The sequence below is a fragment of the Brachycentrus maculatus genome, unplaced genomic scaffold, assembly GCF_059751285.1.
Source record: "Brachycentrus maculatus isolate JH-2025_06_01 unplaced genomic scaffold, ASM5975128v1 h1tg000015l, whole genome shotgun sequence".
Classification (NCBI taxonomy): Eukaryota; Metazoa; Arthropoda; class Insecta; order Trichoptera; family Brachycentridae; genus Brachycentrus; species Brachycentrus maculatus.
The window spans coordinates 264,989-381,702 of NW_028280769.1; the positions used below are offsets into that span (position 1 = coordinate 264,989).

Below are 116,714 nucleotides of genomic sequence, written 5' to 3' on the forward strand. Positions count from 1 at the left end.
AACAAATATTTTTTTTTTTTGCAGAGACCCACCCACCTTGTGTGTCTTGTCGGTGAAGTTCTTTTTACATACAGTTTTTTTTATTGTTTTTATTGATTTTAACTTGATATACATATTACCTCCAATTATAGGAGTTATTTTTTGGCATCTCATCAAAGATGAAGAAGAATATGGAAGTCTGGGATTCTTTTATATATTTTTTTTTACATAAATTTTATACGTTTATTTAAATCACAATTTTAAACATATTTTTTTTAAAAATGCAGTGACCCACCAAGTCACCTTGTGTATCTTGTCGGTGGAGTTATTTTTACATAAATTTTTAATTGTTTTTATCCATTTTAACCTAATATACACACAAAAAAGAGAGAGAAAATTAAGAATATGAACTAATTTACAATTTTCATAAAATTAACTTGATCATTTACCCATTCCTTTATTTTGCCTTTGTTCCATATATTATTTTAACCTCTCACCTCCGACGGCAACAAATTAAAAATGTTTGGAGCGATATATTGCAGTGTTCGACTCCCATTTTTATTGTTAGTTCTTGGGATTATCAAACCTTCGTTGTGTGTAAATCGTGTATCATGGTTTGTGACTTAGTTATGAATATTCAGTGACTTCAGTGAGTATGAATCCACACGATTCAGTGAAATTCACAATTTTGCATCCCCGAAAACCTGGTAAGTTGCTTTATTTTATATTATTTATTAAATTTTTCACTCTCGCGACATCGTATTCAACATATCCCGTCTTATATTTACAATCATCAATCATTTTTATCAATATTTTTTTCAATTCACAATTATCAATATTTTTTTCTGAAGGGATTTTTGACTTAGAGCAATATTAAATAAATATTAGAGTGTAAATTCACGATTATTTTTTCTCATCCCCCCTGGGCAATACGATGCAGTGCCCTACGCACCATTGGGTGCGGATAAGGGTTAGAGAGAGAAAGATTTTTAACTTTTTTGTTTTTATTTTCTTAAATGTTTTGTGCAAATACTTTGTGGCACACTTTACACACATTTTATACATTATTTTACACTTTATTTTATGATAAAACTACATTTTTTTCATTTTTTAATAGTACATGTTTAACCCTGATGATGACAAGGTCCTTGTCGAAACCGGTTGGAGAAAAGAACCAATAAAAAGTGGTTAAAAACAAAGTAGTTCCATTTTATAAAGTTTGTTATGTTAAATATTAATCCTGAATCACTTTTTTAATATACTTAATTGTCAATCTATATTAGGATAGGAATCTTATTGACGCAATCAAAAAGATAAAAAGATCTTATCCCAGGCACGAAAATAACTGAATAATGTAATCGATTAGTATATTTAAAAAAATGATAAAATAGTTCATTAGCATGTATGCACTATCTTTATTAAATATTTTGATGGCTGTGATAACATTTTATTATTAAGTTTAAAAAAATATATAAAAATGGGCAGTAAAAAATAAATATATTTAATTATTATGGAGACTAATCTTCGTTAATTTTAATAAATAAAAATATTTTAGATAACTTATACAGTGGTATTTTAGTAAAATACCCCATCAAGGGAGCTTATATAGACGTGGATACATACATATGATGATGATAATGATTAATTATATTTTTTACATAATTTTTTTGACATCTCAACATAGATGAAGAAGAATATGGAAGTCTGGGCATTAACAGGGCATAGACTTGGTTAAGTGATCACTTTACACACGTGTAACATTCACCGATTCTACCCATGATTGACATCCACACTACTTAATTTTAGGGTAATATTGAATAAATATTAGAGTGAAAAAATCACTTAAATTTATTTGACCCCCCCCCCTGGGAATCGAACCCGGGACTTCCAGAACGGTAGCCGACCATGCTGACCATTACTAAAGAGGCGGACAAAGATATACATTTTTTTCAAACCCTTATCCGCATCCCAATGGTGCATAGGGCACTGCATCATATAAACGCAGTGTTGTCTTAATCTATTTTTGATTAATGTTTTACTTAGTAAATACCACTATTTCTTAAAATCTACTGTGACACGTGTTTCGTTGCATTCCTAAGAAATAGTGGTATTTACTAAGTAAAAAGTTATTAAAAATGGATAGATTTTACAACAAAGTGACTGCCGAATCAATTAATGAAGTTATCTTAATCGTTAACACAATCAAGGAAAGGTTATCAGCCCTCCACTTCAGGTACCAGTCCAGGGTAATATTGAATAAATATTTGAGTGAAAAAATCACCTATATTTATTTGATCCCCCCCTAGGAATTGAACCCGGGACCTTCAGTACGGTAGCCGACCGTGCTGACCACACTACGGAGGCGGACAAAGATATACATGCATATGGATATACATTTATACATATATATACATATTTACATATAAATATACATAATTTATTCAAGTATGCAGTTGCAAGTGCAATGAATAAAAAAAAATGGCGGAAAAGATATAAATTATAAAACTAGTTCTTAAGCAAAGGTTATTTTCAACTTTAAATGACTTTATAAATAAATTAATTACTTGAATTATTACGTCAATCCTAATTTTAGTAACAAATCGTCATACATTTATTTTATTTTATGTAAAACAATTACAATTACACAACGGAATCCTGGTTCCAACTCTAATGCATAGAAGTGAAATATGGAGTTGGCAAAAGAAGGATCAAAGTAGACTGAATGCAGTCGAAATGCGATCTCTGAGAAGAATGTGTGACAAAACGATGTATGGATAGATGTGCGAATAGCGAAATAAGGAAGGAATGCAAAGCTGAGATAAGCATTATCGATGAAATTAAGATAGGTGTGTTGAGATGGTTTGGATAGTTTTATTACTCTCACAAAGCCTTACGCCGAAAGCCAGTACACGATGGAGTCCTGGTACCAACGCTAATGTATGGAAGTGAAGCATGAAGTTGGCAAAAGAAGGATGAAAGTAGACTAAATGCAGTCGAAATGCGATCTCTCTGTGTGGCAAAACCATGTATGATGTTTTAATGGTAAAAACGAGAAAGAATGCAAGGCTGAGATAAGCATCGATGAAATTAAGAAGGGTGTGTTGAGATGGTTTGGACATAAGGAACGAATGAGTGAGGAAAGAGCGGTAAAACGGATTTATGAGGCGAATGTAATCGGAAAAAGGAGCAGAGGAAGACCGAGAAAAACATGGCACGATCATGTATGCCAAATACTTGAAAGCGGTCAGGTTAGGAGTCGTAATAATCGGCGGGTATGTATGAGGAGATGCATGAACGTGGAAGAGGCGAAGAATGTTTGCAAAGACAGAGTGGTGTGGCGTTCTATTCTCTCTGCCTACCCCTGCGGTGAAGCGGCTTGGTGGTTAGTTAGTTACTTTAGTTTTTATTTAGAATTAAAGTTATTATAGCAATCCATTAATTTCTGTGATAGTACAATATTTACTTAGCTCAGTGATAAGGAACTTGCTGAGGAGAATTTAGGTTCACTGGAGCAAGCAGTTACCTCTTCAGACGAACTTTTCAATTAATACTTGCTATGAATTTTTACATAATTTTTTGGTGTGTCCAATTCCTTATTTACAAATCTGGTTTTCTACACTTAAGAGTTTTTTTTATATTTCGACATCTAAACATAGATGAAGAAGAAGCATGGGATAGAATAACCCAATCATGGATAGAATGGTGAATGTCATACGTATGTACAAATAATAAAGTAAAAATAGATTTATATTATCCACTGACACTTCGTGATGGAATTGCATTTTTAATTTATTATTAGATTAAAACCAATATTTTTAGCTTTTCCACTTTTTTATTTGACCAGCGACCGGGTTTCGTCGTTACCGACATGATGACCAGTCTGATGATGTCGGTAACGACGAAACCCGGTCGCTGGTCAAATAAAAAAGTGGAAAAGCTAAAAATATTGGTTTTAATCTAATAATAAATTAAAGTAAAAATAATTTTAAAAATATAGATCTTCATTTTTTCAAGTAAAAAAGGTAAGGTATAATATGTAAATAAGTACCGTCTACAGCATTCTTTAATTTACTATCAATGTAATTCAGCATCAAATGCAAAGTGTAAAGTGATACTTAACCAGCCTATGACAGATCATAATCCCTGTAAATACCCAGATTCTTATTCATCTACGTTGAGATGTCAAAAATGAAAATGCTAAAAAAAATGTAAAAAAGGATGAATTTCATTTATATTTCTTGAAAACATTTCTGGTACAACATATCGCTCATTCCTTTCAACAACGTCATATATCAAAAATCGTAAATTTTCAGTTGTGCATATTTTCGGAATGCCCAGAAAATGTACTTTATCCCAGCGAAAGCGGCATATTTTTAACGTAATATTTACCCGCTACAGGGCAGAAAGTGTTGTTTTTGCATTTTGAAGAAAAGGTATTGTTTAATTATTTTTTTTAATATAAGTATATGAAAAACTTTTCAGGAGATCATTTTTAAAATTTAAAAATATAACACAATGTTTAAAAATAAATATCAAGCCACTTATTGAACTTTTTACTGTGCAACAGATCTTTTTAGGTAAAACCTGTAGGTTTTTTCTCCATTTGAAAAATATTAAGTACTTATGACTTATTTATTGTAACTGCAGACAGTAGGTAGAATTCCATATTGAATTGTTGGGTAATATATCCAAAATTAAACAAGGTTTATTTGGTTGAATTCTACATTTATTTATGTATTTGTTAATACGTGAGTGTTTGATAATGTCCTAAGAAGACGAAACGCGTCACGTATTAACATATAGGTACATAAGTAAATGTAGAATTCAACCAAATAAACCTTGTTTAATTTTGGATATATTACCCAACAATTCAATATGATATGACGTTGTTGAAAGGAGGGAGCGATATACGAAATTTTTGGAACAATAATACTATGGTAGATATATGGATTATCGTGATGATTTTTGATAAATTTATAAGAAAATAAAACATACCGTGGATTGACGTCCAAATATTGTACAACTGACTAATTTCTACGCTGTTTTCTGACGCAAAAAGAATGTCGGATAACAAATAAAAAAATCCAGTTTAGGCTGCATCACTTACATTTCTAAAAATCAAATCAGCTGTGGCCACAAAAGTAAAATCGAAAGAATTAAGAGACCAGTGCTTCCTAAATATCGAGTAGCTAGATGGCAAAATTGTAGATTGGTCATTTTCTTTCACTCAGCTGCATTTGACACTAAATCATATATTGTAGATGGCAAGGAAAATTAAATTCATGTTTTGCTTAATTAATATATTATTAGATTAAAACCAATATTTTTAGCTTTTCCACTTTATTTTTATTTGACCAGCGACCGGGTTTCGTCGTTACCAACATCATCAGACTGGTTTTACTTAGTTAATACCACTATTTCATAAAATCTACTGTGACACGTCGGCTGTCCAAACTCAAAACACAGTAATGGACATTTTTTTGGAGTGCGCTTTTTTTGCATTTTTGGACTAAGCAGACTCTACTTAGTCCAAAAATGCAAAAAAACGTACTACAAAAAAATGTCCCTTACTGTGTTTTAAGTTTGGACAGCCGACATGTTTCGATGCATTCCGCATCATTTTCAAACACCGTAAGAATTACGTTCAAATTACGGTGTTTGAAAATGATGAGGAATGCATCGAAACAGATGTCACAGAAGATTTTAAGAAATAGTGATATTTACTGCGTAAAACATTGATTAAAAATCGATAGATTTTACCACAAAGTGACTGCCGAATGAATGAATTAAATTATTATTATTTTTTTAAATCACTAAATTTAGTTTTTCACCGGCCGGGAATCGAATTCGGGATATCATGCTTAATTGTATAATGTTATTACCACTTTCCTACTATGTTTTTAAATGTCAAATTAAATCGTTGCGTCAAGCTGACAATTTTTTTGAAAAAAACAGTCAGAATGCAATATTCAAATAAATAATGGATAAATATCACGATGTATGATTGGCTAATAAATTAATATGAAAACTCACAAGACTTTCGGTAACATTCTTATCGAGATATTTATAGAAATAAGAGAGATATGAAGGTTTAAACTTTAGATATTTTTATAAAAAAAAAACGTGCGTGGGTATACGTCATCAAATTTCCGCCGTCGAACGTTTTATGACGTCATATGGTTTATTGTCTATGGCTTATAGAGCTGTAATAGTAGCAGTGTGGATTGTTTGTTTACCACTACACTACCATTTGTGTTATACAAATATGAGGGTGAGGGGGGGAGGGTGGACCATAGAGCCGCCAAAAATTTAGCAATGACACCAACATTAAAATAACTCCACAGTTTCTGTGACGTCATTCATTGCCAACTTACGAAAATAACGTTTATAACTAACTAACTAACTAACTAACCATCACGCCACTTCCCCGCAGGGGTAGGCAGAGAGAATAGAGCGCCACACCACTCTGTCCTTGCAAACATTCTTCGCCTCTTCCACGTTCATGCATCTCCTCATACATACCCGCCGATTGTTACGACTCCTAACTTGACCACTTTCAAGTATTTGGCATATCGTGCCATGTTTTTCTCGGTCTTCCTCTGCTTCTTTTCCCACTAACATTCGCCTCATAAATCGAAGTTTAATTTCCCTAAAGAAAGAAAGAAAATGATTAATGAAAACATTAATTATATCGGCTGTTATTAACACTTCACGAGTCTAATACAATCTTTTATAGGTTGATTATGTTAAATTAGATATTTCTCCCATCTGGCAAAGATCCATTATGATTGCTGACTCGCCCCTTAGCATTACAACCTGACAACGAGTGACATTAGCGTTGTTTGGACAGCTCTCGAGAGTTAACAGCTGGTACTAGTTACTATTAGATTAATATCACCGGGTGTAATTATTTGTGATCATGAAGTATGTAATAATCGTTAGTATGATCATCGGGTTCGATTCCCAGGGGGGGTAAGAATAAATATGAGTGATTTTTCCACTGTAATATTTATTTAATATTACCCTGGACTGGTACTCGAAGCGGAGGGCTGATCACCTTTCCTTCATGTGTAAACGATCAAGATAACACTGCGTTTATATGACGCAGTGCCCTATGCACCATTGGGGTGCGGATAAGGGTTTTATTATTATTATTATTATGATCATTGTACAGTTAAACCTCGATATAATGGACTTAATGGGGGGTGGGGGTGTCCGTTAAGCCAAAAATCCGATATTTAAAAATTAGTTAAAAATAAATCAATAACTTTTTTTAATATTTAGATATTGAAAGCTGTCCCACCGCATTCCCAGATCTGATACAGAAGCATCTAGGCTTCTGCTTAAAAATTTAATTGCGAATCTTGTTGAAAATAATTTCATTAATTGATTCTGCAGTCACTTTGTGGTAAAATCTATCCATTTTTAATTACTTGGTAAATACCACTATAAACACTACTAATAGTGGTATTTACTAATTAAAACTTTAATTGAAAATATTATTAGTTACATGAAAAATTACAGAATACTGATCGCAAAGTCCCAATTATTTCTCTTTGAAAAAATAATCCCAAAATTCCACGTAAGATATAAGGCCTTTTGATGCTTTTAGAAGATAATTTCCCCGTTAAAATTTATACACTTAGAAAATGCACACGAACACGGGACGCGATTTTACACAATTGAAAAGCGCACGTTATTGAACAATTTTTATACAAAGGTTCAAAAATATGCACACGAAAACGGCGCACATTTTTACACACCAATTGAAAAGCGCACGTTATTGAACAATTTTTATACAAAGGTACAAAAATGCACACGAAATCGGGACGCGGATGTTTTACTTAGCGAGTAAAAGTAAAATCTACTGTGACACGTGTTTCGATGCATTCCGCATCATTTTCAAACACCGTATGCGAAGCTAATTCTAAATTTTAGAGTTGGGTCCTTGGGACGTTGAAGGTTGAAGAGGTGGTAAAGTGGTATTTACTAAGTAAAACACTAATTAAAAATTGTTGAAAATATTTAGATAAGTAAATATTTAGATAAATAAACAATACAAAACACAAAAAATTGTATTTATTGTCATCGGATACTCGTCTTGATGTGACGTTGATGTTTGATATCGAAGCGCTTGCTTTAGTTGATTATTTTTGAAAAGGAATCAAGTTTGGTTGGCACTTTTTAATTTTGCTGTTTTTTTGTGGTTATCAACTCTCTAAAATTACGTAAATGCGTATAATAGAGTCAACAATTTTTTACCGAATGTTTGTCCGTTATATTCAAAGTTCGTTAAATAGAGGTCTTAATAAAAGCTTATTTCATCTCACCATACATATCTCAAGTGAAATTCTAGTAATTCAAGCACTTTGTTTTGAATTTGAACACACAGAAGTTGATACACAGAAGTTCCAATAATTTCAGTAGTGTGGTCGTCTATCATGGATACAATTGGTGAATGTTACACGTGTGTAAAGTGATACACTTAAACCAGCCTATGACAGCCCCGTAAATGCCCAGACTTCCATATTCTTCTTCATCTATGATGAGATGTCAAAAAATAATATAAATTGAGATCCATTATATCGAGGTTTTACTTACTATTACGCATTGTTAAATGAATCTTTATTTTTTACACCGTGTTAATTTGAAATCGCCTAAAAGGGGTGTTAAGTGTACTTTAATGTAGGTTAAGACTTCGTCGCCGCCGAGAATTGTGTCGTATATAAACCGGATAGTCTGTCATTCGTTCGCCCGGGTCAACTAGTAAAAATAATACATAAATACATAAATACGAATACATATTTTTTTACGATTTGAACTTATTTATTATTCATGAGTGTATAAATGTACCCAAAATAAGAAGATACTTTTCACCTCCAAAGTTCAAACACGAAGTATTCCGGGTCATTATTTTTATCTTAAGAAAATTCACTTGTCTTTTGACCGAGGTCAGATAATGTTATTCAATATTTTAAAAGTGATTTTATAAAATGAAACTGAATAACAGTCTACAGTGTATTAGAATTTCTGATACATTTCACCTGTCAAATTACTTGTTAAATTGCACGATTACATTTAAATTTCAGCTTTGTTTGTGAATCGTAAACTAGATAACTATGCTAAACTAGATTAGTTATAAATCATAATCATCATTAATCTACTTTAGTATAGATTAACTATACTAAAGTAGATTAATTATAAATAATAAACTAGATTAACGATACTAAACTAGATTAATTATAAATCATAAACGAGATCAACCATACTAAACTAGATTAGTTATAAATAATAAACTAGATTAAGTATTCTAAACTTGATTGATTATTAAATCATAAACTAATTAAGTATACTAAACTAGATTGATTATAAATCATAAACTAGATTAAGTATACCAAACTGGATTAAAAATAAATCATAAACTAGATTAACTATACTTAACTAGATTAACTATAAATCATAAACTAGATTAACATAGTCCGCCTCCAATGGTTAGCGTGTTTAGTGTGGTTAGCTGGAGCTCCCGGGTTCGATTCCCGTGGGGAGGTTGAAAAAAAATTTTGGTGATTTTACAATCGAATATTTGTTTAACATTACCTTGGACTGGCCCCTGAAGCGTAGAAGTGATCACATTGCCTTTACGTAATAAATATCAAGATAACACTGCGTCAATACGATGCAGTTCCCTATGCACCATTGGGTGTGGTTAAGTATTAGAAGAAAATAATATTAGCATAGAAACTTTTTAAAGATATAACCTGCTGATTTTTTTCATATACATAATAAGAACAACTTTTTAAAATAATAATAAATCACTCGTATAAAACCACTTTGGAGTTTATTGATGTAAACATTACTAGTTTCGGAAACTTCAGGTGTTTTCATGGACAGATGAAATTGCAAACTGATGATGATAACATCAGTAGTTCTCAAAACTTATCGTGTTTTCATTTGAGTGATCGCTTAATACTTTTGTGCAACATTCACCATTCTACCAATGAATGACAACTACATAACTCAGTTTTCGAATAGTTGTATGTGTGTCTCATGTGACAACATACAACGTTTTATGCAGAATAAACTTCAAAGCATATGTGGTTGAAATTTTTTATTTTTTTAATGAGTTAGCAAAAGACCTTAATGGATGTATATGAGATTTTTTTCGAATTATTTCACATACTAGGAAACGCCTGAAAACATCACGTTCAAATTCATTATACTTACTATCCCCCTCCATAGTGTAGTGGTTAGCACATTTGGCTACCATGTCGGAGGTCCTAAGTTCAATTCCCACGGGGTGGAAATAAGTATGAGTGTTTTTTTTTTAACTACATTATTTATTTAATATTACCCTGGACTAGTACCTGAAGCACAAGACTGTTCACCTTGCTTTCATATACACAATTAACGATCAAATTACATTTCATCGATTTGATGCAGTGCCCTATGCACCATTGGGTACGGATAACGGCCAGTAGTATTATTTCCACCATTTACTTTTAGTTAGTCAGCAATTACAGGTTATTAGATCGTCAATCAAGAGGTGACTGTTAGACAGTGAATAAAGAATCACTTCAACCAGCCAATAACAGGTCGTTAAACTAAGAATATCCAAATTTCCATGTTTCCATCTCAACATGTTGAGCCATCAATACAAATCCTGATATAAAAATGATTTTAAAATTGAACACACTCATATTGTCATAAATATAATTCATAAAATAAATTTCTTATGCAATAAAAAAAATCATACCTGTTAAAGAACGTGCTCCAAAATTGACAATTTTATAAAATAAATTTCTTATGCAATAAAAAATCATACCTGTAAAAGAACGTGCTCTAAAATTGACAATTTAAATTTTGTAAGCGAAACTGGTCATTATCGATGTTACACACAAACCAGTTTTTTTAAATATAATCGATTAGAAACAGTAAGAGCTAAATTTGAATGCGGTACCTGTACAACTTTTACAGAATCATGCAGTTTTCACTTTCACTGTTATTTTGGCGGCAAACTCCGTTGGCGTGTTCACTTTTCAAATTCTAACTCCGAAATGAAGTGTTTTGACGTTTGTCTGATTTATCTATGGAACTTGGAATAGAGATGTCCCGTCACCGCAAGTGCTCCCAAAAAGTGACAGTTTAAACTAAATACGCTCGCTCTGCTGTCGTATTTCTCTCTCTCTCGACCAACATATGTTTTTACGCCATCTGAATTGAGATAACGTTGCATTTTTACTTTTTATCTTAAATAACAACTCGCATAATTACGACATGTAAATAATCTTTAAATTTAATGAGTCCGATATCTTATGTTTTATATTTCAATCTGAACTTTAGTGTCACTAAAATAAAATATAATAAATACAAACAATATTTCAGGGTTCCGATTTATTGCTCTTTGGATTTATCGATCATTTTATGGCGACCTTATTGCATTTCCATGACCTATTGCATTTTGAAAAAATAAATAATAAATACAATTTGACGATTTATAATTGTATAATTTATGCTTGTGTAATTAATCATCAAAAATAAAATTTTCAAAATAAACCGTAAGAAAAACTTGAATTAAAAAAAAATTAAATGAAATCTACCTTTAAATTATTGAAATTATATACTTACCAAATCATAATTTTTTACCTCTTCTTTTCAAATCTTAAAACAAAGTTGTAGAAAATGAAATTCAATTTTAACTAACGCGTAGCTAATATGAGCGATTTACTTTAATATTTATTTAATATCATCTTGGAGCGTAGGACTGATCACCTTACCTTCATATCATCAACGATCAAGATAACACTGCGTCGATTAGTTGACGTACCCAATGGACCACTGAGTGCGGATAAAGAATAGAAGATGATTCAATCAATGCACTTAACCCATTGACTTTTCTTAGGAAATACGCTAACCGGTATAAAGAATAAATTTTACTTACTATATTTCCTAAACAGCAACAGAGGAAGAGCGAGAAAAACCTGGTATGATCAAGTATTTCAAATACTTGAAATACTTGATCATGCCAAGAAAAGTGGTAAGGTCAATAAAAATAATTGGCGAATATGTGTGAGGAGATGTATGAAAGAGGCAACGATTGTTTACAAATACAGATTAGTATGGCGTTCTGTTCTCTCTGCTTACCTCTGTGGAGAAGCGGCGTGATGGTAAGTTAGTTTTTTTTTTATATCACCTTAAGTTTTCTTAAATACAGGTTTAAATATTTCAATAACTTATGAATTTTAAATATAACTCAGTTCTTTATTCAATTTTTAACTTTTATTTGCAACATGTTTTAAATTAAACATGATTAAGTTCGAAGAATTCTCGGAATAGTAACCGTACAATATAATTTAAAAGAACCTTTCATCTTTTATTGGATTTGGGTCTTGGGTAGCTACCCATTATGTGTAATTTTTTCCCCAACCTTTTGGAAGGAATCGCCTTCCTACCTTAAAAACAGGTAAGAATGTAAAATTAAAAATTTGCAAGTCGTCACGCATAAAGCAATAATGGCAACGTTGAATATTTTACAATATTCTTTATGAAATTGAATTAGGTAGGTACTTAGTAAATAATAAAATGTCTTAGTTTATATGTCTTAAAATTATATTGGACGTATGTTCACAATAAATTAATAAGGTTGATCCCTAAAAACAATACAATATAAGTATACAACAATACAAAAGACAATGGATTTAATCAACATCTTATATCAATCAAGATTTGTCACATAGCTTATTTATTTGTCTTATTAGTCTCATCTTATTTTCTAAATAAGACACCACTATATCTTATAGATCGTTATCTTAAAAAAAAATTGACATCTCATCAAAGATGTGTGTAAAGTGATCATTTAAACGAGCCTATGACGGTCGTCAGCCCCGTAAATGCCCAGACTTCCATACTCTTCTTCATCTTTGATGAGATGTCAAAAAATAATATGAATATGTAACTCCTGTAATTGGAGATAATCCAGATTTTGTGAACAAGCATTTGGACACACTCAAAATGTTGTAAAGATCATTATCTTATTTATTGTAACTGCAGACAGTTGGTAGAATTCCGTTTTGTATTGTTGGGTAATATAATAATATTAAATGATAATGTGTGATGCTCTTCGTGTTATTAATACATTATCAAACGGACTATCTGTATATATTTAAATAAAAGTAGAATTCAATCCAATAACCGTGTTTAATTTTTGGTATATTACCCAACAACACATTTTTATCTCCCACAGTCTCATAATTTTTTTTCAACTGAATACCCTTTTTTGCACATTCTGTTTCCAATTTAAATCACATTCACAAGTAGAATTTTGTCTAATTTTCAAACGGAAGATGTATTTTTAGATAAAATATGCTTCATAATTATAATTTTAAATGCATTTTAAAACTAAAATACGAACTTATAAGCCAAACAAATATTATTATCTCGGCTTGAGAGTAAATATTTTTTGCTTAAAAATGCGTTAAAAATAGCGAGAATCTCATTGCAAACGAATAACCTTGTTTTTCTTAATATTTAATTTATTATTCGATTTTTCGACGCCTACCTGCACCCAATGATGCATAAGGCACCGCTTTGGGGTTTTTTTCAGATGGGAGTTGCATTAATTATTTACAGCTTACTATGCAGACGGTTTATAGTTTAAATAGTGAATTTTCGTTTATTCCCGGGTTTGATGCCCGCCAAGTGCAAAATAAATTCAAGCAAGATTTATTTTCAAGTGGTCTGGGTGTTAATGATGTATTTTTCACATTTACCATCTGAATCCTTACCATCCTACCTGCAGACAAGCCTCTAAATGTAAAGGCTTTGCGGGTTATTCATTAAAAAAAAATAGAAAGAAAAAAATAGATTGGTTGGTTATTACATTCAGACTTGGTAGAAACGTCAACTCCAATATCGCTCACTCCATTCAAGAACGTCATAAATAAAAAAACTTGATTTTTCAGGAGAACGTATTTAAAGTTGAAAAATATAATACAATGTTTTAAAAATAAATATCAAGCTACTTACCGAACGTTTTACTGTGCAACAGACCTTTTTAGGTAAAACATAAATGTTTTTTCTCCATTTGAAAAATATTTAGTATATTTAAAAAAAATAATTAAACAATACCTTTTTTTCAAAATGCAAAAACAACACTTTCTGCCCAGTAGCGGGTAAATATTACGTTTAAAATATGCTTTTGCTGGGATATAGTACATTTTCTGGGCATTCCGAAAACATGGACAACTGAAAATTGACGATTTTTGATATATGACGTTGTGGAAAAAAGTGAACGATATGGTACTCAGGTGTTTATTTGTATTGTTTATCAATATAACACATAACATTTATATTACACGATACCAACACACGTTGTACGTTTTACAATGGATCAATGGATCATTCTCATGATGTGTTATTATTGGCTAATAAATTAATATGAAAAATCACAAGACTTTCGGTAATATTCTTATTGAAATCTGTAGAGAAGTGAGATATTAAGGTTTAAACTTTAGATATTTGAATAAAACGAAAAACAAACACCGCTATACGTCATTAAATTTTACGTCATCGGGTGTGTTATATCCCTTTACGTATCTGCTTTATAGAGCTGTAATAGTAGTAGTGTGGATTCGTTTATGTGACGTCATTCGTTACCAACTCACGAAAACAACGTTTTTACGAAGGCGAATTTTGAAAATGAAAATGATGACTGAAAATATTGATTATATCGGCTGTTATAAACACTTCACGAGTCTTACACAATCCTTTATAGGTTGAGTTTGATAAATTAGGTATTCCTCCCGAGTGATAATACCCTATTTATAAACATATACGTTTGTGTTTAAACTCTAATGGATACACCTGTACCTACTCACAGAATGAATCTTTAAAAATGGCGAGATTATGGCCTTTATTAGAGTGTATTTTAATAGATAATCAAATTGATTTGTTGACAATAAAGAATTGCTTTAATGATTCTTTTATAGATAAAAAAAATACCGCCGATAACGTGTAATTTGTTACGTAATAGCAAATGATATATCCCTTTTTCTTAGGACATGCCTTGGAAATATGTCAAAATGACAGGTCGTAAGCCGAGTAATTACCCATCCTTCCATATTCTTCATCTTCTCTTATTTTGAGATATCGAGTAAAATTGAAATTTTGTTTCCATTTACAACATTTTGAGTGTGTCCAAATACTTGTTCACAATTCTGGATTATCTTCAATTGGGAGTAATTTATTTACATTATTTTTGACTCTCATCATAGATGAATAGGTATTTGGACACACATTTAAAATATTATAAATAAATTGACTGGTCAAAAAATAAGCTTAAATAAAAAACGCCCTAAGGGCGCTTGTCCACTACCCGGAATTCCGTGTAATTTTACCGTCCGGCACGTCAGTTAGCGTTTTAAAACGACGATTGGCTTGGATTGGCTTGTGCTTTTGTCCATCTTTCTTCGGATCGGAGCTCTTGATCGGTACGTGAACACGTTGCGCGTAAATTAGATCACGCTAAACTGTCTAGTCGCTTTCATTTTTCAAAACCGGACTGCCGGATGGTCAAATTCCGGGTAGTGGACAATCGCCCTAAGAGCGCTTGTGCACTACACGGAATTTTACTGTCCGGCATTCCGGTTAGCATGAAAAAACGGATGATGGGCTAATGCACTTGTCCATCTTTCTGCGGATCGGTGCGCTCGATCGGTGCGCGATCACAGTGCGCGATCACGGTGCGCGTGAGCTCGATCACGCTAAACTGTCGTAGTCGCTTTTATTACAAAAAACAGTAAAATTCCAAGTGAATGACCGCTTTTAAGGGGAGACCAATCTAGAATGATCGCTTGCCAGACTACGTGGTTATTCACACGGTTTCGGGTTATTATTGTTACCACTGACACCAACATACCTACATTCCTTACATAACACAACCAAGCGTCTTCAGCAAAATAATGGTGTGATCATTTATATTAAGAATAATCTATCCTTATTTTAACCCTTATCCGCACTCAATGGTGCATAGGGCACTGCATCGTATTGACACAGTGGTGTCTTGATCGTTACTTACATGAAGGCAAAGTGATCACTCTTGCTTTACTATTTAGCGGATAGGTGTCACTAATTATCGATTCTTTTCTGTCATCATTCGTTCGATGCGATCTTATTTATTAAGTAATTCCCGCCAAAATTACGTATGTTTCTTTGGCAAACTTCACCGTAATTACGGTGTTAATTTGATCTCTGTTTTTAATGGATTTTCCTTAAACTGATCAAGCTCTTAACAAGTTTACAGAATAAGCGCATATGTACGCATATTGTTTTTATTTTATTTTAAGAAACTTCGAGATAAACCTCAATAATTCTAAATAATCTGAACCTCTGCCATCTCTGGTCGCTTTTGCGAACCTTTTATCGGTGACAGAACTAATCGAATGACTATATGATCGAAATAATGATCGAATAAAATTTATTTATGTGCACTATTACTTGAATAAATGTTTTTTTTTGTATTATTTGTGTCGGAAAATTTCATACATTTATTTATTTCAAAACAACGTTGAACACTGAACCTTAATTGGAAAAATAAAACATGGCTTTTTCAAATTCAAGACAAAGGTATTTATTTATACATAGGTGCACAAAATGAACCATTAAAAACAAAGAACTTAACCATAATAACATGATTTTTACATAAAAATGAAAACAAAATAATGCACATTTAGCAATGACGACACATTAGTTTATTTAGTTATAGTTTCGGATGCTCGGTGATACTCGCCACGAGCGATGTTATAACATTATGTTACAACGAAATGCTCTGGTCAGTCTCCACCTTTGTGACAATAGATCTAGTACATTTGTTATGACTTATATGAAGTCCTATCACAGTAAAAAAAGTACAATGCGGAATAGGTGCATTGTTTTAGTATCTGAGCTCTTGTATTATTTTTATTGCTGGATTGATATATTATTTTAAAATAATATACTAGATCTAAAATATTATATTGGGAGGGTGAATGGATTGCATGGATTACGGTGCTCCTCAGAAGATGCGTTTATAAAGGGATGGTAATTAAATATGATAATCTTGATGCACATTTTTATTCGGCAATATTTAACAATGATTTAAAATACTTATTGCTACGTTATTTTAATATAAAAGAATAAGTCGGGTGTGTGTCTTAACCTCCACCGAACCCGGAAGACTGACTCACTGAACCCCTGGGGTTCGATCGAACCCAGGTTAATAACCACTGATCTAGAATCATCTTCTTAAAAATATATATCAATGATATACGAGTTGTTTGTTTGTTTGTTATTTATCTCAATGCGTATGTGTGCGTAAGATATCTTGCAGATTTTGCAAAAAATTGTCTGGCTCCCGGGTCAAATCTTACGAAGATAACTCGCAGACTTCTGAGTGTTGATATCTGCCAACTTGCAAATTTTATTACCGTTACGTAATAAATTTATTATAGTGTTGTTATGTGTTTGTTGAAGATGATAAACAGAGTTATAAAACAGTGAAGTGAACTTGACAATAACATCTTATCTTTATTATGTTTGAACTAATATTTACCACAAATTATCATTGTTAATTTACATTGTTTTTCTTTTCATAAACGGTTTCTTTTAATCTATATAAATAAAAATGTTTCTAATTATTTTTTCAACTCACTTTATTTTGTGTGTGTCAAAACTTTTGCTAACTAATTCTGGATTTTGTTTCTCTTAGGAGTTAATAACACATTGTTGTCGGGAGGTTTTGTTCATCAACCCATACCTTAATTATACTCAGACAGTCTACCGCCTGACCCTCAGTAAACTAATCACAAGTAGCCGCAACACTCAATTCCATGGGAATGTTTTTTGGTGTCTCTCCCGCTCCACCAAAAGTAAGCAAATAGAAAGCTTACTAGCGTCTCCCACTGTAAAAATTCTTTTAACCCATTGCAACGCAAAGCAGGCGAATCGCCAGCCAAGGTCAATTTGTCACTGACTCACAAAGCCAGCGATTTGCCGGTTTTGTGTTGCAATGCCGGCAAAACGCCGGCTTTGTGAATCAGTGACAATTTGACCTTGGCTGGCGATTCGCCTGCTTTGTGTTGCAATGGGTTAAAAGGGTCTTTTACATACTGTTAGTAGAGAGCAGGAGACGCTTATAAGCGTTTAATTTCCTTTCTTTTAGTAGAGCGCGAGAGATGCCAAAAAACATTGTATAGATGGGAATTGGGTTTGCGGTTACTTGTAATTAGTATACTGAGGGTCGGGCGGCACACTGAGTATAATTATACCCTAATTGGGTCAGGGTTGATGAAAACATCCCGACAACAATAATACCAATATCTTCTCATTGAAATCTTAACATAGATGATGAATTTGAACATTTACAGTATGTGTATAAATTCCTTCTTCTTCTTCAAACCCTCATCTGCACCCGATGGTGCATACGGCACTGCATCACATAAACGCAATGTTCTCTTGACCGTTAACACATTAAGGAAAGGTGATTAGCCCTTCGCTACAGGTACCAGTCCAGAGTAATATTGAATAAATGTTAAAGTGATAGAATCACTAATATTTATTTGACCCCCCCAGGGAACTAAACCTGGGACCTAAAGTACGGTAGATAAGCGTGCTGACCATTAAACTACGAAGGCGGAGGAGGTGTATAAAGTAATCACTTAAAACAACCCAAGACAGGTCATACGCCCTTTGAAATGCCTATATCCTTATTTATGTTGAGATAACAATAAGAAAATCCTTCATAAAAAGGTAAATATTAATTTCTTGAAAATCTTATACCTCGCAAGTTATTCACCGATTGGTTTGAAATTTTGATATGTCGGATTTGAATATACTCGTGTTCTTATCTATCTATAATATCAATAAATTTTTATTACTTACTGTTTATTTATTATTTATATTTATAAATGTTTGTTTATTCAAAATCTTAAGGTGGAGACTGACCGGAGCATTTTGTCGTAACGTAACACGTTACGATGCGAGCATTCAGGCAGTCAGTGCACCGAGCCGAGCGCTCCATCCATAGTTTCGGATGCTCGGTGATGCTCGCCACAAGCGATGTTACGACATTAAGTTACGACGAAATGCTCCGGTCAGTTTTAAATATCCTAATGTTGTCCACTTATTCCTTTGAATTTTCAACACAATGTTGAATTCAAATATGCACACGTTTTCAATATGTATAAGCAAAAGGATGTTTTAAAAAAAAAACAATGTTTTTGACCGCGAAGGCAGTGCCACCTCTTGAAGGTTACAGCAACACACGCAATACTAAACATTGCTTGCCCCGAAAAATGTGCTTCTTGATAGATGTTGTTAATTCTCTTCTTCTTCATCTTGTTGTAGGCCTTGTGGCCTGTTTTTAATAGGGATTAATCTCCTGCGATGTCGATTCCCAGCAATATCAACCCATGTCGTTAATTGCAATATTGTAAGTAACTTAGAAATTTGTGATTTCTCTTTGTTTTTTTATTAAAGGATAAGCCAATTTGCCAAGGAAAAGCGGGTGCAAAGCCTCTCTTTTAGAGGCTTGTCTGCAGGTAGGATAGTTAGGAAAGGGAAGGTATATGTGAAAAATACATTACAAACACTTAGACCAATTGAAAATGAATATTTCTTAAATTCATTTTGCAATCGACGGGAATCGAACCCGCAACGCCAGTTTCGCAGTCGAGCTGACTACCTGACTACGCCACGGCGCCTGTCAGTTCTTTTCCATCTAACCAAACGGAGTCGCAGCAACGCGTGGCCGGGTACAGCTAGTAAATAAATAAATAAAATAAAACATCCGTTGAAATAATTCATCTTTGTATATTTGAATTTCACAATCTTAAAAATAGAACATAACAATATAATATCAACAAAATCTTGATTTCCTTTTTCTCTTTTTCATAAAAAATACACGTCGTCGTATAAACCTTATATGATGGATTCGTAAATCCACCGTAGTTGGCATCTTTTACAATTAATTTGGTGTGATGTATTATTAGCTATATCTATGTGGCAATGTGATAAAAATTATTATGCAAATCCTTACATTAAAGCGTTATAAAATAATAATAACAAAATTCTCTATAATTTGGCATGAATTAATTTTACAAATGGCTTTTCATACATGTGTGTGTGTTTTTTTAATTACCCGTTTATTTTATGCAATGGAATTATGTACATACCTACTTATTCTTAAAATTTCTATTTCAATACACAATAGTTTGTTTTGCAAGTACAGTGAAACCTTTATTTATCATTTTTAAAGGGACCTATTGAAATAAACTATGATTAAGAAGTCAATACACAAGGATCGTAACACGATCGAGTAAAGATACCGTCCTCCCGATCTCCATAACCATTGGTATGTTAAAATTCTAAGAAGAGTACAAGGTTTAGATGTAAATAAATGTATTTATTAATTATAAATATATTAATTTACATCTAAAATTCATTTATTTCATTATCATCATCATCCTATTATTATTATTATTATTATCCATGTCTTTATAAGCGCCCTTGAGGTAGTATTTTACGAAAATGGCGCTATACAAATTATTATTATTTTTATAGTTTCTATCCCACAAGTTGGAATATTGTCGTTGAATGTAACAAAATTTAAAAAAATCGAGAAGAATGTAAAAAGCACACAAAATATATCAAATAATTCTTAATTGAAACTATGAATGCGGTGATAGAAAAACGATTGATGCGATCTATTTTTGTATGAAATGAAGATTCGGGGTAAGAAAAAAAAACAACATATCCGGAAAAACGATTATTCTAGGAACAATAGATAGAGGTTTCACTGTATATAAAAATATATACAGACATTTTGAAAATACGGCCAAAATCTTGGTCATAATTACCACAGTAAAAAAGTTTATTCAAAATGTTTATTCAAAAGTAATGTAATCAATTGAGTCTTATAAGCCAAACCGCCCTTGATACGATATTGCAATTAACATCTCAAGGGCGATATGATAATTATAAATAATGCTATACAAATATTATTATTATTAAAAGAGCATCAGTGACATATCGCTCACTCCTTTCAAGAATGTCATAAATAAAAAATTTACAATTTTCAGTTTTGCATGTTTTCGGAATGCCCAGAAAATGTACTATATCCCTGCAAAAGTGGCATATTTTTAACTTAATATTTACCCGCTACAGGGCAGAAAGTGTTGTTTTTGCATTTTGAAGAAAAGGTATTGTTTAATTATTTTTTTAAATATACTAAATATTTTTCAAATGGAGAAAAAACCTTCAGGTTTTACCTAAACAGATCTGTTGCACAGTAAAGATCTGTTGCAAAGTATTTAAACATTTAATTGAAGTTATATTAACACATTGTTGTCGGGCGGTTTTTTCAAAAACCCCAACCCTTATTATACTCAGACAGTCTGCTGCTCGACCCCCAGTATACTAATCACAAGTAACCGCAAACCCAATTCCCATCTGTACAATATTTTTGGGCATCTCTCACGCTCTACCAAAAGTAAGCAAATATAACGCTTATAAGCATCACCCGCTCTGTACCAACAGTATGTAAAATACGCTTTTAACCACCCTACCACATTTAACAATTGAACTCGCAAAAACAGCAACTTATCTTAAAACAATATTATATATATATATATATTTTAGGCAACTACATTGGCAGAGTTGTTTTTCAACAATTATCATAGTCTATCACAAGAGTTTTAATTCAACTCGGGAAAGATTATGAAATAAACTAAGACTGGAATCCAAATCGGTCTAAATTTTGGGCCGGGTGGCTCAAAATTAATCACTCTATAGATAATAATATATATAATAAAAACCCTTATCCGCACCCCAATGGTGTTTAGGGCACTGCGTCAAATAAACACAGTGTTATCTTGATCGTTTACACATGAAGGAAAGGTGATCAACCCTCCGCTTTAGGTACCAGTCCAGGGTAATATTGAATAAATATTACAGTGAAAAAAATCACTTATATTTATTTGACCTCCCCTGGGAATCGAACCTGGGACCTCCAGAACGGTAGCCGAACGTGCTGACCATTACACTACGGAGGCGGACAAATTATAATGTTATAATTTTTACGAATGGCATACTACGTCAATAATATTTGACATTTGTGAACTAGACAGCTGGCGCAAAATTAATAATACAATTTCTTTTTTAAATAACTTTTTTACTACACTAAATTTATTTTTTTTGATTAGTGGAAATCTTTAATTGGACCTTTACAATTTTTCTGTCAAATGGAAAATATGATATCCGTCAAGTGGCTGCCGCCTGTGCTGATACACATTTGTGCCCGTTTTATCAATCTGTTTGTATGCTGCAGCTGTCTAGTTCACAAATGTCAAATATGAATGACTTACATCGCCATTTGCAAAAATTATAACATCTTCTTTTTTAAATTTTGCGCCACCCTGTATAAACCAACTCAATTTTAATTTGTTTAACAGAATATTTGCAATTAGATATTAAATTATATAATATTAAAGTAAAATATTTGTCTTTTGTAACATTAATTGCTTGTTTTAAAAATAATATTATACAAAATATACATTAATAAAATTTACTGTATGTGGCACGGAAAAGAAAATGTATTTATTGTAACTGCAGACAGTTGGTAGAATTCCATATTGAATTGTTGGATAATATGTCCAAAATTAAACACGGTTATTGGATTGAATTCTACTTTTATTTACTTATATATGATAATATGTGACGTGTTTCGTCTTATTAGGACATTATCTATATGTGTTTGATAATAAGACGAAATGCGTAACATATCATATATGTAAATAAAAGTAGAATTCAATCTTATAACCGTGTTTAATTTTGGATATATTACCCAACAAGAAAATGTATATTTAAAAAAAAAAGGTTAATTTTAGACAAATTAAAAATTATTATACATACATTCATTCATTTTGATGTTATGATAAATATTGATATGTGAAAATTGTAAAATTTTAGATATATCAATCTATGTTTTTTAAAAAAAGCATTTGAGGAATTGAAAAAAAACTTCTAACCCTTTTTAACGCAAAATGGTGCATAGATTATTGCTTTGCTTCATTGCAGTACTACATTGATCGTTAATTTCGTGAAGGTAGGATGATCAGTACTGAGTTCCTGGTAACAGTCCTGGATGATCAAATAAATATAAGAGTGAAAAAACACATTTATTTTGACTCCCTGGGAATCGAACCCGGGACCTCCAGCATTGCAGCCAAATACGCTAACGACCACACTAGAGACTATTTTGTAAATAGGCAATCGTTTAAAAAAATATTTAATCCTTTGACGTTGATATTAATCAATGTAATAATATAATATAAATTGCATCGCAATTAATAAAATTTTCAGAGGAAAGTGTGTTGTGACCAACACAGATAAATTTAATGAATACATATTTAATAATTTATCAACCTGCACTTATTTACAAATGGAAGATGAAATTTTATTTTTATAATTTTACTAATTTTAAGCCTATTAAATTATATTCGTAACTTATTTAAATATAAAATGTCATTTATTCAAGTGCAAAGGTGGAACGATAGGGAATTAATGCCTTTATTTGAGAATATTTTTTGTATTTCATAAAATATTGAGATGATAAAATCATATAAGATAATTTTGCAACTTTTTTGTCTAAAGTGTGCACAATTTTCCATATTTTGAATCCCGTAAAAGGTAACATCGGAATGAGATCAGATGTGACATTGTAATTGTAGCTTGCGATTTATACGGGTTAAACTATCTTATATTGTGTCATTTATTATCTGCGTTAATTAGTGTTGAGTGACTGAATCCGAAAACTGAATAAAAAGAGTCCTTCACTGAATCCCGATTAAATTTTTGGATTTCATCACTCAAAAGTGCTAAAATCTGGTTGGGTATTTCCATTTCCCAATATCAGATAATTTGATATCAAAAACTTAAGTTGGAAACTGATATATACTATAGCATTGATGGAGTCCAGTACTTAGAACAAAAATAAACTAGCTTTAGTGGCATTGATACCAACTTTCTGAAAATAAGAAATCATACTAAAATACTGATTTTCAATAGGCAAATTTTGCAAATGAAAGTTTGAATACAATTATTGACTTTTATAATAAATACAAGCAGAATTGTAGAAAATCATATTTTATATAAAATGATACTCTGTATGAATATCTCAAATTTGTTATTCTATACTACTTGGAAAAATTCGTACTATTGTATATTAGAGAAATGAGTTCATAAGATAACAAGTTTTACAACAAAAAATAAAATTAATTAACACGTTCTTTGCGTCAAACACAAACACAAACACGGGTCCCGTGTCCATACAAATATTGACAGGCGTTGTGTTGAATAAAGTCAAGGATTCGTAGCCGGTTTTATGCGTTTTGAAAACACAAAGAAACACTCTTATTTGTGGTGTTTAACCTTTCCCTCCCGGTGATATGTATTTACTACAACTCGACTTTAAAAATGACAATATCAATATAAAATACAATAGATACGGGCTCAGAATTTTAGTATTCCTGCGTAATATAATTACGTATTACATAAAAGTATTATAATATAAAGTTAGTAATTTGTAATAAAGTTAATCAGGGATAAAATCACCAATACACAAATATTTCTCAGTGTGTGCGTGCGTGTGTGCCGTGCTTTACGTACACGCGCACATCGTAGCATGTTTACTAATGCGCAGATTGTCCTATACGACGGTCGTGACGCTACGCTAGCTATTGTGGCTACTTGCGATGTATTTTTTTCTCGTTTTCAGATACTTACCAGAACTAACATCACAAAATTGTTACATTTAAACTTTAACTATGGTCAATACAAGCAACATTTATGAATATTCACATTTTCCCGTTTTTAAATAATATTTTTATATGGTGTACAAAATACATATAACCGTTGCACGTAGAAATTTTTTAGCACCGTAAGGGAAAGGTTAAATAGAAAGAAGTTTGATTTTGAACAAAGTTATGAGTTTTCAAAAATTTGTGAATTTTTACATTATTTCAAACGCATTGAATGTGTTAAGTAATTAAAATTAACTATAAAAATTATTTTCTAAATATTATTCGAAGAGCAGTAATCTTACACCACTTCATATCACTCATCAGAGAGTAGAAAAAGTCATAAAATATATTTTCTTTTGGTTTCAGTGAAGAATAATGAGAAAATTGTAAAATTATATATAGAACAACTCCAAAATCTTATATGTAAATTCATTCTACTAGAACTAAAATCTAATACAAAAAAAAAAAATAATATAAAAATATATATATTTTAATAATATTTTAACATAAATATAAAAGAATAAAATGTCAAATAAAAATACACATTTGATGGGGTCTGGAAAAAACACTATTTTCCACCATTATCTATAAAATATTTATAAATTAATTTGATGTAAGAATAATATATATTCTTGTACTCAAAGTATATTAATAACTTAAAAGAAAAACATACAAACTATAAGTTTATTAATTTTCCTAAAATGGCAGTGCACAACGGAGTTCTGGTACCAACCCCTTAAACATGGGAGTAAAGCATGGAGTTGGCAAAAGAAAAAGTGAAACAAATATATGAAGCAAACGCAGTTTAAGTTAGAAGTAGAGGAAGATCGAAAGAAACTTAACATGGTCAAGTAATTCAAATACTTGAAAGTGGTCAGGTCAGGAGTCAGGCATGAGGAGATTCATGAATGTGGAAGAGGTGGAGAATGTTTGCTAAGACAGAGATATGGGGTTGTATTGTCTATACCTACTCTTGCGGTGAAGTGGTGTGATATTTTGTATATGAAAAGCATTGTTAACTTTGTGGTATGGTAATATAACAATCCTTATCATTCATCATTCACTTTGTGTAATACCACTTTAAAGTGGTATTACACAAAACGAATGATGAATGATAAGGAGATTTTAAGTGGTGTGATGGTTAGTTAGTTAGTAATTTAGTTGTGAATATATCTTAGGGTGAGAATTAATACTGCCGATATAACTTTTATGGGTTATTAAATGTATCACTCATTCTTCAAAACCTTATCAGCACCCCGATGGTGCATAGGGCACTGCATCATATAAACACAGTGTTATCTTGATCGTTAACACATGAAGGTAGGTGATCAGCCCTCTGCCTCAGGCACCAGTCCAGGGTAATATTGAATAAATATTAGAGTGAAAAAATCACTTTTATTTATTTGAGGCGGACAAAACTACTCTTATATTGTCTATCATTTATATAACACTTAATGCTGATCAAAATGTCAGCAAAAAGCGCACAAAAATCACATTATAATAATCCAGAAAATTTTTACCAGTATCTGAATGGCCGTGAAAAATCTAACTAATAATTTATGTTAATTTTCATTTCTTTAACATTAAATGATCCACTATGTATGACTTATACTATGAAAAAGTTCTCAATATTTTATTGTAATCATGCTAATATAGTGGACATAGCATTCAAACTGTCTGCTTTTGACAAAATAAGGCAAGAGACTGTACACGTATATTTACAGATAATAAAATAAAATAAAACATTTAGAGTATAAAACATAATTAACCTGTTAACCGGGCTGGACGTATAAATACGTCAAACGTAAACAATAATAGGTACAGATAGAACATATCGCTCACTCCTTTCAACAATGTCACATATCAAAAATTGTCAATTTTCAGTTGTGCATGTTTTCCGAATGCCCAGAAAATGTACTAAGTCCCAGTAAAAGTGGCATATTTTTAACTTAATATTTACCCGCTACAGGGCAAAAAGTTTTGTTATGCATTTTGAAGAAAAAGTATTGTTTAATTATTTTATTAAATATACTTAGTATTTTTCAATTGGAGAAAAAAAAAATAAAGGTTTTACCTAAAAAGATCTGTTGCTCAGTAAAAAGTTTAATAAGTGGTTTGATATTTATTTTTAATACATTTTATTATACTCTTGAACTTTAAAAACGATCTCCTGAAAAATCAAGTTTTTTTTATATATGACGTTGTTGAAAGGAGTGAGCGATATGAATACGTTCTTGAAATATATGTTGCACCTTGGAATGGACGTGACCTATATTTTCGAACAACAAATGTAATTATCCATACATATCTCGACATGAATTATTTTCTTTGTAATTCTGTATTTTCCTTAGTGATTTATATATAAATAAATGGTAATATACATATTTCATAATCTTTTCATTTATTTTAAGCATAAATAAAGTCCACCGGGCGTGATGTGTTGACACGTCCTAGTGAAAGAGTTGGCGCCCATTGTATGTTGCGGAATTAAAAAGTGTACTCCCCAGTTAACAGGTTAAAAACGTTTTATATAGTGAAAATTAAGTTAAAATATTCACATATTTTGATATTATTAACATCGGAGATTTGGAAATCATAGATATAATAGAATTGGCTTAATTTGGCTCCAATTAACGGAGCTTAAAATCAGACGTCACGTAGCGCTTTGCAATATAGACTTCAAATCGTCGGGAAGGACCCTAGTTATGTCTTCTAGCCGTTCGGCTAACAGCGTTCTCGTGTTGTCCTTCAGAGGCAAGTGAAGATCGGCCGAAATCCTCATCGTGTTTCTTAACTTGAGCACCATGTCTACCAACTCGACCTCTTGCCTGCCCGCCGCCCAGTTCGCGAGATCGCTGCAGGCCAGGGCTTCCAGCTGGAGGGCCTGCAGCGTGCGAGCCAATTCGCTGTACTTTCTCTGGAACCATCCGTTGAAGTTTGGCGTCTTGAAAAAGGCGCGGTATAGCCCGGCCCAGTCTCCCTTGACGCCGGTCGTCAGCTGCGGTCCCGTCTGCTGCAGCATGCTTATAAAATCGTCCGGGTTGAAAGGATTTGGCAAAGGTGCTGTTCTGAAGGCGGAAATGTTTTTTTGCAAGGGCATTAGGGATGCCATGTACCTCTCTAAAGGAATCATGAAATCGTGGGTCAGTTGGAACATGTGGCGGCGAACTAACGCCGTCTGAACTTCGGCGGGTCTTTCTGAACGATTACTAACGGCCAGTCTCTTCAAAATAGTCTTGTCCTTGATAAGATAAGGTTTGTATTGCGTATATACTCCAGGGGGCAGCTCTGAAGTTTTCACGCCGACTTTACGCAGCTTAGACTTCAAAGACGACCCTTCGTTCAGTCTCACCGTGTGCGGCCAGTGGTGCAGGGTCTTGGCGAAGAACGGATTGGTGACTCCGAGAATGACGTTGGGCGGATTGTACTGCTTTTTAGTGAACTCTTTGAACTCGCTGTCGTGGATGGTGAAGTAAGGCCGGTAGTCGGCGCAAAACTGGAGGGGCTGGATCAAGTCTACGAGGGCTTGTACCATGGAGGAGCAAGCTGTTGGAGAGGACCCCATCACGACGATGGGCTCCGCAGTCAGGACCAGCTCCCAGAGAAGGTGCAAGTGCGGGAGAACGCTAGATAAAGAGCGGTAGGAATGAACGTCGCGCGGAGAAGCCGGGAGCGTCCCTCGAGGATGCGCCGTTCCGTGCGTGACAGCATCAGGAGTCCCTTCAGCCGGCAGAAAGCAATGCAAGACCGTACCTAGTAGAGGAAGCATCACGCCGCCTCCCGCTGCTAAATGGTGCCAGCGGTCGATGTCGTGACACGCCGCCTCCAAATTCGGAATCCCGCCGTCGAAAAAACTCGGCGCGATGCACCCGCACACTTTGTACATTAAATTGACGAACGGAAGCCGCGTCAGGATGACGACGCTCTTCTGGAAGTAACCTCTGGGAAGAGACGGGTCTCTCACTTGGCGGAAGTAAACGAAGCCCCAAAAGTGAGTCGAATCGGCCTGAAGAGTCACGGGACACTTGTTGTTGTAATCCGCGTGGCTTTTAGAAAGAATCGCCCGAGAGCGAAGCCTCACGTGGAACTGCGTATCTCCCATACAGCCGGAATTAGAGTCCGGGAAGGCCAAGTAACAAATATTAGATTTCTCTTGATCCGTCAGTTTGACGTGCGGCGGATACACGTCCTCCAGGGCCTGTCCGAGCTCCAGATCGAAGGTGACGACGCACACGCAGTGTATCCACTCTGAAAAGCGCTCCCATTTCTTCAGCTCGAAAGGTTCCTTGTCGCTTAACCCAAATTCACTCTCGTCGAACTTCCGCGATTCCTCGGCCATGTTCCGATCACTTTCGCGGCCGTATCCGGGTTAAAAGATCGCGCTTAGCGGGCCGTCGGGCGAGATCGCGAAATGTTCCATCTATATGGCTTCGAAATAATTGACATTTGTATAATCCAGAATAAAAAATTAAATAACTGTCGGAAAATACACTGTATATTTATTTACACAGCTGCTACATGTCTATTAGCTAATTTATTTGTCTATGATTTATGCACAATGCTACCAACAAAAACAACAACAAAAAATGGTCATTAGTCTCATTCCAAGTAAGTACCGTTAGCAGTGTGAACGCAAAATTTATATTTTACAGGTAATTAGAAAAACGTGGTATGTTTCATAAAAAGCATCCGTCATTATTTATTAGCGTTTGAAATTAGTAATATAACCATTTTTAGAATAACTTATCAGTTTGAAAGTAACATTTATTTATATTTTTTTTATTTATTGGTTTCTTTTTTTTGTAACTTTTATAATTCATTTTGATGAACATAATAAGTACTTATATTATTTTATTTTGCGTACGACGATAAAGAATGAAAAGGGATTAAAAAGATAAAATACCTGTCATTGTTATTATTACATATTTACACAATAATATATTTTTTTGGATCAATCATTCCTTTATTAAACTTTTTTTCATTTTGTAAAATTCATTAAATAAATTTAGTAGTTTAAAAGCGATACAATTATCGATATAATTGTTGGTTTATTAGGTTTTTATAAATTCAAAGCGAATTCAAGGTACACTACATATCACAAAAGAGACAAAGCATCTTTTCATCCAAAGAAACGTCAATGTTCGGGTATCCATAAAAGATACGACTTGATATTGGCCAGCTTAGGTGCATACTTTATACTGCCTGTAACCATTCTGCCCATTATTAAATATCCACATTGCCTAAATTCATTGAAGTTGTATATAGGAGTATTCCAACAACGGCTGTTATGTCTCTTTGAATTTTCCTCATTTAAAAAGTTACTTTGTTTTTGTTGAGAATCTAATGTAGTTGGATGTATGCCTCTAGGGGCTATTTTCAAAACTTAAGTTTAATCTCCAATCAAATAAAATATTTTTAAAGGTTCATTAGCTGTACTATATGTATGCATTTAATCAATATCTGCTTCTTATGTAGAGCATATCGCTCACTCCTTTCAACAACGTCATATATCAAAAAACTTGATTTTTCAGGAGATCGTTTTTAAAGTTTAAGAATATAATAAAATATATAAAAAATATCAAGCCACTTATTGAACATTTTACTATGCCTAAACCTTAAGGTTTTTTCTCCATTTGAAAAATATTTGGTACATTTAAAAAAATATTTAAAAACAATACCTTTTCTTCAAAATGCAAAAACAACACTTTCTACCTAGTAGCGAGTAAATGTTAAGTTAAAAATATACCGCCTTTACTGAGATATAGTACATTTTCTGGACATTCCAAAAACATGCACAACTGAAAATTGACAATTTTTTATTTATGACATTGTTGAAAGGAGTGAGCAATATGTAGTGCACAAACTGCCTCCAAGCTCTCTGTCATCCACCAGCTCCTTTCAAGTCGAGTTTGTGTCGCAAAATTCAGACAAGAATTGCAGACAAATTATCAGCAGTATGTTAGGGCTCAGTATTTGTTAAGTCACGGTTTAAAAAATATATATATTTTTTTTTGTATGCATATTCTAAAAAAACAAAAAAATATCCAATATACATTCTTTAATAAAATAGGGCGTTAAAATATGTCATGACCTCTTTTTTTTTTTAATTACCTAACGTTCAAGTGAAATCTAGCTACGGCTTATGCAACACCGCTACTCAGGCTTCAACTTTTTAAGTTTCATAGCCTATGCCGTGAGTGGATTTACTCTTTATGTTTGAAGTTACTATAATGTCATGTAATTCATGAGTGAAAATTCTAGGCAAAAACGCTCGCTTGTTATGCCCTCTCCGGTGGTCGGTCCTTATTGAATTTTGTCTTTGCAAAAATCCCCTTAAATCTGATACTACTTTTGAGTATTAATACACTATTTTGAGTGATGATGAGGAACAAAAACACATAAGGTCAAATAAAAAACTATTTACACTATTAAAAAACTATTTACAAAATGTTGTAAATAAATTTTCTGATCAAATTATAAGCTTAATAATAAAAATGAAAATGGTATTTTCTGGCGTTTCTCATGTGTGTGAATATAATCCAGGATTCGGATCTCACATACTAATATAAGAGTTTCTGCTTAATAAAAAAGCTTCTTTACATCTCACCAATAGATGTCTCTAGTGAAGTTCTAGTGATTCAAGAACAAGGTTTCTAAATTGGTTCATATATATAGAACTTCCAAGAATTTGAGTAGTGTGGTTGTCACTAATGGGTAGAATTGGTGAATGTTACACATGTGTAAAGTGATCACTTAAACCAGCCTATGACGGTCGTCAGCCCCGTAAATGCCCAGACTTCCATATTCTTCTTCATCTTTGATGAGATGTCAAAAAATAATAAAAAAAAACTATTTTATAAATAAAGTGTATATTTTAATTACATTTGTTTAGTATTTAAATAGAAATATACATTTTGAACAGCTGCATAGTGTTAAATTCACAATAAAATGTGCAATGAATGCATGAACATATAAATATTTACAAAATATTAAGTTATAAATACGTATGATCAAACACAACATTAAGAGTTAAAAACAATTTGGATAAATATGTTCAAATTTATATAAAACAAATAATAATTAAAATGTAACTTTGTCTTCAAATGACTGCAAATGTTTTATTATAACTTAATTATAATGTCTGCCAGTTAGCTTCGAAACCGGTAGACATTATATAATTAAGTTATAATAAAATATTTATAGTGATTTTAAAACCAAGTTACATGTTAATTATAAAATGGAAAATCACAAAGTTAGTGCTTTAAATATAAATTATATTATATAATACAGTTTATTTGGTCACAATAATTTCAAAACATTGTAAGCAATATTTAATTCTAATCCTAATTGGTAATAGATAATATCATGACCATACTGCAAAAAGCGATTTTTGAGTAATTTTATTATAGACATGACACTTAGTATAATTCTAAAGAAAGTAAGAATATCGTAATCAATTAGTAGAATAAAATAAAAACTATGTAGTTTTTTCCACATTAATTTTATTTGACCAGTAACCGGGTTTTGTCGTAACCGATATCATCAGACTGGTGTGTGTATATGCACAACAAGGCAGGGGTCGAAAACCTTGATTTTATATATTTTTTTCTGACAAAATGAATTTAAATTGAATGAGTTTAAGTATTGTATTGTAATAATAATTGCATGTAAGTTATGGTAAAGGATTTTTAAGTATGATTTTAAATAATTTTATATAAAATCAAATTATTCAGTTTCTGCAGTATGATCACAATAATATCATTATATTGTCGGGTAATAACTACATTTAAGTAACCATTAGTAAACTTTGTTGGAAAAATGAAATTTAAGAAAGTGAGCAGTTGACGAATTAGTTTTTATATTTTTATAATGAAGAAAACACTTTTCATCTCACCAATAGATGTCTCTAGTGAAGTTCTAGTGATTCAAGAATGTTTCAAAATTGGTTCATATATATAGAACTTCCAAGAATTTGAGTAGTGTGGTTGTCAATAATGGGTAGAATCGGTGAATGTTACACATGTGTAAAGTATTCACATAAACCAGCCTATAACGGTCGTCAGCCCCGTAAATGCCCAGACTTCCATATTCTTCTTCATCTTTGATGAAACGTCAAAAAATAATATAAAAATAACTCCTGTAATTGGAGATAATCCAGATATTGTGAACAAGTATTTGGGCACACTCAAAATGTAGTAAAAAAAAACATTATGAAAATTCTTGATGGTTTTAATGCATTTTGATATATATAATATTTGACATAAATACAAAGTACTATATGTAATGGCTAACTCGAATAGGTTGATTTAAAGGTGATAAAAATAATATGAAAATAACTCCCGTAATTGGAGATAATCCAGATATGGTGAACAAGTATTTGGGCACACTCAAAATGTAGTAAAAAAAAAATTATGAAAATTCTTGATGATTTTAATGCATTTTGATATATATAATATTTGACATAAATACAAAGTACTATATGTAATGGCTAACTCGAATAGGTTGATTTAAAGGTGATATATATATATATATATATATATATATATATATATATATATATATATATATATATATATATATATATGTATATATATATGTATATATATATATATGTATATATATATATATGTATATATATATATATATATATATATATATATATATATATATATATATATATATATATATATATATGTATATATATATATGTATATATATATATATATATATATATATATATATATATATATATATATGTATATATATATATATATATATATATATGTATATATATATATATATATATATATATATATATATATATATATATATATATATATATATATATATATATGTAAATATATATATATAAATGTATGTATATAAAATTCATCTATGTACATAATATACTAAATTCATTGAAATCAACATTTTTAGAAGTCGTAAAATCAAACTAAATTGGGAAAGGAACTAAATACAGTCACGTTACCATGAAATTCGTAAGCAAACATAACGAAATATTTTATTAAATGGTTTTAATATCCCTATGTCAACTTCTAATCCTGATGATAAAAATAAAACAATTAACATTATCCTTGAACTTCTTAACTTTGAGTATAATTCTTTTTAGTAAATAGCTTGACATGAAGTGAGTTCCGGGACCTTTTTTGTTTAAAAAAAAAACCCTGAAATAATCTATAAAAAACCTCTTTATTAATACAATAAGTCAGATACAATGAATGTTAAGATGATGTTAATTGAACGCCCATAATAAATGTTCCATAGATTAAGTATGCCTACAAAAAAAACAAATAAATAAATAATATAATTAAAATATAACTTTGTTTTAAAATCACTATAAATATTTTATTATAACTTAATTATAATGTCTACCGGTTTAAAAGCTAACCGCTTCTTTATCAATACTGATTAATCAGTATCAGTCTTAATAAAGAAGTGGTTAGCTTGGAAACCGGTAGACATTATAATTAAGTTAAAATAAAAATTAAGTTAAATGTCCGCCTCCGTAGTGTAATGGTCAGCACGCTCGGCTACCGTTCTGGAGGTCCCGGGTTCGATTCCCAAGGGGGGTAAAATAAATACAAGTGATTTTTTTTCACTGTATTATTTATTCAATATAACCCTGGACTGGTACCTGAAGCGGAGGGCTGATCACCTTTCCTTCATGTGTAAATGATCAAGATAACACTGCGTTTATATGATGCAGTGCCCTATGCACCATTGGGTGCGGATAAGGGTTTTATTATTATTATTATTATTATTAAAATAAAATGTTTAAAGTGATTTCAAAACAAACTTACATTTTAATTATAAAATGGAAAATCACAAAGTTAGTGCTTCAAATACAAATTATAAATAAATAAATAAATAAAAACTAAAATAAATAATGTTTAACATAAAATATTAAAATTAAGTAGAGTACAGTAAATTTTCATTACATACAACCAATTTGGCACATGCAATATCCCTACTAAGCCGACATGAATTAAAAATAAAATAAAAAAGATACACACTTGGAAAAAAGTAAGACGGGGTTTTTGTGAAAAAAATACAATTTGATAATTTGTAAATTTAAAATAATAAATTTTCTTCTTCTTCTAACTCTTATACGCACCCAATGGTGCATAGGGCACTACATCATATCGACGTAGTGTTATGCTGATTGTTAATTGCACGAAGGCAAGGTGATCAACCCTTGGCTTCTGGTACCAGTCCAGGGTAATATCAAATAAATATGACAGTGAAAATTATCCATTTTTATTTTGACCTTCTGGGAATCGAACCCGGGACCTCCAGCACGGTAGCCAGATGCGCTAACCACTACTTACAGAGGCGGAAAAAATAATAAATAGTTTAAAATAAACTACATTGATATGATGGTTTGTTTTAAATTGATATTGACTCAACCAATTAACTTAAAGAATAAATACCGGAATATTTCAGGGTCTTTATTACATATTATTTTAATTATTAAACTAAATTTCGTATTTTAAAAGCATTATTAAATTTTTGGTATGGTAATATATCACAGTCTTTATCATTCATCTTTTACCTTATATAATACCACCTAAAGACTGTACTTCATTACTACCGGTTTCAGTATAATCACCCTTATCAGGTCAACTATAGGCTATAGACCTGGAGGAGTGTATAGTTGGCCTGATGAGGGAATGGTTATTCCAAAACCGGTAGACGTGAAGTAGTTTTTAAGTAGTATTACATAGTGAACAATTAATGAAAACGAGAGTGTTTGATTTATACTTGTGATAATACATAATTTTTGTTTTCCCCTTTTTTTACATAAAATATGTTTTAATTTGAACACATAAATTCATGTGTAAATTTTAATCATTATAAAAATTATAAATCAATTTTTATTAAAACAAAACATGACGTTAAATATTAAATAAATAAATATATTATAAAATTGGAAATGTTTGAAATGAAGGAATTATTTAGTATCTAAAATTAATATTAATAAAACTTTAATATTTTTTGCAATTATGTTACAGAAATTTGTGCATATTAAAAAAAAAACATGTGCGATTGTTATTTTTTAAACGTCCCAGTCAATTGATAGTATTCCAATCTCTATATGTCACATTTTTATACAACATGACCTTGGAGATTTATAACCTAAATGTCGAACTATGTATAGTCTGATAAAATCCATAGAAATTATAGTATTAATAGATACTTCAGTGTGTCAATATGCAAAAAATAACCCGGTTTTATGTGAAAGTGATGGCAACACTATTAGACTGCTGTATATAAAAAAAGCCCTTCCATTAATTGTAAACTGGTGTAGGTACTAGTATAATAATGTATTTGAATATACGCTGGCATTTCGTTTTAATAGCAACCACCATCTTGTATAAGATACAAAGTAAAAATGTTTTTTTTTTGCAGTAATTAATTATTTCATATTTTTGGAAGATTGAATGAATAATTATTACCTAAATGATTTATAACTTACTTACATATCTGTTATTGTAGTAAAAAATGATAATTTTATTCCTGCTTGATAAAGCTTGGTAGGTGATGAACTTATATTATTTATACTTATAGATCATATTTTGTTTACAACTATATAAAAGTATGATAAATTGATTCGGCACTCACTTTGGGGTAGTATCCATCCATTTTTAAATTAAGTTTTAATTTAAATACCACTATTATACTGGTACCAAGTAAAACTTAAATTATAAATATATAAAAGTAATTAAAAGACATCATAATTGCAATACATACATGGTGATAATGTCACAACATGGTGATTGGGATAGCAAAAACACACTATTGTTTTTCATATTAACATAACAAATATTTAAGTATCTTCTATATTGAAACAATTTCTATGGATTTTAGCATACATTGGAGTCCAAATTAGTGACTTTTATTTTATACAAAAATGTTCAAATAAGGATATTGGAAATGGCACAATGATTGACGATGCAGATCAAGATTTATCAGTTAAAATATAGATTGCATATTTACATATATATAAGAGCACTTTTATAAATTATTTTGAACAAACTTTTTACAACATCGAAAACACGAGATGTATTTTAACACAGATAAACTAAGCATTTTTTTTAAGAAACTGCAAAACAAGACACCTTTTACAAAAAATAATTTGAGATAATTAAGGTAGGATTTTTTAATATGGTTTGTTTAAATTTTACAATAATTTTATTTGATTTGTTATAAGTATTTTAAGCATATACGCATTTAAACAATTATTGTTGGACAAATTTGATATTCAATTAAAAAATTTATTTAAAAAGTTCTAAAATTCATAATTTGTATGTTAACACACTGTGGACAGGAAAGGTATTTCTTCCCGGCCGGTCGATTGATGCTGAAGGACGGGAAGGGTATATTTACCTTCTGCGCCGGCCTCATTTCAAAGTCAGAAAAGAAGGAATTAAATATTTAATGCTTTTATATCTATATTATGAACCAATCTCTTTGTTAAGGACTTAACTATATGTACAAAATTATCAAATCCCATCGCCGGCGGTCCACAGGCCTAAAAAACACCCGTCCGAAATGTGTTTGAACTCAGTTTATCACAATAACTGTTTCAAAATATAGATGTATTTTGTTTTTGTTGTCCCTGAACGCATTTATCTAGTGGTTTGATCCTAGTCTGTGTCATGAAGAGCGGCTTATAAAGGCGGTGCTTCCCGAAGACCCTCGCTGTGTTGTTCTTTCCCAGCCATTCGAAGCATGGCTTTAGATTCGTAATTTCCATCCAGAACGCTGGCATTTCTTTCTCCCTGTTGACAGAAAAAAAAATATTATATAAGGGATAAGAGAAATATGTGAGATCGAAGATGTCGTTAGGTGGGAAGGCAACGAAGGATGGTATGCACATGTGAGGAGAATGGAACTATCCAGACTCCCTCACATTCCACTGCACGGGTAACTTCAAGGTAGACGACTCTTGGGCAGACTACCAAAGAAATGGATTGGCAGCTGGGACTCGATATAGCAGGCGGCTGATCCTTCTTAAAAACAGGCCACAAGGCCTACACCAAGAAGATGAAGACGTGTATCCATAGGTTATTTGGATTGGATATTGTACTAATGATTTCTAAATGACTATGTTTGATCGAAGGTCGCAAATCATATCAATGTACATATCGCTCACTCCTTTCAACAACGTCATAAATCAAAATACTTGGTTTTTCAGGAGAACGTTTTTAAAGTTTAAAAATACAATATAATGTATTAAAAATAAATATCAAGCCATTTATTGAACTTTTTACTGTGCAACATATCTTTTTAGGTAAAACCTGAAGGTTTTTTCTCCATTTGAAAAATATTAAGTATATTTAAAAAAAAATAATTAAGCAATACCTTTTCTTCAAAATACAAAAACAACACTTTTTGCCCTGTAGCGGGTAAATATTAAGTTAAAAATATGCCTCTTTTGCTGGGATATAGTACATTTTCTGGGCATTCCGAAAACATGCACAACTGAAAATTGACGTTTTTTGATTTATGACGTTCTTGAAAGGAGTGAGCGATATGTCATATTGGTATCAGTGTACGAATTCACTGATGCGGATCTTCTAAATGATTGGATCTTGCTCACCTTTAATACAAACAATACTTTGTGGTCTAATCCAAACATACTTTTAAAAAAAACAAGTGCAAAATATCATGCATTTACATTTTTTTCATGTTTTCGAATTAACCAGGAAATCGATTATCCGGGATTTTTTTCCACCATCCATCTTGGAAAATCGGGAGCGTACTGTATCAGTATCAGAACTGACGAGGTTTTACTGACCTTTTCCTCTTCCGTTAGAGGTTTTTCTCCGACGCCCCAAACTTCCAGGTTCTTGATGTGGAAGTTCTTGTCCCTGGACAGCTGCGCGTAGCGCTTGTACGAGGTGCAGCTCTCTGAAGAATGGCCGAGTCCGTACTCAGAGTCCAGCCAGAGCCCGCAGTACCCAAACTGCCCCCCCATCATCTGAGACAAATGCATTTATTAACCACTTAACCTTTAAACCGCGTTAACTTTGTTCCTGAGAGACGCCCGTGCGCGGCGGTATTTTGCCGTTTTTTAAATGATTACTTTTATCATGTATTTAGTTAAGAAACAATTTATTTTCCTAAACAAAAACGTTCAATGGGATTCATTGTGCCTTTTTGGTACTCTGTAATACACTTGTGTCACATTATTCTTGAAATATATCGTAATATAAACAAATAAGATCGTAACATAAATAAATCAAAGCACGCATCGTGTGTCACTCTTACCCACTGGCGATGCGTAGCGTCGAGAGTGAGACAGATATAGGGCATGATTATGGTGCGACTAATTATCGACCTCAAGAAAAATCAGGGATCTGTACTTTTATTTATCCTTGTGATGTTACAAATTATTAGTCAGATATTTCAACAGATGTCAAAAGGCCAAGGATTGACGTATTATTTTATCCAATGTTGCACACCATGAAAAAATCCCTCCAAATTGAACTGAGGTTCGAAACTTGGAGCAAAGTAAAAACACATACGCTTATGTCAGCCGCGTATGGGGCATGTTTTGTTAAAACACATAAGGTTATGCGAGCCGCGTGGATCCGGTTATCAGTCACTTAACCGCCTTCGTAGTGTAATGGTCAGCACGCTGGGCTACCGTACTGGAGGTCCCGGGTTCGATTCCCCGGGGGTTTCAAAACATTATAAGTGATTTTTTCACTATAATATTCGTTCAATATCACCCTGGACTGGTACCTGAAGCGGAGGGCTGATCACCTTTCCTTCATGTGTTAACGATCAAGATAACACTGCGTTTATGTGATGCAGTGCCCTATGCACCATTGGGTGCAGATAAGGGTTTGAAGAAGAAAATTCATCGGTGCAGAAAATCATCACCAAACAACTGGAAACAGGACTACCCTAACACTGCTCAGGTTAGTCAATAAAAACAAATAGGTACATAAATATATTTTGCTCGGGCAAATCAATACCACCAAGTTGGAATATAATTTGCCCGAGCAGCACTCGGACTCATCAATGCAACACAAACTCTTTGCCCGAGTCACGTGCAAATTGGTATAGAAAATGAAGTAACTACCAGTCCATTGGGCATAGTTTGCTGGTGAAGGTTGAGATATTGGTAGTGGTCATTGTATCCCGTCGCCGGGAATATCCTCATCTTGGGTGCGAGGGTGAACAGGAACGATGTGTCATCCCCTAAAACAAAGAGGTTTACTATATATCAACCCTTCCTTAACGGTGCTAAAAACTTCCGCATTGGTGATTTTTGTATGTATTTTGTATACCATATGAAAATCTGGTTTATAAAAGGGTATAATGTAAATGGCTTGGCTTGACTCTGGCCAATATCTGTACCCGACGGATTCTCCAGTTCTTTGGACACGTTGCGTGTGGCAACGAGGATAGCCTGGAATGACTAGTTGTGATCGGTAGCCTGGAGGGAAAGAGAGGGAGAGGAAGATCCCCACACGATGGACCGATCAAATTAAGGCAGCAGCAGGCACCTCAGTGGTTGGAGCGCTACGTGCAGCGCAGTCAAGGGATAACTGGAGAAGAGTCATTGCTTCTGCAAGGGTCACAACCCTCAGCAATGAGGAATAAGACGGAGAAGAAGAATAATGTAAAATATTTCTAAATGTTGCTTTTATTGACCATAGTTGAAGCTGAAATGTAACTACTACTACTACTACTACTATCACGCCGTTTCTCCGCAGGGGTAGGCAGAGAGGATGGAACTCTTCTGTCCTGAAATACACTCCTCGCCTCCTTCACATCCATACATCTAGTCATACATGCCCTCCGATTACGCAGACTTTTGACACTGCCAGATTTTAGGTTCTGATTGATCTGATCTTGCCAAGTCTTTTTCGGTCGTCCACGTTCTTGAAATCTAACATTTTAAAAAATATTTTGCTCTAGTAAGTACCGTAGAACAGGGCTACTTGAACTTTGATGTGTTACTTGAGCCCAGTACAAAAAAAAATTTAGATCTGTATTTGGTCTTCTTCTCCGTCTTATTCCTCATTGCTGAGGGTTGTGACCCTTGCAGAAGCAGTGACTCTTCTCCAGTTATCAACTTCTTTGGTCTACAATAATGAATATTTCGACATGATTCATTGTTTCCCTGACAGGTGACATTTATTGACGCAATACGTTCATTATTGTAGACCAAATACAAGATTTAAATCTCTTTTTTGTACTGGGCTCAAGTATCACATCAAAGTTCAAGTAGCCTCATTCTACGGTATCTAAAAAACTGGAAAAAAATACGTCGCAAGTACCGCAATAGCTGGCGTAGCGACACGACTGCCGCATCTCTACGCACTACTAACACTGTCAACACGTTACGACATGCGCGTATAGGTATACAAAGCACGCCACGCGCACTCAAACAAATAAGGACTCACCTGTGAAATTGGGGCTCAAAGCCCAACTGTGCGTAGCGAACCCACCAAATATGTGGCCATTTGAATCCTCCACTATAAGAACGGAAGGTCCTTGGTCCATAATTCTCCCTTGAAAAATAAAAAAACAATTCAATTTACACAGTAATAAACGGATCAATGAAAGAAGTATAAGAAAGTAAAAATTAATGCAGTATGGATGTATGTCCGCCTCCATAGTGTAATGGTCAGCACGCTCGACTATCATTCTGGAAGTCCCGGGTTCGATTCCCAGGGGGGGGTCAAATAAATATAAGTGATTTTTTTACTCTAATATTTATTCAATATCACCCTGAACTGGTATCTGAAGCGGAGGGCTGATCACCTTTCCTTCGTGTGTTAACGATCAAGATAACACTGCGTTTATATGCAGTGCCCTATGCACCATTGGGGTGCGGATAAGGGTTTGAAGAAGAAGATGGATGTTCAATAACAGGCAGAATGGCTAATGCTACACAAGTGTATAAATGCCAGGTCATAAGCCCTGGGTTGCATACTCACTCATGAATTACATGAAATTATAGTAACTTTAAACATAAAGAGTAAATCCACTCACGAGCAGGCATAGGCTATGAAACTTATAAAGTTGAAGCCTGAGTAGGGACATGATAAGCGGTGTTGCATAAGCCGAAGCTAGATTTCAGAGTCACTTGGACGTTAGGTAATTTTAAAAAAAAACTAGGTTGCGTAGCTTCCATTTTCTTTCATATAGAGAAAAAAGAAAATTTCAGTTACGAAAATAGTCTTTATTTTACATTTTTATTTAGTTATCGAATGAATAATAAAATAAATTAACTATTTTATTTAGCTTGAAAAATTCAGATATTTTTCTCATGAATCAGCAAACCTAACTGTTCAAGTGCTAAATCACGCATTCGTCTTAAAACCATCAATTCTTCAGTGTTCTGGACGACTTCTTCAGCCCCGTTCAGCTGTCCAAACTCAAAACACAGTAAGGGACATTTTTTTATAGTACGTTTTTTTTGCATTTTTGGACCAAGTAGATTCTACTTGATGGCTATGTAGAAAGCTTGCACGGCTTAAGAAGGTCGAATTTTTTAATTTGCCATCAGCTGAGCCGGATAATCGTTTGAATTACAGCGCATTTCGGATTACGGAGCATTCAGATTAGCGAGCTGGCAGTGAACATTGACCTTTTATTAAAATAGAATAAATCCCTTACCGAGTAATGTTGAGAAGGATTCTCCGTGGATGTTGCTGGAGAAGAGGAATCTCCACTCCTTCTGCATCTCTGTGGGCAGGTGGCCCGCGATGTAGGCCAGCTGGCTGAGGTCTATGATGGCTGGATAGTCCGGCATATATGTCAATCCTGGTTCAATCATTTTTATATAATTTCTATAAATCTATTAATTTCAACGTTCTCAGTTCAAATTTCAACTTGATTTATTCACTAATTAAAATATAACTTTGTTTTAAAATACAACATTTTGAGTGTGTTCAAATACTTGTTCACAAAATCTGGATTATCTTCAATTACAGGAGTTATTTTTATATATTTTTTTTTGACATCTCATCAAAGATGAAGAAGAATATGGGAGTCTGGGCATTTACAGGGCTGACGACCGTCATAGGCTGGTTTAGGTGATCACTTTACACACGTGTAACATTCACCAATTCTAACCATTATTGACAATCACACTACTCAAATTCTTGGAAGTTCTATATATATGAACCAATTTTCAAACATTGTTCTTGAATCACTAGAACTTCACTAGATTCATCTATTGGTGAGATGGTCGTCAGCCCCGTAAATGCCCAGACTTCCATATTCTTCTTCATTTTTGATGAGATGTCAAAAAAATAAAAATAAATTGATTTAAAATCACTATAAATATTTTATCGTAACCTAATTATAATGTATTAATCAGTCTTGAATAAGAAGCGGTAGCTTCGAAACCGGTAGAGATAGGTACATATAGTTCAGACCTTAACAAAGAGATTAGTACATAATATATATTCATATAAAAACATTAAATAATTCCTTCTTTTTTGACTTTGAGATTAGGTCAGCGTAGAAGGTAAAAATACCCTTCCTGTCCTTAAGCATCAATCGACCGAAAGGGTAGAAATACCTATTCCATCCTTAGTGTGTTAATGTAATCAATCATTAACACACTAAGGATGTTAATGTAATCACAACTAGTTTCGTGAAAAACATACTGATGAGAACATCTATAGTTCTTGAAACTAGTCGTGTTTACATTAATGAACTCAATAAGTGGTCTTTTATTTTTATATTTTCATACATTCACGTATATACATACATAAATACACATGAATATAAACGAAAAATAAAAACAGAAAGCAGCAATTTGAAATTTGAAATGAAAAAAATCAGCAAATCAGCTAAGAAATTGTTATTCCGCTGTAAAATATTTTTAACATACATTCCATCTCTGTCTGAAAGTAAAGTACAAAAAGGGACTTACCAACTGGCATGGGGATAAGACTGCATTGTATAGTATGATCTTCCTCGTGTGCCGGGCGGGTCACTTTTACCGGATGATAAAGGCTTTTGAATACATGCTCTATCAATCTCTTAAGGAGGACACTGTGTTGTAACCTTTAAGAAAATTAAACATTTTAATATTTTATGAGAATATTATCCTCAATCTGAAACTTTGGCAAATAATAGTTAGATGTTATGTTTGGTTAGTACTTCTTTGTGGAGTTGAATCGTGGACCCTCAAGATCAGTTCTATGAACTAATTAGAGGCATTTCAAATTTGGCTACATCGTAGAATGCTAAGCATTCCATGGACTGATGTAGTCAGCAATGTGAATGTACTCCAAAGAGCAAGAGCAGGGAGACAGTTGCTGACTGATATCAAGGTCCAGAAAGTGTCCTATCTGGGGCACGTGCTTAGAAGAGAGAAGTACGAGCTATTGCACCTAATCATAAAAGGCAAAATAGAAGATCAACGAGGCGTGGGCAGAAGACGGATCTATTGGTGAGATGAAAAGAAGCTTTTTATTGAGCAGAAACTCATATTATAAACATATATATCAAACACAAATTATATTAGTATGTGAGGTCCGATTCCTGGATTATAATCACACACATATAATACATATAAGAGTGTCTGCTTAGTAAAAAGCTTCTTTACATCTATCAATAGATGTCTCTAGTAACTGATAAATAATTTAATTTTGTTGTGTCCATCAATAGGTGGTGTTGGTAGTCCAAATCCTTGCCGAACGCTCAGTATAGAAGGTGACGCTCACCAGGTGACGATGAGCTTGTAGCCGACGTTGACGGTGGAAGGCTGAGCGCACAGCTCGGCCGACAGTCCCTCGGCCAGCGCCTGGACTTGCTCCTTCTGCACTGTGAACCCCTTGGCTGCCCACCCGGTGAACTGAGCGCACCCGCTCTGCTTCTGGATCTTCATGTACGTGGAGACGATGCTCTCGCAGAACTGGGTATGTAAAAAATCAATCATTTGGTTAGGTTAGGTAAAAGAATCAATCATTTGGTTAGGTTAGGTTAGGTAAAAAATCAATCATTTGGTTAGGTTAGGTTAGATAAAAAAATCAATCATTTGGTTAGGTTAAGTTTCTATTTGAGAGAAACAGGTTATGATGGTGATGGATCCTTACCTCTTTTATGAGTTGATAGGGAAGTTCGGTGTTCTCGTCAGCATCGCTGCCTAGAGAATTGTAAAGAGCTGTTACTCTTTCATCAAGTGTCCCTTGAATCAATTACATAAAATATTAGTTATTGTATTTTTTTTTAATATTTGTTTTTATATTAAAAGATAATTATTTCTATTTTTATTATAACTAAAAAACTAACAATCACGCCGCTTCCGCACAGGTGAAGGCAAAGAGAATCGAACGCAACACCACTCTGTCTTTGCTATTCTTCGCCTCTTTTACATTCATGCATCTCCTCAAACATACCCGACGTTTATTACGACTCCTGAGTGAGTTTTTTTTTTGTAAGAAAAAAAGAGAAGTATTTGCGTTTTTATTATTTACAAAAATACTTCAATTTCATACTATTTCTGTGAGCCTAAGCGGATCATTATTAGAAATAGGTATCAAATTGTGGTAGAGTGGGTTCGAACAGAGAAACTCTGACTTAAGTGTCCGCGACACTAACCCTGGGACCACAACCCGACACATAATATTGTATATAATTAACATTTACTAACAAGTACTATTTATAAGTGGATAATGGAAGTGAGCAGATGTGAAATAGATCGCATCATTCAGCCACGTCGTATTTGATTGCTTAAAAAAATTTCCCACATTATAATTTTTTAATAAATTTTGTAAAATGTGCCCTTGGCACGGGAAAACACAGTGAGGGCATATTATCAAAAAAATTATATTTGTGTTTATAATAAAATAAATACATACAATAAAAAAATCTCCAACTAGTCTCCAAAGTTCAATAATGTATATATGTAGTAAAGCATATAATGTAATATGGTAAAGCACTTGAAAAAATATATAACAAAAATATATTTTAGTATTAAAGATCATTAAAAAGTTAGCCCCGCATGTCCGCCTCCGTAGTGTAATGGTCAGCACGCTCGGCTACCGTTCTGGAGGTCCTGGGTTCGATTCCCAGAGGGGGGTCTAATAAATATAAGTGATATTTTCACTATAATATTTATTCAATATCACCCTGGACTGGTACCTGAAGCGGAGGGCTGATCACCTTTCCTTCATGTGTTAACGATCAAGATAACACTGTGTATATATGATACAGTGCCTTATACACCATTGGGGTGCGGATAAGGGTTCGAATGAATGAAAAAAGTTTTAATTTACATAGGTATGTTGAGATGTCGAAAATGTAAATAAACTCCTAAGTAGAGAAACTCAGATTTGTGAACAAGTATTTGAACACACTCGAAATGTGGTGAGATGGAGATATATTTAATCTGATTGCCGTAAGCTTACCTCGGACGCAGAAGACGTAGAGTTCGGCAAATCTCTGAAATTCCACTATATTCTTCTTGCTGGCGCCGTAGCCAAACAAAAAGTTGGAGAGGAACTGAGCCAGCCGGGGATCCATGTGACTTCCCCATAGTTTCTGGAAAAAATACAGCCAGAATGAGCGACTACCATATTGCCAAACCAATCCACAAACCAATCAACTCTGTCTTACTTTACTGGAGATTATTAACCCTATATTACAGGACATTTGTCAAATTTATGATGGACTGCAGACAGTTGGTAGAATTCCATATTGAATTGTTGGGTAGTATATCCAAAATTAAATGTCTTAATAAGACGAAACGGGTCACATATTATCATATTATCATACATCATATTTTATATGTTAATAAAAGTAGAATTGAATCCATAACCGTGTTTAATTTTGGATATCGCTCACTCCTTTTAAGAACATCATAAATAAAAAAATCGTCAGTTTTCAGTTGTGCATGTTTTCGGAATGCCCAGAAAATGTACTATATCCCAGCAAAAGTGGCATATTTTTAACTTAATATTTACCCGCTACAGGGCAGAAAGTGCTGTTTTGGCATTTTGAAGAAAAAGTATTGTTTAATAATTTTTTTAAATATACTAAATATTTTTCGAATGGAGAAAAAACCTTCAGGTTTTACCTAAAAAGATCTGTTGCACAGTAAAAGGTTCAGTAAGTAGCTTGATATTTATTTCTAATACATTGTATTATATTTTTAAACTTTAAAAACGATCTCCTGAAAAATCAAGTTTTTTTTATTTATGACGTTCTTGAAAGGAGTGAGCGATATATTACCAACATATCTAGTAAAGGTAGGAATTAAAATATGTTAGAAATCCTCAAATAAATAATTTTGAAATTACTACAATAAAGAGATATTAAATAACCAAGTCACATACATCCATTCACCTTTACTATACCCATTAGAATACAAACAATAGATACTTAAATGTCATGTCGATAAGAAATAACTGCCAGAATTTTATATCTCAAAGAACACAGGACTTATTTATTTATTTTATTTATTTCATAGATACATATATATTTTTCTATATCGGTCACTCCTTTCAAGAATACGAAAACGATATGTTAGACATTAATTACGTTAGTTTGTTTCAATTTAAAATTTGCTTAAATTATTATTTATTAAAAAAAATTGACCAGTAAATTTATTTAACATTTTGAGTGTGTCCAAATACTTGTTGACAAATCTGGATTAAATCTGGATGGTTATTTTATACATTTTTGACATCTCAACAAAGATGAAGAATATCCAACATAGATGGCGGTGGTGAACTGTGTTTGATCAATATATCTAGGGGTTCCGAAAATTGAGTAGTCAATAGTAGTTACACATGTCGCTCACTCCTTTCAACAACGTCATTTATCAAAAATCGTCAATTTTCAGTTGTGCATGTTTTCGGAATGCCCAGAAAATGTACTATATCCCAGCAAAAGTGGCATATTTTTAACTCAATATTTACCCGCTACAGGGCAGAAAGTGTTATTTTTGCATTTTGAAGAAAAGGTATTGTATAATTTTTTTTTTAAATATACATAATATTTTTCAAATGGAGAAAAAACCTTCAGGTTTCACCTAAAAAGATCTGTTGCACAGTAAAAAGTTCAATACGTGGCTTGATATATATTTTTAATAAATTGTATTATATTTTTAAACTTTAAAAACGATCTCCTGGAAAACCAAGTTTTTTGATTGATGACGTTGTTGAAAGGAGTGAGCGATATGTATTACGACTCTTTAGGCATGGCCTGTGTTGAGCCGAAATACTTACATGTTAATATATATTTTTTTATTATATTTTAATTTTTATTATTAATTTATATACAATAGATAGATACGATAAAAATTTACAATATAAAGGTTTTACAATAAAATAATTACACCTGGACTTTAATTAATTCACTTTCTACCTTGTCCCTTCCAAAGAGAAGCAACCATCGACGGACACTGTTCTTAAAGACATGATCACTACTGGAATTCTTAATGGTTACTTATTACAGAAACGCTTCAAAACATCATTTTAGATTTTTATTTAAGCCTTTAATTTGCCAGTTAATTTATTCACAACAATTTGAGTGTATTCAAATACTTTATTTATTTTATTATTTATTTTTATTATTTAATATGGTTACAAAAGTTTTTTTAAATTTTAATTAATTTTCTCAACATTTCTACTTACAATCTCAAAATTAAAAACGCAGTTCTCTCGTGGAGAACAAATAGAGTAACATGTTCACAAATTTAGATTATCTCCATTTAGGGGTTATTTTTTACATAATTTTTGACTTCTCAACATAAACGAAGAAGAATGTAAAAGTCTGGGCATTTACAATAATATGTAAAAAATAACTCACTGGAGATAATCCAGATTTGTGAACAAGTATTTGGACACATTCAAAATGCTGTAAATACTTTATAATTTGGTATTTCAGATTCATTTATTTTTGTCCGCCTCCTTAGTGTAATGGTCAGCACGCTCGGCTACTGTTTTGGAGGTCCTGGGTTCGATTCCCAGGGGGGGTCAAATAAATATGAGTGATTTTTTCACTCTACTATTTATTCAATATTACCCTGGACTGGTATCTGAAGCGGAGGGCTGATCACCTTTCTTTCATGTGTTTACGATCAAGATAACACTGTGTTTATATGATGCAGTGCCCTATGCACCATTGGGATGCGGATAAGGGTTAAATTATTATTTAAACTTTATTTACACAATATCGTGTGAATGTATCTATATTGGTACATCAGGGCACAGAAATGCGTGTCCATAGTTCTAACAATGCATGGATAAAAAGCGTGTCAAATTTATAAATAGATCCAAGAATTTGGTTTGTTAATATTATCGGTGAACTGTTTATGAAAACAAATGGTTGAGTTTATGATCTGGGCGCCACAAGATATAGGCCAGACCCCCGCACACGATGTTATTGTTCACCACTTTCCACCCACAAAATAATTTTATTTCACGTAAACTGTTTACGCTGCGAATATTGCACACTACGCACTTCATAAATGCTAATGTGAACAAATATTTGACAGAGATTTCTATTTTGATCTCTCCAGTAGTGAGATAGTAATGAAATGGTTGTATTTTCATTAATTGATTGGGCAGTCGCTTTGTGGTAAAATCTATCCATTTTTAATTAAAATTTAACTTAGTAAATATCACTGTTTTTTACAATCTACTGTTACACGTGTTTCGATGCATTCCGCATCATACGGTGTTTGAAAATGATGCGGAATGCATCGAAACACGTGTCACAGTAGATTTTAAGAAAAAGTGGTATTTACTGAGTAAAACATCAATTAGAAATTTACATTTCAGAGAACTTCGGACTCCCCCCGGACAACCACAGCTTAGTGGAAGGAGCCGTCAACCAGCATTTCCTGATACCTCGTTACATAATTTAAATTCATTTACAAAAAATGCAAATCTATTATAACTTTATATAAAATCGTGCTTTCAATACAAAAAAACCTTTATAAAAAATATTTTAAATATCATACAATACTTAAATTCACTCAAATTAAATTAATTTCTCATAAAATTATATCAAATCATGGTTATCAACTCCTGCCTTCTTTTATATATAACATAACAATTTGTATAGCCTCTCACCAGTCTGATGATGTCGGTAACGACGAAACCCGGTCGCTGGTCAAATAAAAAAGTGGAAAAGCTAAAAATATTGGTTTTAATCTAATAATAAATTTAAAATGCAATTCCATCACGAAGTGTCAGTGGATAATATAAATCTATCAATTAGAAATGGTTGTACCCTACAGAGTGAGTTTTTAAAAATAAAAAAAAAGTTATTTGTGTTTTATTATTTACAAAAACAATTATTTCTGTGAGCCTTAGCAGCTCATTATTAGAAATAGGTATCAAATTGTGGTAGAGTGGGTTCGAACCGAGAAACTATGACTCAAGAGTCCGCAACACTAACCACAGGACCACAACCCGACACGTTAAATACCCCACTGAATAATTTTTTTGTTAGTATGAATTTATAATTCAAAAACTAAGTTTTTAATTTTATCAATAGATTCGGCAGCCACATTGTGGTAAAATCTATCCATTTTTAATTCAAGTTTTACTTAGTAAATACCGCTATTTCTTAAAATCTACTGGGACACGTGTTTTGATGGATTCCGTGAGATTTCTGGAGAGAACATGTGGGAAGAGCAAGTTCGGATTGAGTGGTGAGGATAGCAGCAGACAGCAGCATAAGAGGTAACAGGCCCCCAGGAAGACCACCTAAACCAGGCCTGGCCAACCCAAATTGCACGCTGGGCCACATCGATGACCTAAAATTTACCTAGGGGCCACATACAGAGAGTAATAATTAAAAGAATGTATTACAACAAATTTCATAAAAATAATAATAAAACCCTTATCCGCACCCCAATGGTGCATAGGGCACTGCGTCATATAAACGCAGTGTTATCTTGATCGTTTACACATGAAGGAAAGGGGATCAGCCCTCCGCTTCAGAGTAACATTGAATAAATATTAGAGTGAAAAAATCACTCATATTTATTTGACCCCCCCTGGGAATCGAACCCGGGACCTCTAAAACGGTAGCCGAGCGTGCTGACCATTACACTACGGAGGCGGACTGATTTTTTGTAAGTATTATAAATAATTTTAATGCAGAAGTAATCAAAATACATGTGTAAAAAACATTACTATAACCAGATGTGAGAATAAAACACACATTAAAAATGTAGTTATACACATTTTTATCAATTTTAACAATCAAAATTATCGATTAGGACACAAAAATCAATCAATATTATAAATTATATTTATTCAAACCATTTTATCAATATTCCATCATGACGTATGGAATCAAAAGTAGAGCGGACACCGTTGCCACAAAAAACGCGCTTAGAGTGTCGCGCAGAAATGAAGACTCTAAGAAGCATATCAGGCAAGAGTCTTCGAGATAGAATAAGAAACGCCAGGACCAGGGAAATATGCGAGATCAATAATGTCGTTAGGTGGGGAAGGCAACGAAGGAGACAATGGTATGCGCATGTGAGGAGAATGGAACCATCCAGACTCCCCCACATCACACTGTACGGCGAACACCATGGTAGACGACTCCCGGACAGACCACCAAAGAGATGGATCGATAGCTGGGAATCGACATTGCAGGAGGCTAATCCCTCTTAAAAATAGGTCACAAGGCCTACAACAAGATGAATAAGAAGAAGAAGAAGAAGAATTTATCAATAGCTACTCAGTACGAGATTTGAGTTTCCTTTCACCAGAATATATGAGTATCCACTGCATGTAAATACAGAATCCTGATTGGTTTTAATAACTTAAATATGAGTTTAAATATATTTTAAAATACATTTTTTTTTTTAATTTTCATACATGACCGCGGGCCGCACGTAATAGCGCCGCGGGTTGGCCACCCATGACCTATACCATGGGTCGGCAACCTGCGGCCCGCGTGAGACATTTTGGTGCGGCCCGCGAGATTCTCGCCGCAACGCACATGACGGACGATATTATACACAATCGAGTGAAAGGAAGCGAGAAAGGGAGCGAAGGGAATCTCATTGATTTTATTAAATACAATAAATGTCGTTAAAATATACACTTAGCGTTTTATTTTTAAAACTAAAATATTTGTACATAAATATTGTATGTAAACCTACTGCAAGTGCGGCCCGCACTGATCTCCATGAAAAATATTAGGCACTTTTACAACAAAAGGTTGCCGACCCATGACCTAAACGATGGAAAGATAGCTGGTCTTCCACCTCCCAGGAGCGGACTCCGAGATTAACAGGACACAGTCCTAACTAAAGAAGAAGTTTTATGTCTAAATAATATTTTTAATATCCATTAATGGATGCTGCAATAATTGATTTCTCCATATTGATTATGTGTTATCTTATCTCATATATTCTAATACACCTGTTTTTCCAATAAAGCTTTTAACCCAAGTGTTTATTTATGAAAATAGTAACCCTTAATATGGTAGTACAAGTACACAATTAGTTTTATCTGGTAGTAACTGTATTTATATTACACGTTGTGCAAACAATGATAAAATATTGATCATAATATCATGTTTTGGACAGTCACGATATGACTGTATATCACTCGAAAAAACACATATATATATATATATATATATATATATATATATATATATATATATATATATATATATATATATATATATATATATATGTATATATATATATATATATATATATATATATATATATATATATATATATATATATATATATATGTAATAAAATACCTAGGTACCTACCTATACATTTTATTAAGTACTTACAAATAGTACCTACATAAAACAGTTCTACCACCACATGTCACATGCGTCGCACAGAATAAAACAAAAGACATCCGATAGAAAAAATATAATATTCTGAACTGTCAGAATCAGATAGATAGATAGAAAAATATTATAAAGATAAATTAAGAATAAACTTCAATTATAAACTTAAATTACAAAGCAACACATATACACCCACTTTACATATTATTTACACCCAATTTACAAAGAAAAATATTACCACGTTATATATATATATAACATAACTAACTTACCATCACGGCGCTATGCCGTCGGAGTGGGCATCAGGCATCTTCTTCAAACACTCATCCGCACCCGTGCATAGGACAATGCATATTATAAACGCAGTGTTATCTTGATAACAAACATACCCGCTGATTATTCCGACTCCTGACCTGAGCAATTTCAAGTATTTGACATACCTGATTATGCCAAGTCCTCCTCAGTCTTCTTCTGCTCCTATTACCAATCACATTCACATCATAAATTTATTTTACTATTCATTATTTACATGCCCAAACCATCTTAACACGCCTTTCATGAAATATTATTTCTTGGCTAAAAATTGCTTCCACCTCCGTAGCGCAGTGGTCAGCGCGTTTGGCTACCGTGCTGGAGGTCCCGGGTTCGATTCCCAGGAGGGTCAAAATAAATATGGCCGATTCTCACTCTCATAGTTATTTAATATCACCCTGGACTGGTACAAGAAGCGCAGGGCTGATCACCTTGCCTTCATGCAATTTACGATCAAGATAACACTGCATCCCTACGATGCAGTGCCCTATGCACCATCGGGTGCGGATAAGGGTAAGAAGAAGAAGAAGAAGAAAAATTGCTTAGGAACTAAAAATGTTGCTAGTACAATGAACGCCTTAGTGTTCAAAGGGTCGAGAATGAGCAGTGATTCAATGGGGGTTTTAACATAACGGATGTTACTTACAATGAGATCATCCTCCCGTATCCTGTCAGAATTTTTACTGGCGGTTTTGAAGGAATTCGCCACTATCGGCTGCTCATCTCTTGATAAAATTGTGCATTTTTCTGCCAATTTCTTGCTGGCATTTCCCATCTGAAATTATAAAAATAATCAATTAATAATATTAATATCAAAAATAGCATTAATCAGTCTTGATAAAGAAGCGGTTAGCATTATAATTATGTTATAATAAAATATTTATAGTTATTTTAAAACAAAGTTACATTTTAATTATAGTTTACTTTTTTATTTAAATAAAAGATAGATGAACTAATAAACATTCATAAATATAAATAAAATAAAATAAAATATTTTTTTGTTATACAGTCAAATAAAAAGTAACGAAGTAAATTTTCATTTTTTATTTGTTAAATTGTCCGCCTCCATAATGGTCAGCACGCTCAGCTACCATTCTGAGGATCAAATAAATATAAGTGATTTTTTCACTGTAATATTTATTCAATATTACCCTGGTCTGGTACCTGAAGCGGAGGGCTGATCACCTTTCTTTCATATGTAAACGATCAAGATAACACTGCGTTTATATGACGAAGTGCCCTATGCAGGGTGCGGATAAGGGTTTTCTCTTTCTCTCTAATATGCTTGTCAAAATAAATAAGAAGCCATTGTGTCTACAATTCTGTTGTAAGTTTTGTACAGGCAATACAGTAAAACCACTATCTATCGTTCCTCGAATAATCGTTTTCCTGGATGTATCGTTTATTTCTTCTATCCCGAATTCATTTAATACAAAAATAGATCCCATTGATCGTTTCCCTATCACCATTTTAACATATTAATTGTTTGAATTATGCTGCATATACGTGAGATATTTTGACGGCTAGACAAAGGAGCTTGGGTAGATTTCAAGTGGCTTTATTTTTTTTTGTGTGGATTGGCAGTCACAGTCAAAAGGGATCAGAGATGATGAGTGATTGGAAACATATTTAATAACAGACTTTTAGAAAAATCATTTACTTGTGTATTTATTACTTGTAAATTATTATTAATTGCCATTTTAATTTCTAATATTTGTAAGTCTAATTTAAGTCCTCAATTGCATAAAATATTTTTAATTTTGTTAAGTAGATAGTTTTTATTGTAGTATCAATCAGTCTTGATAAAGAAGCGGTTAGCTTCAAAACCGGTAGACATTATAATTAAGTTATAATAAAATATTTATAGCGATTTTAAAACAAACTTACATTTTGATTATATATGTATGTTTATTATTATATATATAAATTTGAACATATTTATCCAAATTGTTTTTAAATGTTGTGTTTAAAATGAATCATACATATTTATACCTAAATATTTTTTAATATTCATTTGTTCATGCATTCATTGCACATTTTATTGTGAATTGAACACCATGCAGCTATTTAAAATGTATATTTCTATTTAAATACTACACAAATGAAATTAAAATAAACAAATTATGTATTAAATTGTCTTTTATTTGACCTTATGTTTTTTTGTTCCACATCGTCACTCAAAATAGTGTATTATAATACTCAAAAGTAGTATTAGATTGAAGGGGATATTTGCAAACACGAAATTCAATAACGACAGACCACCGGAGAGGGCATAACATTTTTATTTTGGTTGTGTACAGCTTTTTTTTATATCAATACATTTATTTACATCTAAAACCTGTATTCTTAGAATTTTACCTACCAATGGTTGGTTATACAGATTGGGAGGAGGGTATCTTTACTCGATAGTACCTTCTTGGGTATTTACTTCTTAATAGGTACCGTATTCATAGTTTATTTTAATAGGTCCCTTTAAAAACGATAGATAGAGGTTTCACCGTATATAGTGATAGTTTTGCTTATTCTGTAAAAGCCGATATTTAGGCTCAAGGGTTTTAAAGGGGTTAAAATAGTACCTTATATTTTATTAAATTCATTAAAATTTAAGAATATTCTTCCTTCTATATTGATTATTACCAAATAAGTTGAAATTTTGAAGTTCTGTGCTTTTTATTTAAGGCATTTCAAAATTCCAGATCCTACAGTGTTAAGTTTACTGTAGTAAATGAAAAAAAAAATTTGTAAAATGAACTTCAACTTCAAATTTAACTTTTTGCTTTACAATTTCACAACGATTTAAAACATAAATTATATTTTATAATTACAGTATACTCTAAGACCTGCGGCAATTATTATTTTAAAATTCAATACTCCAGGCGGTGATTGTCAATATGTTTTTTCTTATTCAATTTACATTTTGACATTGACAGTAAAATTAGGTTACGTTATTTACAAAAAAGGGTGAATTGCCTACCTTCAAAACGTCAGACGTTACTCCGTTTCGCTCGATGGTAATATTCAAAATGAAATCGACAGATTTTCACATGAGATTTGTTTAGAATACACGAAAAATGACTAGATAATCGCGACTAGAAATAACACGAGAAAATGTAAACATTATCGGAAAAACGAGTAAAGAAAATATCCGACCACCTATCAAGAACACATGATTACTCCCGCCATAGACTGTTGAATAGATCGCAAGCTTAGAACATTGTAATCTCATCAAAAGAGAAAGATAGCGCGCTACAAAAATTTCTCTACTTCTTTTTATCGTGATAACACACTTTTGTCGTTGTCTCTGTCTTTTGTCTTTAGTTTACACTTGAGAAATAAAGTCAGAAATATATTTATAGATTTTTTTAAATAAACTTGTAGTACTTGGATTCGCTTCGTTCGTTTTCGCTACCCTCCCTCATGATTGGTCAATAAATCTGTCACACTTGACATTAAATCGTTTATCTCGCTTTCGCAAGTGATTTGAGGATATGTCTGTTTCTCTATTGATAAGAGGGACATTGTGATCAGCAATACGAAGATAGCGATTTGAAAATTTGGCGGGAGGTTATATACAGCCACCACCCAAATCAGAAAAAAATCTTTTAAAGTTTATATTTAATTTTTACTATTATATTCACATAAATATAAGGCTTTGAGGCTCACACATCGGCACTTATATTGTACAAATTAGAAGTGGACATGTTACATACGGGTTTGGGTATGCAATTTCGAGTGCCTTAGCCATTTCTAGTATTTTCCATTTTCCTACTTACTGGGTCTTCCTTACTTCCTTTGCCATAAAGCAGTAATGTCCTTCACCTTGAACTCCTTCACTCACGTCATCTGTGCCCTCCACTTCAAGAATCTGGAGCACAGAATTGACCATCGAGTTGATATTATTTGATCCAACGCGGTGCCTTGTGCCTTTGAGTGATATAGGTAAAAAAAAATTGATTGAACTTTATTTAAATCATATGTTTATTGAATTACATGCAGGAAAAACAAAAATATAAAGTAAATTTACATAAATTATTATAATAATGAAATTGAAATCATTTTCAGCACTATTTTATTTCATAAATAAATTATTATATCTTCATTTCAATAAATACGAATAAATTCAGTCTAAAATACACAAAAAATACAATAAATTTTATTCCATTATTAAAACTCATATTATCCAGTCCATGCGATTTTTTATTATCATTTCTTATAAGTATTAAATAAAACAACTATGTGCATGTATAGTAAGGCTTGCCAGACGTCCCGGTTTACAGACAAATCCCGGTTTTCAGACAAATCCCCGGTATCCAGACCAATTTGCTTCACGCCCCAGTAAAAATTTAATTATATTATAGATGAAAAATAAAATTTAAAGTAAATAACTGTGAAAGATTATTCAGGATAATGCCATTTATTTCACAGTGGTGTTTTATTCACCCCAATATTTATTCAATATTACCCTGGACTGGTACCTCAAGCGGAGGGCTTATCACCCTTCCTTCGTGTGCTAACAATCAAGATAACACTGTGTTTATATTATGCAGTGCCCAATGCACCATTGGGTGCGGATAAGGGTTTGAAGAAGTAGAAAAAATACTGTAAGGGACATTCCAGTGTCCCAGTTGAACATTTCAGAAATCTGGCAAGCCTATATAAACTTGTTTTATATGTATATATATTTATGTATATATATATATATATATATATATATATATATATATATATATATATATATATATATATATATATATATATATATATATATATATATATATATATATATATATATATATATATATATATATATATATATATATATATATATATATATATATATATATATATATATATATATATATATATATATATATATATATATATATATATATATATATATATATATATATATATATATATATATATATATATATATATATATATATATATATATATATATATATATATATATATATATATATATATATATATATATATATATATATATATAAATATATATATATATATATATATATATATATATATATATATATATATATATATATATATATATATATATATATATATATATATATAAATATATATATATATATATATATATATCGCTCACTCCTTTCAAGAACGTCATAAATCAAAAATTGTCAATTTTCAGTTGTGCATGTTTTCGGAATACCCAGAAAATGTACTATATCCCAGCAAAAGAGGCATATTTTTAATTTAATATTTACCCGCTACAGGGCAGAAAATATTGTTTTTGCATTTTGAAGAAAATGTATTGTTTAATTATTTTTATAAATAAATTAAATATTTTTCAAATGTAGAAAAAACTTTCAGGTTTTACCTAAAAAGATCTGTTGCGCAGTAAAAAGTTCAATAAGTGGCTTAGTATTTATTTTTAATACATTGTGTTATATAGGGTCCGCCATCTAAAGTTTTTTTTTTCAACTAGTGCTTATTTCGTGAATGGTAACACTTAGCTCATGTCTGATTTGACAGATAATTAGTTTTATCCTTCCGCTGAGCGAATATAAATTATACATACACATATATATATATATATATATATATATATATATATATATATATATATATATATATATATATATATATATATATATATATATATATATATATATATATATATATATATATATATATATATATATATATATATATATATATATATATATATATATATATATATATATATATATATATATATATATATATATATATATATATATATATATATATATATATATATATATATATATGTATATATATATATATATATAGGGTCCGCCATCTAAAGTTTTTTTTTTCAACTAGTGCTTATTTCGTGAATGGTAACACTTAGCTCATGTCTGATTTGACAGATAATTAGTTTTATCCTTCCGCTGAGCGAATATAAATACACCCAAAACGAGTCACTGTTTGGTGCGGATTTTGGTCCAGAGGCATAATTGGGCCATTTTTCTTTGAAAATGAGCAAGGAGTGGCCGTTACAGTCAATGGCGATCGTTATCGGGCCATGTTGAACGGATTTTTGTTCACAAAAATTGAAGAGGAGGATATTGGCAACATTTGGTTTCAACAGGACGGCGCTACGTGCCACACAGCCGAAGCTACACTCGATGTTTTGCGCCCTGTTTTCAAAAAAAAAAAGTTATTTGGCGGACCCTTTATTTTTAAACATTAAAATCGTTCTCCTGAAAAATCATGTATTTTGATTTATGACGTTCTTGAAAGGAGTGGGCGATATATAAACTTAATAAATGTCTTGATGTCTTGTAATTATTTATTTTAAAAGCAGTGTCTTCAAAATGAATTGTTAATTTTTGTGAAGTGCTATAGATAAAATACGATATGTCACATTTTGGTTAGTGAGCATGCAAAGTCACAAGTAACTAAATCATTTTCTAAACTGCCGGTTATAATATTTATTTCAAATATACTGTAGTCAAATATACAGGAGATAGTGACCAAGTGCATTTTTTACAAAAACGTGATCGATCATTGACTATTTAATATCTTACTAGCTTAATATCGCCCTGAAAAAATTCCCTAAGGATTTTAATCTTGGAAGTATAATATATTGACTTGTTAAAAATGACTAACTGCTTTTTTTTATGTATTAATTTTAAATCAAACACAGATTTTTTGAGTCTACTAAGTTGTATTTTTTTAACAAAAAACACATAAAAAATTATACTGTGACAATTGTTTCGCCTTGTTAGGGCATTATCAAACGAATGTTAGGGCATTATCAAATGACATTCGTTTGATAATGCCCTAACAAGGCGAAACAATTGTCACAATATAATTTTTTATGTGTTTTTTGTTAATAAAATACAACTTTGTAGACTCAAAAAATCTGTGTTTGATTTAAAATTAATACATAAATTAAAATGGAGTTCTACAAATTAAACGCCAAGTCAATAAATAAATAATGACTAACTGCATTGATGTTTATTTTCTTGCCAAGCAAAAGTGACTTAAATGGCCCTCCTGAACATTTTACGTTTTGTTAGATGGTCACTTTCTCCTATGCGACTATGATGTATTCATAAATAATCCATCGAATTATGAATTACCTTTAAAGATTAAAATTTATATTTGAAGCACTAACTTTGTAATTTTCCATTTTATAATTAAAATGTAACTTTGTTTTAAACTCACCATAAATATTTTATTATAACTTAATTATAATGTCTACCGGTTTCGAAGCTAACTGCTTCTTTATCAAGACTGATTAATACTTAATCAATTAATACTTAATATTAATACAATAAATTAATACTTAATAATTAATTAGTCTTGATAAAGAAGCGGTTAGCTTCGAAACCGGTAGACATTATAATTAAGTTATAATAAAATATTTATAATGATTTTAAAACAAAGTTACATATTAATTATACCTAATAATACTTTATATATTAATCACACATATGTATAAAGTAGAATAAATCATTCTACATTGTTCATAAGCACCAGAAAATATAAATAATGTAAAAATTCAATTATTATATTATTATAAATAATAAAGATGATTAAATGAATGTAACATGAAGAAATGTTTTTTCCACTTGATTTTTTAAAATATTATATTAAAAGCTTAGTTTCTTCTTTATAGTCCCCTTCGTGAATATCTCTGTCAGACTCAACATCGGAATCCGAGTCAATCAACAGATTGGGAACTTGGAGTTGTGCACCTGGAATCTAAGTATATATATTTTCATTAACTGCTTTGACAGTCAACAATTATAATATCATTTTTATATTATTTATTGATTTGGCATTAACTTTGTGGAATGACATGATTATTTTATTAAAATTAAACACTTGAATAATCCACTTTATCGAGTTTTATTTTTATTTACGACTAGTTTCGAAAAGTCTAAGAATTAGAATTAGAGAACATCGTCGTGGACTAAAAAGTAATTATTTTTCGGAATTTGCAAATCATATAATGGAAACTAACCACTCATTTGACTCTCATACACTTAAATTATTACACTCTGTTACAAATAAAGGTCAAGTCATGAATAATTTAGAAAATTTAGAAATACATAAAAATTTTAATTCAGATAAAACAATAATTAATAATATACTGTTTCAAAATACGTCACCATTATTATCAATGTTTCCTTTTACAAAAAACGTTGTTCCTTAACCCCCCTACCTATATTTATTAACCTATATCGCTCACTCCTTTCAAGAACGTCATAAATCAAAAAACTTGATTTTTCAGGAGAACGTTTTTAAAGTTTAAAAATGTAATACAATGTATTAAAAAAAATATCAAGCCACTTATTGAACTTTTTACTGAGGAACTGATCTTTTTAGGCAAAACCTGAAAGTTCTTTCTCCATTTGAAAAATATTAAGTATATTTAAAAAAATAATTAAACAATACTTTTTCTTCAAAATGCAAAAACAAATCTTTCTGCCCTGTAGCGGGTAAATATTAAGTTGAAAATATGCCTCTTTTGCTGGGATATAGTACATTTTCTGGGCATTCGGAAAACATGCACAACTAAAAATTGTCGATTTTTGATTTATGACGTTCTTGAAAGGAGTGAGCGATATATACACCTAAATATATTTTTATTCGTTAGTTTTAATTTGTATCAAAAGATGAAAACAATTGTCGTTTTCGAAACTAGTCGTAAATAAAAATAAAACTCGATAAAGTGGATTATTCAAGTGTTTAATTAATTTTACTTGTTAAATATCACTTTATATTAAACCTATTTAGATATGTTTCGATGCATTCTGCATCATTTTCAAACATAGTATGTGAAGCTTAGTATAAATTTTAGAGTGGTGCCCTTGGGATGTTGAAGCTGTTTCTTTTATCTTTTAAATGGTAACTCCCATGAGCACAACTCTAAAATATAAACTTAGCTTCACATGTCACAATGGATTTTAAGAAAAAGTAGTATTTACAAATCAAAAATTGAATTGAAAATATATTTTATTTCATAATCAACAAGGTATTGTCAGATTTATTATGAGCAAATAAAGTAATCTAAAATAATAACAAAATAATCAGTACTTTTCCTTATTTAATATGTAAATAAATAAGGAAGATGTCTCATGTAACTTTACTGGTTATGGTTAGTAGCTGATATGGTCACAGATCACTGAAAACATACTTTGTGACTATATAAGACACCAAAGTACCCAGAAATGTCACTTGGGATGAAGGATTACATTCTAAACATTGAAATTTCACGCAAGAATATTGCATTTGTGACAAAATTGGACCTGCACGTTAAAGCATATTTTTTTTGTAAACATGAACTTACTTTTTGTTTCATGTGGACAATTTTTGGATCCAAGTTGTTTGGCCAATCCCCGGGATTCATCGGATTTTCAAATTCACTCGGATTGGTGGCTGGTCTAAAATATTGAATACATAATTTACTACTACTATACTACTACCATCACACCGTTTCCCCGCAGGTGTAGGCAGAAAGGATGGACTTCCACACTCTTCTGTCCTGATATACACTCCTCGCCTCATTCACATCCATACATCTAGTCAAACATGCCCTCTGATTATGCAGACTTTTGACACCACCAGATTTTAGGTTCTGATTGATCTGATCGTACCAAGTCTTCTTCGGCCGTCCTCGTTCTCTTTTCCCACTCATATTCGCCACCTATATTTTCATAGTCATTCTCTCACTATCCATTAGCTCCACATGTCCATACCACCTTAAAGGACTCTTAAGAACACGTGTGACATTCACCGATTTTACCCATGAATTGGTGAATGTTACACGTGTATAAAGTGATCACTTAAACCAGCCAATAACAGTTGTAGGCCCCGTAAATGCCTACAAATTCATATTCTTCTTCATCTATAAAAATAACTCCTATAATTGGAGACAATCCAGATTTGTGAACAAGTATTTGGACACGCTCAAATGACATGTCAAAAAATAGTATTAACACAATTAATGAAATAAGTTACAAAAATCACTTAAACTGCGATACAACCTTTTCTGCGATCATCTCTAAAAACGTACTGATGCCAGGATTCAAACATTCTACCTTCTGCCATACATACCTTTTGATAATTGGCAGCTTAGTTACAATGTTCCCCAAGGTGGCAAATGGGGAACTCATCCCAGAGAATGTCGGATTTTGGAAATGCACCCTAGAAGAACAAGGATGAATTTTGATTTTTTTAAATATAATTTTACACTCCGGTGTTGCCTGATGTAGAATAAGCAGGCACCACAATATGGTATTATACTTTTATATTTAGGTAAAAAGCAGGGAAATTGACTCACTGGAAATTGGTGCCGGAAAATCCTTTCTTAATTCCTTTTCTTTTCTTGATGAAAAAGAATGCACCCAGCATGATGAATGCGATGCTGAAAAGGACAATCACAAGAGCAGCGTTTCTTCCTGCGTTACTTTTTACCGCAGAAGTGGTGGAATTGAGAATCTTTAAATTGGTGATTTCAGGGTTCTTACCCTGGAAAAAATAAGAAAGTTGATTTTAAAAAAGTAAATCAAATTCCGCAATTCTTAAACATTTAGCTACATGAACCCATTTTTAGTGGGATTTTTTTTCCATCAAATGGTACATTTATTATAATTAACCTTTTCGGTACTGATCATCTAAAAATTACTTGATCCGAAGCGGGGTACCAAATGACCCCAGTTCATATTGGTACGGAAATTATATTACGCAGCTCGCAGCAAAAACCAACTCGCCGCCAGCTGAGTTATAGATGAGCTGACCGCTCCAACTTACATTTAAGCGCCGACTGAGTGAGATCATACATCGTTTTGCAGCACTGAGAGATTACATTTCAATTGCATTCAGTCTACTTTTATCCTTCTTTTGCCAACTCCATGCATTAGGGTTGATATCAGGACTCTGTTGTGTACTGCCAGCTTAGCTTTTACTAACAGGTTTATATTCGCTATACTTAACTGATTTCTGGGCACAAATCACCCTGTTCCCAGTATTTACTATCCTTTCTATATATTTATCAATCTTCCCATCCCTAGAAAACATACTTCCCAAATATACGAAATTATTTACTTGATCCGTAATTTCCCCAGTTACTATTATTTTGCACCCAGATCTACATTCATCTCTTTCAAAAACCGTGACTTAGTATTTGCCGACATTCATCAGCAAATCCCTTTCCATGCACACATTATACACCTTTGTCACCAATGCCTGGAGGTCTTCTCATTCAGTCTACTTTCATCATTCCTTAGCTAAGTCCATGCTTCACTTCCATATATATATTTATATGCCGAAATTATTTTTGATATTTGACTCACTCGATTGTTGCTGTCACAAGCAACATTTTTAGCTACAGTGTTTCCATTCGGGCATAAACATTTGGGACCCAATGGCGCCATCACACAAACATTGGTGCAACCGTAATTCAGGCATTCATCGGTCCCATTTTTCTGCTTGTTGCTTTGGTCCAACTTGAACATCTGAGCCCCGTACGAATGCAAACTAAAGGGCAGACAACTCTTCTCAGGGAAAATCGTACACTTTGTCATCCGTTTATTGCCGTCAGACATGAAGTATATCATGTCCTCGAATATGTCCAGCTGCAGAGGCTTGACGATGTACGTGTTGTCCTTTAGGACCACTCGCCGGTGGGTCGCCTCATAGTTTATGGTTTCTATCTTGTTGGCCTCCTTGTCCGAGAAGTAGAGGAGTTTCTTTTCGTAGTCTATGGCCAGGCCGGTGCAGTGAATGAGTTCCGTACCGACCATTTCAGTCACATGGGAACCGTCCAAAAAGGCTTTGTATATTGTAGACTTGGACTGGTCGAATGAACCCCATTTTGTCACAGTAAAGAACATCACTCGGTTAATTGGATCCACTTTTAGAGCTGTAATCTAGAAAAAGAAAAAAACAATATCAATATAAGAAATTACAATACAAGTGTGTCCAACTCTTTGTTTACAAATCTGGGTATGTCCACTTTGTGGTTATCCTTCTCAGTGCGACAAAATGATATATGTTGATATGGTGATACAGTATAAGGAATGAATACAAGGTAAAGATAATCATTAACAATCAAATTTAAAAAGGTGTGTTGAGATGGTTTGGGCATACGAATTGAATCAAAGAAGAAAAAACAGTAAAACAAATTTACGAGGCGAATGTAGTTGGAACTAAAAGCAGAGTAAAATACAGGATTTAGAAAACAAAATTTAGAATTATCAAGTATTTCAAATACTCAAAATAATTGGCGGATATGCATGAGGAGATGGATTTAATTTTTTTTTTTCAAGGAATAACCCGCAAAACCTCTATTTTTAGAGGCTTGGCTGCAGGTAGGATAGTAAGGATAGAGAAAGTACCTAAAAAAGTACATCACAAGCACCCAGACCAATTGAAAATAAATCTTTCTTAAATTTATTTTGCAATTGGCGGGAATCAAATCCGCAACGCCAGTTTCACAGTCAAGTGTCTACCCAACTACGCCACGGCACCTATCTGCATGAATGCAGAGAAGGCGAAGTTTGTTTCCAAAGACAAATTGGTGTAGCATTCTCTTCTCTCTACCTACCCCTGAGTAGAAGTGGTGTGATGGTTAAGTAGTTATGGCTGTATGGAATACGGACCACTGATTATAAGGTGTTAGAACTTATATTGAATGAAAGGCTATACATACACCATTACTTACAAAATCATTGTACGTCAGCAGAATGGAACACTTCATCTTGTCTATATGACAAACTACAATATTTTTAGCGTCTGCATTGTCCACATAGTAGATGTTCTCGGTGATCCAGTCCAAAGAGATGAGAGTGGGTTTCCCAAGACCTCTGACGAGCACTTCAGTTTGTTTCGTCATGTCTACGTGATGGATTTGTCCCATTCCCTCCACGGAGTAATAGAGCGATCGCTTGACCGTGTGGAGATCCAATCCAGAAATCATCGGAGAGCTCTCTCGGTGCAGGGGGCGCATCGACATATTGTGTGTGTACATTCGCTTCAAGTCTCCTCCCGCTACAAACACAATGGACAAGGGCTCACCAATTGCCTTGCATGATTTCTTGTCTGCCCTGAAATTGCGAGAAATTAACATCAAAATCCTGGCTTGACATAAGATGACTAGGTTAGGTCAGGTTAGAAAATTAACATCAAAATCCTGGGTTGAGTTAGGTCAGGAAAGGTTTCTTTAGATGTTACAAATGATGAAGTAAGCCAGTTGCCTGAGCATGTAGCCGGGGAAGCAGGAGCAGTGCTGGGAGCGGTATACCTTGCATGATTTCTTGTTTAATATATGGTGGTTTAACTTAAGATAATAAAGCTTGATCAGGTTGGTTATATAGGTTGAGTTAGGTCAGGAAAGGTTTCTTGAGATGTTACAAATGATGAAGTAAGCCAGTTGCCTGAGCATGTAGCCGGAGAAGCAGGAGCAGTGGTGGGAGCGGCATTCCTTGCATGATTTCTTGTTCAACATATGGTGGTTTAACTTAAGATAGTAAAGCTTGATCAGGTTGGTTATGCAGGTTGAGTTAGGACAGGTCCAATGTAATGTTACAAAAGATGAAGTAAGCCAGTTGCCTGAGCATGTAGCCGGGGAAGCAGGAGCAGTGGTGCGAGCGGTGTGCGGAGTGGCAGAGCTGCGCGCAGGGGGCGGGGTCCCCCTGGCAGGGGGGCGGGGGCTCCGCGCAGGAGCGCCCGTCGGCCGCCAGCACGCGCCCGTCCTTGCAGCCGCAGATGGCCCCCCGGGGGCTGGGGATGCACATCTCGTCGCAGAAGGTCTGCTTGCATGAGGAGTCTAGAATAAGTACAGTAAAACTTAATTGACCTCTCAGTGTGTACCGCCCCAAAAAATGACCCATAAAATACCAGGTCAGATAGCGTGGTGATTATTTAACGAATATTTCCATATTATGTCAGTATTTGGACTACCAACGCCATATCGCTCACTCCTTTCAAGATATCAAAAATCAAAAATCGTCAATTTTCAGTTGTGCATGTTTTCTGAATGCCCAGAAAATGTACTATATCCCAGCAAAAGCGGCATATTTTTAACTTAATATTTACCCGCTACTCTTGAAAAATCTAGTTTTTTTATTTATGGCGTTCTTGAAAGTAGTGAGCGATATGTATTCCTGATACAACACAATTAAACTATTTATCGGCTAGTTATATGTTTTACTGACTGAACAAACCATGTTTTAAAATGTCATTGTAATCTGACTACTCTAGAATTTAAATGTGAGATATTAAATAAAAAAGTTTATTGTATTAGATTTAAGTTTACTATATCTGACATTTCTTGGTGGAACTGTATTTTATAGAATAAAATAACAAAGATGTAGTTTTTTCCATGTGAATTTTATTTAACCAGCAACTGGATTTCATCCTAACCGACATCATCAGACTAGTGTGAGGTTAGACAAAATTTAGACCATTACTTTTAACCTTTACCATAACGTCAGAAAAATTATACATCATGGTTTTTAATCCCTGCCTTGTTGTGTATATAACATAGAATTTTGTCCAGCCTCACATTAGTCTGATGATGTCGGTTACGACGAAACCTGGTTGCTAGTCAAATAATATTGATGTAGAAAAAACTACATAGTTGTTATTCTATTCTAGTTTATTGTATTTCGAGGAGCTGTTTTGGACTGTCGAAAATAGGGACACATTCTCACAAATGATACGTAAAGAAGAATAAATTAATTTAACACATTTTATACAAACTTTCATGTGTAATTGTCGTAACACTGTTGAGTTGTCGCGCTGACGTAAACAGTATGGAGGCGTTTCGATACGAACTAAACCGAAGATTTCCGAGCGACCCGACTTTGAAGCGAGAGAGCTGAAAGGCCGCGAGAACTGCTTGGCTCGTTGACGCGAACAGACGTTTTATTTAGATCTTAACTTTACTTCTTTAACTCCGTATATCGTAAATTATTTGTCATTATTTGATTCCAGTATTAAGTATAAAATCGCATTTATTTCCATTTAAACCAACTGTAAGTACATCATTTTGTTTTCATTCTGTGCACTACTCCCTTACATTAACAAATACGATCACCAACGCGTGATCACAAAATGCGGCAACACGCCGCCCCAAAAATAGCTGTTCCCGAAACCAATAGCTATAAAAGTTGACCAAACAGCTATATAATCTTACCGCATAGTCCGTGTTCATCAGTGCCATCGAAACAGTTGTGGTAGCCATCGCACACTTGTCTATACTCGACGCACTGTCCCGAGCCGCACATGTAGCTCCCTTCACACTTCTTCTTGTTGAGTTCCAGGAAAACGTGATCCAAAAAGGTCTGTTGATTTGGTTGTTCTGAAAGAAGATCATATATCGAGATGTTCACATGTTTTAATTAACACAATTTGTGCGGGAAGGGTATTACTACCCAAGCGCCCGGCTGGTATTTTAACTGTGGGACGGGTAGCTCTGACTTTTACGTCAGATGCACTTTAAACCCCGTAGTTTAGTGGTCAGCGTGTTTGGCTACCGTATTGGAGGCCTCGGGTTCGATTCCCACGGGGGTCAAAATAAATGTGTGATTTTGACTCACCTATTAATTTAATATCATCCTGGACTGTTACAAGAAGCGCAGGGCTGATCATCTTTCCTTCATGTGTAAACGATCAAGATAACACTGCGTTTATATGATGCAGTGCTCTATACACCATTGGGGTACAGATAAGGGTTTGAATGAAGGTAAAGCCAGTACGAAATGTGTTAACTTGCAATAAAAATTCTAAATCACTAAATACTCAACAGGTGGCAGTCTTTCAGTGTTGCCGTGTACTTTCAAACAAAAGTATAATTTATTTTGTTTTCATTTTTTAGGTACCTTTGATTTTTTCACACATGGCTTTGTCCTCGTCAGACCCGTCGGTGCAGTCCTTGGTGCCGTCACAGCGCCAGGCGTCCTGTATGCACAGGTAGTTCTTGTGGGGGTCTATGGGCCCCGTGTGCCCATCCAGGCCGGACCCGCACAGCCACTCGTAGGGGAGGCAGGGAGAGCACTGGGTCTCGTCCTCACCATTCGGGCAATCTCTTTCCCCATTGCATCTATAGACATTAATCTTTTTTTTAATTTGGTTTAATCAACTAATCCAAAAAATATAGAAATACATTGTTTGCGGGAAATGCTTAAAAGCGTCTTATACATAATGTTGGTAGACAGCGGAAGACACTTAAAACCGTTCTATTTTTGTTGTTGTTGACATTTTAGCTAAAGAAGTAGATAACAAAGTAATGTATTAAAAAAATATTCTACAATTAAATATCATTAGATGGTCCAAAACGTTAAAAACAAGTGTTTACTTATTTCATTTTAAAATTGGTGAGAATTCTACATATATTTTACATAGAGGATTCTACTGGTTTTTTTCAAATTACCTTTAGTCCAGTAAAGAGATTCTAGCTACAGTTTATGGAACATCGCTTATCATGACCCTAAGACTTCAGTTTTGAAACCTTTTTCATGCATACTAATGAGTTTACTCTTTATGTTCAAGTCACTATAATTTCAATTCTTGAGTGTAAAATTCCAGGCAAAAACGAGATAAGTTCTTTGAAGTAGCTATTTTTATACTGGTCGAGTAGGTATCTACTTCATTTTGATGAAGTTTGAAAAATGGAATTGAGTACTTACTTGGCAGATAAAGGTAGACAGATACTGGGATCGGAATCACAAGCATATTCCATGTTATTGCACTCAGTAATCTGAAAATTTTTATAACAATATATAATCGGTCCCTAATATACAGTCTGTTTTGTCCACGTTACGAAGTTCAGACAAGAGCTACCGCCAAACTGTCAGCAGTGGTCGTCCTGGGCGGCGCAAACCTGATGCTTTGTAAAAAAGGCAAGCTTGATGGTGGCTCTCGGGAGGAATGCGCAGTACATGGCCAAGCCAACTGAATCGCCCTTTCGTGACAACAGTTGTGACCAAGATTTGCTGTTTTCTACGCCTTCTCTTCATTCCACACAAAGTCAAACTACCACATGCATAAAATTCTTCACAGACACCTATTCTCAAATCCTATGTACACGGCTGCTCTGGGCCCTTTTTACTCAGGCTTCAACTTTTAAGTTTCATGGCCTATGCCTACTCGTGAGTGGATTTACTTTTTATGTTTAAAGTTACTATAATTTCATGTAATTCATGAGTGAAAATTCTAGGCAAAAACACTCGCGCAATTAATCCGCTTAATGTAGATTTACTGTATGATATTTAGGTAGGTACCTCTTTTAATTTTTGTTCTGGAGTGATACAGTTAAGTTCGTCCGATCCATCTCCACAGTCGTCGGCGTCATTGCACATGAGGCCGGAGTCTATGCACCCTCCGGATCTGCAGTGGAAGAGGCCCGGAGCGCACGCCTTGTTGTATTCTGAAACATTTTAATCCAAGTTCACTATAAATTCGCCTATAAAGATCTAACATATTATTTATCGATTTTGCATTAACTTTTTGGAATAACATGATGATTTCAATAACAAAATAAAACACTTGTATAAGACCACTTTTGAGTTTATTATCACATTAACTGCAATGGAAATTTTCGGAATTCCGGTCTACAAAACCAATTTCATTTAATCGTATTCAATAAAAATATTATTTTACTTCTTGATTTTGATTTTTTTTTAATAATTATATTTTCTGTTCATTTATTAATAAATTTTCTGTTCATGTAAACCAGCATCGATTTTTTGTTCTCTACCCAGAGGCCATATTAGCACTGATATTTGTACTAGGAATTTTATCATAGCTGCACGATATGGCAAGTAAACACAGTACAAAGAACGCAATCTACCAGTTAGTAAGCAAGCACAAGGTACAAACCACATTTGTTGGGTTCATCTGATCCATCGTGACAGTCCACTTGGCCGTCACACACCCACCACTGCGGCACACATTGAGATGACTTACATCTGGGGAAAAAGATGCCTTTAAATGGAAAATGTCACACAATGAGTATTGTCTAAAGGTGCTAGTAATTTTGCACAGTAAATGATCTTATACGTAGACGTTATGGCAAAAGAAACATAGGTCCTTACTTATATAAAATTAGAATAAAATTATATACACTTGGGCCTCGTATAACACGGTTCTGTATAACACGGATGTATAAATTATGGCATAGTTTTTTAATACACATGTATTGTACACGCTTTTTATATATCCTCTGACATATCGCTCACTACTTTCAAGAACGTCATAAATAAAAAAAACTTAATATTTCAAGAGAATGTTTTTAAAGTCTAATAATATAATACAATGTATTAAAAATAAATATTAAACCACTTATTGAACTTTTTACTGTGCAACAGATCTTTTAAGGTAAAACCTGAATGTTTTTTCTCCATTTAAAAATATTTAGTACATTAAAAAAAATAATTAAACAATACCTTTTCTTCAAAATGTAAAAACAACACTTTCTGCCCTGTAGCGGGTAAATATTTAGTTGAAAATATACCTCTTTTGCTGGGATATAGTACATTTTCTAGGCATTTCGAAAACATGCACAACTGAAAATTTACGATTTTTGGTTTATGACATTCTTGAAAGGAGTGAGCGATATGTGCCACATGACCTGCCCAGTTCTACTTTTGTTGATTTTGATGAGCAATTCTTTGAGCCGCATCTGTTACCTTCATCTCTTGACTTCTACTGCTATAAATGAGAGTTATTATTTTATAATCACTTACTTAAACTCATGCGGTTGGCAAACATGCTCAGGACAGCCGGCTTCATCATCTCCATCGAAGCAGTCAGCCTCCCCATCGCATCTTGCAGATTCGTCCAAGCATATTCCAGATTTACATTCAAATTGGTTCCCTTCACACCATTGCTGAGGATCTATTAGCCATAAGAACAAATATAATTTTTACTATAACACAATTATGTTAAAATACGAATTTGAGATGTTGATTTTTTTTAAAAGGAATAACGCGTGTGTTGAGATGGTTTGGACATGTAGAACGAATGAGCAGGGAAAGAACGGTAAAACAAATTTATGAGGCGAATGTAATTGGAAAAAGCAGCAGAGGAAGACCGAGAAAAACATGGCACGATCAGGTATGCCAAATACTTGAAAGTGGTCAGGTTAGGAGTCGTTATAATCGGCGAGTATGTATGAGGAGATGCATGAACGTGAAAGAGGCGAAGAATGTTTGCAAAGACAGAGTGGTGTTGCGTTGTATTCTCTCTGCCTACCCCTGCGGTGAAGCGGCGTGATGGTTAGTTTGTTAGTTAGTTAGCCTCTATTTTTAGAAGCTTGTCTGCAGGTAGGATAGTAAGGATAAGATAGGTAAATGTGAAAATACATCTCAAACACCCAGACCAATTGAAAATAAATTTTTCTTGAATTTATTTTGAAAATTGGCGGGAATTGAAACCGCAATGCCAGTTTTGCAGTCGAGTGTCTACCCAACTACGCTTCGGCGCCTGTCGCATTCAATGTGATTGGTCTGATGCATCAAAGAATACTTTACGGATACTCTGGACAGACGCGGTCAGCAAAGCAAGAGTACTCCAGAGAGCCAATGTGAATAGGGAACTTATATCAAATATCAATACCCGGAAAGTGTCCTATTTGGGACATGTGCTCAGAGGAGAAAAGTACAAGGTATTGAAACTGATCATCAGTGGTAAGATCGAGGGTTGAAGGATTGTCGGAAAAAAGCAGATCTCCTGGCTCCATAAGATATACGAGTGGACAGGAGTACAGAACTTCGAGGTACTGTTTCGGACTGCCCAAAATAGGGACACATTCTCACAAGTGACAGTCAACGTTGGGAGGACCCAAAACAACACGTAATTTGGATACAAAGACGATCATTTGGGATGGAGCTAGGAAAAAGAACAAGATATACATTTTTTAAATAAGTTGTAAGGAATGAAATTATTTAAAATAATTTACCATAGTCATCACATTCCTTCTCATCAGATTTATCGGCGCAATCATTGTTTTTATCGCAGCGAAGGGATTTCAAAATGCACTCTCCATTGTCGCATATAAATTCGTCATTGTTACACACAGTTTGAGCTGAAATTACAAAATAGAGTGGCATTGTAAATAAAGCTGTTATTCTGAACTATTCCTTTAGATTTAGATTAACCTACATGAGTCGTGTAGCTCATGACTTGTCTTGGTGGTAGGAGCTTCACCTTCTCGGAGTTCAGTAGAGGTCCTCCAAGGATGTGACTTCGCTTGCGAGCGAGTGCATCAAAATTATAGAGAATGTGGATTGGTGTTTTGTTATTCTCCATACAAAATCTGCATACTGGGGAGTCATGTAGTCCAATTTTTGTCATGTGTTTCCTCAGTCTGCAGTGTCCTGGGGGAGGGTTGCTGAGCACCTCTCATCTCTCCGTGGACTCCTGTTGCACCACTTTCTTCTGATTTTCCTCAGATGAAGGTTGTACCTGCTTCTGCCTAAGCAGGGTCGGCGTTCCTTTCTTGGGAGCTGCCGTCCCTACCGGCACAGGTCCTTCATGGGTTGGGGTGGCTGATGCAGCACCTCCGCTTGGTCCAGGCAGGGTCTCGGTCTCTTCAGCTTGGGCGGGGCAGCTAAGTCGTTCCGATCCCACATCCTGTATCCCTGGGGTTCTCTCTTTGCCAGTTTGTGCCTTAAGACGTATGTGTATGGCCCCAAACCCAAAGATGGGTCTAAACTAGATCTTTGCTAGTCCATCGAGGGCGACTTTGTCAAAGGTGAATGTCACCATTTGACCCTTTCCCTCGTGGATACTCCTATGGAGGATTCTTCATCCTAGGCAGTTTAGGCCCATGTTTTGCACATCTAATCGGTTCAGCAGGATTCTTGTCTCTAAAAGAGAACCCGGAATCCACGCTGTTCCGATTATCGGTTTGGGCATGTCTCGCTCATCAATTGCTCGAAGGCATGCCCCCTCGTAAGGTTTCAGACTCTCGACGCAGCTGACTAGCCATGATCTGCTGCGATCATCGCCACAGATCACGACCAGCCCCGCTGCCCTTAAGTGAGTCCCTAGAAGTCTTGGGCCCTTTCCACTGCCCGAGATTTCATCCACCTTTTTGAGGATTGAGTCTGCAATCAGCCTCATCTCTTCTTCATTCAGGTTCTTTTTGGAATCCTGAATGCCCACTTTTATTGAGCAGGTCATGTCTCTGAAGCTGGGACCTGTGTTATTGCCTTGCTTCATGACTTTGTTTGCCTTTGTAGACTCCTCCATGGAGCGGGGCCTTTTGCAAGCCCTCTTCTCCTTAGGAAGATCCTCCGAAGCGGACACAACAGGCTTTCTGCAGAGAGTCAGTGCCTCTTCTCGGCTCCTGTCCTCTGCAAGAAGAATGTTTAGTCGTCGTTTCGCTGCTCCCGTTAGATAGGGCCTGGTGTGCCTCTTACCTTCCGGTGGCAGCAAGTAGACAGGTGACTGAACGTCCCCTGTAACTACGGATGCGGAGGTATCAGGTGTATCCTGATAGGGCCTGGTGTGCCTCTTACCTTCCGGTTGCAGCAAGTGGACAGGTGACTGAATGTCCCCTGTAACTACGGATGCGGAGGTAGCAGGTGTATCCTCCGTATTCATTTGTTCTGGTGCAGAGGTGCCATGTGAATCCTCTACATCTGTTTTCTTCTCTGAGGAGTTGCCAGATACATCCTCCAGAGCCAATTCTTTAGTTTTTTTATTGCCCTATCCATACAAACGTACGTAATACGTCCAAATGCAACAAGCCGTACCCTGTACAAAAAAGTTCAGGTACAAAAAAGCATACCCGCAACTACAGAAACGTTTGTGATATGTCAAATGGCTCCTACTCGCCCTAAGCATATGAAAAAGTCATATGACGCGTTTAGCATTTTGAGGTCAATATCACTGGCTACCTATTTTTGCAATGTTCGCAGAAAATGTTGACATTATGTTGATTGATATAATACATTCAATACAAAATATATTTGTAAAAATATTCACTAGAATCTTATGTTGAGAACCTCTGACTTGCAAATGATCATAAATAGGCATATTGTTTAAAAAATTGCCTGGTACATTGTAAATAAGTATTGTTATTGAGAAATAAATAAAAAAAACTATGATTTTTCACCTACTTTTTGGATAATAACCCAAAGGTAGGGCGGTTAAAAATCTATCCATTTTTAATTAATGTTTTACTTAGTAAATACCACTTTAAAAAAGGCAAAATGTATAGGAAGTTAATGACCAAATATAGAGTTGTGTGTTTAAATATTTGAAATAGTGGTATTTACTAAGTAAAACATTAATTAAAAATGGATAGATTTTACCACAAAGTGACTGCCAAATCAATTAATGAAAAAACGGTTAAAAATCATTTACAACCTTTGCAGGATTCTTCATCTTCGCCGTAAACGCAGTCCACCTTGCCGTCGCATCTCCGGTCTCTGTTGACGCAGAGATTGCTCTTCCCGCACGTGAACTGGTCCTCGCTGCACCTCACCACCTTCTCGCACGTGGCCATATCTCTCCCCAGGACCAGGGGGCCGGGGCACAGGCACGAGTGTGCCGGGGGGGGGCGGGTCAAGTCGCCGGTGGAGGCCTTCCGAGTGAAGTCGCTCTGCACGCAGATGTGGGAGCAGGGATTCTTGCCGACCGCGTTGACGGAGCACTCGTGCAGGGAGGTTATTCTGGGCGAGGTGGTGGGGATGGCCGTCATGTGCATCGTGATCACCTTGTAAGGCAAATCTGTAATCATGATTTATTGTAACTGCAGACAGTTGGTAGAATTCTATATTTAACTGTTGGGTAATATATCCAAAATAAAACAAGGTTTGTTGGATTGAATTCTACATTTATTTATGTATATGTTAATACGTGACGCGTTTCGTCTTCTTAGGTGTTTGATAATGTCCTAAGAAGGCAAAACGCGTCAAGTATTAACATTTCGCTCACTCCTTTCAAGAACGTCATAAATCAAAAATCATCAATTTTCAGTTGTGCATGTTTTCGAAATGCCCAGAAAATAAATAAATAAATAAATAAAAAGCGGCATATTTTTAACTTAATATTTACCCGCTACAGGGGAGAAAATGTTGTTTTTGCATTTTGAAAAAAATGTATTGTTTAATTATTTTTTTAAATATACTAAATATTTTTCAAATGGAGAAAAAACCTTCAGGTTTCACCTAAAAAGATCTGTTGCAGTCCAGGGTAATATTAAATAAATATTACAGTGTAAAATCACTAATATTTATTTTCACCTCCCTGGGAATCGAACCCGGGACCTCCAGCACGGTAGCTAAACACGCTGACCATTACACCACGGAGGCGGACAATAAGTTCAATTAGTGGCTTGATATTATTTTTAATACATTGTATTATATTTTTAAACTTTAAAAACGTTCTCCTGCAAAATCAAGTTTTTTGATTTATGACGTTCTTGAAAGGAGTGATCGATATACATAACACTCGAGTGTTTGATAATGTCCTAAGAAGACGAAAATCGTCACGTATTAACATATACATAAATAAATGTAGAATTCAATCCAACAAACCTTGTTTTATTTTGGATATATTACCCAACAATGTAATCATAATATTCAATTTATGAAAAAAAAAGTACTAATTTCAGTTATTCTGTTATTTTTTAGGTTATTCTGGACGAGGTGGTAGTGTGAATTGTGATCACCTTATAGGACAAATCTGTAATAATAATATTTAATCAAAAGGAATACATTACTTTAATTTTTTTAGTAAAAAAAGCTTTCCGCCGATAAAGCAGTGTGCGACAGAGAAAAACCAAGATGGCGACAACGTTACATCAGTTTTGAGAAGGACTTGATAAACTAAATAGTCGTTACTTTATTTTACAGATCAACACGAGTATTTTGAGTCTAATATTATAAAACGTTTTTTATTGGTTTTTGTAAACTAGAGATTAAAGTTAAACTTTAATATAAACGAGTGACAAAATTTTTGAACATGTGGTTTAGAAAAATAATTCATAATTAAGTCACTTAAAATAACAATTTATAAATAACTTATGACATAATACTGAATCTATGTGAGTTTATAATGGAAGTATTTGTTTGTTTATTTTTATTGCAATACTTTACAAAAAAGTAACAAACACAAATGTACCGTAGAACGGGGCTACTTAAAGTTTGATGTGTTACTTGAGCCCAGTACAAAAAAAATATTTAGATCTGTATTTGGTCTACAATAATGTATGTATAGACATGATTCATTGTTTCCCTGACAGGTGACACTTATTGTCACGATACGTTCATTATTGTAGACCAAATACAGATATAAATCTCTTTTTTGTACTGGGCTCAAGTAACACATCAAAGTTCAAGAAGCCCCATTCCACGGTATATGTTTTTATGTTTATATGTATAATTTTTTACCATTATCTTGTTTTTCCACTAATTTTACAGATAAGCTTTATACTAGACATGGACCGCCTTTGTAGCATAGTGATCAGCAAGTTTGGCTACTGCGCTGGTAGTACCAGGTTCAATTCCCAGAGGGGTCAAAGTAAATCATAAATGATTTTTCAGATGAACCAAGCACCAACAGGGCAGAGACGCCTTGTAGTGGCCATAATCTCCACTTAGGGAATGACATGGATGAAGATGTCAATATAGTATAGCTTACCAATATTGATTTTCCTGTTGACTTTTCTCTCCGTGTCACTAATTTGAGTCCAGTACAACTTGGTGGAGAAATAATTGCTCCAGAAGACAACATTACCGAGAACTGCCAGAGAAGACGGTTTGGTTTTGAGCTCTCTGAAGCCCCTCCTCCCAAGGCCTGAAAAAACAAATCCAGATACATCTATGGGAAGAGTCATCAAGAGTCATACATTCTGAATTCAAATGATAATCTTTCTATGTCATACATTTAAAGAATTTGTATATTAATCATTATTGTGTGAGAGTCAAATATTCGACTTTGTAATCCTGTTTCAAAATCGCGGAGAGTCCAATTTTTGTCATTTTAAAGTTTAGAAAAAAAAAGAACATTATTCTGAGATCGGCTTTGCTACATTGCATTTTGGTTCAGTACATTTAATATGGAAGTTTTCCGGGGACGAATTGCTGATTCGTTATACTGGAAATTTCGTTAATTTGGTATTTGCTACAAAGAGATTTGACCTGTATGTAGTTACAATGACAAAGCGTACCATCAATGTGGACCATTTCAATTTTTTCAGTTCCATAATCAGATATGAAAATATGTGAGGTGGTGTGGTCGTAACACAATTTCACGCTAGGACCTGAAAACAAAAACAAAAATACGTTGGCTTTATTTATTTCTTCTTCTTCTTCAAACCCTTATCTGCACCCCAATGGTGCATAGGGCACTGCATCATAAAAAAGTGTTATCTTGATCGTTAACACATGAAGGAAAGGTGATCAGCCCTCCGCTTCAGGTACCAGTCCAGGGTAATATTGAATAAGTATTGGAGCGAAAAAATTACTTATATTATTTGACCCTCCCTGGGAATCGAACCCGGGACCTCCAGTACGGTAGCCGAGCGTACTGACCATTACACTATGGAGGCGGACAAAATTCCTTATTTATTTATTCAATGTAAAGCCCCAGAATGCTTAAACTTTTATATTATCTTTGTATAAAATGATAGATATTTCATCGATTGAGACACCTATAATATAGGAGGCTTGTCTCCTAAGTAAGGTCTCCAAGGTGGTGCAGTTGCGAGGAACAATTTTACGACCAATCTGGCAACACTGGCGTGTAGCTCGGTTAGCCCCTACTCCAAGTTCCCACCAAGCTGCACTCTCTGTGACGCTTAATCTCGGTTAGGCTCCACTATATCACGACTTCTAGTTATAAGAAGTATGTGTAATGATACGTGTAGTTAACAATATAAGTGTTGGGTAAGATAGTTTATTAACAATATTAATATTGTTTATTATATCAGCAGTGTCCGCCTCCGTAGTGTAATAGTCACCGCGCTCGGCTACCATTCTGGAGGTCCCGGGTTCGATTCCCAAGGGGGGTAAAATAAATATGAGTAATTTTTTTCACTGTAATATTTATTCAATACTACCCTGGACTGGTACCTGAAGCGGAGGACTGATCATCTTTCCTTCATGTGTAAACGATCAAGATAACACTGTGTTTATGACGCAGTGCCCTATGCACCATTGGGGTGCGGATAAGGGTTTTATTATTATTATTATAATATCAGACACTGGATTATTCACCCTACTGATGAGATGTCAATTTTAAAAAGATGCCTCAACTTGATATGAAACATGTATCGTTCTTCTTTGGTGAACCTACACAAGTCGCTCACTCCTTTCAAGAACGTCATAAATCAAAAATTGACAATTTACAGTGGTGCATGTTTTCGGAATGCCCAGAAAATGTACTTTTTCCCAGCAAAAAAGGCATATTTTTAACTTAATATTTACCCGCTACAGGGCAGAAAGTGTTGTTTTTGCATTTTGAAGAAAAAGTATTCTTTTATTTTTTTTTAATATGCTAAATATTTTTCCCGGGACCTGCAGAACGGTAGCCAAGCGTGCTGACCATTACACTACGGAGGCGGACAGGGGTCGATTCCCAGGGGGGGGTCAAATAAATATAAGTGATTTTTTCACTGCAATATTTATTCAATGTTACCCCGGACTGGTACCTGAAGCGGAGGGCTGATCACCTTTCCTTCATGTGTAAACGATCAAGATAACACTGCGTTTCTATGAAGCAGTGCCCTATGCACCATTGGGGTGCGGATAAGGGTTTTATAATAATAAAATATTTTTCAAATGGAAAAAAACCTTTAGTTTTTACCTAAAAAGTTCAAAAAGTGGCTTGATATTTATTTTTAAACTTTTAAAACATTCTCTTGAAAAATCCAATTTTTTGATTTATGTCGTTCTTGTAAGGAGTGAGCGAAGTGTATAAAGTGATTAATTTAGCCAGGTCATAACCCCTGGGTTGCACAGACTTCCATCTTCTTTCATATAAAGAGGAACAATAAATGTAAAAACTAACTAACTAACTAACCATCACGCCGCTTCCCGCAGGGGTGGGCAGAGAGAATAGAGCACCACACCACTCTGTCCTTGCAAACATTCTTCGCCTCTTCCACGTTCATGCATCTCCTCATACATACCCGCCGATTGTTACGACTCCTAACCTGACCACTTTCAAGTATTTGGCATACCTGATCGTGCCATGTTTTTTTCGGTCTTCCTCTGCTTCTTTTCCCACTAACATTCGCCTCATAAATTTGTTTTACCGTTCTTTCCTCACTCATTCGTTCTACATGTCCAAACCATCTCAACACACCTTTCTTAATTTTATCGATAATGCTTATCTCAGCTTTGCATTCCTTCCTTATTTCACTATTCGCACATCTATCATACATCGTTTTGTCACACATTCTTCTGAGAGATCGGATTTAAATGTTAAACAATAAATATTTTATATCAAATTGAGACACCTATAAGATCTAGGTTATAAAACTTATAATGTTGGAGCCTAAGTAGGAGCATGATAAGCAGTGTTGCATAAGCTAGATTTCAGAGTCACTTGGGTATTCTAAAAAAATCTTGGTGTAGCAGCAATAGAGCTTCCACTCACTGCATTGGCCAGATGTGATTTTCGGGCAATTTCTCACCTTTGTATCCATGTTCAATAATGACAGAGCGATCTTTTCCGTCCATACCCATTCGGTCTATGTGAATTACGCCTTTGATGGTTCGAAATGCGACAAACATGAACCTGAAACGTAATATTTATTATTTTAAATAATCAAAAACAAACTCAACCCATTTTTTACAAATAAATGTAAACAAAAACACACACCATGAAAGCATATTGTTTAAAAGACACATCGGTGGAGAATACTTTGTTAATATGACTAAAGAAAAATAATGCATATAATTTATATTTGAAGCACTAACTTTGTGATTTTCCATTTCATAATTGTGTAACTTTGTTTTAAAATCACTATGAATATTTTATTATAACTTAATCATAATGTCTACCGGTTTCGAAGCTAACCGCTTTTTTATCAAGTATTAATCAGTCTTAATACTTGTTCATAAAAGCTTCTTTTCATCTCAGCAATAGATGTCTCTAATGAAGTTCTAGAGATTCAAGAACAATGTTTCAAAATTGGTTCATATATATAGAACTTTCAAGAATTTGAGTAGTGTGGTTGTCAATAATGGGCAGAATTGGTGAATGTTACACATGTGTAAAGTGATCACTTAAACCAGCCTATGACGGTCGTCAGCCCTGTAAATGCCCAGACTTCCATATTCTTCTTCATCTTTGATGAGATGTCAAAAAATAATATGATAATAAGACAATGAATGCAAGAACTGTTGCCAAGAAAGGTCGTCATCTAGTTAGCTTGGCCATGCCTCCCGAGGCATCTACTGCTAACAATCCGTCGACTGCTGATGACGCTAAGCAGCTAGCAGCTTACAAAAAACCCTGGCGATGGTTTGTGGATACTGGATATTACCGAAAAAAAAAGAATAATACTAACCCGTATTCTGGTACCAGCGCCAAGTCAATAGGAGCATCGCCATTCAGTTTGTCAAGAATGACAGCTCTTTCTCTAGTTGTCACTGAGTAAACTTCAATGGTATTTCGGAATACATCGCCCCAGTATAGAAGATTGGTTATGTAATCTATGAGGTAGAAAAATTCATATAGTAATTCAATGTCAAATAATATAATTTTATTTTTATGTTAAAATCAAAAACTGATTTTTTGAGTCCACTATGTTGTATTTTATTGTTAAAAAAACACAATAAAAGTCAATTTCGTGACAATTTTTTCGTCTAGTTATTGTATTTTCAAACTACATAAGGACCATCAGTCCATTTAATCATCATATTCATCTAAAAATGCCATAACTGGGCGATTGATTTTAACATTTTATATATAAAATATGATGAAGTTGTACAAATTAAACGCCAAATCTGTAATGTAATGTAATGTTTATTATTGTTAATGTAACTCTTTTTTTTATATACTTTTTTAAATGTAAAACTGTACAATTCCTGAACAAATAAAATAAATAAATCTTTAAATAACAATGAATGAAAAATGTAATTTCATGTTATTTAATGTTTCGGCATTCACTTTGTAATAAAACACAATTAAATTATAAATAAAACACTACTGATTTGTATATAAACTTTAGTTAATATTCAAACCTGTAGATGGAAACATCTGTAGCTTCAAGTTATAAAAAACAACATTGACCTCATCGTCAGTATATCGACTGGTCAAGCTTTTGGCAAAGTTTACCAGAGTCGATATATCGATTCTCAGCAGCCAAACGGTTAATGAATAACCTGTAATTTTTCTTACCAAAATCCATCCCTTCCACGTGCATAATATCGGAATCAATCAAGTTGAGGGCTAGTTCATTATCCTGACCCAGATTTGCTACTGAGAATATCTTATTACTTCCTCCGTCGTATAAAATCACTCGATCTAAAAGCAGAAGTTACAAACCTTTTTTTACTAGTTTTATTTTCATTTATTTATTTAAAAAAAAAACAATAGCCAACAACAAACAAAAAAATACAATATTTCCATATAAAACAAAAATTATGGGATCACAGTTTTCTGGATATAACTAAGTGTAATGCCAAAAATATTTAATAACAGAAAATATATCGCTCACTCCTTTCAAGAACGTCATAAATCAGAAATCGTCAATTTTCAGTTATGCATGTTTTCGGTATGCCCAAAAAATGTACTATATCCCAGCAAAAGAGGCATATTTTTAACTTAATATTTACCCACTACAGGGCAGAAAATGTTGTTTTTGCAATTTGAAGAAAAGGTATTGTTATTTATTTTTTTAAATATACTAAATATTTTTCAAATGGAGAAAAAACCTTCAGGTTTTACCTAAAAAGATCTGTTGTACAGTAAAAAGTTTAATAAGTGGCTTGATACTTATTTTTAATATATTGTGTTATATTTTTAAACTTTAAAAACGTTCTCCTGAAAAATCAAGCTTTTTGATTTATGACGTTCTTGAAAGGAGTGAGCGATATGTAAAACCATGAAACAAAAAAAATGTTAAGTTTGTTTCCAATAAAAAATAACATCCGTAAAGATCGTTAAATAAAAACTAACAAATTAACCAGTGGACCGCCGCCAAGCATGGGTAGGCAGATAGAGAATAATGCCACACCATTCTGTCTTTGCTAACATTCTTCGCCTCTTCCACATTCATGCATCTCCCCATACATCTTCTTCTTTTCCATGTTCGCTCCCTAGGTGGAGCATGTGGCCAACAAGCCCAGTCACTCTGTCACGCGCCACCTTTTTCGCTTACTCCCAGGTCAGTCCGGCATCCTGAAGTTCCGCTGTTCCAATGAGTATCTTTTTCAAACCCTTATCCGCACCTGATGGTGCATAGGGCACTGGATAATATAAACGGAGTGTCAGCTTGATTGTTAACACATGGAGGAAAGGTGACCGCTTCAGGCACCAGTCCAGGGTCATTTTAAATAAATATTAGACTGAAAAATAACTAATATTTATTTTAACCCTCTTGAGAATCGAATCCGGAACCTTCAGTACTGTAGTCGAGCGTGCTGACCATTACACTACGGAGGCGGACATGCATACCCACTGATTATTCCTACTCCCGGCCTTACCAATTTCAAGTATTTGAAATACTTGACCATGCCAGTTCCACCAAAAAATATCAGAAAATTGAAATCTAGCAAGGAATTTTATGAGAAAATAAAATATGTTACCGTTATTTCTATCATAAGTGAGGCAATCAATGCTCATGAACTGACTCCTGTGCAGGACGATGTCGTGTTTGCCCAGAGACTGATGATGCACCGTGGCCAGGTTGGGTCCCATACTCACTATCAACTTCTGAGCTTGTTTTGCATCTGTAACACACATTAACCGCTTCATACTCTTGAAGGAGTCACGAGGAACATTCACTGTTATTTTTTCCACACAAAATGTCAAATCAATGTTACCATGTTATTTACAACATTTTGAGTGTGTCCAAATACTTGTTCACAAAATCTGGATTATCTCCAATTACAGGAGTTATTTTCATATTATTTTTGACATCTCATCAAAGATGAAGAAGAATATGGAAGTCTGGGCATTTACGGGGCTGACGACCGTCATAGGCAGGTTTAAGTGATCACTTTACACACGTGTAACATTCACCAATTCTACCCATTATTGACAACCACACTACTCAAATTCTTGGAAGTTCTGTATATATGAACCAATTTAGAAACCTTGTTCTTGAATCATAATAATAAAAATAAATAATCATATTTATAAAAAGCTTCTTTACATCTCACCAATAGATGTCTCTAGTGAAGTTGTAGTGATTCAAGAACAAGGTTTCTAAATTGGTTCATATATACAGAGCTTCCAAGAATTTGAGTAGTGTGGTTGTCAATAATGGGTAGAATTGGTGAATGTTACACGTGTGTAAAGTGATCACTTAAACCAGCCAATGACGGTCGTCAGCCCCGTAAATACCCAGACTTCCATATTCTTCTTCATCTTTGATGAGATGTCAAAAATAATATTACCATGTTGTATAGACACATTAAGTCAGAAATTTGTATTAACACACTATCTGCGGGAAGGGTAATTTTACAGTTTCACTCGACTGGTGGTGTTGGGCGGGAAGGGTAATTTTACCTTTTCACTCAACTCATAGTAAATTGCGTGTAAGTTATTTTTACCCATGACTTTTGCGGCATCTTTTGATCTCATATCGATGTATAATATAATAATAATAATAAAACCCTAATCCGCACCCAATGGTGCATAGGGCACTGCGTCATATAAACACAGTGTTATCTTGATCGTTTACACATGAAGGAAAGGTGATCAGCCCTCCGCTTCAGGTACCAGTCCAGGGTAATATTGAATAAATATTACAGTGAAAAAAATCACTTGTATTTATTTTACCCCCTTGGGAATCGAACCCGGGACCTCCAGAACGGTAGCCGAGCGTGCTGACCATTACACTACGGAGGCGGACAATCGATGTATACAGTAGGTTAAACGTTATCACTTCTTTTTCAGAGATGTTTATCTCTATTATGAGCGTGAATCCTTACCAATAACTTCCAATTAATATGAATACATTTTTAGTATGAGGGAAGTTAACTCACCTATACAGGACACTCTGTCTTGAGACAACAGCTTGTCCTCGGGACAGGCACAGCTGTGTGAGCTATTCCCGCTCAATAAACATATGTGACTGCACATACTGTGTTCACAGGCGTGACGTTTCATCGGCTTGAGCGATTGATGATAGATATTTATACCTTTAAAATCAAATGTGTCAATTAAACCTAGACCACGGGACTTGTTTCAATGAACTTCATTACAAAATTTCTAATAATATTTTAGACTGTCCCTTGTTATTGCAAATGATAAATATTTACGCCCCAACTAGAAATACTAGAAACCATCAAATATTTCATTGTAATAACAGCCGGACAGTGTCTGGATTCAATACTCCTATACACCGAATGCAAAACCTCGGCAATGATTTCGCGGACCATATTGATATCTGGAATATGTCACTTACTAACTATACAGCAAAAATAATTACAATATTTCAGGCTAATACATAATTCTTTGTTTTATATGTTCATTTTTGTTTAGATAAGTACTTTTTCAACCAATAATATACTTAAAAAGAGAAAACATTATTTTATCATATTATTTTATACAACATGAAATATGTATAAATGTACAAATTTGGCGACGGCCGGTAATAAAGGTAAAAATAATATACTGTGGAACCTCTATCTATCGTTCTCGAATAATCGTTTTCCCGGATGTGTCATTTATTTCTTCTATCCCGACTTAATTTCATACTAAACTAAACCGCAACGATTGTTTCACTATCACCATTTACCGCATTTATCGTTCAAATTAAGCTGCATATTTGATACATTTTGTCTGTTTTTTGACATTATTTTCAATTTTCTTACATTCAACGGCAACGTATGGGATAGAAACTATCGAAAGCTTGTATAACCGATAGCAGGAGAGGTCGATATTGATGAAAAGGAGCCGCTGCCTGTACCTGCATTTCCAGAAGCGCACACAGTCTTTGAAAGAAAACTTTCTACAACGCACATTCAATAACCGATGCTGAAAAAAATACTATTTGCAAAGCCGAAAATATACTATTGACTTACGAAAATAAAACAGTTAAAAACCAAAGTATTTTTTAAATTCTATTCAGGTTTGGTTTTTTTTTAATAAATACATTTGCATCTGAAACATGTATTCTTTTTAGAATTTTAGCCTACGAATGGTTATGCAGATTGGGAGGACTGTATCTTTACTCGGTCGTATCTTCTTGCGTATTGACCTCTTAACCCCGCATTCATAGTTTTCCCGCATTCATAGTTTATTTTAATAGGTCCCTTTAAAAATGATAGATAGAGGTTTCACTGTAATTTCCTTTAAAAGTTGTGGTACATCAAGGATCGGTGTTCAGCCCGCTACTGTTCATCTTGGCCATAGACTATTTAACACACCAAGAAATGAGCAATCCTCTAAAGGTGTTATTATTCGCAGACAATATTGTACTAATAAGTGAAATACACATAGACTTACAAAATGGTCTGGAAAGATGGACTGAGCAAAAACAAGACCGAATATCTGTACCTACCGTTCGAAAATACAAATGCTGCCATCCCCCCAGTTGAAAGGAGAAGCAATACCAAATTGCGACTCCTTTAAATACCTAGGACCCATTATACATAGGGATAGAGGGTGCGCAGCAGATGTATTACACAGAATAAATCAGATTGTATCACACAGAACAGCAGATGTATTACACTGAATAAATGTGGGGTGGATGAAATTCCGATCTGTGATGGGATTCCTTTGCGATCCAAATTAAAGGGAAAAGTCTACCTATCAATTGTCAGACCCGCACTCCTATACGGCTTCGAATGCTGGACGATGTACGGCACTTTCTCTAGGCAACTAGAGTCCGCTGAAATGCGAATGCTCAGATGGTCAGCGGAAGTGTCCATTAGAGACAAAATAAAGATGTTTTGAATATTGAAAGCATTGTTGCTTTCAATAACTTTGTGGATCATATTGATATTTTATTTTGAGAAATAAAAAGACTTTGTTTTTTGATCCACTCACATGTGAGTGGATCAAAAAACAAAGTTTATTATTTCTCAAAATAATACAAAATAAAGAATTCACGCATTTGTGGAAGCCTGGGCGTAACAGTCATTAATAGGAAGGTGGAGGAAAGGCAATCGAGATGGTATGGGGGCATATAGGACGCAAAGAACCCGAACATGTAGTCAACCAGGTAATAGAAATGGATCTTCCTCGAAAGTTATCTAGAGGAAGACCAAGGGATTCATGGGTGCTGCAGAAAGATAACATGATTCGAAGGCATGGCCTAGGTGACGTTATCCAGGACAGAAGGACATATAACCTGAGGACGAGGAGAGCTGACCCCAGCAGTCTACAAGGACAAAAAGCTGGGATGAAGCAAGGAAGAAGAGGTAATAAAGGTAAAAATATATAAACTAATTTCAGTGATAGATCTTTTGCTGTTGCTGGTCTATCTAGCATTCAGACAAATTTTCAACTAAATTCAAGTCCAACCTTTTCCGGATCTCTTATCCATAGAAATTAATGTAAATTGCCATTAAGGTGATATCTCACAAAAACTATGCTTTATAAATTAAAAATATTTATTTTAATTATTAACCTCAAATTGAAACACTATAATTGTTCATTGGTAATGTTTTCATATGAATTTTAGGGCAATATTACATACCGTATATCTTTCTAGCTGTAACCAAGGTCTTTTGATTCTTTCCGGTGAACTTGTTGGCTGTTTGTATGGAGTTAGTTACCCAGTCACTCCAATACAAGTTGTCTTCCAACACCGCGATCCAATATGGTCTTTTAATATTCTCTAGAATCACCTAAAAATAAAATATAAATTCCTTTAGAGTTATTACATTCTTAAAATCCACCATCCCCACAAATAGATAGGATAGTAGAATTCGGGTACTGCGCATTTCATAAACTTTTCCTGTATTGATAATAATAATTCTTATTTATTGTAACTGCAGACAGTAGGTAGAATTCCATTTTAAATTATGCGTAAGATGGATATCCAAAATTAAAGAAGGTTGTTGGATTGAATTCTACTTTTATTTACATATATATGATAATATGTGACGCGTTTCGTCTTATTAAGACATTATCAAACACTCCACGTGTTTGATAATGTCTTAATAAGACAAAACGCATCATATATTATCATATATATGTAAATAAGATTAGAATTCAATCCAATAACCTTGTTTAATTTTGGATATTTAATCCAAAAAAATAATAATTCTCTATGCTTTGATCCACCATTTGGCCATATTGCTTTGATGCTGTTCAATACATACCTTTCTGTCAGATCCATCAAGGTTGGAGCTCTCAAGTTTGGAGTGATGTCCGTCCACCCAGTACAGGCGACTAGATGGAAAGTCGATGGTCAGTCCATTTGGGCACACCAGATCATTGCTCACTATCACGCGGTCCGAGGATCCATCCATGTTGGCCTTAGCTATCAGAGGTCTTTTGCCCCAGTCTGTCCAATACATTTCTCTAAAAACATGCACAAAATTCTCTTTATAAATTAGAGATGTGACCTATGAGTAACTGTTACTTCTTTGGGATGATTTTGTTTGTTCTCGTGATAAGAAAACCACAGTACACTCCTAGAGAGAGGTCAGACTCTCAATGGTCTTCAATATACCGTATGTTTATACATCTTTGGTTTGACCGGCTCTTTTGTTTTTTTTTTCTAAAAAGAAATATTTTGTGTTTTACTTACACAAACATTTCAATTTCATACTTTTTCTGTGAGCCTAAGCGGCTCATTATTAGAAATAGGTATCAACATATGGTAGAGTGGGTTCGAACTGAGAAAAGAGTCCGCAACACTAACCACGGGACCACAACCCGATACGAGATCTCTGCCTTAAGCGCATTTAAACAATTTAAAATATGAAACATGCTGTACATATTTAACACCACACAGAGTACGTATTAGGTAAGTCTTCATAATATCTTTTCAATTTATAAATATTTTTAAAAAATCTCCCGTTTACTTAAAATATTACGGCCTACCAGGAACTTCTTCTTCTAACCCTTATCCGCACCCCAAAGGTGCATAGGGCACTGCTGAAGCAGTGTTACCTTGATTGTTAAATACACGAAGGAAAGGTGATCAGCCTTTTGCTTCAGGTACCAGTGCAGGGTCATATTAAATATATGTTTGACTGAAAAATCAATAATATTTATTTCGACCCTCTTGGGAATCGAACCCGGGACCTCCAGCATGGTAGCCTAGCGCGCTAACCACTACACTATGGAGGCGGACAGTCTTACTTATCTCCTAGCACTTAAAGAATTAATTTACCAATTGCCTTCATAATAATATTAATTAATGTTACCACCCTTTGGGAAAATTCAGAGGCCATAGAATATTAGAACTTACCCAATCAATGGGTGTAGTGTGATGGCCCTTGGCTTGTCCACAGCTTTTGCAAATAATATGGAACAGTGGAGTCCATCGTTAGAACACACTCCGATGTGCTGCAACTCTTCGTCCGTGAAATACAAATTTCCCGTGAGCCAGTCAACGACAATATCCTGGGGTAAACTGATGCCATTTTTCACAAGAGTCTGAAAATGAGACAAAAGTGTTTCATTTTTATTATAAAATGCATATGTATTTCTCGGTCTTCCTCTGCTTCTTTTCCCGCTAACATTCGCCTCATAAATTTGTTTTACCGTTCTTTCCCCACTCATTCGTTCTACATGTCCAAACCATCTCAACACACCTTTCTTAATTTTATCGATAATGCTTTGAGGAAGACCGAGAAAAACATGGCACGATCAGGTATGCCAAATACTTGAAAGTGGTCAGGTTAGGAGTCGTAACAATCGGCGGGTATGTATGAGGAGATGCATGAACGTGGAAGAGGCGAAGAATGTTTGCAAGGACAGAGTGGTGTGGAGCTCTATTCTCTCTGCCTACCCCTGCGGGGAAGCGGCGTGATGGTTAGTTAGTTAGTTAGTTTTTCATATGTATTTACATATACCAGGTGTGTGCATAGGTCTTTTCATTATTTATATTTTAAAATAAATGCATTTGAGAAGAAAAAAAACAGAAACAAATCCATTTACAAAAATGTGTTAAGGTGGTGTGAAATTGGCTCACATTGGACATATCAGAAATGTACGGCTGACAGCAAACACTATAGACAATATCAAAAGGTGGTGTGGGTTCTAGTTGAAAACCTACTTAAATTAACAGAAGGGAAGCGAGATGAAAGTGGATTAATTTTAACACAGATTTATTCAGTTCTAGCAAATGACAGTCAAGAAATATTTAAGAATAATCGCGTGATTCTAATTTACGCGCAGTTGGAGAAGGGCGTGTCGATCACTGGACGAGCGGTAGCGGAATGTGACGCCCTGGATTTTGTTCGGCCCGAGCTCGGCTTCGTTCTGCATTTCTTGTTTGCGTGTTCGATTATGCTCGTTCGTTCGATTATGTTGTGGGTTGCCACAGTGGACACAAAAACTTAAAAAGAAAAAGTATTCGGTGCCATATGTATTTGTGAAGATATTTACTAGTGTGTAGTATGTACCAATACTACTACTACTGGTACAATACAATTTACTAGTGTGTGTGTGTCCGTCTCCATGGTTAGCACGCTCGGCTATCGTTCTGGAGGTCCCGGGTTCGATTCCCAGGGGGGTTCAAATAAATAAATAAATAAATATGTAATTTTTTCACTCTAATATTTATTCAATATTACCCTGGACTGGTACTTGAAGCGGAGGGCTGATCACCTTTCCTTCTTGTGTTTAAGATCAAGATAACAATGCGTTTATATAATGCAGTGCCTTATGCACCATTAGGTGTAGATAAGGGTTTGAATTGAATTTAATTGAGTACCAATAACGATAATTAAAGCGATTTCCACTAACTAAAAGTACAAATTACAAAACAGATACCTCTTTTTCAGTTCCATCCAGCAATGATCTAACTATTCCTTCATATCCTATCGCAATCTCAGTCCAATACACGTACTTTCCGTCGTAATCCACTCCCAGAGGTTGGTTGGCTTTCTTGGACACTGAATAATACTTCTCGGATTCCAGATGGAATGCTCTGACCTGTGTATCTGTACTGAACACCAAAACAGCTTCCCCATCTGTAAATAATCAACAGTTATTTAAAAAAAAAAACAAACTAGATAAAAAAATATCTTCTTTTTATCTCACCAATAGATGTCTCTAGTGAAATTCTAGTGATTCAAGAACAGTGGCTCGAAATTGGATTATATATATATAGAACTTCCGAGAATTTGAGTAGTGTGATAAAATCATACACCTAAGTAACTTCACTGCTAACTTAGAATCAATGAAATGAATCAACTCATGCCTCTAGCGAGATAGCGAGTGTTTTTGCCCAGAATTTTCACTCATGAATTACATGAAATTATAGTAACTTTAAACATAAAGAGTAAATCCACTCACGAGTAGGCATAGGCTATGAAACTTAAAAAGTTGAAGCCTGAGTAGGGTCATTATAAGCGGTGTTGCATAAGCCATAGCTAGATTTCAGAGTCACTAGGACGTTAGGTAATTCAAAAAAAAAATTGAGTAGTGTGGTTGTCAATTATGGGTAGAATTGGCAAATTTTACATGTGTCACGGTCGTAAGCCCCGTAAATGCCACACTTCCCTATTATTCATCATCTATGTTAAGATGTCAAAAAAAAACAAGTTTGGAAGTCATTAGAAAAGAGCTTCATCCAACAGCGGAGAGGCAGCTTCAAAATAGCTTCAACAGTTATAAAAAAATAAGAAATGCAATGTCATAATTTAAAAAAAAAGAAAAAAAAAACCAAACTCAAGAAGTTTAGAAGTCAAAAGAAGAGACCTACATCTAGCAGTGGAGAGATTGCTGATAAGGAAGAAGAAGAAGAATGGTATTTGCAGGTGCTAGAAGAGGACACAAACCTATTGATTACCTAAAAAATATTGAGACTACTGTTTTATAGAGGAGTCACTCTTTTACAAACACAATTTTTCAATTCCAAATTAAAATAATATGCATTACTAACATAAATTTAGGGCAATCGTATGATTATAATTTAAAAGTGAATATGTTGACTTATTTCAGAAAAATGTGGTTTGATTCCCCTTCTTGATTTTCCCATAGAAAAAAGAAGATTGTTTGAAACAGTATATGTTCATCCAATTAATATTTTACAAGAGAATTTTTTTTTAAATTTGATTGGAACAATGTAAGTAAGTTGTTTTCGAAATATCTGTCTTGATTCCCATTTGTTTTCTGTCATAATCTATATGAAGTATGTTGAAGAGAAATGTAGATAAACCCTAGAATTTTCTGCTTACCCCTCGGGGTATGCATACCATGAGAGTAGCACGAGAGTAGCGTGAGAGTAGCATGAGAGTAGCATGAGAGTAGCATTAGAGTAGCGCGGGAGTAGCATGAACAACTGAGACAAGAACTGACTTGCGACTTTGCACGTCCTGTTGTCAACATGCAATTTGTAGCCGGAATCGCATGTGCAGTGATATGCTCCCGGGAGGTTGACACACTTGTGGGAACACTGGTGAGGAAGGGAACATTCGTCGATATCTTCACATTCTTCAGGAGTGACATGGTTATATCCCGGAGGACAAATGCATACAGGACCTTGAGGCGTGTTGGCGCAAGAATTACTGCATTTGATTTTGGTGCATTCACCTGAAAAAAAAACTTGTGAATTATTATTATTATTGCACTACTTAAAGCTGGAGGTTGGTAATTTTTAATGTGTCTGCAGCCACTCTAAGCAGCAACTTTGTGCTACATTATCTCAAATTATAAGCTGATATGACTTCAATATATGACTTCTTCCTATACTGTATAATAATATATACCTTTGACTTTGTAAGAAATATCACATTTCTAAGCAGCGAGAGAAATGAATCGATGATCAAACATTATTACCAGAAGGACATTGGTACCATACACCAAGGTAGGACACTATATGTCGAACGCTATTCTGGTGGAACGGTAGGACAATTAACAGTCAACAGTCCGCCTTCCCCTGAGGAGTTTTACGTAGTTTCCTTCCAGCGATGAGCAAATGCTGACAAGTTCCTGATTGGGCCACATAAGATTATCCCTCCTGTTCCCAACTCAGATTGAAATAAAACATCTTTTTGAAATATAAAATCTACTCAATGATCTATAAACCTTGTACATAATAAGTAAGGTAAATGATAAATGCAATTCCCATCTAAAAAAATCTTACGTTCGTGACATTTTCCTCCTTCATCCGACCCATCCTTGCAGTGAGGAGTGTCGTCACACACTTGGTCCACGTGAATGCAGCTTGAGTTGTCAGCACACTTAAACCGGTCGTGTTTCAAGTCACACGGCTGATCAGCATCATAATCTGGAAAGTGAAATGCAGAACAATGGCCATAAACTATTCGTCTTCTTCATGAGCCCTCTGTCCTCCACTGCAAGACATAGGCGTCTTTCTTGTCCTTACATTTCCTTTGGTTGGTTGCTGTTTGCAGCTACCCCTTTCTACTCCTTTCTACCCCTACAGAGACTATATCGTCGGACCATCTCTTTTGGGACTTCTGACTCCTCTTTTATTCTCCCAAGGTCTCCATCTTAATATTTATGGGGTCCATCTTGTGATGTCCTGTCTAGCAATAGACTAAATTGCATAAACTATTTACCTCTTCGTGCCATAAAATACCAGGTTAAACAGCGTATGGCTCGGCGTTTGGGGCATAATGATTATTTCCAATCGATAAAATTTATTGATTATAAGCGTGGTATATGCTTAAAATGTTGATATTCAATCTTAAAATATAACATTTAAATAAAAAATAAAACTCACTCTGTAGGGTACAACCTTTTCATTAATATCTTACTACTCGAGAGGTTAATAATAATCTCTATTATATGGGAAGACGGAATAAGAATTGAGGAAATTAGGAGCAGGACCAGAATTGCATATATCGTGGACATATGCTTTATAAACCATGGCTCTTACAAAAATAAATCTTGAAAAGCTCAAATGCACAGACTTCCATATTCTTCTTCATCTATGTTGAGATGCCAAAAATTAATAAATACAACAGATTAAAGTTTTATATTCAAATTTTGCTTAACTCCATTGTTTAAAGATATGAATGTATATATGGCTTACTGCAATGCTGTTCATCACTGTTATCTCCACAGTCATCCGACATGTCGCATCTCCATTCACTTATTATACAGACGCCGTTAGAACACAGAAATCCAGAGCAATTCTGGAACAAAAATGTGTAATTTTAGACATATTATACAAAATTATTGATTTCCTTCTTCTTTTGTACCTAAAAACTAACTTACTAACCATCACCCTGCTTTCCAGCAGGGAGAGAGAATAGAACGCCACACCAACTTGTCTTATGCAAACAATCTCCGCCTCTTCCACACATACAATTCTAGGTACTTAGGTACATAATAGTTTTAACATGTGTAGTAATATTTACGGGAGACAAGAATAGTTAATGGGGCATGTAGATACATATTTTTTTTATAGGTTTAGACAAATGTTGATAATATTATAATAGGTTGGTGTTATTTGACTACAATATATGACATAAGTATCGAGTGTTTAATGGGTAATGGAACATGCATAGGTATAATATATAGGTATTACTTATAACCCTTATTCACACCCAATGGTGCATAGGGCACTGCATCGAATTGACACAGTGTTATCTTGATCATTACTTACATGAAGGCAAGGTGATCACTCTTGCGCATCAGGAACCAGTCCAGAGAAATATTAAATAAATATTACGATGTAAAATCACTAATATTTATTTTCACCCCCTCTGGGAATCGAACCCGGGACCTCCAGCACGGCAGCTAAACACGATGACCATTACACCACGGAGGCAGACATAGGCGGAGGAGGATACATAGGTATATTTAATTTTATTCATTTTCTGGAGAAGGAAGAATCTATTGACTTGGCAATTGCAAGACAATTTCGTTTTTGTAGCTAAAGAAAAATGTTGCAATATAAATTGTCCCAAAAATAAAAAATAAATTGTAAATAAATATTTGTCTGCCTCCATAGTGTAATGGTCATCATGCTCGGCTACCATAATGGAGGTCCCGGGTTCGATTCGCAGGGGGAGGGTCAAATAAATATAATTTATTTTTTCACTCTAATATTTATGCAATATTACGCTGGACTGGTACCTAAAGCGGAGGGCTGATCACCTCTCCTTCATGTGTTAATGATCAAGATAACACTGCGTTTATTTGATGCAGTGCCCTATGCACCATTAAGGTGCGGATAAGGATTTAATGATGTTATTTGACTCCAATACATAACTTAAGTATCACATAAGTGTGCAATGGGTAATGGGAAATGTAGCTAAGTATACTTCTATTCATTTTCGGGGAAAGGAAGAATCTATTTACATGGCAATTGTGAGACAATCAATGTTTTTATAGCTAAAGACAATTGTTTTATTGCTAAAGGTAAATGTTGCTATTTAAATTGTCCAATAAATAAATAAGACAGGCGCTGTGGCTGCGAAACTGGCGTCACGGGTTCGATTTCCGCCAATTGCAAAATGAATTCTAGAAAGATTTATTTTCAATCATTTTTATTTATTTATTTATTTTTTAACATAAATTGTATTTATTTATTTAAATCACAATTTTAAACATACTTAAAACAATTTTTGCAGAGTCCCACCCACCAAGCCACCTTGTGTGTCTTGTCGGTGGAGTTATTTTTTAATTAATTTTTTATTGTTTTTAACGATTTTAACCTAATATACACACAAAAAAAGAGAAAAGTTTAGAATAAAAACTTTTTACAATTTTCATAAAATAAACTCTTGGTCATTTACCCATGCCTTTGTTCCATATTTTATTTTGACCTCTAACATCCGTCGGCAACAAATTAAAAATGTTCGGAATGATATATTGCAGTGTTTGATTCCTATATTTACTGTTAATTCTTGGGACTATCAAACCTTTGTTGTGTGTAAATCGTGTATCATAGTTGTGTGCTAAAAGATTTTGTACTTTTGTCTAGTTTGTTGCTCAACGATGATACTCATCCACAATATTCCACGTACCGGCAGTAATTTTAAATGTTTTTATATCAAGATTGGATTGTCAATTGAAATTGTTCGGAACGAATTGGTCTGGGTGTTTGTAATGTATCTTTCACATTTACCTTTCCTATCCTCACCATCCTACCTGCAGACAAGCTTCTAAAATAGAAGCTTTGCGGGTTATTCCTTTAAAAAAAATAATAATAATAAAAAAAAAGTAAAAATAAGTGACATTTTGTCATTTACAACATTTTGAGTGTGTCGTAATACTTGTTCACAAAATCTGGATTATCTCCATTTACAGGAGTTATTTTCATATAATTTTTTGACATCTCATCAAAGATGAAAAAGAAAATGGAAGTCTGGGCATTTACGGGGCTGACGACCGTCATAGGCTAGTTTAAGTGATCACTTTACACACGTGTAACATTCGCCAATTCTACCCATTATTGACAACCACACTACTCAAATTCTTGGAAGTTCTATATATATGAACCAATTTAGAAACCTTGTTCTTGAATCACTAGAACTTCACTAGAATATTAAATTATAAGCTTAATAATAAAAATGAAAATGGTATTTTCTGGCGTTTCTCATGTGTGTGTTTATAATCCAGGATTCGGATCTCACATACTAATATAAGAGTTTCTGCTTAATAAAAAGCTTCTTTACATCTCACCAATAGATGTCTCTAGTAAATGCCCCGTAAATGCCCAGACTTCCATATTCTTCTTCATCTTTGATGAGATGTCAAAAAATTACATTTTGTCATATGTAAGTGCCCTAAGTAAAGCGCTCCAACTACATTTTAATCAATTTTGAGATAATTGGTGTATGTTATCAACTGACCGTTATCTATAAATATAAACAAAAAAAATATATATATAAAATAAATTACGCCTAGTTTTCAGGCGTATAAGACGATATCTACAATTTTTTAAATGAACTGAACTCCTAAAACGCTAACTTCTTAATTTTGACAAAGCATAAAGTTTCAAAATGATGTAATACATTATTATATCGTGTTATTGAATGTATAATACTAGTTTAGAATTTGTCCGCCTCCGAAGTGTAATAGTCAGCACGCTCGGCTACTTTCTGGAGGTCCCGGGTTCGATTCCCAAGGGGGGTAAAATAAATGTAAGTGATTTTTTCACTGTCATATTTATTCAATATTACCCTGGACGGGTACCTGAAGCGGAGGGCTGATCACCTTTCTTTCATGTGGAAACGATCAAGATAACACTGCGTTTATATGACGCAGTGCCCTATGCACCATTGGGGTGCGGATAAGGGTTTTATTATTTTTTATTAGTTTAGAATTTCAGATAAAACCGTTGATCAAAAAAAAATATGTTGAAAAAATCTTCTAAACTCTCCTCCTGTAAAGTAACAGATTTGCAGATAGAGCATTTTACATAGGGGCCGTTGATATATTACCTTCTCGCTTAAATTGCACTTGACTTCATCGCCGTGGTCGAAACAGTCGGGAATGCCGTTGCATACCCACTCCAGCGGAATGCAAAGGTCATCATTGCATTTGTGTTGGTTTTCATCGCATTTCTTAAATATGGGAGGATCTTGTATGTAGTTTACTGCAGAAAAAAAAGTTTAAGACTTTATTAAATGGAAATGCCAATTGGAAAAGCCAAATGCGGTATCCCTGCTCAACCATATCTCCTTGCATATTGGCATTTTTAATTTTTCGAAGGTGTCCTCGCCGAAATGAAAAATGAGATAGGAAATTCAAGAGGAAAACATTACTGTATTTCTTGGTTATATCCATTTGCTATTTTCTATCTGTCTATTAGTGTCGAGTTGTGGTCCCGTGGTTAGTGTCGCGGACTCTTAAGTCAGAGTTTCTCGGTTCGAACTCACTCTACCACAATTTGATACCTATTTCTAATAATGAGCTATTTTATTATTTACACAAATATTTAAATGAAATTGAAATATTGTGTAAATAATAAAAACACACATACTTCTCTTTTAAAAAAAAATTATATAAAATATTATTATATATACCTGTTCATACACAGGCATGTATGAATTGTATATGTTTGTGTGTATGTATATGTTTGTGTGTGTCTGTGTAGTTAATTACTTATAATATATATGTTTTATGAAATATATGATGTAAATTGTTATGTACATAAAAGAAAAAATAAATTAATAAATGAGAAACAAATTAAATTAAAAAATATATTTTTTTGTATTAACATGTAAGTATTTTGGCACAACACAGACTATGCCTAAAGAGCGTACATATAATTAAAAAAATGTATCTCTGTTCTAAAACAAAAAAATTAAAAATTGTTGTCGGGTGGTTTTTTCAACAACTGCGACCCTAATTACACTCAGACAGTCTGCTGCCCGACCCTCAGTATACCAATCACAAACAACCATAAACCCAATTCCCATCTGTACAGAGTTTTATGGTGTCTCTCGCGTTCTACCAAAATGAAGCAAATAGAACGCTTATAAGCGTCTTCTGCTCTCACTTTTTTGTACCTGAACTTACGGGATATGGCTTGTTCCGTTCGGGTGATAATGTATAGCGCATGTATCACGTATGGTCATATGAGTAGGGCGGTTAGTAAAAAAATTATATATGCATACCAGAGCAGCCTTTCTCATCCGAGTCATCCGAACAATCGAAATCATTGTTGCATCGAAATATGGAATGTATGCAAATTCCATCATTGCAGCGCCACCACATCGGCCCCACGCAGTCACCATTTCCTAAAACGCATATACGTTAGTCTTTTATTTATTGTTTCCCCATTCACTTTGTGGTGAGATATGATAAAATTATAAAAAGAAAACACTTGTGTTTTACCACTTGAGTTTATTTTATTATAACGACTAGTTTCGGAAGCTATGCTTCTATCCTCAAGTCTAAATATAAACTCCTATAAATATAAACAGTTCACATTTAGACCTGAAGATTGTTTTCGAAACTCTCTCTTTCTCTCTCTCTCTAACCTTTATCCGCACCCCAATCCATTGGGCATATAAAATATGATCGTTAACATATGAAGGAAAGGTGATCAGCCTTCCGCTTCAGGAACCAGTCCAGAGTAATATTGAATAAATAGTAGAGTGAAAAAATCACTTATATTTATTTGACCCCCCCCTGGGAATCGAACCCGGGACCTCCAGAACGGTAGCCGAGCGTGCTGACTATTACACTACAGGGGTGGACAGTAAATAATTAGTAAAAATATTAATTTAAAAAATGTTACCACAGTTATTTTCATCTGAGCCGTCGGTGCAATCAGTTTTATTATTACATTGCAAAGTTTTTTTAATGCACTCTCCATTTGCGCATTTAAAGTTGACCGGGAGAGAACATTCTGTACCGGAGTACTCAAACGGCAGACTTTTGATTAGTATTGGCAGTTCTGCCAAACCCAGTACCAAGAGAAGGCACACGTCTGCCAACATCCTTCTGTTTCTGTAATGAAATTAATGGAAAAAATGTAGCTACAGTGAAACCCGGATTCTACATCCCCAGATTTAACATTTTCCCTCTAATTGCGTATAATTATTTCAGTTGTGATACAAGCAGTCCACGTGCAAGACCAAAAAAATCGATGTCGAATGATATTCGTCATTGGACCAGTAAGGGTTAATGACATCTCTAAAAGGAATGAAGAGTTTTTTCTGTATTTAATGTTAATAAAAATAGTATTTTAATAGGAAAATTTAGGTATTGAGATCTTGTTCACATATGGAATCGTGAGTGTCAATAACAAAGTGGTGTCATGAATACCCAGTTCACTCTTTGCAGATTATAATTGTTACAATTTTCATGGTATCCTGTGATAATAAACTTTATGTAATCCTGAATAACATGCTATAAGAAAAAATATATATTACAATCTGAATTAATACTAGATTGATTTTCTTCTTCTTCTAACCTTTATCCGTACCAAGTGGTGCATAGGGCACTGTGCCATATTGACACATTAAAGCATCGCATTAAAGCATGATCAGCCATGCGCTTTAGGTACATTAGGTATTATCATTACAAGGCGATATGAAATACCAATATTTCAATCACCAATATTTATATTGGCTTCCCTGGGAATTGAACCCGGGATATTCAGCATGGTAGCTTAATGCGGTAGCCAATATAAGCTTATTTTAGTATGTTCTTTATTATATTTAAGTTTTGTACTGACATTTCTTGGTGGAACTCCATTTATATAATAAAATTACATAATTGTTATTTTATTATAGTATGTTCCTTAATTATTTAAAATTTTACAATTTCTGTAAAAATGTTGATGTTATGTTTTATTTTAAATTAAAATCATTTAATAAAACAATAAAGCATGAAGTAATTAAAAAGAAACGGTAAAAATATAAAATTACAAATGTTTAAAACAAAATGTGCTGTGGAATGAATAGTAATAAAAGAATGCAAACAATTTTAAATTTACTAAATACATTGGGAGTTATGAAGTTATTTGACTCACATGTTCATTTTTACATCAGGAAAACTGTATGAAATATTAAAAAACACATAAACAATAGACTGGATAAATAAAATAATTAATAAAATTGTACTCTTTCTTCTTCGGTTGTCCAGAAGAAAGTGACTGAATTAGGATTGCGACAATAATTTGTTGCTACAATTTGGTAAGATATTTGTAGCAAATGCTTCATATTTTATAGTAGGTAGATAGAAATAGAGAACATATCATAGTCATACAGGAGAAAGTGACCAAGTGCATTATTTACAAAAACGTGATTATTGACTGTTTGATATCTTTCTAGCTTAATATTGCTTGAAAAAAATTCCAAAGCGATTTTAAACTTGGAAGTATAATATATTGACTTGTTAAAAATGTCTAACTGCATTGATGTTTATTTTCTTGCCAAGGAAAGGTGACTTGAATGGCCCTCCTGAACATTTTACGTTTTGTTAGTTGGTCACTTTCTCCTGTACGACTACGATATTTATGAAGGATTATACCATGTTTATTTTAAATTGAGTAAGTACAAAAGACAAGTTGTGATGACGTCAAAAGTTACGCACCACCAGTTAGGTACCACAAGTCTACGTGCCTTCCAAGCTCTTTGCGTATCACCAGAGATGTCACTTATTTTGAATGAATTATAGGTCAGTTGATTGGAGATGGAATTGCACTGAGCTTCTGGAATAAACGAGTTACTGTTGACCGTTACTTTTTCGTTTAACTATTTGTTGCTTTTTTTTGTTTTATTTTTAAATATTTGTCAGTTGCCTTAGAAAATTTTTCTTGCCTAACATGTACAAGGATTAATAGCATATTGAGTTTATATTTATCAATCAAGATCTGTCACATAATTCAGGGGTTCCCAATCTTTTTCAGCCCGCGGTACACTTACAAGTTTAATATTTTGTCATGGCGCCCTACTTTGGTAAGCTATTTGGAATAGATAATGTGACTATATACTTCATTCGAACCCTCATCCGCACCCCAATGGTGCATAGGGCACTGCATCATATAAACGCAGTGTTATCTTGATCGTTAAAACACGAAGGAAAGGTGATCAGCCCTCCGCCTCAGGTACCAATCCAGGGTAATATTGAATAAATATTAGAGTGAAAAAATCACTTATATTTATTAGACCACCCCTGGGAATCGAACCCGGGACCTCCAGAACGGTAGCCGAGCGTGCTGACCATTACACTACGGAGGCGGACTATATACACATGTATATATTTTATAGTCGAACGAAAAAGGTACCTACAATAATAACAGTTGGGTAGAAAGATGCTAGCTCTCAAAATATAAATAGTTGCTTTATAGGTACCCGAGAATATTTGTGGTTTCGGATAATGATAGAGGATCGTTTCACGGCGGACTTTCTACGGCGCACCAGGGCGCCACGGCGCACACTTTGGGAACCCCTGACATAACTCATTTATTTATCTAATTCGTTTGTCACATTTTTCAAATAAGACACTACCAAATCCAATAGATCCTTATGTCCCATTGTCTCATCAATTTTAGTCAACTGAATAACGTCTTTTGCATATTTTTTCCAGCTTAAATTTTTGATATCGAATTCATAATCGAAAATAATTCATGGATGCTGCAGAAAGATAACATGATTCGAAGGCATGGCCTAGGTGACGCTACCCAAGACAGAAGGACTTACAACCTGAGGGCGAGGAGAGCTGACCCCAACAGTCAACAAAGACGATAAGTCGGGATATAGCCAGGAAAAAGGAGAAATACCAGTGAGTTAAAGTAAAAAATAAAACAAAATTTCCAGCATTAAACGATTTATATTTTGTACATCATATTTGACATAAATTTTATAGATATTCTCATATATTTTCTTTTACATTAATGAACATTTTGTCACAATTACAGACTATGAATCACTTATAGTAATTATAATACTATTTGATATAATATTTCTCAAATTCACAACTTTTTCAAATTTATAAACATCGTAGAGTTCATTTAACAAGATACAATTTCAAATAAAATATTTTAAGTGAAGAAAGAAGTGTAAATAAATATATGAGGCGGATGTAATTGGAAGTAAAGGTAAATGAAGACCAAGGAAATTGGAATTATCAGCAGGTATGTATGAGGTAATGCATGAATATAGAAGAGGCAAAGAATGTTTGCAAAGACAGAGTGGTGTGGTGTTCTATCCTTGCTACCTATCTCTGCAGGAAAGGGCCGTGAAGTTTAGTTAGATGGTTAGTCCATCTACAAAATGTAATTCTTTTTGACAAAATTAATATGCTTCAATTAAAATGAAACGATGAATAAAAAATTAACTCAATTTTTGATAATTTAATTTAATTTTCATGTTAAATTTGTGCTTTTACACTATACTACATACTCACATTCAGATAAACTTTGAACCTGTAAAATCACCTCGTTTTTTTTATTATTTTGAAATTACACTATTTGGCAATAAGTTATTTAGTCAAACATGAAAAGAGATTAAATAAAAATATGTATAAAAATTGTCTTGAATTTTATACAGGTATTTTGTCCGCCTGCAAAGTGTAGTGGTTAGCCATTAAGGTACCATGCCAGAAGTCCGGGATTCAATTCCTTAGGGGTGATAAAATAAATACACAGTGGAACCTCAGATATCCAAACTAATTGGGTCTATGGTCTGTTTGGATTTGAAAAAATTCGGATGAGCCGAAAAATTTGTAACACATTACCTACATAGTATGTACTTAACACTACAGTAGTTACATTGTACGCTCCGTCCTTTGCGGCCTAGTATTCAACATACACTCTGCGTACGAATCTATGTGAAGTCATTAAGGACTTTCAAGAATTATTTGAGTGCTACTCAATACAGGTACAGTACTGTATACTTTATTAACTTTTCAAAGTGTCTGTATTTCATCTGGACAGTGTCTGGATTCAATACACCGAATGCAAAACCGCAGAAATGATTTCGCAGACCATATTGATATCTGGTATATGTCACTTCCAAACTATAAAGCAATACTAATTACAATATTTCAGGCTAATGCATAATTCCTTGTTTTTTATACGTTCATCCTTGTTTAGATAAGTACCTACTTTTCGAACCAAATAATATACTTAAACAGAGAAACATATTATTTTATATAACATGTAATATATTATGCACAAATTGGCGACAGCCGTTAATATAGAAAAAAAGGTTATATATAATAATTTTATGTAATAATAAATGTGTTTTTCGGTCTTTGCATGTTTTTGAAATGTTTTTCTACAATTGTTTTTATTCATAATCTTGTTCGGATTTCTGGGATTCTACTCTAAGTAAATTTTCACTGTGATATTTATTTAATACCCACCCTGGTCTAGTACTTGTGCTATGTGCTGATTACCTTTGTGTCTAAAGGATTAGAAGAATAGTTACATTTGTATATACTGAGAGTTAAAAATACAATTTCATTCTTAAAAATTAATTTTCCATAAATATACATTCACGTTGATAAACAAAACTATTCATTTCATAACTATTTTTGTACGTACTAACAACGGTAGTATCATTGTATGTTATTGTCTAAATATTCAAACTTTTTTTACTATCGACAAAATACAGGGGGTTTTTGACATTTTATATATATTTTACTACTTGGCACTTCTGAAGAATGTTATTGGTAGGTGGAGATGCTTTGTAGTGAAGGGAGTGGCCAGTTGCGGCTGAAATCGAAGGCATGCAGATGAGCCAAATATATAAAGTAGATTATGTCAGACTTCACAGTAAAAAATGTCTTTTTATATATAAATGATGTTATCAGTTTTTAGTCCATTACATATCTCTCCTTTCAAGAACGTCATAAATCAAAAAGCTTGATTTTTCAGGAGAACGTTTTTAAAGTTTAAAAATATAATACAATGTTTTAAAAATAAATATCAAGCTACTTAGTAAACTTTTTACTGTGCAACAGATCTTTTTAGGTAAAACCTGAAGGTTTTTTCTCCATTTAAAAATATTTAGTATATTTAAAAAATAATTTCTTCAAAATGCAAAAACAACACTTTCTCCCCTGTAGCGGGTAAATATTAAGTTAAAAATATGCCTTTTTTGCTGGGTTATAGTACATTTTCTGGGCATTCCGAAAACATAGCACAACTGAAAATTGACGATTTTTGATTTATGACGTTCTTGAAAGGAGTGAGCGATATGGCATTAACACAAAATATAATAATAAAATAACAGCTTATTTGATGGCTCATCAACAGCTCACGTAAAACAATTATTTTTATAAAGTTTATTGTGATTTAGGAAAACATGTTTACATGTGATTATAAAAGAAATACATATCAATAGTTGATCACAATACTATCAATATTATATTTGCCCTGATGGTAAATATAATTTATTTGTGCCGTGAATTTTTTGTTATTTTTTTATAATCCTCGTCCCACAAAATTAGCGGATAGATTCATGGTTCGACATGTAACGATAAGTGATACTAAATCTGTCCAGGGGTGTGGCCGTAAATGATCATCCAAACAAAACTTTCCTCATGGCAGTATGATAACTAAAACCTGGTGGCATTTATTTCTAAAATGGCACTTGTACTGCCATCTGTGGTTATATTTAAACATTAAAACCCCACTTCAGATTAATTCTCTGTTTAACCCACGACATTTTACTTAAAACAAACTTTGTTTGAGGTCACCGTAATGATAGTTTAAAAGAAAACCCATGAAATGAAACATCGATAATTTTGATATTAACACATTGACAGCCAACTACGAGGTAACTTGTAGATTGCGTTCTTTGCTAGGACGCTGACTAGGAGTCATCTCGTACTGTGTTTACGTTCAAATTCCTAGTATATCAGTGCTGATATGGATAGATGGCGCTTGGGAAGAGAACAAAAAATCTATGCTGACTTACAGAAAATTTATTAATAAATGAACAGAAAATATAATTATGTATTATAATTAGAGTTTTTATAATAGAATATGATTAACCCTTTCCGGTCCCTCAAAATTAAAAAAAAATCTAGGTAGACAGTTACATTCCAATTAGAAAAATGTTTTTCCTCTGCTCCACATACTGTTGTGATAGATACGAGTGACAAAAATGTAAGCTTGGAATTTTAAATAAATAATACTTATGATGAAAAAAAATGTCGAATAACATCCGACATGGGACCTAAGAGGAAAAAATCAATGTCGAATGAGATTCGACATTGGACCAGTAAGGGTTAAATGAAATTGGCATTTTAGACCGGAATTCTGAAAATGCATTTTAGATCGGAATTCTGAAAATTGCCGTGGCAGTCAACGTGTTAAACATGTTTACTGCTAAAAAAAACTTTTATTCAAGAAAATGTTGCTTATAGCATTGACCGTGATAAAAAATTGATTAAATAAAAAATAAAAAAACTCATTACCCAGATACAGTTTTGTTCGCAGAAACTCACTCACTCAGACAGGTTAACAGGTATCCCAAATTCTACAAATTTGCATAAACCGAATTTCATCGATTCCCGCTTTTCAACTATGATTTGTGTGCAACGTATTTAGACGACTCTCAACAACAAATTGTTAAAATAATTAAAAGACAGTAAATGTTAAAAAATAAATAAAACATAAAATATATTTTTTTATATTTTAATAGTTAAAAAATAGTTGCCAAAACAAATTTCAAACAAAAAACTTATAATACCAAACACGCAATAAATATTCAAGAAACATAACACATTCATAGTAAGGTTAAAATTTAGAAAACATCAATTTTTAGTATCCATAAAACAATAGTTGACATTAGAATATAATATGATCTCCTTGAGAAATAAAACACAAGATAAAATTTTAATAATTTCTACACTTTCATAAAGTGCTGTATGAATAATTTAAATAATTAGGTGACAAGTGGACAAAAATGACTGCAATAATATTTTGTTTATACTTAAAATTAAACAGATTCAAGTAAAAAAATAATGGTAATTGAGTAATTGATTGATAAAAGTTTTGAAGACAATTTTCAATTTTTATAAACGAAAAAAAAAACTCCAAATTGTCTTCTCAACCCCTCTGGTTTTCGGCCATTTTTGTTTTAGCAATAATTATGTATTTGAATACATATCTTGAGATACAAGTTTTTATTTTTTTACTTTATTAAATATACATCAAAAAGTTTGGCAAGATAAATTATTACAGATATCTAGAAAAAATTACCAGTCTTCATTACCACTACTTTGTTCTGAATAAATAACGAAAATACATTGGGATTTCTGATTTTTTTTAACTGGCAACAAAATGCTTTGAAAATGCAATTTAAGGTTAGGTATCTGTCAGTTAGCAATGTTATTTAGTTGAATAAAATGTGATTCTTCCTTCTTTTTATGCACCAAATCCCATACAATGTCGGCACTCACTGTTTGTCACGATTATGAATTGTTTTCAGCATTACTGTGATGAAAAATTAAAATAAATTAATGACATACTAAAAAAAATTAACAGTGGACATTAAATGGTTTGGTATTGGTCTTATTTTATTTTTGGTAATGATACATTGATATTGCTCAATTTCACCGCTAAATTTTGAGTAGGTACATGTAATGAGAGAATTATAACTTACTCATGAATTACTCTTGTAACAGTAAATAAATATAATAATAAAACTTATTTCTGTATTTGTTTAAATAAGTAAAGACACAGTCAAAATATTACAAACTTAATATGGGCAAATATTATCGCCCAAATAAAATTAGTCTTAAGGAAGAGTATTCGAGATATTGTATTTGCACTTAAAATTTAAGCGCTACCAATTTTATTTTCAATAAATATATTGTGTGTATATTAAAGTGACATCTGCGGACTTCTTTGCATAGTTTTTCGAAGTTTTAGTATGCTTATTAGAGTGCTTGTGCATTACACGGAATTTTGCCGTCCGGCAGTCCAGTATTTAAAAATAAATGCGTGATCGAATTTACGCACACCGTGATGATCACCGTGATCACGCACCGATCAAGAGCACCGATCCGAAGAAAGATGGACAAAAGCACAAGCCAATCATCTGTTTTATCACGCTAACTGAAGTGCCGGATGGTAAAATTCCATGTAGTGCACAAAAGCCCTTAGGGCGATTGTCCACTACCCGGAATTTGACCGTCCGGCAGTCCGGTTTTGAAAAATGAAAGCAACTACGACAGTTTAGCGTGATCGAATTTACGCGCAACGTATTCACGCACCGATCTAGAGCACTGTAAAATTCCATGTAGTGCACAAATGCCCTTAGGGCGATTGTCCACTACCCGGAATTTGACTGTCCGGCAGTCCAGTTTTGAAAAATGAAAGCGGCTACGACAGTTTAGCGTGATCGAATTTACGCGCAACGTATTCACGCACTGATCAAGAGCACCGATCTGAAAAAATATGGACAAAAGCACATGCCGATCCAAGCCAATCGTTGTTTTATCTCGCTAACTGAAGTGCTGGACGGAAAAATTCTGTGTAGTGCACAAACGCCCTTACTGTAATACTGATTTGACAACAGATATTTTAATAAAATACCTACTTATTTTGAGAAAACCGATGGTTGAAGACGGCTACGAATTTTATGACATATATGATTACATTTTCATTTGCAAAATTAGTTGATTTCAGAAAAATCTATGACATTGTAAAAAAGGAAAAAAAAAATTAAAAAACTCATTGCTTCTTGGATACAGTTTCATTTCTGAGGTTAAAACTCATCAAGAAGTGTTTTAGTCTTATAAAAGAGATATTAAAAATGTTGCTCAAAGTATTGAGAAATAAAGCGCACATCTTCGAAGATTATCAATACATATTATAATGAGATTATTATAAATTAATAACTAAATAAAATAAAATAATACTGTTAAGAAATAATTCTTTTAGTTTTTTTTTTGTAACACCTAATCCACCTCTGTAGTGTAAATATAGCTACCGTGATGAGGTCCTGGTTTTGATTCCCAGTAAAGTTAACATATATGGTAAACAAGTGTTTACTACTAAAATATCAATAGTTACCCTGAAGGGTGAGACATTAACCTTTCCCTCCCGGTGATTTGTATTTACTACAACTCGACTTTAAAAATGAGAACATCAATTTAAAATATAATAGATACGGGCTCACAATTTTTGTATACCACCGCAATATATTTACGTATTACATAAAAGTATTATAAAATAAAGTTATCCATTTACAGCAACAGAAAAAATAATTTTTTGAAAAAAACGGGGTTAAAATTATTAATACACCAACGTTTCTTTGTGTGTGCGTGCGTGCTGTGCTTTGAGTATACACGCATGTCGTAGTGAGTTTAGTAGTGCGCAGATCGTCGTACGCGGTGGTCGTCTCGCTACGCTAGCTATTGCGACTATTTACGATGTCTTTTTCTTGTTTTCAGATAATTATCAGATTTAATATTATAAAATTGTTACATTTCAACATAAACTAAGGTCAATAAAAGCAACATGTAGGAATATTCACATTATTCCCGTTTTCAAATCACATTTTTATATGGTGTACAAAATACATATCACCATTGCACGCGGAAGTTTTTTACAATGTGAGGGAAAGGTTAAAGACTTTAAGTCATTAAAAGTCAAGATGATATTGACTGTTGTTAGCCAAAAGATTGTTGGTGACAAACGGGCAATTTTCACGGGAGGCATTTGAAGCGATAACTTTGCTGGGTAGTCATGTCGCTAAACTACTTTATAATAACTAGATGTAATGAAGGTAAATATACTCGACTACCTGACAAAGTTATAGCGCTTCAAATGAGTCTCTTGAAAAGTTTCCATGTAGATTGCCCGATGCACTAAAATGCGTTAAGATAAGCCAAGGTTAATTAGATTAATTTAGATCAGAATACAACATGTGTACAGAATAATTCTGCTTATAATATCCCCAATTCTCTAATAGGCAGTTCTCGATTTTCGAATGTTCTCTGTTAAGATCCTTAGAAGAAAATTATACAAAAAAATCTGTATATGTATTTTGTTTTCACTTTTTTTACGTTTGTAGCAAACCATGTGTCCTACCAAAACCAAAGGACAATTTTATTTGATATTTAATACATTATGTGTAAAAAGTCCAAAGTTTCATAGTGGAATGAATGACAAAAACAAACAGTAAATGAGAGCTAGGAAAAGAACTTGTACGTAAATCGAGACGTGCTTACAATGTTATTTTTAATACATGAGTAAATATCGAATAAAGCAATATTAAATTCCTTAAACCCCACTCCATAAAGCGTTATTTTTTCGTATCACTAGAATTACAATTATTTTAATTAGACATATTTCAATATGCTATAAACTGTTTTAAATTTTAAAGTAACCATATTTTAATTCCTAATCAGATTCTAATACAACATTCTAATAAAAATACAGTATCTACTCAATGAATTAGGGCCACGCAGAATTTCGCGCAATTTCTCAATTCAAACAGGAATAACTCAGAGAAAACCTTGAATAAAACAACATTGAATTTTATTTACACAAGAACACTTTATTACGCTTAAATTATGCATATATTTTCATATAAATATAGTTAGTATTTATTATTTCCACCTTTGGCAGAAATAACTGCCTCAATTCTTTTTGGCATACTTAAAATGCACTGTTTTATCGTGTTTTTTATTTCTTCGTCTTCTGACCTAATTTTTTGAATTTTTTTTTTAGACAGTCTACTGTCGGATTTGGGAATGAGTATACCTTATTTTTTAACATGCTCCATACGTTTTCTATAGGATTAAGGTCCGGAGAATTTCCAGGCCAGGGGAGCAAAGGCAGATTTTTGTTAGACAAAATTTTTATTATTGATTTAGCCCGGTGGCAAGGTGCCCCATCCTGCATGAAGGTGTATGGACCTTCTGTTGGGTCGAGTGTATGGTAGAAGGGCAATAAAATTCGTTCGAGGACCTGCTTATAGGAATTTTGGTTCATTGTTCCTTCCACGAAAAACAACGGCCCAGGTAAATTGTTAATAATACATGACCATATCATTGTTGCAGGGGGGTGTTTGATAACTTTAACCACACAGGCCTCATTGTAACGTTCCATTGGTGTTCTCCTGACGAATCGACGGCTCTCTGTCACGGCTTCTAACCGGCACTCATCACTAAAGATGACCTGAAAAATAATGAAAATTTAAGTTTAATTCAAATATATAAGTTTATTGACTAAAATGATATGTTGAAAATTCAATTTAAATAAATACCTTTTTCCAATCATCTACCGAGTAATTTCGATGTAGCCTGGCCCATTTTAATCGATCCGCTTTCATTCGTGGTGTCAATTTTGGTACTTTTACAGGGCGCCTGCATTTCAGATTTACTTCGTAAAGACGTCGCCTCAGTGTTGATACCGATATATTTATACCCTCTTCTTCCAATTTTATTTTTAATGTTTTTGCTGATGCACTTCGGTTTTCTAAGGCACTTTGAACGATTTTTTGATCAGTCCTCGGTGTTGTTTTTCTAATCTTACGACAGTTCTTTCGCTGATTGCTGGTGGCGGGTGACTGATTTTTTATTGATTTTGAAATTTTGTCCACTGTTTGACGAGAAACGTTTTCTTTTTTTGAAATTTCTCTATTAGATAGTATTCCTAATTTCAGTAGCACTATAACACTAGACTTTTTTTCCTCAGAAATGTCTTTACTTTTTCCCATTTTGTCCTTTTCAAAAAAAACACTTGTGTTTACAAAAAAAAATTATACTTTATGAACTAAAATTAAAAATTAAGTTTTTTTCACAAGACACGATAACTATATAACCTCTCTGAACAAAACAACAATCAGAACTCAAGAAACTTCACTAATAAATGAGATAGGGCTTTTTTTTTAACTTTCAACTATCTGTCTACCTGTGCTAATTAGGGACCTTTCTCAGAAAAAGGGTTTAAAATTTTGTAAACGCTTAAATAATCCAGGTATATTTTACATATTATTGAAGGTAATATACATGATATTAGATGTCAATAAAAAACTTAAAGTATTTATGTAAAATAAATGTAATAATCCAAAAGATTTCAGAGTATTCAAAAAAATAATGGGTGGCCCTAATTCATTGAGTAGATACTGTATATATCAGACAAAAAGGCATATCAATGTAACCGCAAGAAATTAGATTTTTTTTTTAAATAAATTAAATATATTTGTGTTTTCGTTATTTACACAAATATTTCAATTTCATACTATTTCTGAGCCTAAGCGGCTCATTATTAGAAATATGTATCAAATTGTGGTAGAGTGGGTTCGAACCGAGAAACTCTGACTTAAGAGTCCGCGAAACTAACCACGGGACCAGAACCCGACACTTGTGGACAATTTGATTGGGTAATGCTCACATTTTCCACATTTATGTATTTTAAGTGTTATTTAAATAATATTTTTAATGCTATCACACAAACATCATGTATGGTATGTCGTATCTTAGTATGTTTAGTCAATAGGGTGTAAAGATGGAATTTTTTAATGTAAATCCTGACCGTTTTTAAAAACTGATCAAATATGTTAGAACAAATCCCTATATATATTACATTTTGGCATAGTATAATTTACATACTCCGATGAATTCAACTGGGTTTGAAGAGAGAACATTAAACAATTGTGTTTTTAATAACCAAATTAATTATTACCAATTTTTTAAAATCACAAACAATTTATTGCTATTTTTTCAAAACACATTGGCAGTCACATAAAATTGCCTTTTTGTCTATGATATACTTAACACAGAAGAGTTGAAACAGTTCACATCACTTTGAGGCAGTGAAATTTCATTTAAAAATAGAATGCAATTCGAAATTGCATCGTGAATGTTGCCAGACACAAAAAATACGCATATTTAATTTTGTGCGAATCGAGTTTAGGTACTGGTGAAAAGGAGATAATTTGAAAAAGGAAAGATTTGTAATAAAATACAATTTTGAAAAATAATTTGACTCGCACGTATAAATTTCCATATTGAATAAAGTGGAATCAATATATATTGTTTCAAGAATAAAAAGGTATATATTTTTTAAAAATAACACAAGCTGACAAATTTCAAGTATATTAATGTATTTTTAAATTTGATTCCTATTCGTTTATAAGGCTATCTATAGGACTATGAATGATGTGTATATGTACAGTCCCCAAGTTCAAATAAGTACACTGAACCCTTATCCGCACCCCAATGGTGCATAGGGCACTGTGTCATATAAACGCAGTGTTATCTTGATCGTTTACTCATGAAGGAAAGGTGATCAGCCCTCCGCTTCAGGTACCAGTCCATGGTAATATTGAATAAATATTACAGTGAAAAAAATCACTTATATTTATTTTACCCCCCTTGGGAATCGAACCCGGGACCTCCAGAACGGTAGCCGAGCGGGCTGACCATTACACTACGGAGGCGGACGGGACAAGTACACTGAGTATTACAAAATTTCACACTAACAATTTTGTAAAGACCACTTTTAAAGCCGTGGCGTAGTTGGGTAGATGCTTGACTGCGAAACTGGCATCGCGGGTTCGATTCCCGCCAATTGCAAAATTAATTCAAGAAAGATTTATTTTCAATTGGTCTGGGTGTTTGTGAAGAATTTTTTACATTTACCTGCCCAATCCTTACTATCCTATCCGCAGACAAGCATCTAAAATAGACGCTTTGCAGATTTCTTTTAAAAAATTAAAAAATTAATCACTTAGTTTGTTAATGTAAACATACCTAGTTTTTAAAACTACAGATGTTTTCATCAATATTATAACCTGTTGATGAGAACATCTGTAGTTCTCGAAACTAGTCGTCTTTACACAAATAAACTCAAAAAACTGGTCTTATACAAGTGTATTTTTATTTTTATAGTTAGATAAGAACAGCTATCAAATGTAAAAATACGAAAATCATATAAAGTCAGCCTGTGTAAATGTATTTATAATAATTTGGGCAATTCTGTGTTACATTATTTATATTAAGAGTAACAATTTTTAAATCTCTTCAGATGTAATTTTATAATTTCTGAGAACCGTAAAATATATTATCTTATCAGTATAATCTAACACACAAATATATATAATTTATTTCTTAGTCACTAATCAATACTGAACGTTCTATTTTTCCATATAATTAACTCACTAGAATTATTTTAGTTTAGACATATCGCTCACTCCTTTCAGCAACATCATATATCAAAAAACTTGATTTTTAAGAGATCGTTTTTAAAGTTTAAAAATATAATACAATGTATTAAAAATAAATATCAGGCTACTTATTGAACTTATTGTCCGCCTCCGTGGTGTAATGGTCAGCGTGTTTAGCTACCGTGCTGGAGGTCCCGGGTTCGATTCCCAGGGAGGTGAAAATAAATATTAGTGATTTTACACTGTAATATTTATTTAATATTACCCTGGACTGGTTCCTGAAGCGCAAGAGTGATCACCTTGCCTTCATGTAAGTAATGATTAGGATAACACTGCGTCAAATCGATGCGGTGCCCTATGCACCATTGGGTGCGGATAAGGGTTATAAGTAATAAGTAAAGTATTGAACTTTTACTATGCAACAGATCTTTTTAGGTAAAACCTGAAGGTTTTTTCTCCATTTGAAAAATATTAAGTATATTTAAAAAAATAATTAAACAATACCTTTTCTTCAAAATGCAAAAACAACACTTTGTGCCCTGAAGCGGGTAAATATTAAGTTAAAAATATGCCGCTTTTGCTGGGATATAGTACATTTTCTGGGCATTCTGAAAACATGCACAACTGAAAATTGATTTTTTTTTTTATATATGACGTTGTTGAAAGGAGTGAGCGATATAAGAGACACAAGTGGAGATTTTTTAGTTGAAGAATTCGGTGACGGATAGTGCCAACCCTCATACAGTGGAACCTCTTATAACGAGTATCATTCATTCTAGAATCATACTCGTTAAGCGAAACACGTTTTGTTTTCCGCGAAAGTCCCGGCTAACAAGTGAATGTCGTGTAAAAAGGACTTACCCTTTCTCTGTAACTCGTAATGCGCAATGTCGGTTGTTAACCAGTAGCCAGTTCATCCCTCATGTGACTCGGGCAAAGAGTTTAAGTTGCATTGATTAGTCCGAGTGCTGCTCGGGCAAATCGTATTCCAACTTGATGGTATTGATTTGCCTGAGCCAAATATATTTCTGTACGTATTTGTTTTTAGCCCTGTTTCAAGTTGTTTGGTGATGATTTCCTGCACCGACAAATTTTTTCGCCAAGATTCGACTGTTAAGTGGTTAAGGGAGCAATTTTTTCAAATTTTTTTCATTATGCAAATTACTTGTTATAAGAGGTTCCAATGTATTGGCAAAACCTGTCACCAGTATAAAATATAAGAGATCTGAATCCTCTGTTTTAGTGGATTTGTTTTGCATATTTGCAAATGATATCAAGTGTGATAGTCAGGGTTTTGTTTGTATGATTTATACAAAAATAAAATGTAACTGTAAAAAAAAACTTTAATTGAGGTTTACATTTATCAGGGCAATGTTTAAAGTATGGTAATTAGTGATTGTGTATAATTACATTGTATCATACATTTTTGACTTGGCTGCTTTTAAATATTCCCCGATTTTATACCTTATTTCGTCAGCCCTTAAAAACTGCGCGAACAAGGTTTTGCTGCAAGTATACATCGCTCACTCCTTTCAAGAACGTCATAAATCAAAAATCGTCGATTTTCAGTTGTGCATGTTTTCGGAATGCCCAGAAAATGTACTATATCCCAGTAAAAGAGGCATATTTGTAACTTAATATTTACCTGCTACAGGGCAGAAAGTGTTGATTTTGCATTTTGAGGAAAAGGTATTGTTTAATTATTTTTTTAAATAAACTAAATATTTTTCAAATGGAGAAAAAACCTTCAGGTTTTACCTCAAAAGATCTGTTGCATAGTAAAAAGTTTAATAAGTGGCTTGATATTTATTTATAATACATTGCATTATATTTTTAAACTTTAAAAACGTTCTCCTGAAAAATCAAGTATTTTGATTTATGACGTTCTTGAAAGGAGTGAGCGACATGAGCCCTTTTCTTACTTAAAAGTATAACTGTAAATTACAATGCTTCGTAAATTATTTTTACAATTTATCTAATTTTATAATTATCACAGATACAATGTGATAAAAAAGTGAAATGGGTTTATTTTACTATCATATTCTCTTATACGGCTGTGAAACGTGGCACCTTACAAGGGCCCAGAGCAGCCGTATACTCAGCTTAGAGAATAGATGCCTGAGACTGTTTGACTTTGTGAGGAATGAAGAGATAAGGCGTGGAATGGTCCAGCAACCCATGGTCATAACTGTTGGCAAGAAAAGGTGATTCAGTTGGTTAGACCGTGTATTTGGCATGCCTCCCGAGAGCTGCCATCAAGCTTGCCTGTTTTAAAAGGCATCATGTTCCGATGCTGACAATTCATTGTCAGTTTTCTTGATCTGACTTTGAAGGATACAAATGAGCTGGAAACCGACAGAGCTTATAGGCAGTTTGTGGACTCATATGTTCTACATTTGGAGCGGATATAGATTAACTGTTTTACTGAGTCTTTTTTCACATATAATGCCAAAATTGCGGAAGAATTTTAGAGGAAAAGTAATCTTTCAATTAAGTGCGCACAAAATTGTGTACATTTTAATCAAATACAGAGGGATTTTCGTAATTCTTTCGGTTGTGTGTAGGGAAACATTTCAAACTACTCAAATAAAAGATGGAAAATATGGAAAAATTTAAGTCGGAAGGAAAGTATCGGTACCAAACCGTCTAAAGAAATAGAATCATCTTGGGAAGCTTCACTTTCACTACAAATACGCATTCTTGGATTTGTAAACATTCTGATTTCATCCTCACTGTCACTAAAAGAAACATTTTCGATATATCGATAGTCCGCAGTAAAAGCATTAATGAGTTTATTTTCATATAATATTTTACAGAAAAGGGCTCAACAGATGATTGTTTACTTATTTTTTTATATATTTTAATAGAAACGGCGGTTTTTCAAACCTAAAAAATAAACAATTCTTCAGCATTCATCTTCAACACATACGCATAGATTTTTTTAAAAACTTAATTGAATTATCTCATTGCGAATGTG

General features: G+C 33.6%; 3 protein-coding genes across 3 annotated transcripts; all 3 read right to left on the reverse strand.

Annotated features, from left to right (window-relative positions):
- Positions 1-19,821: 19,821 nt before the first annotated feature.
- Positions 19,822-29,331, reverse strand: LOC148313311 (protein DENND6A-like). Its single transcript, XM_088263888.1, has one exon. The coding sequence runs from the start codon at positions 29,146-29,148 to the stop codon at positions 27,463-27,465; it is 1,686 nt and encodes a 561-aa protein (XP_088120014.1). The 5' UTR covers positions 29,149-29,331; the 3' UTR covers positions 19,822-27,462.
- A 7,325-nt stretch (positions 29,332-36,656) lies between these two features.
- LOC148313312 (MTOR-associated protein MEAK7-like) lies at positions 36,657-56,099 on the reverse strand. The gene is made up of 11 exons (XM_088264612.1): positions 55,891-56,099; positions 53,563-53,691; positions 46,223-46,355; positions 44,909-45,000; positions 44,537-44,727; positions 43,741-43,874; positions 42,474-42,620; positions 41,255-41,362; positions 39,925-40,043; positions 38,632-38,814; positions 36,657-37,612 (listed from the first exon to the last, which is right to left on the reverse strand). Exons 2-11 carry the CDS (start codon positions 53,689-53,691, stop codon positions 37,502-37,504), a joined length of 1,347 nt encoding a protein of 448 aa, XP_088120738.1. The 5' UTR covers positions 55,891-56,099; the 3' UTR covers positions 36,657-37,501.
- Positions 56,100-60,428: 4,329 nt separating this feature from the next.
- On the reverse strand, positions 60,429-100,768 carry LOC148313313 (vitellogenin receptor Yl-like). The gene is made up of 33 exons (XM_088264532.1): positions 100,630-100,768; positions 99,391-99,602; positions 98,765-98,887; positions 97,586-97,740; positions 94,225-94,327; positions 93,310-93,453; positions 92,523-92,756; positions 90,993-91,192; positions 89,464-89,651; positions 88,367-88,568; positions 87,739-87,889; positions 85,079-85,234; positions 83,675-83,818; positions 82,266-82,391; positions 81,433-81,577; positions 80,554-80,657; positions 78,085-78,177; positions 77,556-77,711; positions 75,279-75,641; positions 72,862-72,987; positions 71,648-71,798; positions 70,782-70,870; positions 70,184-70,329; positions 69,590-69,660; positions 68,783-69,003; positions 68,098-68,262; positions 66,510-66,726; positions 65,623-66,004; positions 64,253-64,828; positions 63,241-63,428; positions 63,015-63,104; positions 62,248-62,341; positions 60,429-60,656 (listed from the first exon to the last, which is right to left on the reverse strand). Exons 1-33 carry the CDS (start codon positions 100,635-100,637, stop codon positions 60,540-60,542), a joined length of 5,640 nt encoding a protein of 1,879 aa, XP_088120658.1. The 5' UTR covers positions 100,638-100,768; the 3' UTR covers positions 60,429-60,539.
- Between the last annotated feature and the right edge of the window lie 15,946 nt (positions 100,769-116,714).

Excerpts from the sequence above, each read along its gene's own strand:
- LOC148313311 (XM_088263888.1), bottom strand. The coding sequence starts at position 29,148 with ATGGCCGAGGAATCGCGGAAGTTCGACGAGAGTGAATTTGGGTTAAGC.
- LOC148313312 (XM_088264612.1), bottom strand. The coding sequence starts at position 53,691 with ATGGGAAATGCCAGCAAGAAATTGGCAGAAAAATGCACAATTTTATCA. Across the intron at positions 44,728-44,908 it reads CCTATCAACTCATAAAAGAG|TTCTGCGAGAGCATCGTCTC; the intron begins GTAAGGATCCAT and ends TTACATACCCAG. Across the intron at positions 37,613-38,631 it reads CTCTAACGGAAGAGGAAAAG|GGAGAAAGAAATGCCAGCGT; the intron begins GTCAGTAAAACC and ends TTCTGTCAACAG.
- LOC148313313 (XM_088264532.1), bottom strand. Across the intron at positions 94,328-97,585 it reads AGTGCAATTTAAGCGAGAAG|AATTGCTCTGGATTTCTGTG; the intron begins GTAATATATCAA and ends TTTTTGTTCCAG. Across the intron at positions 81,578-82,265 it reads CGTGGAAGGGATGGATTTTG|ATTACATAACCAATCTTCTA; the intron begins GTAAGAAAAATT and ends TCTACCTCATAG.